This window comes from Sminthopsis crassicaudata, chromosome 2 (assembly GCF_048593235.1).
Source record: "Sminthopsis crassicaudata isolate SCR6 chromosome 2, ASM4859323v1, whole genome shotgun sequence".
NCBI classification, from domain to species: Eukaryota; Metazoa; Chordata; class Mammalia; order Dasyuromorphia; family Dasyuridae; genus Sminthopsis; species Sminthopsis crassicaudata.
Genome location: NC_133618.1, coordinates 37248742 through 37371224, shown reverse-complemented (window position 1 = coordinate 37371224; position 122483 = coordinate 37248742). Strand labels below are relative to the sequence as shown.

The following is a 122483-nucleotide window of genomic DNA, read 5'->3' as shown; positions in this document are numbered from 1 at the left end:
GGGGGTTGGGGGAGGAAGGGAAAAAATCTGAATAGAAGTAAGTGCAAGGGATAATGTTGTAAAAAAAAAAAAAAATTACCCATGCATATGTACTGTCAAAAAAAAAAGTTATAATTATAAAATAAAATAAAAATTAAATTAAAAAAAAAAAGACATGACATGAATATACCATTGACTGGCAGGTCAAATCCATAGAAGAGTTTAGCAGACTAACTACAGTTAATTATACTTTGGAGAAAACATTATAGGGAAAACCCTAAAAGAAGGGAGATAGAGACTACTTCAAAGCCCACTTAGTCCTGTAGCAAAGATTATGAGCTTATCTTTCACAGGGGAAATAAAATATTGGGGATTTCTTGGGGGTGGAGGGGGAAATAAGAGAGGGAACAGGGATGTGTACTGAGATGTTGAGACTAAATTGAAGATACTGAAGAGGTAATGAGGAAGTAGCAACTAAGAAACTAGGGTTACCTGGCCTTGGGAGTGCCATAAAGAATGCTGGCTGTCAGAGAACCATCTTTCTTCAGTAAGCCTTAGAATTCCATGATGGAAACAAACTGCTTCACTCCTACCACTCCTCACTTGTACCTCTACCAGATCTTTCTTTTACCTGTAAAAGTGTCTATTTCTGGCTCTTTGCTAAAATTCCCTTGGACATTAACCCGCTGTCAAGCAGCTTATGGAGACTAACTAAATGTGCAAATTCTTTTACCAAACCTGCAACAAAACTTAAGGATTCTAATCTTGTTGGAGTATCTTCTGCCTCAACATAACAAGGGCAGTCAGGGAAAGCCTAGTGTCTTAAATTTGCTAATCAAGCAGTGTGGCTACTTCGTGATTACTTTAGCTGTGGCAATAAGACAGGGAAACTAAGTTTCCAGAATGAGTGTTTTAGCATTTCCAGAGAAAAGGAGAGAATAAGCTAGTTTCAGAACTCACATCGGTTTTATTAACTACCTCTTCTACTTGCTGACATCACCCCTTCCATGCCTACTAGAATTTCCCTACAGCTTATATACAAGGAGGGAAAAGATTTGGAGATAATACACCATGGAAAGGTGTATAAGTAAAAATACTAGAGATTGCCATTCGAGACAGATCTATCAAGGTGAGAGGAACTTAGCACCCTAAAAGAGCTAGTTAGCTATAAGGAGGAGCTATAAGCAGTTTGAGATACATAGTGGAGTTAGGGGAGATAGCATGTGTCATGGGGGAAGGGGAAGAACAAGGAGAAAGACACCACCAGACAAAGTGCTGTGTTGGACTGACCTAAAGGAAGGCAGCAGCCATGGGAGGGACCCAAAAGCAGGTTTTATAGGGAAATTTCACCTTATGGCCATGACTGGGATTTCTGACAGGGCATGGTAAGGTGAAATGGCTCTGGACCTCTACAGAGGGTGGGTCTCTGGGGTTTGACATAACTTGGATTTCAGACTGGTCTCCCTCCCCAGAAGGTGGGACCATGGAGCTAAACTGATCTCCAGCACAGCCTTTTCCTTGCCTGCCACAGGGATTGATTTTTATCACTTCCTCTGATAACCACACCCAACATTGAAGACCTCATCACTTAGTACTCTACCATCCTGCCCTCCAATCCTAGGGAAGGTGAGGGAGATAACACATTTAGTTTTAGCAAAAAAATTGGAGTGTCTGCCATTTCCTTCTTGAGCTCATTTTACAGATAAGGAAACTGAGGCAAACAGGGTAAAATGAATTGTGCAGGGTCATACAGCTAGAAAGTGAGGCCAGATTTGAGCTCAGGAAAATAAGTCTTTCTGATGTCTGATCAGGCAACTTAAAAGAGTAGGGATATGAGGACATTACTACAATTCTCACATTATTAGGATTATTTACAAGAGTGGTAGGTAATAGGTAATATTATACTGATATTAACAATATTTCTGTTACCAGCCACACAATCAGTGCCTAATGATTGATTGTTGGGGCAGCTAGATGGCGCAGGGGTTAGAGCACCAGCCCTGAAGTCAGGAGCAACTGAGTTCAAATGTGACCTCAGACACTTAACACGAACTAGCTGTGTGACCCTGGGCAAGTCACAACCCCAACTGCCTCAGCAAAAAAAAAAAAAAAAAAAAAAAAAAAAAAGTATGATTGATTGTTGATTACATCTGACTCCATCTTTTTCCCAATCTGCTGTGACAGACAAGTAACACACATATGAAGAAGTTGGGCAGAGGCCCGGCTTCTAAGAACCCCTCCAGCTCAGGAACTGATCTAGACTACTGCCACCATGCTCTTTGCAGGTAAAGGCACTGTTCACATGCGCGCTAGGACTAGGGCTATCTAGGAGCGAAGCATCCCATGACGTCACTCTGCCCAACTGAGCGCTAGAGACCGGGATGCTGAGATTCTAGAACACCAGAAATTTCTGCGGATGAATTGGGTCTTTATTTTGGAAATATGTTAAAATCACTTCTCAGTGTCTAGTCTTATCTCTCTCTCCACTTTCTAGCAGGTACCATCGAGGCTAGCCTTCTGGCACCCCATCCCTATCCCCTCTACCGAACCCCTGCAGCTGTTGCTTAATCCAAGGCAGTATAAGTTCAGGTGTGTGTGTGGGGGGGGGGAGGGTCTTCCCCATCACTACATTCCCAGAAGTGAGGAGAAGATTCTTGGATCCGACAGATTCCAGCAAGGGCCACGCTTCCTCTGAGCAGGCGCCGTTGGGGAGATGTTTATTTTTGTCCTGTTCTGCTTTGGTGGGCATTTGTGTGTCCTGGTGCTCAGGTCTGAATGTGAGGTTTCTGAGGTTGATATGGGATGTTCCGCCACCTTTTGGTAAAATCTGCACAGTCTGAACTCTTGCTCTGCTGGTAGTGACTGTTGGTACTAGTAGCAGGTCAGGCCTTGGAAGCAGAAGTGTATTCTAAAGTAACTCTTCCATCTTCTAGGGAGACGAGACTTGGAAAAGGTCAGAATCTCAAAGAAAATACTGAAAAAGGTTTGATTTTGAAGGACCATGATCTTCAAGAGAAAGGTAACAATACAGACATGTCAAGGTAGGAATAAGGAGAGAGGAACAAACCTTGTCCAGGCTAACTTGTCTCCCAGTACTCTTCTTGCATCACAGTCCACCTGCTGTGACTTGTCCCAAGTGAAACATGTCCAAAAGAAATCTCACCTTCCGCCACAACCCTCCACCTACCATTCCTCCAGACTTCCTGTTTCTTTGTAGTGCAGTGACTCTTCCAGTCACTTTGGTCAGGATTTTGGAATTATCGCCATCCTTCAGCACATTGTCCATTCTTTGTCCAAGTCTGCTTGCTTCTGCCTTCATGGTATTTCTTTCTTTCTTCTTCTTTTTTAAAATTTTATTTTATTTTTCCTCACTTATATGTGAAAACAATTTTTAACAGTTGTTAAATTTTGAGTTTTACATTTTATTCCTCCCTCCGTCCTTTCCTCTCTCAAGATATATGAAGCAATCTGAGATAGAAATACATCTATATGCACCAACACATACATTATAGATGTTTAGTCATGTAAAGCATTTAGTCATTTTGTGAAAGAAAACTCATACAAGGAAGGAAAGAAGAGGCAAGGAAAAAAGTGAGAGAAAGCAAGTGAAAAATAGTGGTTTTGGCCTGCATTTATATACCATCCTTTCCATGGAGTTGGATAACATTTTTCATCAACATGTGAGAAAGCTTTCAACAAGCAGGAAGACGTAATAGAACTAGTGGTACCCATACTGGAGAGGAACTTTTTTCAGCTATTTATTTTACATGAAAATAGTTTCATGGCTTCAAGGAGCTATAACAGATTATGAAGTTACCCAGGATCTGGCAGCTTCTTTAATAAAGTTTCATAGGATCTGCAATACCATATTCCAGAAGTCAAAGGACTTGGGTTACAACCAAGAATTAACTACCCAGGTAGACTGAGCATCTTCTTTCAGGGGAGGTGATGGAGCTTCAATGAAGTAAGAGACTTTCAATCATTTCTATTTAAAAAAAAAAAAAACTAAACAGAAAATTTAATCTATAATCACAGGACTCAAGAGAAGCACAGAAAGATAAACAAGGGGTAAATATATATTATTTAAAGCTGCTTATATTCCTAGATGGGAAAACATTATCTGCATGTTACCTGTCCCTGAGGTTCACAGAGCAGGCAGTACATGGACTGAGGTTGTAGTTGTGAATAGACTCTGATGGGATGGCATCAAGTGGTGGGAAAAGATCTGTCCTGAAAAAAGAGGGAAGGGGTAGTATAATGTGACAATTAGATCACATGAAGAGGTGCAAAAGACCTATTACAATTGGGGGATGAGCATTATCTGAAGCTTGATCTCATCAGTTTTGGTTCTAAGAGGGAATCATTTATTCATTCAGTTGGGTATAAAATTTTTTTCTAACCTTTCAAAGAATTAGGAAGACAAAGGAAAAGAGAAGGGACAGGAAGGATAGAAGGGAGGGGGAGAAACACTAGGGGAAAAGGTAAGAGAAGGTGAAGATTTGACAAGAAAAGGTAGAGGATTAAAAAAAAAGACTACTAAGAAAAGGGGAAGGGGTGATAGGAGATAAAGTAGTAGGTGGGTTTTAAAAAAAACAACTAAAGGACAGGGTGGAAGGGGACAGCTGAAGTATATATCAGGGAGAAAATAGAATAGAGGGAAATACAGAGTTAGTAATAATAATTTTGAATGGGATGAACTCTCCCATAAAATGGAAGCATATAACAGAGTGCATTAAAAAGCAGAATCCTACAATATGTTGTTTACAATAAACACATCTGACTTGGAGAAACCCATACAGATTAAAGGTAAAAGGCTGAAACAAAATTTATTATTATTTAGCTGAAATTAAAAAAAAAAAAAAAGCAGGGATAGCAATTCTGATCTCAGATGAAGCAAAAATAAAAATAGATCTTATTAAAAGAGATAAGGAAGGAAAGCACATTTTGATAAGGGGTACCATAAACAATGATATAATAACAACACTAAATAATTCTTATTCCCTGATTTGTGCCCCTCTCCCTAAATCACTTCCTTATTCTTTTGGATTTATTCTGTACTTACTTCTCTTGAATGTTTCATATTCTGCCTTAGTAGAATATGAACTCATTGAGGGCAGGACATATCTCACTTTCATATTTGTGCTGTCACCACCAAGCATAGTTCCTGCCACTTGATATTTAATAAATGTATACTTCTGTTTTGATTAATTTTTTTTACTCTATGCTATGTTTCCACAATTGCTATTGCTGCTTTTGAATCTGTTCCTATCTTCCTAATATATCTTTTATTAGACTTGAATGAGCTCTGATAATACAAAATCACAAATCCTCATTGTTAGAAGGACTGCAGCCTATATCTCATTTACAAGATAACTTAAAAGTGGTCCCCACTTGTATTTTTGTTTGTTCATTTCTGAATGTTTATGACATCATTTGGAGTTTTTCTGTAAGTTCAGGGCAGCAATTTTGACATATGCTTGTGAGAAATTCACAAGATTTTTTTCTTAGCCAAAAGGTGGATTTATTTAGGAGAAGAAATAGGCACCAGGAGTGATAAATATGAAATAAATTTGGGAATGCAATAGGGTTACCAAGGAAAGGATTTTAGAAGAAGCAATTTTTAAAATGACATGAATATACCACTGACTGGCAGATTAAATCCATAGAAGAGTTTGGTGGATTAACCACAGTTAATTATATTTTGGAGAAATTCAGCATTAGAGGGAAAACCCTAGAAGACAGGACATAGAGAGTACCTCAAAGCAGGCTTAGAACTGAAGCTTTTAATGAAAATCTAATTCATTATAAGCATATCTTTATAGGGGAAATATAATATTAGCAATTTTTAGGGGAGGAAGGGAAGTAAAAGAGGGAATATAGGGATGTGTACTGAGATGTAGAGACTACCTAGAAGATACTGAAGAGGTGTGAGGACATAGCAATTCCTGAGAAATCCTAGAGTTACTTGGCCTTGGGAGTGCCACAAAGAGTCCTGGCTGTCAGAGAATAACCTGTTATTCACTAAGCCTTAGAATTCCATGATGGGAACTGCTTCACCCCTATCACTCCTCATTTGTACCTCTACCAGATTTTTTTTTTCCTGTAAAACTAATTGTTTCTGGCTCTGTGCTAAAATTCCCATGGAAATTAGCCTGCTGTCAAGCAGCTTATGGAGACTAACTGTGCAAATTCTTTCACCAAACCTGCAACAATGACTTAGGGATCCTAATGTTATTGGGGTATCTTCTGCCTCAATATGACAAAGACAGTCTGGAAAAGCCCAAAAGTTGCTAATCAAAGCAGTGTGGCTACTTTGTGATTATCTTAACTATGGCAACAAGACAGTTTGGGAAACTGAGTTCCCCGAATGAGTGTTTTAGCATTTCCAGAGAAAGATAGAGAATAAGCTGGTTTCAGGGTTCACATCAGATTTATTAACTACCTCTTCAATTTGCTGACATCTCCTCTTTTATGCCTGCTAGAATTTCCTTACAGCTGGGGGGGAGGGGGGAAGACTTGGAGATAAAGAAAGAATACACCATGGAAAGGTGTATAAGTAAAAACTCCAGAGACTGCCATTATTGACAGCTTCAACTGTAATGCCAGAGAAACTGAGGCAAGATAGAAATTAGAGAGTTTTTAATATTTTATTAATTGGAGAGTATGATTGACTGGACGGGACTCTTGTCTCAAAGTATCCAGTGGTGAATGTGAGTTCTCAATGACATATATACAGACATGGCTCAGCTACAGGGGTAGACCAAGGCAGGGGTGGGGTCAGAACATTGGCCATGGGAACAGACTATCATTCTGGTTCTGACAGGATGGTGGGAAAATTAGGGAGCCAGAGTCTGGATGTCTGAATAAACAGAAGTAAAGATATCAATGTGGTGTCCGTCTTATCTTTTGGAATATTTAGAGAGGGTAGTGCCATGAATTCTTGATGATAAAAGGAGTTAGGAGCCAGGAAATCTGAACTCCCCTTTATCTTGAGTCTTACAATTAACAATTTATAACCTTAGAGCAAGTGGCCCTCAGTCTTAATGAACTGCAGAGAGTTTTGCAACTAAGGGGATTGAGGCAGAATAGTTAAGGAAACTGAGGCAGAACAATTTAGGGAAACTGAGGTAGAATCAATTAGGGAAACTGAGTCAGGACAATTGAAGAGAACTGTGGCACAACATAAGATGAGAGGCAAAATATAGCTGGAGAGAATAGCTCTTTTTTCTAATTTATTTTTTTAGTTTGAATGTGTGGGTCTTAGGGAGAAGGAAAGGTTATGAAAAATCAGAGAATTTTCTGTTTGCAAGGGATTCACTTCAACAAATTCATTAAACATTTATTAAATCTACTCTGAGGCAGGCATAGTGCAGAGCATTGGGAATATAAAAGAAAAAAAAGTCAAAACAATTCTTGCACTCAAGAAACTTATCTTTGCAGGAAACCTATATAGAAAAGAAAGCTGAAAAGCCTGGAGGAGGTAATGTAATTCATGATGTGGAATTTGGCATTTAAAAACTGGAGTTCAGTCATGTGAAGGTGTCCAGAGCTTAAATAGGGTCAATGAGGTCACAGACACAAGCCAATCAACGATGAACATTACATCCCGAACTTGACCGAGACTTCAGAGTGAGATCTAAGTGGAGATCCCACCCACGAAGGAAGTCCCTAAGTACTCAACTCTTAAGCACATCCAGGGATCCTAAAGACCATTGGTCCACTTACATCTCAATTGCACTTGCCTGACCTTTCTTTGGACCCTTGCAACCATGGAGCTGTGTGAGATGGAAAGATGAATTTACAAAATGAGTATTATATGAACCCCCCCTTTGTTATTTTCCTGTGTCCTGCATAAGCATAATATATGTAGACATATTTACTTAACAACAGTCACTGACATTTATTGATATTTAGTCTATTAGTTTGACCACTAAAGCCTGAAGACCTAAGTTTCAGTTTCCTAGAAATCAGGTGGTTTGGGGGGAACAAACCTTCCATTCCAATCTTTTTGGATAGCAGCAACCAATTAGATGGCCTCAAGCCTCTCAATGCCCTCTAAATTGTGATGTAATCTCTTGTAACAAAATCTATAAAAGCTATGTGTATTCACTGATTCTTCAGCCCTCCTGCTGTGAGTATTTCCACTCAAGGCTGGACCCGGCCACTTCTCATGAGATTCTATAATGAACATTTTTATTTTATTTTATTTTATTTTATTTTATTTTATTTTATTTTATTTATTTATTTATTTATGCTGCTTTTTACTTTGAGTGATCTCTGAATAGTCATTTTGGGTAAGGATCCTTTACATCCCACACAGAACTAAACTGATCTATAGCAGAACCTTTTCCTAGCCTGCCCCAGGGATTAATTTTTGTCTGACCCCACCCAACACTGAAGACCTCATCATTTAGTGCTCCACCAGCCAGCCCTCCAATTCTAGGGAAGGTGAGGGTCTTAGCAAAGATACTGGAGTGTTGGCCATTTCCTTCTCCATGTCAATGACTTGTGCAGGGTCATACAGCTAGAAAGGGTCTAACACCGAATTTGAACTCAGGTTTGGCTTCTGATATACCCCCTCCACCTCTGGACTGAGCTATATCACTCCCACAATGCCCACTGCAGGTAAAAGCATTGTAGCCATACACTAGGACTAAGGTGTCCAGGAGCAAAGCATCTTATGCCATCCCTCTTTGCTCGACTCAGCGCTAGAGCCTGCACGGAAAGTTTCTAGAAGCACCAGAAATTTCTGCAGATAAATTGGGTATTTATTTTGCAAACGTTTTAAAATCACTTCTCAGCGTCTGGCCTTATCCTGCTCTCCCCGCTCCTTTGGGGAAGGGACTACCTGGGTAAGCCTCTTGGAACTTCAACCCTACCCCGTAGCTGGTGTTTAATTAAAGTCAGTTTAAGTCCAAATGAATTGGACTTACCCCGTGAGCCTGCGCGCCTTCCCGAAACTACATTTCCCAGAAGTGAAACGGGACTCTGCAGTACGTCGGCTGCTAGCAAGGACCACGTTAGGTCTGAGCAGGCGCAGTGAGAGGTGATGAGTATTTTCATCCTTTTCCACTTCCTTGTGATTGAGTGTCTGTAGGCGGGAGGGCTCTGGCTTGGGGCAGCCGAGGTGGAGAATCGGCTTCCGGAGCTGGGAAAGAGAGAATTAGATCCCAAGGGTCCTGGGAAGCCATCTGGCTGCGGGACCCGAACTAGAACTTTGAGTTCCACTTTTTTTTTTCAGCTGTTAAAAGCGGCGGATTACGTTCCTGACCTGTAGCTGCAGCCTGCATTGATTAAGTACCTACTGAGAGCCAGCAAGGAAGAAGTAAATTACTAAACAATAAGCATTGATTAAGCGCTTGTGGAAAAAGCAAAAAGAGGCCCAGCCCTCTAGGGTCTGTGAACTGGGGGACATAGCTGTGGCACCTTATTGAGGTAAGGCTTGGATAAAAAATCCGTGAGGGATGTAGGGAGATTTGGAGTCAGCGGGGATATGGTTTCAAAGGGCCACTTTGTGTTAGGTTCTTATTAAGTGCTAATGAGATAATGAGATATTAGGTTCATACTAAGTGCTAAGTCGGTACTTGACAATTCTCTAGTTCCGGCCTTTCCTGGGAGTTTTTACTTGTGAATTCCTGGGGAAGAGCTTGCATGCTTAGGAGCAAGTTCATTGCTTGAAGTAATTCTTCCCATAAGCCCTTGCATTCCCACGCCCATTCTCTGGGAGGATAAAGAGGGCAGCTCTGGAGGAAAAAGGGAGTTGTTTCTGGACCAGACTTGAGGCTGCTCTCTGCAGGAAGGGAAGTCGGCTCTCTACTGGAAGAAGAATCTGTCCGAGAGATTTGAGTTGACACAGCAGATCTTCTCCAAAAAAGTGATTGGCAGCTTCTGGAGACAACAGCACAATACAACTTTGACCGTTTTTGTGAGCCTGAATGATAATAGCCCACCCTTTATAAAGACCTTAAAAGGTGGGAGTTCAGATTTCCGGTCCAGGTGTGCAGATTAATGGGAGTAAGACAAAGGGGAGGAGGAGAGAATGGAGGGATCCCTGGGTGGGGGAGGGTAAGGAATAGCCAGGCAAGTGAAGGACAGCAGGAGCAGAGTCCGCAGGGACGGGGAAGAGGAGACTTTCAGCGACATTGTAACTGGAGTCTCGGCAGAGATTGTTAGAAAATTGCAAGGGAGGCCTTGGGATCCTTGTTCTCTGACACGGAAACTGAACAGTTCCGTCAGGAGAGAAATGTACATTGTGTCAGCCCTGTTTTAGCTGCGTGTGTATTTCTGTGCAAGTGCCTGAGTACATGGTACGTGTGGGGGTATATACATAATGCATGTGCATGTATTATATTGTATTGTATTATATATATGTATTTGTGGGTGAGAATGTAGCACTTCCTGAGAAGCTCTGGGGCTAACCTGTCTCGCCAGTGTCACCAGCAGCGCTGCCTGTGAGAGAACCGGTAAGGCCAGTGGCTTCAATTAATTGTTGGGAACTACCCCACCCTGCCACTCCTCTAAGCCATAAAATGACCATTATCCGTGACTCCTTTCCTATAAAATGACCTTCTTGCTTCTGGCTCTTTGCTAAATTCCCTTGGAACTTTAGCAGCTTCAATTGGCCTTGTAATTATCATAAAATCTTTGCCCCTTAACTTGAAGACTGAGTTTGTGAATTCTTTAAACATGCCTGGAAACACAGTCTTGGGAACCCTAATATTGTTGAGGTATTTCCTGCCTCAACAAGTGCATAGATGTGTGTGTATTTGATGTAAGTGTGTGTGTGTGTGTGTGTGTGTGTGTGTGTGTTTGTTTGTGTGTGTGTGTGTGTGTCTGTGTGTTTGTGTGTGTGTGTGTGTGCGCGCACGTGCGCGTGCGCAAGCTTGTAGGTGTATGAAAGTTATAAATGTATGTACGGGGGAGTACGGATAGGTGTCTATTCTATATGTGTGTGGGTATACATGTAAGTCTATATAGATACATGTATGTGTTGGGGTGTGGATGGGTGATATGTGTGTATATACTTGAAAGTGTATTGAGTCTATATAGATACATGTGGGGAGAGGTGCAGATGGGCTTAGGTGTTTATGTGTGCATATAAGTGTATATGTGTAGATAAAGAGATGTGTGTGCTTATGTGTATGAATATGAATATAAATATGTCTGCTTAATTATAGTTGCTTGGGGGAAGTGGACAGGATGAAAGGAGAAAAAAGAATAAAGTAAAAAGTACTTCGGGGAACAAAAGCAAAAAAAAAAAAAACATGGACAATAATGATGATATCTACTGTTATTATATCTGCTTTCTTCAAATGGAAATTTGCTGTTATATATTTTGAATCCTCCCTATGTTCTTCTGGACACGTGACAAACGCTTTTCTATTTTTTGTCTTTTCTCATTTATTTTCTTTTTTATATTGTATTTAGTTTTTAAAATATATATTTTTTTGAGACTTTAAATGTTTAAAAGCATTCAACATGGTCATCTCATTTAATACTCACAACAGTCCCGAGAAGTAGATGCTATTTATTATTCATTTCCCCATTTTTCAGATGAATTAAGAGGAAAGGCAATAAATACATGTAGAGTGCTTACTGTGAGCCAGGCACTGTGCTTAATATTTTTACAATATTATCTCGTTTAATCTTCACAACAACCCTGAGAAGTAGATGCCATTGTCATGTTAATTTTTCAGATAAACTAAAGGGGAATAGTTAGAAGTTATGCTTACCCTCAAGTAACAGTTGGAGAAACTGAGGCATAGAGGTAGAGAGACTTGTCCAGGGCCATACAACCAGTTCATTCTTTGTGCATTATGATACTGAACATAAAGGTAGTTAGCTAAATGATGATCCTTTCTAAACTTAGATACAGCTGGTCCTCAGTGCTCTGTATCAAGGAGCCTTGCCAGCCTGGCCAGATTCAGCTGACCATGTTGTGATCATCTACAAAGAAGAAAGAGAACTTTTGTTCTTGGAAGGGTTACAAATAGGTAATGGACAAGTCCTATCCACCTGGAGAGGCTTCTGGGGATAATCTCCAGCTGTGCTGCAAGGCCTGGCCTGGCTGAGTTCAGAATCAGATCAGCAACAGGTCTTGAGGTTTTGATGAAAAGAATTCTGAGGCTTTGTCCCAGGTCATAGAGAAATGATGATCTGCACCTGGAGAGGGATGAACCTCCCCAACAAATGAAATGATGGCAAGTTTGAAAAAATGTATAGATGTGTATGTGGATACCTATATCCCTACTGATCTCTTTATGATCCTAGAATACTTAATTTGAGATCTGGAGAGAGCTTTGTTGTGGAGTTGTGTCACTTGCATCAAACTCATTCTGAGGCTTTTCTTAGGAAAGGTACTGGAGTCCTTTTCAGCTCATTTTATAGATGAGTAAGCTGAGGTAAAAACAGTTGAATGACTTACTCAAGGTCATCTAACTGTTAATTATCTGGGGCTGGATTTGTACTCATAACTTCCTGCCTCTAGAACAGGTGCTCTATGTATAGTGCTACCTACCTACCTGGGAAAGTAACAGAATTTTTCAGGTCCAGCCCTTTCAATTCATCAACCTGGAAAAGTAATGTGACTTGGCCAGGTTCAAAGGGCTAGTAAATGCTAGATCCTACTAAGATAGGATTTGGAACCAATTCTTCCAGACTTTTTACTTTTCTATCTCTGTGTTCTTTTTCTGCTTTTTCTTGTACTTTTCTTTCTCTTTTCTCATTGTTTAATTACTCTTCTCTCTTTTCTCTATTTCTCAGATGTATTTGTCTGTTATATATGTGAGTATATATAAATACATATCTCACTATAATTAGAACATTTACTTACTGACCTCTTCCTTAGATAATCAGTTCTTTTAGACACCAAAGGATTTAGTATTTATTTAGTATTTAGTATTGTTATGTTGTCTTCAATTATGATAATTGTTCTAGTCTATTCAATATTTGAAAAAGTGGGCATTTGTATGTCCTGATGCTTAGGTTTGAATGTAAGGTTTCTGAGGGTGACATGCATTATCCCTGCTACTTTTGGTAAAATCTGCATAGATATGGTCTGAAATCTTGCTCTCCTGTTTGTGACTATTGATACTAGTACCAGATCAGTCCTGGGAAATAAAAATGTATTCTAAGGTAACTCTTCCATCTTCTAGGGAGACAAGACTTGGAAAAAGTCAGAGTCTCAAAGAAAACACTGAAAAAGGATTGATTTGGAGGACCATGGCATTCAAGAAAAAGGTAAGAATACAGACATGTCAAGGTAAGAATAAGGAGAGAGGAACAAACTTTGTCCAGCCTAACTTGTCTCCCAGTAGTACTTCTCTTGCATCACAGTCTACCTGCTGGACATGTCCCAAGTGAAACATATCCAAAAGAAAGCTCACCTTCCCCTTATAACCCACCCTCCCCCCCACCTGCTATTCCTCCAGACTTTTTTTTTTTGTAGACTGCCATCACTTTGTACACAATCTTGGAATCACCCCCACCTCCTTTGGCACATTGTCCATTTTTTGTCCAAGTCTTCTTGCTTCTTCATGGTATTTCTTTGTTTGTTTGTTTAATTTTATTTGATTTTTTTCCCCACTTATATGTGAAAACAATGTTTAATAATTGTTGGTTTTTAAGTTTTGTTTCACCTTTTACACCTCCCTCTCTGCCTTCCTCTCTCAAGACATACCAATCTTAGTATATACTAAGTATATACAAAATATATTAATCAATAGAAAGAGATATAGATATATATATATACACACACATCTATATGTTTAGTCATGTAAAGAATTATGCTATTAGTCATTTTGTGAAAGAAAACTAATACAAAGAAAGAAAGAAGAGACAAGGAAAAAGTGAGAGAAAGCAAGTGAAAAATAGTACTTTGGTTCTGTATTCATATATCATTCTTTCTATGGAGTTGGATACCATTTTTAATTAACATTAAGAATAGCATCATTGATCATCATACTGTGCTGCTGCTACTGTATAAAATGTTCTGGTTCTTCTCACTTCACTTTTCACAGTTCATGTGAGTTTTTCAGGTTTTTCTAAAATCATCTTGCTCCTCATTTCTCAGAGCCCAGTAGTATTCCATTACAGTCAGGTACCACAACTTGTTCAACCATTCCCCAATTAATGGGCATCTTCTCAATTTCTAATTTATTTTCCAGAATGGCTAAAGCACTTTGTAGCTTTGGCAGTAGTATATTAGTGTGCCTGACTTCCCCTAGACTCTTTAACTTTGGCATTTTAAAATCATCTTTGCCAGTTTGTTGTATATGGAGCAAAACTGAAATGTTTTCATTTGAATTTCTATTATTAGCACTGTGGAACATTTTTTTCATATGGCTGTTGATCATCAATGTTTTCACATATGAAAAATTTTCATTATGACTACCAGGAGTCTACATTTTGCATGATTATACATATAACCTATATCAATTTGCTTTCCTTCTCAGGGAGGAGAGAGGGAAGGAGGGAATTTGGAACTCAAAAGTTTGCTGAGTATTAAAAATTATCTCTACATATATTTGGAAAAAAATTCTCATTTTCATCTTTTATACTCACTTGTATGTTGTGAACTGTTTCTTGTTCTGACATATTTTTTCCCATTCCCTATATATCTGAGATACCAATCTTTTATCAAAAATATTTGGAGCATTGAGTTTTTGCTATTCATTGTCTTCAAAATAATTATATAACTAACAAAAATAGTAAGAACCCATTAATAAATATCTTTGATAGTAAGATGTACTTATATTTACAAAATCTAGAAAGGGTAGCTCCAGGGCTTTTCTGGAGTAATAGTAACATACCAGAAAACTTTCCCTATAAATATGAGAATAAAGCAAGGATATTATTTTATCCACAACACTGTTTGACATAATTATATTACCAACTGTAGGAATAAGGGAATAAATATAAGTTACAAAGACATTGGCAATGGAAAAAATTATTTCTACTTATAGAATGTAAAGTCTGAGCTAGCTCCCTGAAGAGCTCAGAATCAGCCAGAGTCAGGATAAGCAAAAGTCCTTGCCCCATATTGGGCGCCAAAATGTAGTGTTCTGTTGTCTCTAAATTGTCAATCATTTTCTTGGGGGCAGATTTTCTTGGGGAGCTTCTGGAGGCAGCCTTGGCTTTAGTTCCTGTCAGAATGTCTCCAGCCAGCTTCAGTCTCTAGCTCTTTCTGAATACAAAGCCTCCAGCCAGCAGGAAGGTAGATGTGGAAATGAATCAGACTCTGCCTCCAAGTGTGTGGGATTGTGGGTTTCCCAGAATTCAATCCTAGATGTGAATCTCCCAGAAGTCTATGAGCAGGCTTTTCCTTTTGACTTGTGAATCTGCTGGATTTGTGAATCCACAGGAAGTCTTCTCCTTGACCCAATCCAGACTGACTTTTTCCAGACTGACTCTCCCACTGAGTCTTGGTTCCTTTTATCCTCCCAGAGAATGGGCTTGTGGGAACTCCTTTAAAGCTCCTTTAAAGGTGTAAACTCCTTTCAGAAGTCTAAAGGTGTAAACTCCTTGTAAAGATATGAACTAAGCACATTACTTTGTCTCAAGTTCTGGCCCATAACATCTACAAGAATCCTAACAGTAGACAATGTGCTAATTTCTGTAGAAGACCCCAGAGAATCAGCATGGAAAATAAAGACATTTGTAACTTCTGTCATGAAACAGGGATATCAAATATATTCACAAAAATCACAGTACGTCTTTACAGATTTAGAAAAACAGTAGCAGGATTCAGCTTTGAAAAGAGAAAGTTCATTCAAAACAATTATTAGATATCTAAAGCCTTTGGGAATTCACCTGTGAAGATCTTGAAGACCTTCCATGACATCCCTGTGACGGAGCAACATTACATATGTCGGACTGTGGGTGACCAGACTACTAGGAGCTGGAATGCTTGGCCATGGGTCAGACACAAGTTGTCCCTAGTGTAATGTTCTGTTTCTCTAAATTGTAATTGTTCTCTGGGAGGAGGTTTCTTGGGGAGCTCTTATCAGAATGTCTCCAGCCAGCACCATGGTGAAATCTCAATTGACTCCTGACTCTGAATCTCCTAGTGTGGGAATCAGACTCTGCCTCTAAGAGTGGGCTTGTGAGTACTCCCTGGGCTTGTGGGAGCCCCTTAAAAGTATACTGTCTTAAAGATGTGAATCTCATGGAATTCTAGTAAATATTACTGAAAACTAGTAAAAAAAATATTACTGAAAACTAGTAAAAAATTACTGAACTAGAGAATTAAGTGCCATGCTAAAGTAGATAATTATATTCATTCCAGTGATTTAGCACTTTGTAAGAATCCTAACATCTCCCCCTTTCTTTTGATTTAGAACATAGGGAGGTCATGACCTTGAAACAGATATACATAAATCCATCAATATGGGAGGTATTACACATAACTACATAAATTACATAAACACATAGTAACATAACAAATGAGGAATTATTCATATCCATAAGTACTAGAAATAGTCCAAAAAGAATATACTGTCCATTAATTCATGTGCCAGGAATCTAATAATTCCTATAAATTTTGAAGTCCTACAGTAGTCTCATTAGCAATTTTTCAGCTCAAGTAATCAAATGATCCCTGCTGGTTTTCAAGTCCTTTAACAGTTTTATCTTGTGTTAAGGAATCCAATGATTCTTGCAGATTTTGTTCTTAGGTCTTCTCCTTTGTTTTGAGGTTTTTCTCTTTTTCTGGCTCTCTCTGATGGACAAGGGAAATATGACTAGTTGGCCATCTGATTCCTTCTCCATCTGAGGAAATACAAGCAAATCCTCTCCCCCAAGCAGTTAACCTATCTAGTCCCTTCCATTCACCACTTTCTGGATCTCTCCACATCACCTGGCAATTATCTAAAGTTAGTAGAGCTGCTCATACTACACACTGCCCTTCAGGTGGGTTATAAAACCTGTCTGCCGGAGCCATTGCATCTTTGTCAAAAATTTAAAAATTAATGGTATAGAGAACTAAATTTAGAAGTTCTCTAAGGTTATCCTTGGCTCCCCCTTTCTTTTATTTTTTGGAAGTAGTGTCTTAATGTCTCTGTTTCTACTCTCTACTATTGCCTGACCTTGAGGATTAAAAAGTATGCCAATGGTATGTAAAATCTTATACTGTGCACAAAAGTGTGCAAAATGTTTAGAAGTATACGCAGGTCCATTATCTGTTTTTATTTCTTGTGGCACACCCATGATTGCAAATGCTTGGATAAGGAATTTAGTGACTTTTGCTGTTGGCATTGCAAAAGTGAATCCTGAAAAGGGATCTACCACAACGTGGATAAAAGACAGATGACCAAAAGATTTATAATGGGTCACATCCATTTGCCAGATTTCATTGGGTCTCAAACCATGAGGGTTCTTCCCTGGAGAGAGCATGGAGAGTAGGAGCATGGAAAGGAAGGCAAGCTGTACAGCTTTTTACTATACTCCTAGCTTCTTGTTATTCCAAATTGTAAACGTAAAGCTCGAGTAGCCTAATGATATTTAGAATGAGATTCTTGGGGGAGCTAGGTGGCGCAGTGGATGGAGCACCAGCCCTGAATTCAGGAGGACCCGAATTCAAATCTGGTCTCAGACACTTAACACTTCCTAGCTGTGTGACCTTGGGGAAGTAAGTCACTTAACCCCAGCCTCAGGGGGGAAAAAAAAATGAGATTCTTGGGCTTCCTGAAATAAAGGAGTACTGGCTAACAGTTAAAAAGCTATCTGCCTTTGAATTTCCATCAAAAATAGGACCTGGAAGTCCACTATGTGAGTGGACATGCAAGATATGCCTGGATGCTTTCTCACTTGCTCTTGAAGTTCCTTAAAGAGCTCATAAATATTAGAAGCTGCAAATTTTATTTCGGCTGTGGAAGTTCTTTGTACCACACCTACTGAATAGGCTGAATCAGAAATTATATTTACATCTCCTGGGTAATAAGTAAGAGCTAGTATAATTGCAAATAATTCATTCTGCTGAGTGGACTGAAAAGGAGTTCTGACTACTCTCTTTATGGTTAAATCATGAGAGTATACAGCACAAATGTTATATTGGGATGCATCTGTAATGATAGTTGGTCCTTTAAGAGGAACCTTAGAAACCTTTTCTTCAAAAATCCATCACCAATTATGTAACAGTCTGGTTATCTTTAATGGAGACCTGTGTGCAAAATTTGGAGCCGTGGCCAATAAAACTTGCCACTCTGGGATAGTTTCACAGCACACAATAATTTGTGCAGTGGTATAAAAGGTGTATATCTTGTCAGGACTTATTCCAGATAATTGTACTACTCTCTTAATAGCCTTTAATAGAATTCTAGCCACAAGCCCTGGGTAAAGAGTAAGGCTTTGTTCTGGTTGTGCTGGGAGGTTCACCTACTCGCATCATATCACATCACACTGTCTCCTTGATGAAGGACTGCTGTGGGTGCTTCTTATATAACAAAAACTGATATTTCCAAGGGTTTTTAAATGACTATTTCAACCACATTGGATAAACCAGTTCAACTTCTCTCAAAGCCCCTCTTGAGCTTCTTTTGTAAGCTGGCATGGTGTCTCCCCTTAAATGTTTAAAGCAATGTCTACCCTTAAAATGTCTGATAGAGGTTGCAGTTGATTGTTAGTTAAGCCTAACACTAGACGCATCCATTGGCTATCTCCTATTAATTTTTGGAAATCATTTAAGGTGTCCAACTTCTCTGTTCTTAAAGAAAGCTTTTGTACTGTGAGTGCCTTAGGATATACTTCATATCCTAAATATTGAAAAGGAGCTAGTCTTAGAATTTTCTCTGTAGCTATATGCATTTTGTAGTTCCTTAATGTTTCCATGGTCTTTTGTAGACATGCTTCTAACATTTGTTCCCCAGTTGTACATCCCAAAATATATTGTATATAATGTAACAATATTACTTTTGGAAATGCTTTTCTTACTGGAGCAAGAGCAGCAACAATATACATTTGGCATACAGCTATTTTTCATTCCCTGTGGCAAAACTGTCCATTCATATCTTTTATAAGGCTCAGCCAAATTATCACTGGACACTGAAAAGGCAAGTCTTTTCATATCTTCCTTATCTAGAGGGATAGAATAGAAACAATTCTTTTTTTTTTTTAATTTTATAACTTTTTTTTGACAGTACATATGCATGGGTAAATTTTTACAACATTATCCCTTGCACTTACTTCTATTCAGATTTTTTCCCTTCCTCCCCCAACCCCCTCCCCCAGATGGCAGGCAGTCTTATACATGTTAAATATATTACAATATATTCTAGATACAATATATGTGTGTAGAACTGAATTTCTTGTTGCACAGGAAGAATTGGATTCAGAAGGTAAAAATAACAGTTTACACTCATTTCCCAGTGTTCCTTTTCTGGATGTAGCTGATTCTGTCCATCATTGATCAATTGGAATTGGATTAGCTCTTTTCTATGTTGAAGATATCCACTTCCATCAGCATACATCCTCGTACAGTATCATTGTTGAAGTGTATAATGATCTGGTTCTGCTCATTTCACTTAGCATCAGTTGATGTAAGTCTCTCCAAGCCTCTCTGTATTTCTCCTGTTGGTCATTTCTTACAGAACAATAATATTCCATAACATTCATATACCATAATTTACCCAACCAATCTCCAATTGATGGAGCTTGATCCAGCTTCTAGCCACTATGAAAAGGGCTGCCACAAACATTTTGGCACATACAGGTCCCTTTCCCTTCTTTAGTAGTTCCTTGGGGTATAAGCCCAGTAGTAGTATGACTGGGTCAAAGGGTATGCACATTTTGATAATTTTTTGGGCATAATTCCAGATTGCTCTCCAGAATGGTTGGATTCTTTCACAACTCCACCAACAATGCATCAGTGTCCCAGTTTTCCCACAGCCCCTCCAATATTCATCATTATTTGTTCCTGTCATCTTAGCCAATCTGACAGGTGTGTAATGATATCTCAGAGTTGTCTTAATTTGCATTTCTCTGATCAATAGTGATTTGGAACACTCTTTCATATGAGTGGAATTAGTTTTAATTTCATCATCTGAAAATTGTCTGTTCATATCCTTTGACCATTTATCAATTGGAGAATGGCTTGATTTCTTATAAATTAAAGTCAATTCTCTGTATATTTTGGAGATGAGGCCTTTATCAGAACCTTTAACTGTAAAAATGTTTTCCCAATTTGTTACTTCCCTTCTAATCTTGTTTGCATTAGTTTTGTTTGTGCAGAAACTTTTTAATTTGGTGTAATCAAAATAGTTCTAGATCAGGTACAGCTAGACCACCTTCACTTAATTTTTTTTTTTCATTACTTCCCTTGAAATTCTCGACCTTTTGTTGTTCCATATGAATTCTGTTGTTATTTTTTCTAGGTTATTTAAATAGTTTCTTGGAAGTCTGATTGGTATAGCACTAAATAAATAGATTAGTTTAGGGAGTATTGTCATCTTAATTATATTTGCTCGGCCTATCCAAGAGCACTGAATGTCTTTCCAATTATTTAAATCTGACTATTTTTGTGGCAAGTGTTTTGTACTTTTGCTCATATAATTCCTGACTCTCCTTTGGTAGATATATTCCCAAATATTTTATACTATCGACCGTTATTTTGAATGGAATTTCTCTTTGTATCTCTTGCTGTTGGATTGTGTTGGTAATGTATAAAAATGCTGAGGATGAAACAATTCTTAATGTCTATAACCCAAAGAGGCCATTCTCTTGGCAACTGAGTAGGAGATGAAAATCCAGGCTGAAGAGTTCTCATAGTTTCCATCTGTTCATTTACTCTTCTTAGATCAATCAAAATCCTCCATTTTCCAGATTTCTTTTTTATAGCAAATACTGGGGAATTCCAAGGACTTAGAGAAGGTCGCAAATGTCCTTGGTCAAGTTTCTCTTGCACTGTGTCTAATAAGGCCTGAATTTTATTCCTTGTTAAGGGCCACTGTTCTACCCACACTAGTGAATCAGTTTTCTACTGAATAGGAACCAGTGAGAGTGCAGGTAGACTTTCAACAGTAGTCCTGCCTAAAAAAGCCGGAGTACTTAATTGTAATCCTACCTGCTGTAAAATGTCTCTTCCCTACAGATTGATGGAGATTTTTTCAACCACAAAAGGAGTAAAAACTCCTGTTTTATTTAAAAATGTCCATCTCACAGGGCAGCTCTAACTTCTGTTGCTATTGATCCTCCTACACCAGACATGTAGGTGTCTGCCTTAATCTTTGGCCAGTGACTGGGCCAGCTGGCACCCCTAATGACTGTACAATCTGCACCTGTGTCTACTAATCCTTCTAATGGTATTCCATTTATATAAATAGTAAGCATAGGCCAGTCAGCTGTCATGGCTGTTGTCCAGTATATTCCTGTATTTTGTTCCTTGGATTCAGAATCTGGGCGATTGTCACCAGATTCTTATTAGAGGTATGTAACAATAATCCCGATGCTACTACTTCTCCTGGTTGACAAATCACACATTCTCTACCTGAGTTAGTGACTGGGATATTAGCTACACATTCTCCAGTTTCCCACATCAGTATGTGGATGAACACTGTTTTGTAAGTACTCTCAAGAGGTGAAATGGTCAAGCTTACTGTGCCTTGAGGCAAAGGATCCATAGGCTGGACAGGAACAGATTTCATCTCTCCAGGGAATATCTCAGTAGTCTCTACTGCATACAACTCTATTTTTCCTAATTTCAATCCCTTTCTTCCATCTGATTGCCTCTTGGCTAATTGATCGTTTCTTAATATTGAATTTCTCTGGGTGTAACCTCGGCTGCCATCATGCCACAACTGGGGGGCTGAAGCTGGGCCCTGCCTCTCATTTCCCTGGGTCAGTCTGCATTCTGAAGCCCAGTGGAAGCCCTTGTGGTATTTTGCACATAGAGTTTTGGGTCTTCTCTCAGCCTGTCTTCTCACTCTGTCTCCATATCTACACTGAACTCTTAGATGTCCAACTTTTCCACATTGAAAACACCGACAAGTTTCTCTAGAGGTCTTTTGCCAATAGGGACCCTATTTTTCCATGTTTATCATTGAGTATAATAAGCATTTTTGCCCACTGTAGCACAGCGTCTTATGATCTCCTCTAAAGGAGCATCTTGCAAATCTCATTGGCATTTTCCATAGCTAAAGGTCTGGTCATTATTTCTGTAGCTGCATTCTCTCCAATAGTTCTTGTCACAGCAGTTTGCAGATGTCCCACAAAATCCGCAGAAGATTCATTGGGACCTTGCTCTATTTTTGTGAAAGCTTCCCCTTGATCTTTCTGTCTGTAGAGGGAACCCCAAGCTTTTATTGCAGTCTTAGAAATTTGCTCATACACTGTTATGGGATAATAAATCTGTTCTGAATTCTCTCCAAACTGACCTTCACCTGCTAGTTGGTCAAAAGTGAATTGGGTATTATCTCCTGTTTCCCTATTGTGTCTGACTTGAATCCTACATAATTCATGATACTCTGAAAGCCACAACAAGTTTTGTCCAGTTCTAAACATGTCCTTGCTATGGCTTTCCAGTCATTTGGGGTTAGGATTTCATAAGACAAATGATCTAGTAACATTTTAACATAAGATGATGTAGCCCCATACAGAGTGCAAACTTTTTTTTTTTTAAATCATTAATTTTATCCAAATCAAAATGAGTGTATCTTCTCTTTTTTTGACCTGAAGAGTCAAGCTCTTCAATCATAGGGTATGCATCTATAAAATCACTTGCATCCTGTCCTTCTCTCTTAGCCTTAACCGATGCTTTTTCTAATCTGGTCATAGGCTGCTTAACATGCGATTCTGTTTGTGTCACTGCCTCTTCCCTTCCTCTTCCTTCCTCCACCCATGAAGGGTTAATTGAGGGAGAAGATGGGAAATATTCCTGTTGCTCAGAATTGTACTTAACTCATTGTTATCTCATTCATCCTTTTCACCTAGTTTAGTTGGATCCTCCCCCTCCTGTTCTTTCATCCTTTTCTTTAGTCTAACACTTTAAAGCCACTTGGATTAAATTGTATGTATGAAGTGTATCTTTGGAAATTGTGTTTGGATTGGAATTGTAATATTCACATAGTTGCTCTCCTACTAATTTCCACTCATTTAGATCCAATTTTTTTTTCTTCGAGGACAAAGGAGATGTGTACTTTGAAGTTTTTAAAAATTCAGTGATCTCCTTCATAATTATAATCAATTCTTGGCTTTTCATAACCTTGACAATGTTCTCTAAACATTTTCCTTAAACAGAAACAGAAGGCTGTTTTCTAAAAATTTGCCCCATTTTGCTGAAATTCTACTTTAGCACTTTAACAAAGTTTCCTTGTTTTACTCACCCTTATTTCTGGGTCAGAGAGGCTTTTCCATTGGATCAGGATTAGAGGCTTTTCCATAGAAATCAGAATCTTGTCTGTCCTTGTTTGGGCACCAAAATGTGATGTTCTATTTCTCTAAATCGTAATCATTCTCTGGGAGGAGGTTTCTTGGGGAGCTTCCGGAGGCAGCCTTAGTTTCAGTTAAGAGAAGCCCAAAATGCAGCCAGGAGTTAAAGTCCAGAACCTATATTGTGTCTTTCAAAATCTTGAATCTTTTCCTGGGGCCTGGCTGGCTTTAGTAGAGACCTATCTCTCTCCTTGACTCCAGATGAACTCTTGTCCGAATATCGCCAGCCAGCACCATGGTGGAATCTCAGTTGACTCCTGACTGAATCTCCTAGATCAGGGATTCTCGTGGGCCCAATGAGGACGTTTATGGGCCCGCTGGGTTATGGCAAGTGGGCTGGGGGGCGGAGACAGTGGGAGCTTTTGTTTTTACTACAATCCCACAGTCTGAGGGACAGTGTAGTGGCCCCGATTTAAAAAGTGTGAGGATCACTGAGACCTAGAGTGTGGGAATCAGACTCTGCCTCTGAGAATGCTCTTTAAGTGTTCTCTCCTAAAGGTGTGAATCTCGTAGAATTCTAGTCAATACATTACTGAGCTAGAGAACTGTTAAGTACCAGGCTAAATTGGACAATTATTGTCTCTATCCATTCCAGTGACTTAGCACCTTGTAAGAATCCTAACACCCAGAACCCTTTGGAGGGGCTTCTCGCCCTGAGCACATCTCGTGTTTCTTCTGAGCGAATCCGGCTCTGCTTCCCTGGTGGAGCGCGGGCCTTGTGTGAGGGCCAGTGTCTCCCCTGTCAAACACTCGGTTCTGAAGTTCTTTGCAGATCCGTTGAGGGCGCCCTTGCCTCGCTGACCACCTTGTGAGCACATGTTGTCGTGCGTGAGTTCTCCATAAGAAGATTCCTTTTGGCGAGCACACACTTGGCCTTCCAGCCAGTCCCGGAGCTGCGCCCTCTGCAGCAGAGCGGGAACACTGGGCAGCTCCTCGGGAAAGGCCAGGTCCGGGATGGTTGGAGTGAAGCCTAGTCAGGATTGAAGCAGAATGGCTGTGTCAGAGTCTGGTTTTCTAGAGATCACTTCGGAGGAAAGTGTACGTTTCTGGGCGGAGCATCCACATCTCCTGTGACTCCCCAAGGGGAGCAGGGAAGAAGGGTCCAAGCCTAGAAAGAGCAGGAGTTGTTCGGCCGGGCCTGGGGAGTGGGCCCCGTGAGGCACGTGCCGTTCACGGACTGTTGTTTCTCACGTGTCCCGAGGCGGGTCAGTGCATCAGTCTCCCGGACACAGCCCAGGAGTCCTCCCTGCACCGGCTCCTGACTAGATGCAGGGAGCACAGGAGGAGGAGCTCCCTCAGCCTCAGTCTGGAGCTGACACGCCCACCGGAAAACTCCTCTCCCACCGGAAAACTCCTCCCCCCTAACGTGCTGCCCTCCTGTGGCTCCCAGGAAGGCTGCACCGGGGCCAGAGCAGGAGGAAGGGGGGAGAGCATTGGGACTCCTCGGAGCTGGGGCCGAGAGCTCTGGGCTCAGGGACATGTGGGTCTCGGGCCGCCTTGTGAGAGGTCCCTTCCCGGTCAGGAGGCCGCCCGGGGCTCGTCCGCCCTCCGCTCTAGGGCCTCTAAGGGATCGTGATCGCTCACGTGCTATCAGGAGATGTTAATGATGAGGCGCGTGCCGGGAGCGGCCCAAGTGCTCGGACTTTAGAACGGCCTCAGAAATGCAACTAAGTCTAGGAAACAACAGAATTTAAAGTTAACTAAGGGCCCAGACTTAAAGTGAGAATGGAGGGGGCTTCGGAGACCCTCTGGTGCACACAGTGTTTTGAGGAGGAAGTGTCCCCTGAGTTTTTGGAGTTCTCTGTATTTAATATTTTATAGCTTTATGAGCCTTATACCCAATTATTTCTATATTCATCTATACACATTTTTTGGTTCTTTCTTCAATAATTCTTTTTCCTGATAAAGGTCTCATTTCCAAAATATAGAGAGAACTGACCATAATTTATAAGAAACCGAACCATTCTCCAATTGATAAATGGTCAAAGGATATGAACAGACAATTCTCAGAGGAAGAAATTGAAACTATATCCACTCACATGAAAGAGTGTTCCAAATCACTACTGATCAGAGAAATGCAAATTAAGACAGCTCTGAGATACCACTACACACCTGTCAGATTGGCTAAGATGACAGGAACAAATAACGCTGAATGTTGGAGGGGATGTGGGAAAACTGGGACACTGATGCATTGTTGGTGGAGTTGTGAAAGAATCCAGCCATTCTGGAGAGCAATCTGGAATTATGCCCAAAAAGTTATCAAACTGTGCATACCCTTTGACCCAGCAGCGCTACTACTGGGATTATATCCCAAAGAAATACTAAAGAGCGGAAAGAGACATATATGTGCCAAAATGTTTGTGACAGAAACTGGAAACTGAGCAGATGCCCATCAGTGGGAGAGTGGCTGAATAAATCGTGGTACATGAATGGTATGGAATATTATTGTTCTGTAAGAAACAATCGGCAGGATGATTTCAGAGAGGCCTGGAGAGACCTACATGAATGATGCTGGGTGAAGTGAGCAGAACCAGGAGATCATTGTACACGCAACAAGAAGACTATACGATGATCAGTTCTGATGGGCGTGGCCCTCTTTGACAATGAATTGATTCAAATGGTCAATATCCAGTCAGGAAGAGACTTATTCATACCCAGAGAGAGGGCTGTGGCAACTAGGTGTGGACATAACATAGCATTTTCACTCTCTCTGTGGATGTTTGCTTGCATTTTTGTTTTCCTTCTCAGGTTTTTTTTTTCTTTCTAGATCTGATTTTTCTTGTGCAGTATAAATATGTATACATATATTGGATTTAACATATACTTTAACATATTTAACATCTATGGGACTGTCTGCCAGCTAGGGGACGGGGTAGGGAAGGAGGGGAAAATTTGGAACAGAAGGTTTTCCAAGGGCCAATGTTGAAAAAATTACCCATGCATTATGTTTTGTAAATAAAAAGATATAATAAAAAAAAATTCTTTACAAACTTATTATGTCCTTATTTTCACAAACCAATTGATGTCATTACAGGTTTTACTGTATTTCCAGTTTACCTACATAATTGATTTAAACTGCAGTAGCACGATTGAATTTGTCTTGCCTTCATTTGCTTTCTGATTTCTAAAGAAGTTTTCTTTTTCTGGGAACACATTAGGATTTACTGCCAGTCAGAATCCCACTTGGTGCACACAGGTTGGTTGTTTAAAAGCAGTAAAGAAGAGGTTTGTTTTGTTTTGTTTTTAATCAATGGGGAGTTTTTGTCACTAGCCGGCTGAAATTGGAGAACTAGCAAGTCTACTTCTGAATCTTCCTGGTCTTAAGAAAATGAAAGTAAGAAAAACAAAGGAAAAAATATCGTCATTCTATGTTTAAAAGTTAAAAGCAACGGCACCCTATTACCAAAGTGTTCATGGTCCCCTGTAAGGAAGGGAATCTCAGCTTTTCTTTACAGGTCTAAGCTGCCTCCTCTTCCAAGGCCCTATTTTTGTAAGCCTAGTCATCCAGTCACTTCAGAATGGCCTTGTCCAGCACAGAATAATTTCATTGGTTGGCATGTGATGTATAAGCTAAAGTAAGCCATGTGTCAGCAGGGTCACAACTTGGATGAAACAAGGAATATCTCCATATAAGATAGACAGTCTTCTTAATTTGGACAGGAGGAAATGGTCAACAATATATCACAGTCAGTGATATAAAGTGGTCGTAATATGGTCATGTATTGCTGTTAGACTGCAGAAGTCCTTGAATTTTTTTTAGAGGATTTTGGATATTGCTGTAGAGAACTTGGAAGGATGGATTTCTCTTTCCTGATAATGTATCATTTTTTCTACCACATCTTTCAAATCAATAAATATTTTGAAATAATTTACTGTGTACCAGACACTGTGCCAAACACTAGTTGAAGAAGGGGCCCCGAAACTCTAAAATCTCCTTCAACTCTGCCTCAGTGAGAGATCTGCCCAGGAGAAACAAGACAAACAGCTTCAGTCTGTTACCTGGTGGGGTTGGTTCAGTCCTGAGCTAAAGAATTCCAACCCTATTGAATTAAGAGACTCATTCAATTCTAATTCCAGCTCAAGCTGAAATCCAGCTTGTAGATAAAAAAAAAAAAGCCAACTTGGAACTCTGCTCACTAGCCTAGCCCATGGAGCAGGCTTGGAATGTAGCCAAAGACTTCCTTATAAAAAGAGCAATTAATAAAAACTAGCAATTGTCAGGGGACCTGACATGCTATGCCATGCTATGCCAAGGAAACCTCTGCCCACTGGAATAATATTCTCTTCCAGTGCTACCCTCTCTTTATCTCCCTTACCTATTTCCCTAATGAGTCTTTATGCCTCTCTGCCAGAACTCTCCCTGAGGAATTCAGCCTTTCTATTCTTGCCTAGTAAAGGCTGACTTCCCAATGCCAATAATAAACCTCTTTTATCAATCTAGGTTTTCCTAGTCTGTAAATTCCTTTACAGAGAATCTCTGTACCACCAGAAGGCGGTTCTCCAAAACTCTCTATCCTTGTGTCGAATCCCAAGGGAGTGCAGTTGGTTCCTTTCACCCTGAACCTGTCACTAGACCTTATCATTTAACTCCCCAACCACCAAGAACCTTAATCTCATTTTGATTCCCTACTTCAGGGAACCCCAAAACCTAAATCTCATCACTAGGATATATAAAAAGAGCCACAAGACAGTCCCTGCCCTCAAGGACCTTCTGTTCTAGTGGGAGGAAAGTGGGAGTAGCTTTGCCTCCTCTTGAAACTAATCCACAAACCTTTTGATGTTGCACCTTGGGCTTTCATCTTTCCCTCTTTCCTAACCCTTCTAAGCATTTATAACTGAGTTTATAACTCTATCATACCCTTCCTTTACTTCCTGCTTCTCTTCTACCTCAGACTTCAACTCAATTTGTTCTCTCAAAGGATCATACTTTAGGTCTCACTGGACTCATGTCAGTGATTCCCCTTATTCTTGGAAGCCTTGGAAACCAATTTCCTTTTTCTTTGTTTATTTTTGATTATGTTTTTTCGTGTAAGTAAACCCTCAGAGAAAAAATAAAGACACTCTTCTGTTGTGTTAATGGGAGAAAAGAAATTGTAGGGAAGTAACTACTGGAACTGATACTATTTTGGTGTCTCTTGCACAGCACAGGGATGAGATTTAGATTAGATGCTTCTTCTTTGTGAACTCCTGGGCCATAGAATAAAACTTTTGTATACCAAGAAAAACATATGTTTGTACCTATTTCTTGTGTTTCCTCACTTTTATTTCCTGAAGGAATATATGATAATGCTTCTTAACACGTTTTTCTTTTGTTTCAGTCTTTCCCTAATTAGTGGTTGCAAGTATTTTAAAAGTGCTTAGTTACCAGCTGTATTTCCTGTTGTATGAATAATGTTCATTCCCTCTGGCCTTTCTCCTTTGAATATCTTTTTCTCTTTATAGGTTTCTGTGAGTTTCCTGTGAATCCTGCCATTGCAGCTTTTAGCCAATCTGTTTCTTCCAAATCCTTTCCTCAGTTCTTTTGCATTTGTTGATATCTAATTATAGCTTTTGTTTTTTTTTCTTTTTTCTTTTACTTTTCAAAGTATACACATTGATAATTTTCAACATTAACACATACAAAATATTGTGTTCTAAATTTTCTCTCTTCCTTCCCCCCTCCCCCACTTCTCAAGTAATCCAATACATGCTAAACATATGGACTAATTGCATTTCATATCATGCAGTGAATAACTAATTTATTTGCCAGAGAATGATGATTGCCAGAAACAATGCCAGATTATAATATATGCTCATTTATAAAATCTTACAAAAAAGTATGATAGTCATGAGAAGCATTATTTATTAAATTAAAAAACAGCATAGAAAGCAAAGCCATTTTCAAGAGGACTTGATAAAATGTACAATTAAGCAGTCCCAACAGGTACATTTTTTTTTGGATGAAAATTGGAAGTCAACAACAGAACACAAATTTGAAAACATTTCTGAAAATGGTTATATAAGTTATGTTTCACCATTGGCAGTTGGAACTTCTGCAGTCTAACCTCAAAATGGGGTTGTGGAAATAGTTCTAAACATGATAAAGATGGAAAAAACAGCTGTCTTGGGCCAAGTTTATACAAAAGCACAGGTGTAAGGTTTTTAAGGCTTGGTAAGAATAGAGAGTACCATAAAAAAGCATGGGAAAATATTTGTGCCTTAATATTTTTTTAGATGTGACTGAAAAAATATCAGTGTCTACTGATCTATATTCTTCCTCTTCTATCATTACAAAATCTTTATGAGAATCATCTGCTTATAAATTGGAAGAGTCTTCAATTTGGGTATTTGTAGGAAATAAGTAAACTTACACTATCATTTGACAAAGGAACACCTTTCCTCTTTCACATTTAACTGAAAAATATGGAAAACATAAGATTACACTGTATTGTATCCCACCAGTTTTCATTCAGTAGAGTGATGTATTATAACACCTTTTACAAGGAGAATACATCCATCAAAATAATTCAAGATTGTTTGATAGATAGCAGTGGAAATAACCCTATGGTGCTCTGATCCTAAATATCCTGTGGATATTTGACAGTGGTTTTAAGCACTATGATGGAGATCCAGTATAGAGTCCAAGAAACTAGGCATTGGCCAACACAGAGTACTCTATACCAAGATAAGGTTGAAATGGGTTCATGATTTGGACATAAAGGGTAATGATATAAACAACTCAGGAGAATAAGGGATAGTCCACCTCCCAGATCTGTGCTGAATGAAGGAATTTATATGGCCAAAGAAGAATTAGAGAACGTTATGAAATGTACATTGGGTAATTCTGATTGTGTCAAATTTAAAAAGTTTTTGTACAAACAACACAACTGCAACCAAGGTTAGAAGGGAAGCAGTAAAGTAGGGAAAATATTTTACATCTAACATTTCTGAAAAATCCTCATTCCTAAAATATATAAAGAATTGACTCAAATTTATAAGAATGCAAGTCATTTCCTGTAATGTTCTTCTCTAAAGTGTAATGTTCTTGGGGAGCTTCTGGAGGCAGCCTTAGTTTCAGTTCAGTTCAATAATCACCTCAAATTCAGCCAGGAGTTAAAGTCCAGATCCTTTATTGTTTCCTTTTAATTCTTGTCTCTTTTCCTGGGGCCTGGTTGGCTTTAATAGAGGCCTATCTCTCTCCTTGGTTGCAAGAGCTCTTGTCCTAATGTCTCCAGCCAGCCTCAGCCTCTGGTCTTCCCAATGTCTCCAGCCAGCACAAAGGTGGAAGTTGGAATGAATCTGACTCCGCCTTTGAGAGAGAGTGGTCTTGTGGGCTTCTGTGGGCTTGTGGGAGCTCCTTCTATATACTCTCTTAAAGGTGTGAACTCTAATAAGTACTTAGTACATAAGCATTGTCTATCAATTCCAGTGACTTAGCACCTTGTTTCAAGTTCTGGCCCATATTGATAAATGGTCACAGGACATGGACAGACAATTTTTAGCTGAAGAGATGAGAAAGCCATTTCTAGTCATATTGAAAAATGCTCCAAATCATTATTGATTAGAGAAATGCAGCTTAAAACAACTCTGAGGTACCTCTCTGATTGGTGAAGATATGAGAGGAAATTAATGATAAATATTGGAAGGGATGTAAGAAACCTGGAACACTAATACATTGTTTGTGGAGTTGTGAACTGATCCAACCATTTTAGAGATCAAGTTGTAACTTTGCCCAAAGGGTATGCAATTCAGTATACCCTTTGATCCAGCAGTGTCTCTACTGGGTCTATCTCCTAAAGAGATCATAATAAAATGGAAAATAAACCACATGTGCAGAAATGTTTGTAGCAGCCTTTTTTGTACTGGCAAAGAACTAGAAAATAAATGACTGAATGACATGCTATGAGTGCAATGGAATATTGTTCCATGTGAAATGATAAGCTGGTTGATTTCTGAAAAGCCTGGAAAGACTTACATAAACCAAGAGAGCATTGTGGACAGCAATAAGATTATGTGATGATCAACTGTGATGGACTTGGCTCTTTTCAACAGTGTGGTGATTCAAGGGAATTCTAGTAGATTTGTGATGAAGGGATCCATCTGCACCTGGAGAGAGGATTATAAGGATTGAATGTGGATTAATGTTAGGATTCTTACAAGGTGCTAAGTCACTGGAATGGATATGATTATCTAATTTAGCATGGTACTTAACAGTTCTCTAGTTCAATAATGTATTTACTAGAATTCCATGAGATTCACACCTTTAAGAGAGTATACTTTTAAGGAGCTCCCACAAGCCCACTCTTGGAGGCAGAGTCTGATAACCACACTCTAGGATATTCACAGTCAAGAGTATTTCTAGATTCCACCATGGTGCTAGCTGGAGACACTCGGATAAGAGCTCTCTGGAATCAAAGAGAGAGATACACCTCTTTTAAAGCTACCTGGACCCCAGGAAAAAATTCAAGGCTTATGAAGGGCACAATAAAGGATCTGGACTTTAACTCCTGGCTGCATTTGGGATTACTGAACTGAAACTAAAGCCAAGGCTGCCTCCAGAAGCTTCCCAAGAGATCTCACAGAGAACAATTACAACTTAGAGAAACATTACAGATTAAAGCAGAGTTTTTCACCTTTATTCTGTGAGTGGTTATTTGCTTTTTTTTTTTTTTTTTTCTTTTCTTATTATTTTCCCCTTGTGATCTGATTTTTCTTGCAAAGTGTATTAAAGGTAGAAACATAATTAGAAGAATTGCCCATGTTTAACCTATATTGGATTACCTGCTGTCCAGAAGAGAAGGAGGGAGAAAATTTGAAACACAAGGTTTTGCAAGGGTGAATGTTGAAAATTTTGTTTGCATGCATTCTGAAAAATAAAAAAGTTATTATTATTTAAAAAAGGAAAAAAGAAAAGGGAAATTTAAAAAAAATAAAATTTAGTTCATTGTTTTGCTACATTTTGAGATGCAAATGATTATCTTCTTTCCTTCCTACCCCCATTAGTAGGTGTCTTCTAAAGTCCCTTTCATCTCTGAAGTTAAGATTCTGTCATGTTTTAGAAATTGCTGAGATTCCAAGATGTTGCTGTGGAATTCACTCAGGAGGAGTGGAGCTATTTGGATCCTGGCCAGAAAGTCATGTACAGGGACGTGATGCTGGAGAACTATGAGAACTTTCTCTTTTTGGGTAAGATAAGTTTTATTTTAGTCATTCTGTTACCATTTATTTCTCTTCAGGTGAGTACCAGGAACTATGGCGCTCACTAGGAAGAGAAAGGTAAAAAGGGCCTGTTCATGGAGCTTCTGTACTATCCAGAGAGATCCTGAGTTGAAATACTTTTTAACAGAAATGTCGGTTTGAAACAAGTCTTTTCCAAGTGATGGCAGGAGCAAGTAGGGGGGTAAGGAAAAGCTTCATGCCAGAGATCACTGATTCTCAGCTAAGCTCTGAAGGAAACTAGGATTACAAAAGTTAAAGGGCAAGAACAGCACATGGCAGAGTTGGGGGAGCATCCCATGGTGACCTGCAGAGATGGCAGGGACAGCATCATGTGTGAGCCACTGCAAGGTCAGAGCATTCCATCAGTCCATGGCTGTGGGTGGCTGAGGAGCTTGACTAAATTTGAGTTTGCTGGACATGGAGGGAGAGTCACACAAATACTTTTACATAGAGATGCCCTCAGACCTTTGGGCAGTTTGTGAGCAGCTGTTGCTCTTCCCAGACAAAAAGTCCTTCTTTGTCCAGCTGGAAATCAGCAGCTTCATTCTGCAGCCCTACAGGCTCTTCCTTTTCTCTCTGCTCAGCCAGGCTTCAGTTTCTCCATAGAGCCCCAGGGCAGAGAAGGAAAGACTTCTCCCAGCAGACTAGGAGTGGGTGAACGTGACCCCATCTGTCCTGTGTCTGCACCAAAGGCTGTGTCCCTTCCCTTAAGTTTGCTGAGGGAAATGTCCTTCAGGCGTCATTGATGCTTCTCCACTGGCATTTCCAGACCTGCCCCTTTTCTGTAGAGAGACCAGGACTGAGCTCTGGAATGTCTCTGTGTTCTCAGCACTTCCCACTTATTTGTCCTTAAGCAGGACTTCCAGGAACTAAACCATACGTGATTTCTCGGCTGGAGAGATATGAGCCCCCCTGGCTATCTGGGGAAGAAGACCCCAGATGCATTTCTGAGGGTGAGTAATAACCAGGCAGGTAGGGGGTGCAGTCTCCCAAGTGCCAGCCTTGAACTGAAGGAGCCTCAGGGTTCTGAGTTGCAGTCTGGTCTCAGACACTTCCCAACAGTGAGACCCTGGACAGGTCCCTTAACCCTGTGGGTCTCCTCTGTGGCATGATGTGGAGAAGAAAATGGCAAACTCCTCTGAGATATGAATCTCTGCCAAGAAATCCCTCAGAGGCCTGACCCAGAAATCTAGGCAGAGACAGGGCTCACTGCCAGCAGGAGCTTGACTGGGTCATTAGAGTGAGTTACCTTGGTAATGTTGGGCCTGGAGCTTTCTTTCAAGGTCCAAAAGCCTGAGAAGAGGAGCTGTGGTTGTCCATCCTGCTCTCCTCCTGTAACCTCACCTTTCATGTCAAGAAATGGTTTTCTAGTAAATCTGCCCTTGTATTTCTCTCTAGTCTCAGAAAAAGTTGTTATTCTTCTTGATGGTGTTTAGCCTTCCACTAATCTGCTGGGTTCTCTCCTTTATTTCTATGACTGTTTTCTCTTCTTAAATCCTTAAATTATTTTTACTCTTTGATGAGTCCTTTCCGAGAGAAAAAAAGATAAAGAACTTTCAGGTATAATTGAGTCTGACTTATATTTTTAAAAATCAAACCATTGCTCCAACTTCTTGCCTGTTTTATCTTCCTTCCAATTGGTCTCATTCTTTTCAGGGACAGATCCTGTAAAGATGCCGTCTCCCCCTTCTATCCACCTCCTACTTTCCCTTCCCCACCTTCAATTGGTGCTCTCACTCATTCATGGGAAATTGTCTTTAACTAATTACTGACTTTATTAATAATAACTATAACTAACATACTGGGAGCAGATTTAGGAGTGTTTTACCAGTGTTTGGGATGTATGATGTTTGTATCATTCCCTTTTTAGAATAAGGCCTGGGGAAAGGCAGAAGATCTTAACTTTCCTATGGTGACCTTACAAGTGTCACAACTGCTACTCACATTTTGGCTTTCTATTTCAACAAATTTAGGGATTTTCCTAGTACATGGAAACATAGGACATGAAAGCAGGCTCTAAGGGTCTGATGTGTTACCAAGTATAAAGAGCACGAGCTTCCTAGTTAGCAGACTTGCCTCTAACATTTACGAAGTGTGATACTGAACTATTCACTTCACCTCTCAATGTTCCTTTTCTATTGAGGACTTGAGTCCTGTCCATCACTTTGTAACCCTTTTTGGGGTTTTCTTGGTTGAGATCCTGGAATGGTCTAGCACTTCCTTCTCCAGCTCATGTGACAGATGGGAGAATATTGAGGCTAATAGTATTAAATGACTTGACCCAGGTCCCTCAGCTAGAAAGTATGTGGAGCCAAATTGAATTCAGGAAGATGAGTTTTCTTCACTGGAGGTTCAGTGCTCTGTGCAGCATAGTGGGGACACGTTGCTATTCAATTGTCTAGGAAGCTTTCAAGGTAGATATTTCATAGAAGGTGGAAACCTGTTTTGCTGTAGGGAATTTCCTCATAAATTTATAGCTTCAATCTTGAGCTCTTCTTCAGCATTACTGGAGATCAACTTCAAATGTAATCAATTTTTTTTTCCTTTTTTTTTTCCCTGAGGCTGGGGTTAAGTGACTTGCCCAGGGTCACACAGCTAGGAAGTGTTAAGTGTCTGAGATCAGATTTGAACTCGGGTCCTCCTGAATTCAAGGCTGGTGCTCTATCTACTGCACCACCTAGCTGCCCCTCAAATGTAATCATTTATGGTTTTAGAATTATTTTTCTCTCTGAAAATTTTTAACATTTATGAAGTCTTGGGCAGTTCTGTTACTTTCCTTTCACTCATTTTTGGGCTTCAGCTCCTTCTTGATCATGTTTCTTCTCCCTTGCCCATTTCAGTCACCCTTCTTCCTAATGAAGATGACTGAATCTAGAATTGAGCATGAAGTAGTTTTCTTTTCCCCTCAACATTGAGCACTGGGTGCTGACACTTTTTTGTGTTCCTTTCAGATTCCTTTGTTGAAAAAAGAGTATGTGAAACCAAGAAGTCAACTCCAAAACAGTGTATTACTCCCAGAGAGACATTCAGAGAGACACTCATCAAGGATGATTTCTGGGATTCTAAGTTGGAAAAAGCTTGGAATTATGACACTGAATTAGAAAGTCAGATAAACAACCTGGAAAGACAATCCATAAAGCAAATAATTAAGTGCAGCGAAACTTCATCTAGTAGAATTTCCATGGAGAAGAACCTTTGCAAGTTTAACAAATTTAAGAAATGTTATTGTCACTATTCAGAACATAATCTTTACTATAGAGTATGCTCTCAAGGAGAACCTCATAGAATTGATGAATGCAGCAAAACCTTCCACATTAATTCATGCCTTAGTGTACATGAAGGAATTCAGACTGGAGTGAAAGCTCATAAATTTGGTGAATGTGGTAAGGCTTCCAGCTACAATTCAGACTTTGTTGTTCATCAGAAAAATCTGGAAGAAAAGCCTATAAGTCAATGTAATATAGGTAGGAAAACTTTAAGTCAGAGAAGGTATGTTTGTCAACATAAGCGAATTCCTACTAAAGAGAAACTCCATAAATGTAATGAATGTGGGAAAGCCTTCAAACTTAAGCAAACCTTTAATAGACACAAAAACATCCATATGGCAGTGAAACCCGGTAAATGCAAAAAATGTGTAAAAGCCTGTATATGCAAGGCATCCCTTAATAGACATGAGAAGATTCATCCTGGAAAGGAATTGTTTAAATGTAATGAATGTGGAAATGCTTTCAACTGGAAGACAAGCCTTTACATACATCAGAGAATTCATACAGGAGAGAAACCATATAAATGTAATGAATGTGAAAAAGCCTTCAGATATAAGATAACTCTAGAAATACATCAGTCATTTCATTCTGGAGAGAAGGTTTTTAAATGTAATGAATGTGGAAAAGCCTTCTGGCACAAGGCATATCTTAATTTACATAAGGTAATACATATTGGAGTGAAACCCTATAAATGTACTCAATGTCAGAAAGCCTTTAGGTTTAAGAGAAAACTTGATCTACATGGCACAATTCATACTGGCCAGAAGCCCTATAAATGTAATGAATGTGGAAAATCCTTCATCCGGAATGATCACCTTAAAAAGCATAAAACAGTTCATACTGGGGAAAAACCATATAAATGTAATGAATGTGGAAAAGCCTTCAGTTGTAAAGAAGGTATTGATGTACATAAGAAAATTCATACTGACCAGAAGCCCTATAAATGTAATGAATGTGGAAAAGTCTTTAGACAGATTGGACACCTTAATTCACATAAGAGAATTCACACTGGAGAGAAACCCTATGAGTGTAATGAATGTGGAAAAGCCTTCAGGGAGAAAGGTACCCTTAATAGACATAAGAAAATTCATACTGGAGAGAAACCTTATGAATGTAACGAATGTGGAAAAGCCTTCAACTATAAGGGACATCTGAATAGACATAAGAAAACTCATATAGAAATGAAAGGAAGCCTTAATAGACATAAGATTATTCATACTGGGGAGAAACCTTTTGAATGTAATGAATGTGGAAGAGCCTTCAAATATAAGGGACATCTGAATAGACATAAGAAAACTCATATAGAAATGAAACCATAGATTAATGAATGTGGAAAAGCCTTCAAATGTATGGGAAACCTTAATTTATATAAGAGAATTCATATTGAAGAGAACCCCTAAAAATTCAAGCAATGTGGAAAAACTTTTAAGTGGTATAGAAGCTTTGAAAAATTCATACTAGAGGGAAATTCGTGGAATGAACTGATGTTGAAGCAGACTGAAATAAAATCTAAACTTTGAATGTAACAAAATAGAGAAAACTTTCTTGCCCATCTGAAACTTAAGAAACATAAGATAATTCATACTGGAGAGAAATCTAAATATAAAGAATGTGAGAAAGCTTTCAACCAGCAGGAATGCATAATAAATCCAGTAGAACCCATACTGGACAGGAACTGTTTTCAGTGCTATTTATTTTACCTGAAAATAGCTTTATGGGTTCCAGCAACAATAACAGATTAACCATTTACCCGGGGTCTAACAGTGTCTGTAATAAAGGATCAAAGGGACTGGGGTTACAACCAAGAATTAACTACCCAGGTGGACTGAGCATCTTCTTTCAGGGGAAGCTTCAGTGAAGTTGACTTTCAATCATTTCTACTGAAGAAACCAGAACTAAACAGAAAATTTAATCTATAGTCACAAGAATCAAGAGAAGCATAGAAAGGTAAACAGGGAAATGTATATATATATTATTTAAAGTTTAAGCCGTTTATATCCCTAGGTGGGAAAACACTACCTGTACCTCTTAAGAACTGTTGTTATCTGTCACTGGGGCCTACAGAATGGGCAGAATATGGACTGAGGATGTGCTTGTCAGTGGATTTTGATGTGATGATATTAAAGAAAAAGATATTAAGTGGTGGGAAAAAGTCTATACTGGAAAAAGAGCAAAGGTGTGGTACAATGGGATAACTAGATCACATGAAGAGGTGCAAAAGACCTATTACAATTGGGAGAAAGAAGGGAGAGAGATGAGCATTTTCTGAAGCTTGATCTCAGTTTGGTTCTAAGAGGGAATCATTTAATCATTCAGTTGGATATAGAAATTTATCTAACCCTATAAAGAAGTAAGAGGAGAAAGGAAAAAAAAAGAGGCAGGATAGAAGGGAGGGTAGAAACTAGGTGAAAAAGGTAAGGGGGAAGGGTTGACGTGAAACGGAAGGGGGGTGGAGTGGGTTAAAAACAACTCTAAGAAAAGGAGAGGTGAAGGGAGATAAAGTAATAGGATAAAAAACAAACAAAAATAAAGGACAGAATGGGAAATAAAGCTGGTAATCATAACTGTGAATGTGAATAGGATGAACTCTACAGCAAAATGGAGGCAAACAGCAGAGGGCATTAAAAATCAGGATCCTTGTAATTGCAATAGGGTATTTAAACTGGGGACAAAGTCAGACTCAAGTCAGACTAGCAGACTGGAGCAGACTGGTTCAGACTGGGAGACTGAAGGAGACAATAAAGACTTGGACTTTATTCCTGACTATTCTCATGGTGATTATTCTGCTGAGACCAAGGCTGGTCCCAAGGCTCTCCAGAAAGCTAGTCCAAACATTACAGGTTGCCACTTGTATTCTTGTTTGTTCATTTCTGACTGTTAATGACATTATTTGGAGTTTTCTTTGCAAAAATATTAGCCATATCTTTTTCCAGCTTTTTTAAAATTGAGAAAACTGAGGCAAGCTGGTTTAAGTGACTTGCCTAAGGTCACACAGATAGTTGGTATCTGAGCTAGATTTGAACACATGAAGATGATTTCAAACTCAGTGCTTTACCTATTGTGACACCTTGCTGCCCCAAGATGTGTAGTGTGCAGAGCAATCTGAGCCATTTATTATATTTCTTGAGACTCAGATTTTATAAGATATTATTCCTTATATGAAGTCAGAGTCTTCCTTTGGATTCCTACCACCTGGTTCTGGGACTCCTGATTCTTCCTTTTGGAAATAAGAGAAAAATGGTGATTTCTTCCTTTTCATGATAGACCTTGAAGGACCATCCTAGTCTCTTCTAATCCAACATTTTCTAAAGATTAAGTCCCAGTTCCCATGTGATGTCATGTCAGCTAAAGGGATTCGTCATCATTCGTCACCTGTGAGATCAGGTACAAACTCTTCTGCTTGGCCTTCAAAGAATTTCGCAGGCTTGAACCAACCCAGCTCCCCAGGCTTGTTGATCATTATTTTCCTTTGTGAGCTCCATATCCAGGCAGAATGGTCTCTTCATGCTCCCACACAGAACATTCCACCATGTATCTCCAAGTCATTGAACACAATGCTAGAAATGCATTCATTCCTCAGGTCCACTCAACAGTTGTCTTCAAGGGTCTATGTCCCGAGTCAGGGAAATTAGAGAACCCCCTAACAAAGCCCTTGGGTAGCTACAGATCTCCTGGGTAAGGACCCAGTAAATTCTGGATCCTAGATGTTATGAAATAAAAAATAAAAACTTCAGACGTTTTAGCATCAGAGAGCAGAGTAAAAACAAAAAGAACCCACCAATCACCTTCAAAGATCCTCAGAAAAAAACTAGATTTGTCAGCCCAAATCCAGGATATCCACATCAAAGGAAACTCTTGGAAGCATCCAGAATGATGCAATTCAAAGACCAAGGAACCACAGTCACATTTACACCTGAGTTCAAATCTGGCCTCAGACACTTAACTCTTCCTAGCCCTGTTTCTCTGGGCAAGTCACTTAACCCCAATTGCTTCAGGAAAAAAGAAATGATCAGCAGGATGGTTTCAGAGAGTCCTGGAGAGACTTAGAAGAACTAATGCTAAATGAAACAAGCAGGATTAGGAGATCATTACATAGGGCAACAGCAAGATTATATGGTGATCATTTCTGATGGATGTGACTCTTCTCAAAAATGACCAGTTACATTGGTCTTGTGATGAAGAGAGCCATCTGCACCCAGAGAGAGGGCACTGGAAACTGAATGTGGACAACAACATAGTATTTTCACTCTTTTTTTTTTTGTTGTTGTATGGCTTGCATTTTGTTTTCTTTCCCTTTTTTTTTTTTTTTTTTTTTTTTTTGTTCCTTTTTAACCTGATTTTTCTTCTACACCATATTTGTGGAAATTTGTATAGAGGAATTGCATGTTTAACATTATTGGATCACTTGCTTACTATGTGGATGGTTATGGGAAAGAAGGGGAAAAAATTAGACAACAGGGTTTTATAGTGTTGTTCCAAAGTTCCCTTTTAATGCCCTGACCCAGTTTCCCTAATTGTCCAATTCAGTTACTCTGCCTTGGGTTATAATCCTTCCCTCTTAATGTTAGGATAAAGGTCTTAGACGTTAGGCTAAAATCATTCCCTCTTAATGTGTGATGGGATAAAGATCTTTATCCATTTTAGACATCATTAGAATATCAGGAGCCTCCCTAGTACCTCCCTCTGTTATGCAGGCCTCCATTATGTCATCCTCACCCTAGGTTCCACCCCCTTTTAGATGATCCCCATCCAGGTACCTCCCCCATTATGTCATTGTTCTTGTAACCTATAAAAGAATTTTGTATCCCACATTCACTGCTGGATTCTTGAGAAGTCTCGTTCAGCCTATGGATCCATTGTCCCAGTAAATCTCTCCCATTTAATAAATTATTTAATTGTTCTCTAATCTCTATCTTGCTCAATTTCTCCAGCATTACAGTAGGGATGAATATGGAAAATTACCCATGTACATGTTTTGAAAATAAAAAGCTTTAATTAAAGTAAAACAGATTAAAAAGAAAAATACAGAGTTAAATAAGGGCAGAGTGTTTCTTGAAGCTGGATAGATTTTGTTTTTGGATTTTTAAAGGAAAATGTAAGGTGAGTGGAAAGGGAATGTGCTGGTGTAGAAAGAAAGAAGGAAACAGGACTTGGTATTTCTCCTAATTGATGTATATGAGAAGAATATACAAAGAAGGAGGAAATAGAGAGGAAAGGAGAATCCAGTGAAGCACACACTTGTCTAAAATTAAAGATTGTGTAGAAAAATATCAAATTCAATGGGAAAACCATGGTGGGAGGGTCAGTGATGAATGAAGATGATACTTCTTTTCTGTTGTTTCCAACCCTTCATGACCCCATTTGAGGTTTTTCTGGCATAAATACTGGAGTGGTTTGTCATTTTCTTCTCTAGTTCATTTGGTAGATGAGAAAACTGAGACAAACAGGGTAAGTGACTTACCTAGAGTCAAACAGCAAATAAGTATGTGAGGCTTAGTGCTCTATGTAGTACTGAAAAACACATGCCCTTGATGAGGTGAAATCTAGTTTTCAGGGTTCCCAATCAGGGAACAAAAATAGGATGAGGTTTAGGTTTTGAGGTTCCCTTTTCTAGAGAATCAAATGATAAAATTTAAATTTAAGAAACCAAAATGAGGTTTAGGGTTTCTGGTGGTCAGGGAGTTAAATCTAGGGTCTAGTGGCAGGTCCAGGAAACCAAATGGAGAGGTTTGGCTCCCCTACAATCCCTTGGGATTCAGTGCAAGGATTGGGAGTTTGGGGGAACCCCCTTCCGGTGGTGCAGATATTCTCTGTAAAGGAATGTACAGATCTGAAAACCTAGATTGACAAAAGGGTTTATTATGGGGATTGGGAAGTAAGGTTGGAAATCCTGACAGAGAGGCATAAAAGTCTCTTCAGGGAGATAGGTGAGGATAAAGAGAGGGTCACTGGAAGAGAGTATTATTCCAGTGGACAGAGGCTCCTTGGCATAGCAAGCATGGCAGTGAAGAAGGGATCCCGAAACTCTAAAACTGCTTGAAGGAGAAAATCATCAAAGGTCTTTTACAGATGGACCTCGGTAGCAGCTGAACAAGGACCTTCTGTCCACTGAGAACTGCATTCTCAGTGCAAAACTCCATTTTCCATAGATCTGCCATTATAGAAGTCAGTCTCTTAGTAAACTGATTTCTACCCAACAATGAATTTTCATCTTGCAATTAATAATTCTGGAACAAGTGAATTATTTTACCCCTAAACCTGCAGCTGATTTAAAGGAGATTCTTAACAACTCTCTTATAGCCACTAACCTCTAGACCACTTGATGAGGAAACCCCAAAACTCTTAAGATCTCCTTGAACCCTGCTTCAGGGAAAGGACACCACCCAAGCACAAAAAGTTTCTTCCTTATCCATTGAATTCTATTCAAATTCTAATCCTGGCTGGAACTCAACCCAGAACCAACCTGGACTCCACCCACGAGCCCCTTCAGATTATCAAGAGCCCCACTATTATAAAAAGGGTCAAACTGGAGTCTACTCTTTGCAGAAGTCCCAAACATGGCATCCTTACACCGGCCATATGAAGGATTTCTGTCCACCGGTGCCAGTCCTGGCTCTGGTGTCTTTTTACGTTTTAACCTTACTTAAAAACCCCATAATAAACCTCTTTTATCAATCTAGGTTTTCATTCCTTTACAGGGGACTCTTGCACCCCTACTAGACCTCATTTAACTCTATCCTTGTGCCGAATCCAAAGGGGCTGCAGGCGAGTTCTGTTTGACTCCCTGTACCCTGAACTTGTCACTAGACCGAATTTCACTTAGTTACCCTTTATGTAGAGCTCATCACACTCAAACCGTATCATCAGGACTCTGCAAAGAAGAACTGAGTTTTTAATTGCCAATTTTATAAGGAGGTCTTCGGCTGCATGCTAGGCCTGATCTCCCTCCCAATGAAGCTGGTGGGTGGAGTTGAATTGAATACCTGGCCGGGGTCACTCACTGAGGCACTGAAGAGATTTTCTTCTTCCAGCCTTTTTAGAGTTTCAAGGTCCCTCCTTCATCCCCATCATGGATCAGTAGAGTCTAAGGCAATGCCTTAGATTGTTTCTTAAATAATTGGAAAATAACTGAATAAAATGCAATACAAAGATATGCTATTAAGTTGTGAGAACTGATGACAGTCTTTCATAAAATCCTGGATGATACTAATTTTCATGAGGACATGAGCATTATAAAGACAAACACCAACTCCCAACTGTGTCTGTAGTGAAACTGAGAAGGTTTTCAACTATCTCCTGACAAAAAGATTGTGTACCCAGAAAGAGTCCTTTATTTTTATCCACTGCTTAGTTTAATAGGACTCTTGTGTCCTCTGATCTTTTTTGGGGGGGGGCCTGAGCTGCAAAAACCCTAAATCTCAGTCCCTCCAGCCTCTGGGGGCATCTCCATCCTCTTACTGGGTTCCCATGGGAAACTCCCACCTCCAATTGATCTGGGAATCACTTTGGTCTGGGAAACAATCACCACCCTTGTTGATTTGGAAATTAGCCCCTAATTGCTCCCTAATCCCATTCATAGAAGGCAAAAAAAAAAAAAAAAAAATCAAGACTATTCCAAATGTCACTCTCTTTCTAATCAGGAAGCAGCCCACTGAGAGAGCTGCTCTGTGAAAATAAACCCAGTTTGTCAGAAACCTTTCTTGCAGACTGGGACTGTGAAATCTTAACCAAAACATGCAAAAATGGCCTGTGGATCCCCATTACTGTTAAGAGTATCTCACCACTCAATAGATTCATGCAATTATGTGTTATGGCAAATTTTTTTATTTGTCATATTATTTTAATTAAGGACTGATGAACAAGCATAATTTTTTTAAAGTAGAACATCGAGTTTTTTTTTTTTTTTAAATAAACACCCTCAAAAAAAAGAACAGAAAGAAGAATAGAAAAGTAGTACAGTTGACCAAAAAACAACAGGATAGAATTGCTCATGCTTGTTTTGCAAGCTGTGAGAAGGGAAGATGGATAGTTTTGCAGAGAACCCACTTTTTGTATCCTGCTTCGTTATGGAAATATTCTTTTATTATTTGAGTTCAGCATTTTAAAAAAATTAATAAACACACAGATACCTATCAGATCCTATTGTCTCCAATATGCACCAAGATCACACTGGGAGGCGGTATTAGGAAGTGAATAAAACTAGAGTTTTCCCTCATGTTTACTTCTGAGGAAATAGGAAGCAAGGGAAAGTGAGAAAGAAGGGCATTCCAGTCCCATAGGATAGTAAGAGAAAAGGCCACAGCATCAGAAGCACCATGATGAGATACAGGCAGAGGGACATTGCCACTCGCTCATGGGGCACTTGGAGAGAAGGAAAATTTAAAGAAATTGGAAAGGGAGAACATGGTCAAGTTAGGATTGGCTTTCAATCTTATTAGGTTCTGGAGGTAATAGAAAGGGACAGACTTTCTTGAGCAGGGGGGTAATATCTTAGAACCTGCATTCTCCAATGATCCATTTAACAGCTGAGTGCAGCATTGGCTGGAATGGGAGAGAGCTGTTGCATAGAAAGGAATGAAATAGCAATGGCAAAAGTCCGATTGTGAGTGCAAGAAGAGCATTTGACAGAAGGGGATGACTTTCTGAGTGGAGCAAAGGACATGATGGATTTCAGTAAGAAAAAGGCACCCGAATAGCCATTTTGCTCTTTTTGGCCTCAGTTTCCCCCACGTACAAACTGCAAGGAGGAGACCAATAATCTTTTTTTCTCTTTGTAGTTCAGAAGAAGATACAACAATACAGAAGAGAAGAGCAAACATCTCCTCTCCAACAACTCAAGGGATGCATTGTCCTTAGGACACCTTGGAGACCAAAAGTCTCTGAATTCTCTCCATCTTCAGTTCATTTAACCTGGTCCCTTATCTGTATTTAAATTATTTTTGTTTCCAAGCTTAGCTGAGACTGCTTTTGGATAGAGCATAGATTTTGCCCATCCATATGTACGTCTGGGACAGACCGATGTCTACATTGAAAAGGAGAAAAGAGCAAGCTGGATTACCTTCAGGAAATTACAGAGCTCCTTGGATGACCCCCAAGCTTCCTGGGAAAGCAATGTTTTTAATACTGGTCACTCTCTCTATTCCTGACAAGTGTAGAAAATGCATCAGACCATATTCTGATAGGGAAATCCAGAACTCAGTCCTTTGTGCAGCCTAGTTTGGCAAAGGGAGACCATCTGGGAGGTCTGGGGACCCAGCGGACAGATTAGGCTAAAAGTATGCTGCATGTAGACAAAATAGGACACAGGGAAAGGCTGTGTACCTGGGTAGGAGAAGTTTGTATGTCAGAGGGAGAAGGATTGCAACAGTCTCTAAAAAAATAAAAAATGAATGTCATACAGAACACAATTTAGAGACCCACATTAGATGGAACATGCTCTGAAGAATAATGTTGCTCAACACTGAAGAACGGGATTAAAAGATGTCCTTGGTGATTATGTGAAGAGAGGGGAAAACAGGCCAGTCCTGTGACAGACACTAGAGATAACAAGTGTACAGCCAGAATGTTTCACCAGCATCCTGGAGATAACAGGGGAAAGTGAGAGAAACTTCTATTGCATCAGGTGGACATGGCCAGGCACCACACAGGATGGACAGGTATTGTGATTGACGTTGCTGATGAGAACTTCTGAGTCTATGGTATTCATCCATTGCAGCATCCTCCACTTTGCTTTTCTGTAAGTATTTGTTGTATTGAATTGATGGGGATTCCCTGCCCTTCTCTCCATCCTTTTCATCTTATGTGACTCCTATCTCATCATTCCTAACACAGGTCAATTAACTGTCTCCATTTTCTAACATGGTGCAGGGACACTTTCCAGGTTTCACAGCCAAACAACAGCAAAGTCAGCACAACATCTCTGAAGACTTTCAGTTTAGTAATCAGGCTAATACCTCTTCTTTCCCATCCTTTTCTTTCGGGCTTCCCAAACCCTGAACAATTCATGCATCAACCTTTTCGTGTATGTGTACATCCCTTTACAGTGTTCTACCGAGGTAAGTGGGCTCATCCACAGTAATCCACATTTCTCCCATTGTTGTACCTAATGGTTCCAAGGATGGATGGTGTGGTGCTGGCTGATGGAGAACCTCTGTTTTCTTAGTATATTCAGGCCAAACCTGGTCACATAACAGAGAACTGATCTGTACTCTATTGTGTCTCAGCCTCAGAGGTCCCACTGAGTGCATATAGTAGAAATCAGAGCAACTCAAAGGAAACCTGAGATGTAGAAATCCAGAGACATATCCATCCCAAATGGTCAGAGGGACTATTTGTGTGGCAGACCCTTCTGAGCTCAGTTTGGGCTGATCAGACAGTCATGCTGTACCCTGACCTTGACCCCCTAATGTCTTTGGTCCTCTTCAAGTACAAAGAGGAAAAAACTCATCCTCTCACAAACTCCTCCACTCTACAAACATTCCATATGCTAGGATCTTCCTGTAGACCTTTTAAAATTGGAGATGTGCCAATAAACATGACAGGCCTTTACATTATCACTAGCTCTCTTTTAATTTGATGGTCATACATCTCATTGAGGATTTTTTTTATCAGATTTTACCTGAGCTTTCTTCATTATAAACTTCACCCTAATCTCATCATACCCTACAGAAATTATGATAAGGCAACTTGCTAGAGAAAATGCTAATGAGGTTTGTAGAAGAATTATACTGGGACTACACAAGGAGGCTCCTTTAGAGGAGATCATAAGACGCTGTGCCACAGTGGGCACAAATACCTTTTATAGCCAGGCTATGGTGCAGACTTCCCAAGATCCCAACATAGGAAGAAGGGTCCCTTTTGGCAAGGGACTTCCAGAGAGACTCGTCAATGCTTTCAAGGTGGTAAAGTAGGCCATCTGAAAGCTCAATGTTGGCATAGAGACAGAGTGAGAAAACAGGCTGGGAAAACAAGACCCAAAACCACACGTCCAAAATGCAACCGAGGCTTCCATTGGGCATCAGATCGTAGATTGATTCAGGGCCTAAAAAAAAAATACTTTGGGCATGATGGCAGCCGATGCTACACCCAGAGAGTGCCTAGACGTACAGTACCCAAACATGACCAATCAGCCAGGAAGCAACTTGATGGGAGAAAGGGATTACAATTGGGGAGGATAGAGTTGTATGCAGCTGGGACAACTGAGATACCCTCCTCCAGAGGTGAAATCTGTTCCTCTCCAACCTATGGATCCCTTGCCTCCAGGCACAGTAGGCTTGACCATTTCATATCCTGAGAATACTTACAGAACAGTATCCATCCATACACTAATGTGGGGAATGTGTAGATGATATCCCAATCACTAACACAGATAGACAATGTGTGACTTATCAACTAGGAGAAGTAGTGGCATCAGATTTACTGATACAGACTCCTAATAAGCAACCTGGTGATAGTCACCCACATTCTGACTCCAGGCAACAAAATCCAGGAATATTCTAGAAAGCAGCTGCAACAACCGACTAAGCTATGCTCACTATCTATATAAATGGCATACCACTGGAAGGTTGGTAGACACAGTGCAGATCATACAGTCAGTAGAGGTGCCAACTGGCCCAGTCACTGGCCAAAGATTAAGGGAGGTACCTACATGTCTGGGGTAGGAGGATCAATAGCAACAGAAGTTAGTGCTATCCTTTTGAGATGGACTTTTTGAAGGCAAAATATGAGTTTTTACTCCTTTGTTACTTGAAAAAATCCCCATCAATCTGTGGGGAAGAGACATTTTATAACAATTAGGATTACAAATGAGTACTTCGGTTTTTTAGGCAGGGCTGCTGTTGAATCCTGCCACCACTTTCACCTGTTCCTATCCAATGAAAACTGATACACCAATGTGAATAGAACAGTGGCCCTTAGGTAGTGATAAAATTCAGGCCTTAATAGATATAGTACAGGAGCGACTTGACCAAGGACACTTACAACCTTCTCTAAGTCCTTGGAATTTCCCTGTATTTGGTATAAGAAATAAATATGGAAAAGGAGGATGTTGACTGATTTAAGAAAGGTAAATGAACAGATGGAAACTATGGGAACTCTTCAGCCTGGACTTCCATCTCCTACTCAATTGCCTACTAGACAATGGCCTCTTTGGGTTATAGACATTAAGGATTATTTCTATTCTATCCCTGTAGATAAGGAGGATATGAAACGATTTGCCCTCTGAGTGCCCAGCATTAACTTAGCTGAGCCTTATAAGAGATATGAATGTTTTGCCACAGGGTATGAAAAACAGCCCTACTATGTGTCAAATGTATGTTGCTGCTGCTCTTACTCCAGTAAGAAAAGCATTTCCAAAAGTTATGTTATTACATTACATGGATGATATATTGGGATATGCACCTGAGATGCAAAAGTTAGAAGCATGTCTACAAAAGACCATGAAACACTAAGAGACTACAAATTGCATATAGCTTCTTTTCAATATTTAGCATATGAAGTATACCCTAAGGTGCTTACAGTACAAAAACTTTCCTTAAGAAGAGAGAAGCTAAACACCTTAAGTGACTTTCAGAAAATGATAGGAGATATCCAATGGGTGCATCCAGTGTTAGGCTTGACTACCTATCAATTGCAAACTTTATATGACATTTTAAGGTGAGATAGTGCTTTAAATTCACCACGCCAGCTTACAAAAGAAGCTCAAGAGGCTTTGAGAGAAGTTGAACTGTCTTTATTCAATGTGGTTGAAAGGAATCACTCAAAAACCCTTGCTACACAAGAGGCACCCACGGCATGTCCTTTATCAAGGAGACAGTGTGATAGAGTGGGTTGAACCTCCCAGCACAACCAGAACAAAGCCTTACTCTTTACCCAGTGCTTGTGGTTAGAATTTTTAAAGGATATTAACAGAGTAGTACAATTATCTGGAATAAGTCCTGACAAGATATACAGCTTTTATACCACTGCACAAATTAATGTGTGCTGTGAAACCATCCCAGAGTGGCAAGTTTTATTGGCCACAGCTCCAAATGTTACACACGTGTCTCCATTAAATATAACCCGGCTATTACATAATTGGTGATAGATTTTTAAAGAAAAGGTTTCTAAGGTTCCTCTTAAAGGACCAACTCTCATTATAGATGCATCCCAACATAACATTTGTGCTGTATACTCTCATGACTTAACTATAAAGAGAGTAGTCAGAAGTCCTTTTCAGTCCACTCAGCAGAATGAATTAATTGCAATCATGCTAGCTCTTACTTATTATCCAGGAGATATAAATATAATATCTGACTCCGGCTGTTCAGTAGGTGTGGTACAAAGAACTGCCACAGCCCAGATAAAATTTGTAGCTTGCAATATATATCAGCTCTTTAAGGAACTTCAAGAGCAAGTGAGAAAGCCTCCAGGTAAGATTTATATCTTGCATGTCCACTCTCATAGTGGACTTCCAGGTCCTATTTTTGATGGTAATTCAAATTCAGATAGCCTTCCAACCATGTTGGCCAATACTCCTTTATTTCAGGCAGCCCAAGAATCTCATTCTAAATATCATCAGGCTGCTCGAGCTTTATGTTTGCAATTTGGGATAACAAAAGAGGAAGCTAGGAACATAGTAAAAACCTGTACAGCTTGCATTCCTTTCCATGCTCCTACACTCCCTTTAGGGAAAAATCCTCATGGTTTGAGACCCAATGAAATTTGGCAGATGGATGTAACCTATTATAAATCTTTTGGTTGGTTGTCTTTTATCCATGTTGTAGTAGACACTTTTTCAGGATTCACTTTTGCAATACCAGCAGCCAAAGAGACAGCCCAAGTCGTCACTGAATTCCTTATATAAGCATTTGCAATTATGGGTGTGCCACAAGCAATAAAAACAGACAATGAACCTGCATATATTTCTAAACATTTTGCACACTTTTTGTGCACAGTATAAGATTTTATATGCCACTGGCATTTCTTTTACTTCTCAAGAACAGGCAATAGTAGAGAGAAGAAACAGAGACATCAAGATGCTCCTCCAAAAACAAAAGAAAGAGGGAGTCCTCAGGTAATCCTAGAGAACTTCTAAATTTAGCTCTTTACTCTGTTAATTTTTTTTATTTTTGATAAAGATGCACTGGCTCGGGCAGATAGGTTTTATAACACACCAGAAGGGCAGAGTGAGTAGCTCCACTATCTTTAGATAATCTCCAAGTGATGTGGAGAGACCCAGAAAGTGGTGAATGGAAGGGACCAGATAGGTTAACTTGCATCTCTACAGATGGAGAAGGAATCAGATGGGTGCCAACGAGCTGTATTCTCCTTGTCCATCAGAGAGAGATGGAGCAGATCTTTGAAATGAAGGAGAAGACCCAAGAAACATCAAGTAGTTTCATCACTGACTGTGCCCACCACTGAAAGAGCCTGGTACTTATGTCAACTGCCTCATGAACATCAAAAATTGTCTTTCAAACCTTAAAACCAGCAGGAATCATTAGATTCCCTGACACATGAAGTACTGGACAATAGATTGGTTTTGGACTATCTTTTGGCTGATGAAGGAGGTTTATGTGTGATTGTTATTTCTATCCCCTCCTTCTAGGACTTATTTACATGTATATTAATATTGTTTGTTATATTACTATGTTGATTCATGTTGTTTGTTATGTCACCACTAGCCTGAGTTATATGATGTTATATGAGTTATATATGCTTGTGTAATACCTCCCATGCTGATGCATTTATATATACCTGTTTAAATTTCAGCCTAGAGGAAATCTGCTAACAATATCTGGTTGACTTCCCATTTCCCTTTGGTGATTTTCACCTTCCTTCCTGAGAAGTCAGGGAGGGCATGACCACTTGTGTTCTAAAACAAAAGAAAGTGAGAGATGTAGAGGGCAGAACTTTGGAGAAGTATACTTGAAAGAACTGGCAACTCAGCAATGATGAGAACAATGTTTATCTAATTTACATATTCTTAGTACTTAGTATGGTGATGTAATGATTCTACACATGATATAAATGTAAAAGGGTATTTAAACTCAGGACAAAGTCAGCCAGGGATATTGGAATTGGGAACCTGATCTAACCATTCTGGAGAGTAATAAGGAATTATGCCCAAAGGGCTATCAAACTGTGCATACCTTTTGACCCAGCAGTGTTTCTACTGGGTCTGTATCCCAAAGAGATCTTAAAGGAGGGAAAGGAACCTGTATGTGCAAAATGTGTGTGGCAGCATTTTTTGTAGTGTCAAGAAACTGGAAACTGAGTGGATGTTGATTAGTTGGAGAATGGCTGAATAAGTTATGGTATATGAATGTTATGGAATATTATTGTTCCATAAGATATGATCATGGGCAGCTAGGTGGTACAGTGGATAGGGCACCTGCCATGAAGTCAGGAGGATCTGAGTTCCAATCTGGCCTCAGACACTTAACACTCACTTCCTGGTTGTGTAACTGGGCAAGTCACTTAACCCCAGCTTAAAAAAAAAAAAAAAAAAAAAAAAAGAACTGATCAGCAGGATGATTTCAGAGATGCCTGGAGAGACTTAGAGGAACTGATATTAAGTGAAAAGAGCAGAATCAGAGTTCATTATACACAGCAAAATTATACAATAATCAGTTCTGATGGACGTGGCTCTCTTCAACAATGAGGTGAGATATTACATCTATATTCCCTAAATCTACACCTTTAGTGCCACTGCCTCAGACACTGACCCCACACACACACAAGGGAGAAAAGGGGGGATTTCGGGAAAACATTCTTTTTTTATTTAATAATAATAGTTTTTATTTACCAGATATTTGCATGGGTAATTTTACAACGTTGATAATTGCCAAAACTATTTTTCCAATTTTTCCCCCTCCTTCCTCCCCCCAGATGGCAGGTCGACCAATACATGTTAAATATGTTAGAGTATAAATTAAATACAATATATGTATACATGTCCAAACAGTTGTTTTGCCGAACAAAAAGAATCTGACTTTGAAATAGTGTACAATTAGCCTGTCAAGGAAATCCAAAATGCAGGCAGATAAAATTAGAGGGATTGAGAATTCTATGTAATGGTTCACACTCATCTCCCAGAGTTCTTTCACTGGGTGTAGCTGGTTCAGTTCATTACTGCTCTATTGGAATTGATTTGATTCATCTCATTGTGAAGAGGGCCACGTCCATCAGAATTGATCATCACAGTATTGTTGTTGAAGTATATAATGATCTCCTGCTCCTGTTCATTTCCCTCAGCATCAGTTCATGTAAGTCTCTCCAGGCCTTTCTGAAATCATCCTGTTGGTCATTTCTTACAGAACAATAGTATTCCATAATATTCATATACCACAATTTATTCAGCTAATCTCCAATTGATGGGCATCCACGTAGTTTCCAGTTTCTGGCCACCACAAAGAGGGCTGCCACAAACATTCTTGCACATACAGGTCCCTTTCCCTTCTTTAAGATCTCTTTGGGATATAAACCCAGTAGAAACACTGCTGGGTCAAAGGGTACGCACAGTTTGATAACTTTTTGAGCATAGTTCCAAATTGCTCTCCAGAATGGCTGGATGTATTCACAGTTCCACCAACAATGTATCAGTGTAGCTGTTTTGGGGAAAACATTCTTTGTTATTTATCCTAAGAAAACCTTCAATTTGACAGTCAGTCTGATTCCTCTCTTCTCCCACACTTTCCTTTGGAGCCTCCCAAACACTGACCAAACTCCGGCAATGTGTATGTCAATCTGCAAAGCAAACTGCCAAAGCAAGAGAAATGATCCACAGCATTCAGAACTTCAGCATTTGTCGTAGCTGGTGGTTGTGTCACATAGCTTTTAGGGGGAGAGAGCAGTAAGGTCCCCTGCCTTAGGGGGCTTCTGTTCTAACAACCTCTCAGGGATTCTAATATCCTCCAGCTTTGGAATCTGTGAGGAGGCCCCCACACCTTGAAGAGGTCAAAAGAGATAGCCCAAGACACAAATGATTAACAGAGAAATTCCTGTCTTAGAAAAAGTTAAAGGAGATAACCTGTGACACAAACGATTAATAGAATTTTACATCCTTAAGAGAAATTCCTGTCTTATTTACAAGTCTCTCAGGAACCTCTTTGATATACAAACATCTCTATATCTGAAGGAAGCAGAAAAGTCCTTTTCAAATACAAACTTTATTTTATGATCCTGTTTCATGTATAAAATGAATCTCCAAAATTCTATTCCTTGCACTAGGCTTTTCTCTGCCTTGTGCGCTTCAGGGTCAGGCAGTCTGGCTTTTCTCTCTTGAGGCCAATTGCCTGCCTATCCTTTCCTACTCAATTTTAATCCTAATTTTGTTTTAACACAACATTGAGTAGTGAATTCATTTGCTAACTAACTCGGCCTTGGTACTTTGGGAAGAAGGAGGGAGAGAGGTAATCAGACAGCCAGGAAGGACTGACCCATCTTCTTAGAGCTTCATTTTCGTCCACATCAACCCGACCTGAGAATACTATTGTTCTAACAATCCTCCCGATTCTGAGTCTTCTGACAATCCCACAAACAAACTCCTGAGACAATAGTGGACAGATGCTCCTCAGCTCATTGCTGACGTCAGGTGGATGGTCCCTTGGCCAGTGCTAGCCACATTCCAGAGTCCCCGCCTTGGTTCTCCCTCTGGGCCATCAAAGTAGCATTTGAGTGACATGAAGAGCAGATAAACGTGTCTCTGCTGCTGTTTCTTTGTTAAATTCTCTTGGAATTTAGAGCACTTCAAATGGCATCACAATTACAATAAGCTTTGCCCCCTTGGATTACAAATGGATCCAAGCCTGCAAATTCTTTTGAGACACCTCCCAACTCCAGACTGTGAGCCCAACGTTTTAGGGTCCCTTCCCAACCTCAACCATGGGACTGTGAGAACACACACAACACACACACACACACACACACACACACACACACACACACACACACACACACACACACACACACACACACACACACTGTCACTGTCTCTATCTCTGTTTCTGTGATGAGGGTTGGGGTCCCTTTAAGTTTCCTTTCTAATTGCCCAACCCAGGATTGACCTTGATTCACAAATCCTGGTCAAAGGGCACCCTTTGAATATCTTGTCCCAACCCCCACCCTCATGAGGCTCAGCTTCCCCCCCCCCCCCTCACCTGATCTGAGTTAATTGAAACCATCCCCGCCTCAGAACTTAGGGGTACCGCCCATCCTCTTTCGGGTAGAAAAGAAACGAGCTGGAGCCCCCTCAGTGCAGGAGCCCTCCCACCAACACATGGTATCCTTCCAGCCATGTAGGGCTCCCTGCCCGCCCAGCGGCCACCTCTGGCCCTGGCGTCTTTCTGACTGAGCTTTACTTCCAAATTTCTACAATAAACCTTTTATTTATCAATCTAGTTTTCCGGCCTGTAAATTCATTTTACAGGGGACACTGCGCCTCATGGGATTATCTATGGGCTCAGAAATGGGGTCCCCCTTTCCTTTCCCTCATTATCTGCCTCGGTCTGTGTCCTTGTCTCTTGCTCGCACTTTGGGCAGGCCCTGGGCTGCTGAGGAGCAAGATGGCCCCGAGGCTCTCCGGACTGTGGAGCATTTCAGACCCGGAACAAACCTGACAAGATCTCTCGTAGATTACAGTTAGGCTATTTTTTAGGTGAATGACCCAGGGGACACGTAAGTTCCCTACAATAAGGTCAGGGCAGCGATTCCTAGTGCCACTTACAAATCTGGCTCTGAGCCAGGCAGGCCCGAAGCACTGGGAACACGCCCTCCAGGAACTTCATGGACGGTGGAGGAGCACATACAAAAGCCACAAGAAAAGCAGGGGGAGGTGATGGGGCTCAAGACGCGGAGTTTGGAAGCGAATCTTGGGGTTCAGTCATGTGAAGAATTCACAATGAGGATGCACTTGGCATTTATTTCGCAAATGTTTTAAAGTCACTTCTCGGTGTCTGGCCTTACCTCGCTCTTCCCCTTCCCCCCGCTGCTTTGCGGCAGGGACCATCTAGTTTAGCCCCTGGCGCCTCCATCTATCCCCAGCAGCTGGTGCTGAAAGTCAGGTTAAGCCCAGATAAAGTGAACTAAGCCGTGCGCCTGCGCGCTAGTTCCGAAACTACATTTCCCAGAAGCCAGGAGAGGACTCTCCGGTACGACGGATGCCCGCTAGGGCCACGCGATATCTGAGCAGGCGCAGTTGGGGAAATAGTCCTTTCCATCCTTTTCCCCTTAGGTGGAATGTGTCGGGATTCTTGCGATCGTTGTGGTTGAGTGTCTGTGGTCTGGAAGGTTTTTAATTTGGGGAAGCCCAAGTAGAGAGCTGGATTCCGGAGCTGAGAGAGCGAGAAATAGATCCCGAAAGTCCTGGGCTCTAATTCTGCCCCCGAGGCTATCTGAACTAGAAACTTGAGCCCCACTTTTTTCTTCAGCTGTTAAAAGGGGCGGACTATGTTCCTGAAACCTAGATGCAGCCTGCATTGATTAAGCACCAGCTGAGAGCTGGTGTAAATTACTAAACAATAAGCATTGATTAAGCGCCTGTGGAAAAAGCAAAAAGAGACCCAGCATTCTTAGTCTCGGTGTTCTGAGGGAGATACCTGGGACACCTTATTGAGGTAAGACTTGGATAAAAAAAAAGCCAAAGGGGGGGATTTAGTCAGGAGGGAGGTGGGTTCAAAGGTTTACATTGACCCGTTTTTGTGAGCATAAATGATAATAGCTAATGCTTTATAAAGACCTTAAAAGATGGGTGTTCATATTTAAGGTGCAGGTGTGTAGATTATGGGAGTGGGATAAAGGGGGAGAGTAAAGAGGTAGAAGGGGAAAGAGCAGAGAGGGGGAGAGGAAGTAGAAAGAGATCCGGAGAGAAAGGAGGGAGGGAGGGGGCGGGATCCCTGGGTGGGGGAGAATAAGTGATTTGGTTGAGTGGTCTAGAGGTTAGTGGCTGTAAGAGAGTTGCTAAGAATCCCCTTTAAATTGGCCGTGGGTTTTAGGAGTGAAAGAATTCACTCATTCCCGAATTATTAATTGCAAAATGAAAGTTTATTGTTGGATAGAAATCAGTTTGCCAGAGACTGACTTCTACAGTGGCAGATCCATGGAAAATGGACTGAGAGAATGAAAGGGTCCTGATAGCGGATAGCAAGTCCATCTGCAAAAGACCTTTGTTGAAGGAAGGTGTTATATTGGGTCTTAGTGGGGGCTGGGACAGCCCAAGCAGGTCAGACGAGGGTGGGGTGGGATGTGGCTGGGACAACCGGCTCTCCTATTGGAATTAACAACTCTTCAAAAGGGGAGCTTTTTGACCAGGATTTCTGATTGAATCAAAGGCTCTGGCATCCCGTAAAGCTAGCTTAACTGGGGGGGATATGGCTTCCGCAGGAATGGTTGAAACTCTGAAAGGGATGGCGGAGCAAAAGGAAATAGAGTTTCTTAAAGGGAGCACAACCTGCTCCATAAGGAATAGCCAGGCAAGTGAAGGACACCTGGAGCCGAATTAGCTGGGACCGGGAAGAAGAGACTTTGTATAACATTGTAACAAGGATCGGGGTGGAGTTTATTAGATTTTATTATTATTATTATTGTTCAGGTTTCTCAAGGGAGCATTAGCTTGTGTATTTCTGCGTAAATGCCTGAGTAATGACGTGTATGGGTGTGTGCATGTGTGTATATATATGTTTTTGTGTGTGAGAAAGTAGCAATTCCTGAGAAACTCTAGGACTAACCCATGGTCTCTGCAGTGTCTCACACTGTGCTGCCGGTGGGAGAGCCATCTGCTGTCTGGGAGCCCAGTGGCTTCAGTTCTCTGAACGGGTTACCCCACCCTGCCCTCCTCAGTTGTGCCTCTCAGCCATAAAATGAGCAGATCAGTGACTTCTTGGCTATGAAATTAGCTTCTTGCTTCTGGCTCTTTGGTCAATTTCCTCAGAACTTTAGCCAGTTTCAGTTGGCATTCTAGTAACTCTTTGGGCCTTAACTCGAGGACTGAGTTTGTGAATTCTCGGGTCTCAACAAGTGCGTGTGTGTATTTGATGAAAATATACGTGTGGGCGCTTGTCGGTGTATACAAGTGTGTTTATAAAAGTATGTTTGAGGAGAGTACGGACAGGTGTTATGTATGTGAGTGGGTACACATCTATGTATATAGATACATGTATGTGTTGGGGTGTGGATGGGTTATGTATGTGTGCATGTGTGTTTGTGAGTCTGTATATAGATACATGTGGGGACACGTGCAGATGGCTCCATGTGTCTTTGTATGCCTGTGGGTGAATGTGAGACAGAGATGTGGCTGCTTATGTGTAGGAATGTGTGAACATAAATGTCTGCTTCATTGTAGCTGCTTGGGGGAAGGGAATAGGATGAAAGGAGACCAAGTGTACTTCAGGGACAGCGTCTACTATCACTATACATGTTTTCTTGAAATGGAAATTTATTGCTACATATTTTGAATCCTCCCTAATGTCTTCTGGGCATGCGACAAATGCTTTTCTATTTTCTGTCTTTCCCCATTTATTTTCTTTTTTATACTCTATTTAATTTTAAATATACATATTTTAAAAGACCTTAAATGTTTTGTAAAGCATTCCACATGGTTACCTCACTTAATTCTCTGGAAGCCCTGAGAAGTAGATGCTGTTATTCATGTCCCCATTTTTCAGATAAGTGAAGTGGGAGGAAATAAATACCTGTAAAGTGCTTACTCTGAGGCAGGTACCGGGCTAAGTACTCTGCAGAGTATTATCTCTAATCTTCCCAACTACCGGGAGAAGTAGCTGTCATTGTTATGTTCATTTTTCAGATAAACTAAAGGGGAATAGCTAGGAGCTATGATTGCCCTCTTGTAACAGTTGGAGAAACTGAGCCTATGGGTTGAGTGACTTGTCCAAGACCATGTATACACCATACAAAGAATGTTTTGTGCATTATGATGCTGAACATAAAAGGAATTAGCCAGGTGATGGTCCCTTCGAAACTTAGATACAGCTGGTCCTGAGTTGTTTATATCAGGGAGCCTGAGCAGCTGACCATGTGTGTCCATCTATAAGGAGGAAAGAGAACTTTTGTTCTTAGAAGGGTTACAAATGGATAATGGAAAAGTCTTATTCACCTGGAGAGGCTTCTGAGGATAATCTCCAGCTGTGCTGCAACGCCTGGCCTGGCTAAGTTCAGAATCAGGTAAGCAACATGTCTTGAGGTTTCGATGAAAAGAATTCTCAGGTTTTGTCCCAGGTCATAGAGAAATGATGTCCTGTGCCTGGAGAGGGATGGACCTCCCCAACCAATGAAATAGCCGTAAGTTTGAAAAAATGTATAGATGTGCATGTGGGTACCTACATCCCTACTGATCTCTTTATGATCCTAGAATACTTAACTTTGAGATCTGGAGAGAGCTTTGTTGTGGAGTTGTGTCACTTGTATCAACCTTGCTCTGAGTCTTTCTTAGCAAAGGTGCTAGAGTCCTTTCCAGCTCATCATGTAGCTGAGGAAGCTGAGGCAAAAAGAATTAATTGACTTGCTCAGGATCTTCTAACTGTTAATTATCTGGGGCTGGATTTAAACTCAGAACTTCCTGCCTCTAGACCTGGTGCTGTATGTATTGTGCCACCTTCCTGCCCAGTAAAGGAACATAGAATTCTTCAGGTGCAGCCCTCTTATTTCATCATCCCGGAAAAGCAATGTGCTTTGGGCAGGCTCACAGGGCTGATAAATGCCAGATCCTACTAAGATAGGATTTAGAGCCAGTTCTTCCAGAATTTTTACTTTAATATTTCTGCTTTTTCTTGTACTCTTCTCTCTCTTTTCTATTTCTCAGATGTATTTGTCTGTTATATGTGTGAGTATATATAAAACTACATATCTCAATCTAATTAGAGTTTTTGTTTACTGACCTCTTCCTTAGATAACTAATTCTTTTAGACACCAAAGATTTTTATTTAGTATTATTATTGTTATGTTGTCTTCAGTTATGATAATGGTTCTGTCCTATTCAGTGTTTGAAAAAGTGGGCATTTGTGTGTTCTGGTGTTTAGGGTGAGGTTTCTGAAGTTGATGTGGCATGTTCCGCCACCTTTTGGTAAAATCTGCACAGACTTGGTCTGAATTCTTGCTCTGCTGGTAGTGACTGTTGGTACTACTAGCAGGTCAGCACTGAGAAGCAAAAATATATTGCAAAGTAACTCTTCCATCTTCTAGGGAGACAAGACTTGGGAAAGGTCAGAACCTCAAAGAAAACACTGAAAAAGGTTTGATTTTTGGAGGACCATGGCATTCAAGGGAAAGGTAAGAATACAGACATGTCAAGGTGGGAATAAGGAGAGAGGGACAAACCTTGCCCAGCCTAACTTATCTTTTAAGTATCCCTCTTGCATCACAATCCACCTGCTGGATGTATCCCAAGTGAAACATGTCCAAAAGAAAGCTCACCTTCTCCCACAACCCCCTACCTGGCATTTCTCCAGACTTCCTGTTTCTTGACAGAGCTCCATCATTCTGCCAGTCACTTTGTTCAGGATCTTGGAATCATCCCCACCTCCTTCGGCACATTGTCCATTCTTTGTCTAAGGCTTCTTGCTTCTCTTTTTATGATAGTTTTTTCTTTCTTTCTTTCTTCTTCTTTTTCTTTTTCTTTTTTTTAAATTAAATTAAATTAAACTTTTCCCCACTCATCTGGAAGACAATTTTTAACAATTGTTGGTTTTAAATTTTGAGTTTCACATTTTTCACCTCCCTTCCTGCCTTCCTGCCTCAAGATATACTAAGCAATCTGAAATACAGAGAGACATATATATACAAGCACACACATGTTATACATGTTTAGTCATGTAAAGCATCATGCTATTAGTCATTTTGTGGAAGAAAACTCATACAAGGAAGGAAAGAAGAGGCCAGAAAAAAAGTGAAAAATAATATTTTTGGCCTGCATTCATATACCATTCTTTCCATGGAGATATTTTTCATTAACATTGTATTGCTAAGAAAAAAAATTTTTAAAAAAATTAAAAAGGGGGGCAGCGAGGTGGTGAAGTGGATAGAGTACCAGCCTTGAATTCAGTAGGACCCAAGGTCAAATCTACTCTCAGACACTTAACACTTCCTAGCTGTGTGACCCTGGGCAAGTCACTTAACCCCAGCCTCAGGGGGAAAAAAACCAACAAAAAAACATTGTATTGCTAAGAATAGCATCATCGATCATCATGCCATGCTGCTGCTATTGTGTACAATGTTCTGGTTCTGTTCACTTTATTTTTCACAATTCATGTAAGTTTTCCAGGTTTTTCTAAAATCATCTTGCTCCTCATTTTCCTGAACCCAGTAGTATTCCATGACAGTCATGTACCACAACAAGTTCAACCATTCCCCAATTGATGGGCATCCTCTTAGTTTCTGATTTATTTTCCAGAACGGCTAGAACAATTGGCAGCTTTGGCAGTAGTATATTTGTGTGTTTGCCTCCCCTAGGCCCTAATTTAACTTTGACATTTTAAAAATCATCTTTGCCAGGTTGTTGTATATGGAGCAGAACTGAAATGTTGTTTTTATTTGAAATTCTATTGTTAGCACTGTGGAACATTTTTTCATATGGCTATTGGCCATCAGTGGTTTCCCATATGAAAAATGTTCCTCATGACTCTTTAGGGGCTATGTTTTGCATGACTACATATGTAAAACCTATATCAAATTGCTTTCCTCCTCAGTGAGGAGAGAGGGAAGAAGGAAATTTGGAACTCAAAAAGAAGTTTACTGAATATTTAAAACTGCATTTATACACATATACACTTATATAATATATACATATACATTTATATTTTTTAATTAAAGCTTTTTATTTACAAACATATGCATGGATAAATTTTCAAGATTGACACTTGCAAAACTTTGAAATTTTTCCCTCCTTCCCCCCCTCTTCCACTCCTACATGGCAAGTAGTCTTATACATGTTAAATATGTTAAAATATATGTTAAATCATATATATGTATACATATTTATACAGTTATCTTGTGGCACAAGAAAAATCAGATCTAGAAAGAAAAAAAAAAAAACTGAGAAGGAAAACAAAATGCAAACAGAAAGTGTGAAAATGTTATGTTGTGGTCCACACTCAGTTTCCCATAGTCCTCTCTCTGGGTGTAGATGGCTCTCTTCATCACTGAGCAATTGGAACTGGTTTGAATCCTCTCATTGTTGAAGAGGACCTCCATCAGAATTGATCATCATATAATCTTGCTGTTGCTATGTATAATGATCTCCTGGTCCTGCTCATTCCACTCAGCATCAGTTCATGTAAGTCTCTCCAAGGCTTTCTGAAATCATCCTGTTGGTCATTTCTTACAGAACAATAATATTCCATAATGTTCATATGCCACAATTTATTTAGCCATTCTCCAACTGATGGGCATCTACTTAATTTCTAGTTTCTTGCCACTTCAAAGAGGGCTTCCACAAACATTCTTGCACATGTGAGTCCCTTTCCCACCTCCAAGATCTCTTTGGGATATAAGCCCAGTAGTAACACTGCTGGGTCAAAGGGTATGCACAGTTTGATAAGTCTTTGGCCATAATTTCAATTTGCTCTCCAGAATGGTTGGAACCATTCACAGGTCCACCAACAATATATTAGTGTCCCAGTTTTCCCAAATCCCCTCCAACATTTGTCATTAATTTTTCTGTCATCTTAGCCAGTCTGACAGATGCCCTTACTTATATTTGGAAAAAAGTTTTACATGTTCATCTTTTACCTCACTTATATGTTGTGGACTGCTTCTTGGCCTGATATATTTCTTCCTATTTCCTATATATCTGAGATACCATGCTTTTACCAACAATACTTGATGCCCTGAGTTTTGCCTTTTCATTACCTTCAAAACAATTACATAACTAACAAAATCAGTAACAACCCATTAATAAACATCTTTGATAGTAAGCTGTACTTACTTATATTTACAAAATCTAGAAAGGTAGCTCCAGAAAACCCCCCTTTAATATAATCAGAAGGACTTATCTTAAAATATGAGCTTTTTTATTTGTATTAGCAAAATACCAGCAAACTTTCCCTATAAAGTATGAGGATAAAGTAAGGATATTATCTCTACACCATTCTTCACCATAGTTCTATAAATACTAATGATAGGAATAAGTAAGAAAGATAAGTTATAAAGACATTGGCAAAGGAACAAACCATTATTTCTACTTGTAGGCAATGTGCTAATTTCTGTAGAAAACCCCAGAGAATCAGCATGGAAAAGACAGACATTTGCAACTTCTGTCATGAAAGAGAGTATCAAATATATTCACAAAAACCACCAGTACTTCTTTACAGATTTAGAAAAAGAGTAGCAGGATTCAGCTTTGAAAAGAGAAAGTTCATTCAAAACAATGATTAGATGTCTAAAGTCTTTGGGAATTCACCTGTAAAGATCTTGAAGACATCCCTGTGACAGAGCTGAGTTACATGTGTCGGAGTGTGAGCGAGCAGACCACTAGGAGCTGGAATGCTCGGCCATGGGTCAGACACAAGTGGTCCCGAGGACCCTTTGGAGGGGGCTTCTCCGCCTGAGCACATCTCGTGTTTCTTCTGAGGGAATCCAGCTCTGCTTCCCTGGTGGAGCATAGGGCCTTGTGTGAGGGCACATCATGCTGGGCGGTCCTGGGCCAGTGTCTCCCTTGTCAAACACTCGGTTCTGAAGTTCTTTGCAGATCCATTGAGGGCACCCTTGCCTCATTGACCACCTTGTGAGCACATGTTGTCATGTGTGAGTTCTCTATAAAACAAATTTTTTTTCTGAGCGCACACTTGACATTCCAACAAAGTGGCCAGCCTCGGAGTTGTGCCCTCTGCAGCAGAGCTGGAATGCTGGGCAGCCCAGTCGGGAAAATTCCAAATTATTTTTCTCAAGACAGAGCCAAAAGAAGCATGAATGGATCATCCTTCCCAATGTGAATGTATCCTTCTCTTAGAGGAACTTCCAAGAAGACTGGCTGGAGTGAAAAGTTCTTGAGAGGAGTGGTGAAGTTCTTTTTAATTTTTTTTTTATTGAACTAGATCGAGTTTTATCCACTTGGGTGAAATCATCCTTCCTGGGAAGATCAGGATTGCTCCATGGAGGCTTGTCTTAATTTACTCGAGTACTGAGAGCTGAAATAGTATACCTAGGGACATGATGTGTCCTGGAAGGATCTTGAACTGGATTCTTTGTAATTCAGGCTGGTTCTCTATCCACTATCCAGTGGTTGCCTTTATCTAGGAATCTTTGTAAAAGATACTGTGTTAGACTGTAGAAATTCTTGAATTCTTATGAGAGGACTTTGGATATTACTCTAGAGAACTTGAAGGATGGAGTTCTCTTTCCTGACAGCGTATCACTTCCTCTACTACATCGTTCAAATCAATAAATACTTTGAAATAACCTACTGTACACCAGACACTGTGCTAAACACTGGAGATACAAAAAGAGGTACAAGACAGTCCCTTCACTCAAGAATCTTCTCTTCTAGTGGGAGGAAAGTGGGAGTAGCTTTGCTTCCTCTTGGCACGAATCCACAAGCCTTTGGATGTTGCATCTTGGGCTTTCATCTTTCCTTCTTCCCTCCTAAGAGAAAAAGCAAAGACGGTCTTCTGTTGTATTAATGGGGAAAAAGCGATTGTGGGGAACTAGCTACTAGAACTGAATACTGTTTTGGTGTCCTTTGCACAGCACAATGATTAGATAGAGATTGGTCCTTACTTGTGAACTCCTGGACCTTGAAAGGTCAGAGGTCTTGTCTGATTTTTCAATAAAACTTATGCATACCACCAGAAGAACGTTTGTATCTAATTCTTGTGTTTCCTCCCTTTCATTTCTTTTTGATTCCTGAAGGAGTATATGATAGTGCCTCTTACAAGTTTTTCTTTTGTTTTAGTTTTTTCCTAACTAGTGGTTGCAAAAATTTTTAGAGTGTTTAGTTATGAGTTGTATTTCCTGTTGTGTGAAATACGTTCATTCCCTCTGCCCTTTCTCCTTTGAATATCTTTTCCTCTTTATAAGTTTCAGGGAGTTTCCTGTGAGTCTTGCAATTGCCTGTTAGCCATCCTGTGTCTTCCAAATCATTTCCTCAGGTCTTTTGCATTTGTTGATATCTAATTAGTTTTCTTTTTTTTTCCTTTTAATTAAACCATTTTATTTTTAACATATATACATGATAATTTTCAACATTCACTCATATAAAATATTGTGTTCTAAATTTTCTCCCTTCCTTCCCCTCTCCCCCACATCTTAAGTAATCTAATACATGCTAAACATATGGACTGTTTATTGCTTTTCATATGATGCAGTAAATATGTAACTTATATGGCAGAGAATGATGATTTCCAAAAGTAATACCAAATTATAATATATGCTCATTTACAAAGTTTTACAAAAAAGGATGATAGTCATGAGAAGTATCATTTCCTTAGTCAAAAAAAAAAAAAAAAATGGAAAGCCAAACCATTTTTTAAAAGGCTTGATAAAATATACAATTAAGTAGTCCCAACAGGTACATTTTTTGGATGAAAATTGGAAGTCAAGTACAAAAGAAAAATTGAAAAGATTTCTGAAAATTGTTATATCACTTATGTTTCACCATCAAGCAGTTGGAACTGCCATAATCTAACCTCAAAATGAAGTAGTGGAAATAGCACTAAACATGATAAAGATGGAAAAAACACCTGTCTTGGGCTAAGTTTATACAGAGGGACTTTGTTCAGGAAAAGCAAAGGCGCAAGGGTTTTTAAGGCTTGATAAGGATAAAGAGAAAGTACCATTGGGAAAATAATCGTGCCTTAATGTTATTTTAAAAATGTGACTGAAAAAACATCAGTGTCTACTGATCTGTATTCTTCCTCTCCTGTCATTAGAAAATCTTTATGAGAATCATTTCCTTATAAATTGAAAGAGTCTTCAATTTGGGTATTTGTAGGAAACACTTACACTATCATTATTTGACACATCTTTCCTCTTTCACATTTAACTGAAAAATATGGAAAACATAAGATCTCATTGTACTTATTGTATCCCACCAGTTTTCATTCAGTTGAATGGTGTATTATATATAACTCCTTTTACAAGAAGGGTTACATACATCAAAATCATTCAAGATAGTTTGATAGATAGCAGTGGAAATAACCCTGTTTAGTGATGCTCTGATCTTAAATATTCTATGGCCATTTGACAGTGATCTTAGGCACTACGATGGAGCCCCAATATAGAGTCCAAGAAACTAGGCATTGGCCAACACTGAGTACCCCATACCAAGATAAGGTTAAAATGGGTTCATGATTTAGACGTAAAGGGTGATACTATAAGCGTCTTAGGAGAATAAGGGATAGTCTACCTCCCAGATCTGTGGAGAAGGAAGGACTATATGGCCAAAGAAGAACTAGAGAACATTATGAAATGTGTATTGGATAGTTCTGATTGTGTTAAATTTTAAAAGTTTTTGTACAAATAAAACTACTGCAACCAGGATTAGGAGGGAAGCAGTAAAGTGGGGAAAATATTTTACATCTAATATTTCTGAAAAAAGCCTCATTCATAAAATATATAAAGGATTGTCTCAAATTTATAAGAATATAAGTCATTTTCCAATTGATAAATGGTCACAGGATATAAACAATTTTCAGATGAAGAAATTTAAAAAGCCATTTCTAGTCATATTGAAAAGTGCTCCAAATCATTATTGATTAGAAAAATGCAGCTTAAACCAACTCTGATTGGCGCAGATGAGAGGAAATTAATCATAAATATTGGAAGGGATGTGAGAAACCTGGAACACTAATATATTGTTGTTGGAGTCGTGAACTGATCCCTCCATTCTAGAGAACAAGTTGTAACTTTGCCCAAAGGTTGTAAAATTGATCATACTCTTTGATCCAGTAGTGTCCCTCCTAAGTCCATATCCCAAAGAAATCATGATAGAGTGGAAAATAAACCACATGTGCAGAAATGTTTGTAATAGCCCTTTTTATAGTTGCAAAGAATTAGAAAATGAATGACTAAAGGAGTTGTGCTATGAGTGTAATGGAATGTTATTGTTCAGTGCTAAGCAGGTTGATTTCTGAAAAGCCTTGAAAGAGTTACATAAACTTGCATAAACCAAGAGAGCATTGTGGACAGCAATAAGATTATGTGATGATCAACTGTGATGGACTTGGCTCTTTTGAACAGTGTGGTGATTCAAGGGAGTTTTAGTAGATTTGTGATGAAGGGAACCATCTGCATCCGGAGGACTATAGGGATTGAATGTGGATCAAAGCAGTTTTTCGCCTTTTTCTGTGAGTGGTTGTTTGCTTGTTTTTGTTTTTGGTTTTCTTTTTCTTTCTCATTTTTTCTCCTTTGTGATCTGATTTTTCTTTTGAAGCATGTTAAAGGTAGAAATATATTTAGAAGAATTTCACATGTTTTATCTATGTACTTGCTGTTAAAAATTGGGGGGGGGGGAAGAGGAAGGAAGAAAATTTGGAACACAAGGTTTTGCAAGAGTGAATGTTGAAAAATTTCTTTGCATGCATTTTGAAAAATAAAATATTATTGTTTAAAAAAGAAAAAAGAGAAGGGAGAGTTAAAAAAATAAAATTTATTTCACTTTTTGTCTATATTTTGAGATCCAAATGATTCCCCTTTTTTGTTCTGACCCATGTTAGTAGGTGTCTTCTAAAGTCTCTTTCATCTTTCAAGTTAAGATTCTGTCATGTTTTAGAAATTCCTCACATTCCAAGATGTTGCTGTGGAATTCACCCAGGAGGAATGGAGCTATTTGGATCCTGGCCAGAAAAACATGTACAGGGATGTGATGCTGGAGAACTATGAGAACTTTCTCTTTCTAGGTAAGATAATTTTTTTTTAGTCATTCTGTCATCATTTATTTCTCTCCAGGTGAGTACCAGGAACTATGGCACTCATTAGGAGGAGAAAGGTAAAAAGAGCCTGCTCATGGAGCTTCTGTACTATCCAGAGAGATCCTGAGTTGAAATACTTTTTAACAGAAATGTTGGTTTGAAACAAGTCTTTTCCAAGTGATGGCAGGAGCAGATAGGGGGGTAAGGAAAAGCTTCATGCCAGAGATCACTGATTCTCAGCTAAGCTCTGAAGGAAACTAGGATTACAAAAGTTAAAGGGCAAGAACAGCACATGGCAGAGTTGGGGAAACATCCCATGGTGACCTGCAGAGATGGCAGGGACAGCATCATGTGTGAGCCACTGCAAGGTCAGAGCATTCCATCAGTCCATGGCTGTGGGTGGCTGAGGAGCTTGACTAAATTTGAGTTTGCTGGACATGTAGGGAGAGTCACACAAATACTTTTTCATAGAGATGCCCTCAGACCTTTGGGCAGTTTGTGAGCAGTTGTTGCTCTTCCCAGACAAAAAGTCCTCCTTTTTCCAGCTGGAAATCAGCAGCTTCATTCTGCAGCCCTGCAGGCTCTTCCTTTCCTCTCTCTGCTCAGCCAGGCTTCAGTTTCTCCATAGAGCCCCAGGGCAGAGAAGGAAGACTTCTCCCAGCAGACTAGGAGTGGGTGAATGTGACCCCAGCTGTCCTGTGTCTGCACCAAAGGCTGTGTCCCTTTCCTCTCATTTGCTGAGGGAAACTTCTTCAGGCGTCTTTGAGGCTTCTCCACTGGCATTTCCAGGCCTGCCCCTTTTCTTTAGAGAGAGACCAGGACTGAGTTCTGAGTTGTTTCTGTGTTCTCAGCACTTCCCACTTATTTCTCCTTGAGCAGGGCTTCCAGTAACTAAACCAACTGTGATTTCTTGGTTGGAGAGACATGATGCCCCCCAGCTGTTAAGGGAAGAAGACCCCAGATGCATTTCTGAGGGTGAGTAATTACCAGGCGTGCAGGGGTGCAATCCCCTGAGTGCCAGCCCTGGACTGAAGGAGCCTCAGGGTTCTGACTTCCAGTCTGACCTCAGAAACTTCCCAGCAGTGAGACCCTGGACAGGTCCCTTAACCCTGTGGGTCTCCTCTGTGATATGATGTGGAGAAGGAAATGGCAAACTCCTCTGAGATATGAATCTCTGCCCAGAAATCCCTCAGAGAGGCTTATACATGGTCAGATGCAGCTGAGAATCCCTGACCCAGAAATCTAGGCAGAGACAGGCCTCACTGCCAGCAGGAGCTTGACTGGGTCATTACAGTGAGTTACCTTGGAAATGTTGGGCTTAGAGCTCCCTTTCAAGGTCCATAGGCCTAAGGGATGTCCTTGGTTGTCCTTCCTGCACTCCTCCTGTAACCTTACCTTTTGTGTCAAGAAACGTTCTAGTAAATCTGTCCTTGTATTTCTCTCTAGTCTTAGAAAAAGCTGCAATTCTTCTTGAAGCTTAGCCTTCCACCAATGTGCTGGGTCCTATCCTTTATTTCCTTTTTTTTTTTTAATTAAAATTTTTTTTTTTATATTATGCCTTTTTGTTTACAAAACTTAAGCATGGGTAATTTTTCAAAATTTCCCCTCCTTCCCCCATAGATGCAGGTAGTCCAGTACATGTTAAATGTGTTAAAATATATGTTAACCTATCCTTTATTTCTATAAGTATTTTCTATTCTTAAATCCTTAGATTATTTTTTCTCTTTGATCAGTACTTTGTGAAAGATAATAGATAAAGAACTTTCAGGTATAATTAAGTCTGACTTCTATTTAAAAAATCAGTCCTCTTTTCTGTTTTTTCTTCCTTCCAATTGGTCTCATTCTTTTCAGGGACAGATCCTGTAAAGGTCTATACCTTCCATCCACCTCCTACTTTCCCTTTCCCACCTTGAATTGGTGCTATCAGCTATTTCACTGTTTCATGGAAAATTCTCTTTAACTCATTACTGACTTTAATAATAACCATAACTAATATTCTGGGAGCAGATTTAGGAGTGTTTTTTACCAGTGTTTGGGATATATTGTGTTTGTGTCATTCTTATTTTAGAATAAGGCCTGGGGAAAGGCAGAAGATCTTGACTTGCCCATGGTGACCTCACAAGTGTCACAACTGCTACTCACACTTTGGCTTTCTCTCTCAACAAATTGAGGGACTTTCCTAGTACATGAAAACATAGGACAGGAAAGCAGGCTCTAAGGGTCTGTACCAAGTATAAAAGATCAACTTCCTAGTTAGCAGACCTGGGTTCAGAGCCTGCTTCTAACACTTTCTCAGTGTGACATTGGACAATTTACTTCACCTCTCAATGCTTTTCTATCGAGATTTTGAGTTTTGTCCAACACTTTCTGACCCTGTTTGGGGTTTTCTTGGTGGAGATCCTGGAATGGTCTACCATTTCCTTCTCCACTTTATGTGGCAGATGGGAAAACTGAGACCAACAGGATTAAGTGACTTGACCCGGATCTCTCAGCTAGAAAGAGTCTTTTCAGGAAGATGAGTCTTCTTGACTGGAGGTTTAGTGCTCTGTGCAGTATGGCAGTCACACCTCGCTATTCAATGTTCTAGGCAACTCTCAAGCTATACTTTTCTTAGAGGATGTAAACCTGTTTTGGTCAAGGGATTTTCTTCATAAAATCACAGCTTCAGTCACTATCTCTTCTTCAGTGTTCCAGAGATCAACTTTAAATATAATCATCTATGGTTTTAGATTTCTTGTTTTTCTCTCTGAAAATTTTAATGTTTTTGAAGTCATGGGCAGTTCTGTTACTTTCCCCTCACCTGCTTTTGAGCTTCATCTCCCTCTTGATCATGTTTCTTCTCCCTTCCCCATATCAGTCATCCTTTTTCCTAATGAAGATGACTGAATCTAGAATTGAGCATAAAATAGTTTTCTTTTCCCCACAGTATTGAGCATTGGGTGGTGATGCTTTTTTGTGATACTTTCAGATTCCCCTGTTGAGGAAAGAAAATATGAAACCAAGGAGTCAACTCCAAAACAATGTATTCCTACCAGAGAGAGACTCGTCAAGGATGATTTCTGGGATTCTAAATTGGAAGAAACTTGGAATTATGAAACTGGATTAGAAAATCAGATAAACAACCTGGAAAGACAGTCCATGAAGCTAATAATTAAGTGCAGCAAAACTTCATCTAGCAGAATTTCCATGGAGAAGAACCTTTGCAAGTTTGATAAATATCAGAAGTTTTATTGTCAGCATTCAGAATTTAATGATTACCATGGAGTGTATTTTCAAGGAGAACCTCATAGAATTAATGAATGTGGCAAAACCTTCAACATCAATTCAAGCCTTAGTGTACATGGAGGAATTCATGCTGGAGTGAAAGCTCATAAATTTGGTGAATGTGGTAAGGCTTCCAGCTACAATGCAGACGTAGCTGTTCATCAGGAAAATCTGAAGGAAAAGTCTATAAAACAATGTAATAGAGGTAGGAAAATTTTTAGTCAGGGGCCATATGTTTGTCAGCATAAGGGAATTCCTACTAAAGAGAGACCGTACGAATGCAATGAATGTGGGAAAACTTTCAGCAGAAAGACAAGCCTTTATAGACATGAGAGAATTCATACAAGAGAGAAACCACATAAATGTAATGAATGTGGAAAAGCCTTTCAGGATAAGTCAGGCCTTAGACGACATCAGAGAATCCATACTGGGCAGAAATCCTATATATGTTATGAATGTGGAAAAGCCTTCAGAGACAAGGCATACCTAGATAGGCATCAGGCAGTTCATTCTGGGGAGAAGCCTTATAAATGTAATGAATGTGGAAAAGCCTTCAGATTTTCAGGAACCTTTAATTCACATAAGAAAATACATACTGGAGTCAAACCCTATAAATGTAATGAATGTGGAAAAGCCTTCAGATTTTCAGGAACCTTTTGTTCACATAAGAAAATGCATACTGGAGTCAAACCCTATAAATGTAATGAATGTGGGAAAGTTTTCAGACAGAGCGGAGCCCTTAATTCACATACAAGAATTCATACTGGAGAGAAGCCCTTTAAATGTAATGAATGTGGAAAAGCCTACCGCCACAAGGCAGGCCTTAATTCACATAAGAGTGTTCATACTGGAGAGAAGCCCTTTAAATGTAATGAATGTGGAAAAGCCTACCAGCAAAAGGGAGGCCTTAATTCACATAAGAGAATTCATACTGGAGAGAAACCCTTTAAATGTAATGAATGTGGAAAATCCTTCAGGGAGAAAGGTACCCTTAATAGACATAAGATTATTCATACTGGGGAGAAACCTTTTAAATGTAATGAATGTGGAGGAGCCTTCAACTATAAGGGACATCTGAATAGACATAAGAAAACTCATACAAAAGTGATACCATAAATTTAATGAATGTGGAAAAACCTTAAATATATGGGAAAATTTAATTTATGTAAGAGAATTCATATTGAAGAGAAACCCTAAAAATCCAAGGAATGTGGGAAAACTTTTCTTTTTAATGTCTTTTAAGTCATAAATTCATACTGGAAGGAAATCCTTTAAATGTACTGATGTTGAAGCAGAATAATCAAAATCCAAACTTGCAATGTAATAAAATTGAGAAAACTTTCTTGTATTTCGCAAACTTAAGAAACATCAGATTATTCCTACTAGAGAGAAATCTAAATGTAAAGAATGTGAAAAGGCTTTCAATGAGCAGGAACACTTAATGGATCCCATACTGGGCAGGAACTTTTTTCAGTGCTATTTATTTTACATGAAAATACTTTATGGATTCCAACAGCAATAAAAGATTAGGCAGTTATCTTGGCTCTAGCAGTGTCTTTAATAAAGAATCAGAGGGTCTGGAATATCATATTCCAGAAGGCAAAGGACCTTGGGTTACAACCAAAAATTAACTACCCAGGTGGATTGAGTATCTTCTTTCAGGTGATGGAGCTTCAATGAAGTAAGGGACTTTCAATCATTTCTAAAATTGAAAAAAACAGAACTAAACAGAAAATGTAATGTATAATCACAGGAATCAAGAGAAGCATAGAGAGATAAACAAGGTGTAAATGTATATTATTTAAAGGTTAAGCCATTTATATCCCTAGATGGGAAAACAATACTTGTTCCTCTTGAGAACTGTTATCTGTCATACCTGGGGCTTACAAAAGGGGCAGCATATGGACTGAGGGTGTGCTTGTCAATGGACTGTGATGTGATGATATCAAAGAAAAAGATATTAAGTGGTGGGAAAAGGTCTATACTGGAAAACAGGAAAGACAACTGGATTATTTGAGGTTCAAAAGACCTATTACAATTGGGGGAAAGAAGGGAGGGAGATGAGCATTTTCTGAAGCTTGATCTCATCAGTTTGGTTTTAAGAGGGAATCAATAAAGAAATTTATCTTCTAAAGAATTAGGAGGAAAAAGGGAGGAAAAAAAAGGAGAAGCAGGATAGAAGGGAGGGCAGAAATACTAGGGGAAATGATAAGAGAACTGGGGAAGAAAAAAAGGCAAGGGGTGGAGTGCATTTAAAAAACCTACTAGGGGAAGGGAGACGGGTGATAGGAAATAAAGTAGTAGGTGGGTTAAAAAAAAAAAATTAGACTAAAGGACAAATGGAAGGGGAGAGCCAAAGTACATACTGGGGAGAAAATAGGATGGAGGGAAATAAAGAGCTGGTAATTGTAATTGGGAATGTGAATGGGTGAACGCTCCCATAAAATGCAAGCAAATAGAGTGCTTTAAAAGCAGGAACGTATAATATGTTGTTTACAACAAACACATCTGATAGAGAAACACAAATTAAAGGTAAAGACTAGAACACATTTTATTATTCTTCAGCTGAAATGAAAAAGGCAGGGGTAGCAATTCTGATCTCAGATGAAGGAAAAATAAAAATAGATCATATTAAAAAAGATAAGGAAGGAAAGCACATTTTGATAAACATTACTGTAAATGATGAAGTACTAACAATAGTAAATATTAATTATTTCTGTTTCCCTCTCCCTAAAAAAAAAGATTTCAGTATATTTACAACATAACCTATAAGTGGTCACCACATGTATTTTTGTTTGTTCATTTCTGAGTGTTAATGACATCATTTCGAGTTTTCTTTGCAAAAATATTAGCCATATCTTTCTCCAGCTTATTTAAAATTGAGAAAACTGGGGCAAGCTGGTTTAAGTTACTTCCCTAAGGTTACATAGATACTTAATATCTGAGCTAGATTTGAACTCATGAAGATGATATCAAGGCCAGTGTTCTATCCATTGTAACAATTAACTGCCCCAAAGATGTGTAGTGGGAAGAGCAATCTGAGCCACTTATATTTCTGGAGAGCTCAGATTTTACAAGGTGGTATTACTTACATGAAGTCAGTCTTCCTTTTCATTCCTACTGCCTGGTTCTGAGACTCCTGATTCTTCCTTCTGGAAATAAGCAGAACAATGGTGATTTCCTCCTTTACATTCAAGGACCATCCTAGTTTCCTCTGATCCAAGATTTTTTGTAGATTAAATCCCCACTCCCCACCCCAGTTTCCTTGAGCCAGTTCCCATATGATGTCAGTAAAGGGATTCGTCTTGCAGCTGGCCCTGCCTAGATACTGTGAGATCTGGTACAAACTCTTCTTCTTGGCCTGCAAAGAATGTTGAACCAACAGCTCCTCAGGCTTGTTGATCATTATTTTCCTTTGTGAGCTCCATATCCAGGCAGAATGCCTGCCTTCATGGTCCCACACAGGACACTCCACAGTGCTTGAAAGGCATTCATTCCTCAGATCCCACTCAACAATTGCCTTCAAGGGTCTATGCCCAAGTCAGACAAATTAGACAGTGCCCAATAAAGCCCTTGGTGAGTACAAGTCTCTTGGTTAAGGACTCAGTAAATTCTGAATCTTAGGTGTTATGAAATAAAAATAAAAACCAGATCTTTCAGCACAGAAAGCAGAGTAAAAACAAAAAGAACCCACCAATCACCTTCAAAGACCCTCAGAGAAAAACCGGGTTGTCAGCCCAAATCCAGGTTATCCGCATCAAAGGAAACTCTTGGAAGCATCCAGAAGGATGTAAATTAAAGACCAAGGAACCAGTCAAATTTCTGTAAGGCCTTGCAGCTTCTACTATAAACCAGAGACATTAGCATACAATATGCCAAAAAGGAAAAGACCTGGGCTTTCAACCAATTGTGTGAAAAATTGGGCATAATCCTATGGTCACAATATTGATCCTAAAGGACTTTGAGCATTTTTGATGAAAAGATGAGATGAGTAATAAATTTGAAGTATAGAACCAGGAATCCACAGGACTTCAGAAAGACCAAATTATATGAGCAATGAGACATGTAATGCTAATAATATTGTAATGGGGAGAGAAGAAACAAATGTCTCAGCAGATCCTCCAAACCTTTAATGAATAATGGAGTTACAAGTTCATGAGAATTAAAGCTATTCTCCAATTGATAAATAGTCAAAGGATACGAACAGACAATTTTCAGATGAAGAAATTGCTCTAAATCATTGATAAGAGAAGTTCAAATTAACATAACTCTGAGGTACCACTACTCACTTTTCTGGTTGGTTACGATGACAGGAAAAGAAAATGATGAATATTGGAGGGGATTTGGGAAATTGGGGTCACTAATATCTTGTTGTGGAGTTGTGAACTGATCCAGCCATTCTGGAAAGCAATATGGAATTGTGCCCAAAGGGCTATCAAATTTTACATACCTTTGGCCCAACAGTGTTTCTACTGGTTCTGTATCCCAAAGAGATTGCCCTCCAATTTGATCTTTCTTGGGGAGATGTTAATATTAAAACAATCTGCTCTAGATGTATAGAGGAAGCCACAGAAGTCAATTTTGGGTCCCCAAACTTCCTAGATTCAGCTGTAAGAAGGAGTCTTTAATAAAAAAAAGACTGAAAAGCAACAGAGCAGGAAGAGCACAGAGTTAAAAAGAGAAATGGAGACTAGTCCCAAATTTTAGCTGCTGCCATATCTAGGAACCATAGGAATTCATGCTTCAGGTATAATGGACAGGGCCATCAGGCTCTCAAATGTCCTCAGAAGGGAAACCTCTGAGGTTCTCCCCCCATCCCCAGTCATTGCCCCAAGAGCAACCAGAGGGACACTGGAGGAGAGACTGCCTGCAGGGGACAAGCTGCTCCCTGCCCTTACTCCACCACTACATTGACATCAGAATCCTGGGTGTCCTCGGATATGGTCGGCGAGACCATTGAATTTCTTTTTGCTATGGAGGCCTCTGTCTTGCTTCAGCAGTCTGGCCCCTCCCCCCATAGAATGGGGATTGAAGGGAAACTTAAGAAGTCTTTTGCGACCTTTCCTCTGCCTTATCAGTTTGGTGACTTGTTGTTTAAACACTTATTATTCTATCCTGCTCCCTTATTGAGTTGTGATTTAAGGGTGAAATTGGGGGCCCAATTTTCTCTTCTCGGACCTCTAGGTAATCTCTTATTGTTTCTTTTAAAACTCTCATAATTTCCCTCTGAATTCTGGGAGAAAAGAGATTCCTTTGTCTGGGACCAAGAAATCCTGGAAAACCACCACCCCAGCTTTCGGCTGCGAGACCCCAGTGTATTCCCCCATAAACGCCAATACCCAAGAAAGTCAGAGGCTGGAGAAGGATTGCAACCCTTATTGAGAAATTCTTGTGCATAAACTTTTAGCACTGGCTAAAAATTTAAGGCATTTGGACCTGTCCACAACCTCAGAGAGGTTTCAGTCATATTTTGTAAAGGACACCAGAAAGGAGATTCTCTTCATGTCAAGGGGAACAGGTTTGCAGATTCATCTGCTAAAGCTGCTGCCCATTCACCCCTGACTGTGGCACCTTTAATCCCCAGCTCCCAGATTCTTATACCCCTCCATGTAGCTCACAGGGACAAGATTTACAGAGGAAAGGAGGTACATCCTTTCTCCTTCTGGCTGGTTTCAAACACTCTCAAGCCAACTTTTAATCTCAGAGGCAAGTCACTAGAAACATCTACCAGGCTTGCCCACTTTGTGCCCAAGTCAATCCTGGAGGAGCTGTTAAACCTCCCCCTCTTTTCAGAGAAGGGGCACATGCCCAGGGAAAGATTGGCAAATAGACTTCACACATATGCCCCTTGCAGAAGTTTCATGTTGCTTCTGGTCTTGGTTGACACATTCACTAACTGGAACCCCTGAAACTGCTCTGGAAAAAGGAGGGTAAAATAGTCTGTGTCCTTTCACTATAATCTCCTTCCTTTCTTTTTTTTCACTCCAAGGATGAGAATTTTGCTCCTAGCATTTTCTCTCCTACTTTTCTTGATGCCAGCAGTTAACTCCTTCTTAGCCTTTTAGCTAGGGAGCTAAGGGGGGCCTTGAGGGCACTCCACAGATAGGACTCCATGCATTATTTGCAAAGGCCCCATTCCCAAATGTCACTATCTCTACCCTGGATGGAAGCCCACTTTTAATCTGCTGCTGAGATTTGTTTCCTGCAGACTCCAAGCTATGAACTTCCAGCTACTCACTCAGTCTGAAGATCATGGGACAAGTGACTTGGACTCTCAACATCCCCTAGATGTTGCTGCTGCTATCTTCAGATCTCACACTTCCCCTCCCAGCCTGAACCCCCATTGAGCTTAGGGACAGCTCTAGGGCCCTTGTCAGCTAAAAGCAGATCCAGAAAATGAGATCTCCTTCCCTTTGTCTCAAATGAATTTGGGGGTGACTGCTTGAAGGGGAAATGATATAATAGGATTCTGTGTCCCCTTGATGTTTTGGGGGATGGGAGCATCCCCAACCTTCTACTGGGCTCCCACAGGAAATTCCCACCCCCAATTGATCTGGGAAACAATCACTACCCTTATTGATTTGGAAATTAGCCCCTAATCAACCTGAGCACCAAACCATAGAAGACTTTAAAAAAAAAAAAAAAATCAAGACTCTATCCCAAACTTCACTATCATCCTGATCAGGAAGTGGCCCACTGAGAGAGCTGCTCAGAGAAAATAAACCCATTTTGCCAAAAACCTCATTTTCAGACTGCAGATTCTTTCACAAAACCTGTGTTACCAGCCTGGGCACCCATATTGCTGTTAGGTTATCTCACTCCTCAACAGATTCATGATGTATGTGTTATGGCAATTTTTTTTTTAATTTCTCAAATTTTAATTCAGGAATAAGATAAGCAATCATAATTTTTTTTTAAAGTAGAACATCATTGAATTATTTTGTAAATAAACACGCCCCCCAAAAAAAACCAGAAAGAAGAATAGAGTTGACTCAAAAAAAGGGGGCAGTATTACTCATGCTTCTTTTGCAAGCTGTGTGAAATGAAGATCCATAGTTTTGCAGAGAACCCACTTTTTTGTGTTCTGCTTCAGGTAGGGAAATGCTTTTTTATTATTTCAGTTGAAGATTAAAAAACTTAAAAAACACACAGATACCTATCACAGACCCTATTGTATCCAATATTCACCATGTGCAAAACAATAAACACACTGGGAGGCGGTATTAGGAAGTGAATAGAACTGGAGTTTTTCCCTCATGTTTATTTCTGAGGAAATAGGAAGCAAGGGAAAGTGAGAAAGAAGGGCATTCCAGTCCCATAGGATAGTAAGAGAAAAGGCCACAGCATCAGAAGCATCATGATGAGATACAGGCAGAGGGACATTGCCACTCGCTCATGGGGTACTTGGAGAGAAGTAAAATTTAAAGAAATTGGAAAGGGAGAACATGGTCAAGTTAGGATTGACTTTCAAGGCCAATCAGAGGATTTTCTATATTAGGTTCTGGAGGTAATAGAAAGGGACAGACTTTCTTGAGCAGGAGGCTAATATCTTAGAACCTGCATTCTCCAATGATCCATTTAACAGCTGAGTGCAGCATTGGCTGGAATGGGAGAGAGCTGTTGCATAGAAAGGAATGAAATAGCAATGGCAAAAGTACGATTGTGAGTGCAAGAGGAGCACTTGACAGAAGGGGATGACTTTCTGAGTGGAGCAAAGGACATGATGGATTTCAGTAAGAAAAAGGCACCCGAATAGCCATTTTGCTCTTTTTGGCCTCAGTTTCCCCACATACAAACTGCAAGCAGGAGACCAATAATCTTTTTTTCTCTTTGTAGTTCTTCAGAAGAAGATACAACAATACAGAAGAGAAGAGCAAACATCTCTCCAACAACTCAAGGGATGCATTCTCCACAGGACACCTTGTAGAAAAAAAGTCTCTGAATTCTCTCCATCTTCAGTTCATTTAACCTGGTCCCTTATCTGTATTTAAATTCTTTTTGTTTCTAAGCTTAGCTGAGACTACTTTTGGATAGAGCAAAGATCTTGCCCATCCATATGTACGTCTGGGAAAGACCGATGTCAAGGTTGAAAAGGAGAAAAGAGCAAGCTGGATTACCTTCAGGAAATTACAGAGCTCTTTGGATGACCCCAAAGCTTCCTGGGTAAGCAATATTTTTAATACTGGTCACTCTCTCCATTCCTGACAAATGTACAAAATGCATCAGACCATATTCTGATAGGGAAATCCAGAACTCAGTCCTTTGTGCAGCCTAGTTTGGCAAAGGGAGACCATCTGGGAGGTCTGGGGACCCAGAGGACAGATTAGGCTAAAAGTATGCTGCATGTAGATAAAATAGGACACAGGAAAAGGCTGTGTACCTGATGTATTGTGATTTTAAAGAAAAGTTCGGATTCGCTCCTATAAATGACGCTCTCAAGCTCAGTTAAAAAGTAAAAGTAAAAAGTTTTAATCAAATAAGACAAAGTATAGATAGTTTAGATTTGCATAAAAAAACAAATAGAAATAAGAACAATTAACAATATGACAATTGTAGCAGATAGAGGAAGAAACTACATCATCAACTCAAGGGAACCCACAAGATCATCAAACAGCTGGGAGCCCCTCTTTTTCAGCCTTCTCAACTTGAGTTGTGTAAAGATTTTTCCAGGCGAAGCGTCCTCCCCATGGATGAGACTCAGTGGAGATATAGGACACTCAACCTTATATACCCTCTTTAGACAAAGAGGGCTTTTTGCCAAAAAATTATATAAGGGTTTGGCACATACATCTGTGCAGGTGTGAGGTACGGGAGGGCTTCACTAGTTGACTCGTTCCATATCGTCTGTATCTTGACAGTTCTTTATTAATTGCCTATGCTCAGGGAGGGAGCCACTCCTCTCTGGAGCATAAACATCTCTAGGAATGGCTAGTTCCTAGTATCTAGTGTCAAAAATATACAGAGTTCATGGAACGGTCAAGTTCCCATAATTTGGAAGCTCAGGACTGTTAGATTTGAGTGAGCTTATAATTCTTTTTTTTTTTTTAATTTTAATTTTAATTTTAATTTTTTTATTTTTTCTTTTTTTTTCTTTTTTTTTTTCTTTTTTATAATATTATCCCTTGTATTCATTTTTCCAAATTATCCCCTCCCTCCCTCCCTCCACTCCCTCCCCCTGATGGCAGGTAATCCCATACATTTTAAATGTGTTACAATATAACCTAGATACAATATATGTGTGTAAATACCATTTTCTTGTTGCACATTAATTATTACCTTCCGAAGGTATAAGTAACCTGGGTACATAGACAGTAGTGCTAACAATTTACATTCGCTTCCCAGTGTTCCTTCTCTGGGTATAGTAATTTCTGTCCATCATTGATCAACTGGAAGTGAGTTGGATCTTCTTTATGTTGAAGATTTCCACTTCCATCAGAATACATCCTCATACAGTATTGTTGTTGAAGTGTACAGTGATCTTCTGGTTCTGCTCATTTCACTCAGCATCAGTTGATTTAAGTCTCTCCAGGCCTCTCTGTATTCCTCCTGCTGGTCATTTCTTACAGAACAATAATATTCTATAACCTTCATATACCACAATTTACCCAACCAGTCTCCAACTGATGGACATCCATTCATCTTCCAGTTTCTAGCTACAACAAAAAGAGCTGCCACAAACATTTTGGCACCTACAGGTCCCTTTCCTTTCTTTACTATTTCTTTGGGATATAAGCCCAGTAATAGCGCTGCTGGGTCAAAGGGTATGCACAGTTTGATAACTTTTTGGGCATAATTCCAGATTGTGAGCTTATAATTCTGATATGAAATTTTAAATTTCTTATTCACCTGGGTAGGAGAAGTTTGTATGTCAGAGGGAGAAGGATTGCAACAGTCTCTAAAAAAAATAAAAAATGAATGTCATACAGAACACAATTTAGAGGCCCACATTAGATGGAACATGCTCTGAAGAATAATGTTGCTCAACACTGAAGAACGGGATTAAAAGATGTCCTTGGTGATTATGTGAAGAGAGGGGAAAACAGGCCAGTCCTGTGACAGACACTAGAGATAACAAGTGTACAGCCAGAATGTTTCACCAGCATCCTGGAGATAACAGGGGAAAGTGAGAGAAACTTCTATTGCCTCAGGTGGACATGGCCAGGCACCACACAGGATGGACAGGTATTGTGATTGACATTGCTGATGAGAACTTCTGAGTCTATGGTATTCATCCATTTCAGCATTCTCCACTTTGCTTTTCTGTAAGTATTTGTTGGATTGAATTGTTGGGGATTCCCTGCCCTTCTCTCCATCCTTTTCATCTTATGTGACTCCTATCTCATCATTCCTAACACAGGTCAATTAACTGTCTCCATTTTCTAACATGGTGCAGGGAGACTTTCCAGGTTTCACAGCCAAACAACAGCAAAGTCAGCACAACATCTCTGAAGACTTTCAGTTTAGTAATCAGGCTAATACCTCTTCTTTCCCATCCTTTTCTTTCGGGCTTCCCAAACCCTGAACAATTCATGCATCAACCTTTTCGTGTATGTGTACATCCCTTTACAGTGTTCTACCGAGGTAAGTGGGCTCATCCACAGTAATCCACATTTCTCCCATTGTTGTACCTAATGGTTCCAAGGATGGATGGTGTGGTGCTGGCAGATGGAGAACCTCTGTTTTCTTAGTATATTCAGGCCAAACCTGGACACATAACAGAGAACTGATCTGTACTCTATTGTGTCTCAGCCTCAGAGGTCCCACTGAGTGCATATAGTAGAAATCAGAGCAACACAAAGGAAACCTGAGATGTAGAAATCCAGAGACATATCCATCCCAAATGGTCAGAGGGACTATTTGTGTGGCAGACCCTTCTGAGCTCAGTTTGGGCTGATCAGACAGTCATGCTGTACCCTGACCTTGACCCCCTAATGTCTTTGGTCCTCTTCAAGTACAAAGAGGAAAAAACTCATCCTCTCACAAACTCCTCCACTCTACAAACATTCCATATGCTAGGATCTTCCTGTAGACCTTTTAAAATTGGAGATGTGCCAATAAACATGACAGGCCTTTACATTATCACTAGCTCTCTTTTAATTTGGTGGTCATACATCTCATTGAGGATTTTTTTTATCAGATTTTACCTGAGCTTTCTTCATTATAAACTTCACCCTAATCTCATCATACCCTACAGAAATTATGATAAGGCAACTTGCTAGAGAAAATGCTAATGAGGTTTGTAGAAGAATTATACTGGGACTACACAAAGAGGCTCCTTTAGAGGAGATCATAAGACGCTGTGCCACAGTGGGCACAAATACCTTTTATAGCCAGGCTATGGTGCAGACTTCCCAAGATCCCAACATAGGAAGAAGGGTCCCTTTTGGCAAGGGACTTCCAGAGAGACTCATCAATGCTTTCAATGTGGTAAAGTAGGCCATCTGAAAGCTCAATGTTGGCATAGAGACAGAGTGAGAAAACAGGCTGGGAAAACAAGACCCAAAACCACATGTCCAAAATGCAACCGAGGCTTCCATTGGGCATCAGATCGTAGACTGATTCAGGGCCTAAAAAAAAAATACTTTGGGCATGATGGCAGCCGATGCTACACCCAGAGAGTGCCTAGACGTCCAGTACCCAAACATGACCAATCAGCCAGGAAGCAACTCTCTGTATGTTGCTCGCACTTTGGGCAGGCCCTGGGCTGCTGAGGAGCAAGATGGCCCCGAGGCTCTCCGGACTGTGGAGCATTTCAGACCCGGAACAACCCTGACAAGATCTCTCGTAGATTACAGTTAGGCTATTTTTTAGGTGAATGACCCAGGGGACACGTAAGTTCTCTACAATAAGGTCAGGGCAGCGATTCCTAGTTCCACTTACAAATCTGGCTCTGAGCCAGGCAGGCCCGAAGCACTGGGAACACGCCCTCCAGGAACTTCATGGACGGTGGAGGAGCACATACAAAAGCCACAAGAAAAGCAGGGGGAGGTGATGGGGCTCAAGACGCGGAGTTTGGAAGCGAATCTTGGGGTTCAGTCATGTGAAGAATTCACAATGCGGATGCACTTGGCATTTATTTCGCAAATGTTTTAAAGTCACTTCTCGGTGTCTGGCCTTACCTCGCTCTCCCCCCTCCCCCCGCTGCTTTGCGGCAGGGACCATCTAGCTTAACCCCTGGCGCCTCCATCTATCCCCAGCAGCTGGTGCTGAAAGTCAGGTTAAGCCCAGATAAAGTGAACTAAGCCGTGCGCCTGCGCGCTAGTCCCGAAACTACATTTCCCAGAAGCCAGGAGAAGACTCTCCGGTACGACGGATGCCCGCTAGGGCCACGCGATATCTGAGCAGGCACAGTTGGGGAGATGGCCCTTTCCATCCTTTTTCCCTTAGGTGCAATTTGTCGGGACTTTTGCCATCGTTGTGGTTGAGTGTCTGTGGTCTGGAAGGTTTTTCTTTGGGGAAGCCCAAGTAGAGAGCTGGATTCCGGAGCTGAGAGAGCGAGAAATAGATCCCGAAAGTCCTGGGCTCTAATTCTGCCCCCGAGGCTATCTGAACTAGAAACTTGAGCCCCACTTTTTTCTTCAGCTGTTAAAAGGGGCGGACTATGTTCCTGAAGCCTAGATGCAGCCTGCATTGATTAAGCACCAGCTGAGAGCTGGTGTAAATTACTAAACAATAAGCATTGATTAAGCGCCTGTGGAAAAAGCAAAAAGAGACCCAGCATTCTTAGTCTCGGTGTTCTGAGGGAGATACCTGGGACACCTTATTGAGGTAAGACTTGGATAAAAAAAAAAGCCAAAGGGGGGGATTTAGTCAGGAAGGAGGTGGGTTCAAAGGTTTACATTGACCCGTTTTTGTGAGCATAAATGATGGATTAATGGGAGTGGGATAAAAGGGAGGGGGAAGAGCTAGGAGGGAGGAGAGAAAAGAGGCAGAAGGGGAGAGAGCGGGGAGGGGGAGTGGAAGGAGGGAGGGCTCCTAGGGGTGGAGGAGCGTAAGGAATAGCCAGGCAAGTGAAGGACACCTAGAGCAGAATTAGCTGGGACCGGGAAGAAGAGACTTTGTATAACATTGTAACAAGGATCGGGGTGGAGTTTATTAGATTTTATTATTATTGTTCAGGTTTCTCAAGGGAGCATTAGCGTGTGTATTTCTGCGTAAATGCCTGAGTAATGACGTGTATGGGTGTGTGCATGTGTGTATATATATGTTTTTGTGTGTGAGAATGTAGCAATTCCTGAGAAACTCTAGGACTAAGCAATGGTCTCTGCAGTGTCTCACACTGTGCTGCCGGTGGGAGAGCCATCTGCTGTCTGGGAGCCCAGTGGCTTCAGTTCACTGAACTACCCCACCCTGCCCTCCTCAGTTGTGCCTCTCAGCCATAAAATGAGCAGATCAGTGACTTCTTGGCTATGAAATTAGCTTCTTGCGTCTGGCTCTTTGGTCAATTTCCTCAGAACTTTAGCCAGTTTCAGTTGGCATTCTAGTAACTCTTTGGGTCTTAACTCGAAGACTGAGTTTGTGAATTCTCGGGTCTCAACAAGTGCGTGTGTGTATTTGATGAAAATATACGTGTGTCTATAGATGTATGTAAGAGGGGAGTCTGTTATGTATGTGTGTGGGTACACATGCCTGTGGGTGTATGTAAGTGAGGTAGACATGTGTGCTCATGTGTATGAATATGTGAACAGAAATATGTTGCTTGGGGGAAGGGGATAGAATGAAAGGAGAAAAAAAGAATAAAAATTGTACTGCAGGGAACAAGAGAATTAACAAGGAAGCAATGAAAACATGGACATTCATGAAGATGTCTACTTTTATTACTATTATTTGAAATGGAAATTGACTATTACATATTTTGAATCCTCCCTAATGTCTTCTGGGCATGTGACAAATGCTTTTCCATTTTCTGTCTCTTCCCATTTATTTTCTTTTTTATATTGTATTTAGTTTTAATTGTATTAAAAAAAAAAAAACTTAAATGTTTTTTCAACATGGTTATCTCATTTAATTCTCACAACAGCCCTGAGAGGTAGATGCCATTATTCATCTCTCCATCACTCATTACTTAAGAGGGAAGGAAATAACTATATGTAGAGGGCCTTTTCTGCACCAGGCACTGTGCCAAGTACTTTTTAGAATATTATCTCATTTAATCTTCACAATAACCAGAAGAAGTAGGTGCCACTATTAAGTTCATGTTTAAGATAAACTAAAGGGGACCCTCTAGGAGCTATGATTTTTCCTCAAGTTACAGTTGGTGAAACTGAGGCATACAGGTAGAGATTTGTCTAGGGCCAATTAATTCTTTGTGCATTATAATGCTGAACATAAAAGGAATTAGCCAGGTGATGGTTCCTTCTAAATTTAGATACAGCCAGTCCTCAGTTGTCTCTATCAGGGAGCTTGGGCAGCCTGGCAGGATTCAGCTGACCAAATGGGTCCATCTACAAGGAGAAAAGAGAATTTTTGTTCTTGGAAGGGATACAAAAAGATAATGGAAAAGTTTTATCCCCAGAAGCCTCTCCGGGTGGATAATCTCAATGTCTTTCAAGGTCTGGCCTGCCTAAGTTGAGGTTTTGATGAAAAGAATTCTGAGGTTTTGTCCCAGGTCACAGAGAAATGATAATCTGCACCTGGAGAGGGATGAACCTCCCCAACCAATGAAATAGTGATAAGTTTGAAAAAATGTATAAATATGCATGTGGGTATCTACATCCCTACTGATCTCTTTATGATCCTAGAATACTTAACTTTGAGATCTGGAGAGAGCTTTGTTGTGGAGTTGTGTCACTTGTATCAAGCTCGTTCTCAGTCTTTTTTAGCAAAGGTGCTGGAGTCCTTTCCACTTCATTTTATAGGAATGCTGAGGCAAATAGGATTGACTGATTTACTCAGGATCAACTAGCTATTAATTATCTGTGACTGGATTTAAACTCGTAACTTCCTACCTCCAGGCCTTGGTCCTCTGTATCCTACACCACCTTCCTGTCCAGTAAAGGAATATAGAATTCTTCAGGTCCAGCCCTCTCATTTCATCAGCCTGGAAAAGCAGTGTGACTTGGCCAGGCTCACAGGACTAGTAAATGCCAGATCCTACTAAGATAGGATTTGGAGCCAGTTCTTCCAGACTTTTTACTTTTCTATCCCTGTGTTCTTTTTCTGCTTTTTCTTGTACTTTTCTTTCTCTTTTCTCATTTTTTAATTACTCTTCTCTTTCTTTTCTATTTCTCAGATGTATTTGTCTGTTATGTGTGAGTACATATAAAACTACATATCTCAATCTAATTAGAGTTTTTGTTTACTGACTTCTTCCTTAGATAATTAGTTCTTTTAGACACCAAAGGATTTTTATTTAGTATTTATTAGTATTATGTTGTCTTCAATTATAATAATTGTTCTATCCAATTCAGTATTTGAAAAAGTGGGCATTTGTATGTCCTGGTATTCAGGTTTGAATGTGAGGTTTCTGAGGCTGATGTGGGATGTTCCCCCACCTTTTGGTAAAATCTTCACAGTTTGAAATCTTGCTCTCCTGGTAGTGACTATTGGTACCAGTACTAGGTCAGTTCTGGGAAGCAAAAATTTATTCTAAGGTAACTCTTCCATCTTCTAGGGAGACAAGACTTGGGAAAGGTCAGAATCTTAAAGAAACACTGAAAAAGGATTGATTTTTGGAGGACCATGGCCTTCAGGAAAAAGGTAAGAATACAGACATGTCAAGGTGGGAATAAGGAGAGAGGGACAAACCTTGCTCAGCCTAACTTATCTCTTGAGTATCCCTCTTGAATCACTATCCACCTGCTAGATGTGCTCTAAGTGAAACATAACCAAAAGAAAGCTCACCTTCCCCCACAACTTATCACCTGCCATTCTTTCAGACTTCCTGTTTCTTTGCAGAGGGCCATCATTCTTCCAATCATTTTGTTCACGATCTTGGAATCATCCCCATCTTCCCTAGCACATTGTCCATTCTTTATCCAAGTCTTCTTGCTTCTGCCTTCATGGTAGTTCTTTCTTTTTTTTTTTTTTTTTTTTTTTTTTTTAAATTTTATTTCATTTTTTCCTTACATATATGGCAAAACAGTTTTTAATAGTTGTTGCTTTTTAAGTTTAGAGTTTCACATTTTTCACCTCCCTCACTGCCTTCCATCCACAAGATATACTAAGCAATTTGAGATAGAGACACACACACACACACACACACACACACACACACAAGCACAAAGTGATATGACACAGGCTAGTTTTGATGTAACAAACAATATGGATCAACATGAGGAATTATATATGTCCATAAATCCTAGAAGGAGGGTATATAAATAACAATCACCCATATACCTCCTTAAGTAGCCAAAATATAGTCTAAAACCAGTCTGTTGTCTATTACTTCAAATGTCAGGGAATCCAATGATTCCTGCAGGTTTTTGATGTCCTGCAATAGTCTCATTAACAATTTTTGATGTTCATGAGTCAGTTGTTATACACATTGGGTTAACAGCCATGCTTTTTCAGTGGCACATATAGTCAGAGATGGAATCACCCAATGTTTTTGGGTCTTTTACAAACGTCATTAACATTTTCTTTAGTGAGTTGTTTTATCATAATTTCTGTTGTTGCATTTTCACCAATAGTTTGTATGACAGCTGTCTGCAGACGTTCCACAAAATCAGCAAAGGGTTCATTAAACCTTGGGCTATTTTTGTGAAGGCTTCCCCTCTATCTTGCCTTCCTGGGAGGGTGCCCCATGCTTTGATAGTAGCAGCAGCAGTAGCAATTTGCTCATATGCTGCTATAGGGTAATTTAATTTGTGCTAAAGTGTCTGCATAAGGACCTATATTTGTTAGTTGGTCACAGGTGATTGGTATATTAACTCCAGTTTGCATATTTCTTTGGGCTTGCATTCTACAGAGTTTACTGTACTCGGAAAGCCACAAGTTTTGTCCAACTTCTAAACTTGTCTTTGCTAGATATTAGAGGTTAAAATTTCAAAAGCCACATTCTCTAATAACATCTTAACATAAGACTATGTAGACTCATAAAGAGTGCAAGCGTTCTTCAGATCTTTAATAATTTCTAGATTACAAGGAGTGTATCTTCTTTTTTCTTGACCTGAAGAGTCAACCTCTTTAATCACCAGATGTATCCTATCCTTCCTCTTTAGCTTTAATTAGTGCCCTTTGTAATTGTGTCATAGGGGATAGACAGAGCTGCTGCATGGGTAGTACTGATGGTATTACTGCCCCTCCCCCTCATCCTCCCTCCACTCTCAAAGGAGAAATTGAGGGGAGGGGAGAGACAGGAGATGGGGAATGCCCTAAAGGCTCCTGCTCTGATGTAACTGAGCTGTGAAAGTGAGAAGCACCACACCCCTTAAATTCATCTCCCTTCTTGCCCAATTCTCCATGCTTTTCAGCTGCTTTTTTAGTACCATTCACCCTCCCCCCCCATCCTCACCCCTTTCTCCTCACAATTCCTTGTCTGGCTATTTTCTTTAAAACTTTTCCTATTTTTTTTTTTTTTTTAAGAATTTGTGGAATTCCTTAAAGCCAATTGTATTATATTGTACATTAGAAATGTTTGCTCAGGAATTGAATCAGGACTCTTAGCTTCATAATATTCAATTAGTTGCTCTCCCACTAGTTCCCCCATATCTGGGGGAGAGCCAAGGAGACATTAACTCTGATACATTTAAGAGCCCAGTGATTATATCATTACATCACATTAAGTAGAACCATTATCCCATCACTCTCACTGAGTAGGTGCTTAACTATAAGGATCCTGTTGTCCTTGATTCAAGTATACCTTTCCAGAGTTCCTGGCCCTCAAGATGCTCATTCTCTGTATTCAGTATTTTATATCTTTATAATTATATGCTCAATTTAATTTGATCTTTTTTAGTCTGAGCATCCACTTCATTTATTTCTACATCCATCTTCATTTATTTCTTCAGTAATTCTTTTCCAAACTTATTATATCCTTATACAATTATAATTTATTTTCACAAACCAATTGATGTCATTACGGGTTTTTTATGTTTCCAATTTTCCTACATAATTGTCTTAAACTGCAGTAGTACATTAAATCTCTCTTACATTCACTTGCTTTTCTGATTTCTAAAGAAGTTTCTTTTTCTGGGAATGCCTTTGGATTTACTGCCAATCAGAATCCTACTTAGGGCTTGCTTGGTGCACACAGGTTGGTTGTTTAAAAGCAGTAAACAAGAGAAATTTGTTTTGTTTTTAACCAAGGGGATGTTTTTGTAGTTAACTGGCTGAATATGGGGAACTAGCAATTCCATCTTCCTGTTCTTAACAAAATGCAAGTAAGAAAAACAAAAGAAAAAACAACATTGTTCTGCATTTGAAAAATTAAAACAAATGGCATTCTATATTGATTAGAAAAACGCAAGTTAAAACCAGTTTGAGGTACCATTTCATACCTCTCAGATTGGGTAAGATGACATGAATGATAAATGTTAGAAGGGATGTGACAAAACTGGAACACATTTTTGGTGGAGTTTGGAACTGATCCAACCATTCTAGAGAGCAAGTTGTAACTTTGCCCAAAGGCTATAAAATTGACCATACTCTTTGATCCAGCAGTGTCTCTATTGGGTCTACATCAAAAGGAAATCATAATAAGGTGGAAAATAAACAACATATGTTGAAATATTTGTAGCTGCCCTTTTTGTAGTGGCAAAGAACTAGAAAATGAATGACTGAATGAGTTGTGCTATGAGTGTAATGGAATATTATTGTTCAATGTGAAATAATAACCAGTCTGATTTCTGAAAAGGCTGGAAAGACTTACATAAACTGATGCTAAGTGAAGTGAGTAAAACCAAGAGAGCATTGTAGATAGTAACAAAAAGATTATGTGATGATCAACAGTGATGGTCTTCACTCTTTTCAACAGTGAGGTAATTCAAGGGAGTTCTAATAGATTTGTGATGAAGGAAACCATCTGCATGCAGATGCAGATTTAATGAGGATCAAAGCATAATATTTTCACCTTTTTTTGTAGGTGGTTGTTCGCTTTTTTTTTTTTCTCATTTTTTTTCCCCCTTGTGATCTGATTTTCCTTGCAAAGCATGTTAAAGATAGAAATATATTTAGAAGACTTGCACATGTTTAACCTATATTGGATTACTTGCTGTTAACAATTAGGGGAGGAAGAAAATTTGGAACATAAGGTTTTGCAAGAGTGAATGTTGGAAAAATTTCTTTGCATGCATTTTGAAAAATAAGAAGTTATTATTTAAAAAGGGAAAAAAGGAAAGGGAAATTTAAAAAATAAAATTTATTTCATTTTTTGGCTACATTTGAATATCCAAATGATTCCCTTCTTTCCTTCCGGACCCCCATTAGTAGATGGCTTCTGAAGTCTCTTTCATCTTTCAAGTTAAGATTCTGTCATGTTTTAGAAATTCCTCACATTCCAAGATGTTGCTGTGGAATTCACCCAGGAGGAATGGAGCTATTTGGATCGTGTCCAGAAGGACATGTACAGGGATGTGATGCTGGAGAACTATGAGAACTTTCTCTTTCTGGGTAAGATAATTTTTTTTTAGTCATTCTGTCATAATTTATTTCTCTCCAAGTGAGTACCAAGAACTATGGCACTCACTAGGAGGACAAAGGTAAAAAGAGCCTGCTCATGGAGCTTCTGTACTATCCAGAGAGATCCTGAGTTGAAATACTTTTTAACAGAAATGTTGGTTTGAAACAAGTCTTTTCCAAGTGATGGCAGGAGCAGGTAGGGGGGGTAAGGAAAAGCTTCATGCCAGAGATCACTGATTCTCAGCTAAGCTCTGAAGGAAACTAGGTTACAAGAGTTAAAGGGCAAGAACAGCACATGGCAGAGTTGGGGAAGCATCCCATGGTGACCTGCAGAGATAGCAGGGAAAACATCATGTGTGAGCCACTGCAAGGTCAGAGGATTTCATCAGTCCATGGCTGTGGGGGGCTGAGGAGCCTGACTAAATTTGAGTTTGCTGGACATGGAGGGAAAGTCACACAAATACCTCTACATAGAAATGCCCTTAGACCTTTGGGCAGTTTGTAAGCAGTTGTTGCTCTTCCCAGACAAAAAGTCCTTTGTCCAGCTGGAAATCAGCAGCTTCATTCTGCAGCCCTGCAGGCTCTCCTTTCCTCTCTCTGCACAGCGGCTTCAGGTTCTCCATAGAGCCCCAGGGCAGAGAAGGAAAGACTTCTCCCAGCAGACTAGGAGTGGGTGATAGAGCCAAAGGCTCTATCCCTTCCTTCACATTTGCTGAGGGAAACTTCCTTCAGGGTCTTTGAGGCTTCTCCCTGGCATTTCCAGACTTGCTCCTTTTCTGTAGAGAGAGATCAGGACTGAGTTCTAAGGTGTCTTTGTGTTCTCAGCACTTCCCACTTATTTCTCCTTGAGCAGGGCTTCCAGCAACTAAACCAAATGTGATTTCTCAGCTGGAGAGACATGAAACCCCCTGGCTATCAAGGGAAGAAGACCCCAGATGCATTTCGAAGGGTGAGTAATAACCAGGCAGGCAGGGGGTATAGTCCTCCAAGTGCCAGCCCTGGACTGAAGGAGCCTCAGGGTTGTGAGTTTCAGTCTGACCTCAGATACTTCCCAGCAGTGAGACCCTAGACAGGTCCCTTAACCCTGTGGGTTTCCTCTGTGATATGATGTGGAGAAGGAAATGGCAAACTCCTCTGAGATATGAATCTCTGCCCAGAAATCCCTCAGAGAGTCTTATACATGGTCAGATGCAGCTAAAAACTCCTGACCCAGAAATCTAGGCAAGGGCAGGACTCACTGTCAGCAGGAGCTTGGCTGGGTCATTACAGTGAGTTACCTTGGAAATGTTGGGCCTGGAGCTCTCTTTCAAGGTCGATAGGCCTGAGGAGAGGAGCTGTAGTTGTCCTTCCTGCACTCCTCCTGTAACTCACCTTTCATGTCAAGAAATGGTTTTCTAGTAAATTTGTATTTCTTGTATTTCTCTCTAATCTCAGAAAAAGCTTATTGATGATGTTTAGCCTTCCACCCATATGCTGGGTCCTATCCTTTATTTCATTTCAAAAAACAAACAATTTTTTATTATTATTATAGCTTTTTATTTGCAAAACTTATGCATGGGTAATTTTTTCAAATTTTTCCCTTCTTCCTTCCCAAATGGCAGGTAGTCCAATACATATTAAATATGTTAAAATATATGTTAACCTATCCTTTATTTCCATAAGTATTTCCTATTCTTAAATCTTTAGATTATTTTTTTCTTTTTGATGAGTCCTTTGCGAAAGATATTGGGAAAATAATTTTCTGGTATAATTAAGTCTGATCTGTATTTAAAAATTCATACCATTGCTCCAACTTCTTACCTGTTTTAGCTTCCTTTCAATTGGTCTCATTCTTTTCAGGGACAGATCCTATAAAGATGCCATCTACCCCTTCCAGCCTCTTCCTTCTTTCCCTTTCCCACCTTAAATTGGTGCTATCAGCCATTTCCACTGTTTCATGGAAAATTGCCTTTAAGGTCATTACTGACTTTAGTAATAATTTTAGCTAATATACTGGGAGCAGATTAAGGAATGTTTTACCAACATTTGGGATGTATGGTGTTTATATCATTTTCATTTTAGAATAAGGTCTGGGGAAAGGCAGAAGATCTTAACTTGCCCATGGTGACCTCATTAGTGTCACAATTGCTACTCACACTTTGGCTTTTTATCCCAACAAATTTACGAAACAAATTTACAGGAAACATAGGACATGAAATCAGGCTCTAAGTGTCTGACGTGTTATAAAGTATAAAAGCACCAACTTCCCAGTTAGCAGAGCTGGGTTCAGAGCCTGCTTCTAACACTTTCTAAGTGTGACACTGGACAATTCATTTCTACCCCTCAGTATTTCTATTAAGACCTTGAGTCCTGTCCATCATTTTGTGACCTTGTTTGGGGTTTTCTTGATGGAGATCCTGGAATGGCCTAACACTTCCTTCTCCAGCTCATGTGATAGATGGGGAAACTGAGGCCAACAGAATTAAGCGACTTGACCAGAGTCCTTCAGCTAGAAAGTGTCTTGAGACCAAATTGAACTCAGGAATATGAGTGTTCTTGCCTAGAGGTTTAGTGCTTTGTGCAGTATGGCGGTCACACCTCACTGTTCAATGTTCTAAGCAATTCTCAAGCTATAACTTTCATAGAAGGTGGAAACTTGGTTTGATCTAGGAATTTTCTTCATAAAATCACTGTTTCAGTCACTTCTTCAGTGTTACCAGAGATCAGCTTCAAATATTATCATCTATGGTTTAGAATTTTGTTTTTCTCTCTGAAAATGTTAATGTTTTTGAAGTCATGGGCAGTTCTGTTACTTTCTCTTCACCTATATCTGGGCTTCAGTTTCCTCTTGATCATATTTCTTCTCCCTTGTCCATATCAGTCACCCTGCTTCCTAATGGAGATGACTGAATCTAGAATTGAGCATAAAGTTTTCTTTTCCCCACAACATTGTACAGTGAGTGCTGATGCTTTTTTTGTCTTACTTTCAGATTCCTCTGTTGAAAAAAGAGAATATGAAACTAAGGGGTCAAATCCAAAACAGTGTATTGCTAACAGAGAGACATCCAGAGAGAGTTTCATAATGGATGCTTTCTGGGATTCTAAATTGGGAGAAGCTTGTAATTATGGCACTGAATTAGAAAGGCAGACAAAAAAAATGGAAAGACAGTCCATGAAGTTAATAGTTACGCACAGCAAAACTTCATCTTGCAGAATTTCCATTGTAAAGAACTTTTGCAAGTTTGATAACTATAAGAAGTTTTATCGTCAGCATTCAGAATTTAATGATTACCATAGAGTGTATTTTCAAGGAGAACCTCATAGAATTAATAAATGTGACAAAACCTTCGACATCAGTTCAAGCCTTAGTGTACATGGAGTAATTCATGCTGGAGTGAAAGCTAATAAATTTGGTGAATGTGGTAAGGCTTCCAGCTACAATTCAGATCTTGCTGTTCCACAGACAAATCTGGAAAAAAAGCCTATAAAACAATGTAATACAGGTAGGAAAACTTTTAGCCAGACAAGATATGTTTGTCAACATAAGAGAATTCCTACTGAAGAGAAACCCTATGAATGTAATGAATGTGGGAAAGCCTTCAGCCTTAAGGGAGTCTTTAATAGACACAGAAAAGTTCATGCTCTAGTGAAACCTTATAAATGTAATGAATGTGGGAAAACCTTCAAACTTAAGCAAACCTTTAATAGACACAAAAACATCCATACTTCCGTTAAACCTGAGAAATGTAAAAAATGTGTAAAAGCCTGTATATGCAAGGCATCCCTTAATAAACATGAGAGTATTCATTCTGGAAAGAAACTATTTAAATGTAATGAATGTGGAAAAGCCTTTAACTGGAAGACAAGCCTTTACATACATAAAAGAATTCATACAGGAGAGAAACCACATAAATGTAAGGAGTGTGGAAAAGCTTTTAGAGATAAGGCAGGCCTTAATCGACATGAGAGAATTCATACTGGAGAGAAACCCTACATATGTTATGAATGTGGAAAAGCCTTCAGATATAAGGCACACTTAGATATGCATCAGACAATTCATTCTGGGGAGAAGCCTTATAAATGTAATGAATGTGGAAAAGCCTTCAGATTTTCAGGAACATTTTATTCACATAAGAAAATGCATACTGGAGTCAAACCCTATAAATGTAATGAGTGTGGAAAAGCCTTCATGCGGAGTGATCGCCTTAAAAGGCATGAGAGAGTTCATACTGGAGAGAAACCATATAAATGTAATGAATGTGAGAAAACTTTCAGGAGTAAGAGAAGCCTTGATCTACATGCCATAATTCATACTGGACAGAAGCCCTATAAATGTAATGAGTGTGGAAAAGCCTTCAGTCGTAAAGGAAGCCTTATTCAGCATGAGGCAATTCATAGTGGGCAGAAGCCCTATAAATGTAATGAATGTGGAAAAGCCTTCATCCGGAATGATCACCTTAAAAAGCATAAAACAGTTCATACTGGGGAAAAACCATATAAATGTAATGAATGTGGAAAAGCCTTCATTTGTAAGGTAAGTCTTGAAGTACATGAAGCAATTCATACTGGCCAGAAGCCCTATAAATGTAATGAATGTGGAAAAGCCTTCATCCGGAAAAGTCGACTTAAAAAGCATAAGACAGTTCATACTGGAGAGAAACCATATAAATGTAACAAATGTGGAAAAGCCTTCATTTGTAAGGGAAGCCTTTATCTACATGAGGTAATTCATACTGGCCAGAAGCCCTATAAATGTAATGAATGTGAAAAAGCCTTTATCTGGAAAAGTCGACTTAAAAGGCATAAGACAGTTCATACTGGAGAGAAAGCATATAAATATAATGAATGTGGAAAAGCCTTCATTTGTAAGGAAAACCTTGATATACATGAGCTAATTCATACTAGCCAGAAGCCCTATAAATGTAATGAGTGTGGAAAATTCTTCAGTCAGAAAGGCTGCCTTAATTCTCACAAGACAATTCATACTGGGCAGAAACCCTATAAATGTAATGAATGTGGAAAAGTCTTCAGGCAGAAAGGAGGCCTTCATTCGCATAAGACAATTCATACTGGAGAGAAACCCTATAAGTGTAATGAATGTGAAAAAGCCTTCAGAGAGAAAGGAGGCCTTAATAGACATAAGATAATTCATACTGGGGAGAAACCTCATAAATGTAATGAATGTGGAAAAGCCTTCAACTACAAAGGACATCTGAATAGACATAAGAAAACTCATACACAAGTGAAACCATAAATGTAATGAATGTAGAAAAGCCTTCAAATGTATAAGAAACCTTAATTTATGTAAAAGAATTCATATTGAAGAAAAAACCTAAAAATCCAAGAAATGTGGAAAAAACTTTAAGTGGTAGAGAAACTTTAAAAAATATAAATTTATACTGAAGGGAAATTCTTTGAATATACTGATGTTGAAGCAGACTGTAATGAAAATCCTATATTTGAATGTAATAAAATTGAGAAAATTTTCTTGCATATCGCAATCTTAAGAAACATCAGATAATTCCTACTGAAGAGAAATCTAAATGTAAAGAATGTAAGAAAGCTTTTAATGATCAGGAAAACTTAATAAATCCAGTAGAACCCATACTGGACAGGAATTTTTTTCAGTGCTATTTATTTTACATGAAAATAGCTTCATGGGTTCCAGCAACAATAACAGATTAGGCAGTTACTCAGGATCTGGCAGTTTCTAAAATAAAGGATCAGAGAGTCTGGAATGTCATATATATTCCAGGAGGCAAAGGATGTGGGCTTACAACCAAGAATTAACTACACATCTGTACTGAGCATCTTCTTTTAGAGGAAGAGGAGCTTTAATGAAATAAAGGACTTTCAATCATTTCTACTGAAAAAAACAGAATAAACAGAAAATTTAAACTATAATCACGGGACTCCAGAAGTCTAGAAAGGTAAACAAGGGGGAAAATACATTATTTAAAGGTGAAGCCATTTATATCTCTAGGTGGGAAAATAATACCTGTACCTATTGAGAACTGTTATCTTTCACTGGGCCTACAGAGGGGACAGAATATGGACTGAGGGTGTGCTTGTCTATGGACTCTGATGTGATAATATCAAAGAAAAAGACATTTAGTGATGAGGAAAGGTCTGTATGGGAAAAAGAGGAAAGGTGTGGTACAATGGGACAACTAGATCATATGAAGAGGTGCAAAAGACCTATTATAATTGGGGGAAAGAAGGGAGGGAAATGAGCATGTCTGAAGCTTGATCTCATCAGTTTGGTTCTGGTAATCATTTATAGTTATAGAAGGTTAGGTATAAAAATTTATCTAACTCTAAAAAATTAAGGAGAAAGGAAAAGAAAAGCAGGATAGAAGGGAGCACAGAAACATTAGGGGAAAAGGTAAGAGAAGGAGAGATGGGTTGACATAAGAAAAGATAGGGGGTAGAGTGGGTTAAAAAAAAAAAAAAACATTACTAAGGGAAGGGAGAAGCATGATAGGAGATAAAGTAGTAGGGTTAGTAGGTAGTAAGTTAAAAAAAAAAAAAAACTGGACTAAAGGACAAGTGGAAGGGGAGAGCCAAAGTACATACTGGGGAGAAAATAGGATGGAGGGAAATAAAGAGCTGGTAATAGTAACTGTGAATGTGAATCGGGTGAACTCTCCCATAAAATTCAAGCAAATAACAGAGTGATTAAAAAGCAAGAACCTACAATATATTTATTACAATAAACACATCTGACAGAGAAACATACAAATTAAAGGTAACGACAAACAGAATTTATTATTCTTCAGTTAAAATGAAAAAAGCAGGGGTAGCAATTTTGATCTCAGATGAAGCAAAAATAAAAATAGATCTTATTAAAAGAGATAAGGAAGGAAAGCACATTTTGATAAACATTACTGTAAATGATGAAGTACTAACAATAGTAAATATTAATTATTTCTTGATTTGTGCCCCTCTCCCTAAAAAAGGATTTCGGCATATATCCCATTTACAACATAACTTATAAGTGGTCTCATGTATTTTTGTTTTTTCATTTCTGAGTGTTAATGACATTATTGGGAGTTTTCTTTGCAAAAATATTAGCCATATCTTTCTCCTGCTTATTTAAAATTGAGAAAACTGAGGCAAGCTGGTTTAAGTGACTTCCCTAAGGTCACACAGATACTTAATATCTGAGCTAGATTTGAACTCATGAAGATGATTTCAAGGCCAGTGTTCCATCCATTGTAACAATTAACTGCCCCAAAGATGTGAAGTGGGAAGAGCAATCTGAGCCACTTATTATATTTCTGGAGAGATCAGATTTTACAAGGCATTATTACTTACATGAAGTCAGAATCTTCTTTTTCATTTCTACCAACTAGTTCTTGAGACTCCTGATTCTTCCTTCTGGAAATAAGCAGAACAATGATGATTTCCTCCTTTACATTCAAGGACCATTCTAGTTTCCTCTGATCCAAGATTTTTTGTAGATTAAACCCCCACCACCCCCACCCCAGTTTCCTTGAGCCAGTTCCCATATGATGTCAGTAAAGGGATTCGTCTTGCAGCTGGCCCTGCCTAGATACTGTGAGATCAGGTACAAACTCTTCTTCTTGGCCTGCAAAGAATGTTGAACCAATCCATCTCCCCAGGCTTATTGATCATTATTTTTCTTTTTGAGCTCCATATCCAGGCAGAATGGCCTTCTTCATGTTCCCACGTATGACATTCTATCATGTATCTCCAAGTTTTTGGCTACAATGCTTGAAATGCATTCATTCCTCAGGTCCCACTCAGCTGTTGTCTTCAAGGGTCTATGCCCAAGTCAGACAAATTAGACAGTGCCCAATAAAGCCCTTGGGGAGCTACAAATCTTTTGCTTAAGGACTCAATAAATTCTGAATCTTATATGTTTATGAAATCAAAAAAATAAAAACCAGATCTTTCAGCACCAGAGAGCAGAGTAAAAACAAAAAGAACCCACCAATCACCTTCAAAGACTGAGAAAAAACTAGGGTTGTCAGTCCAAATCCAGGATATCCATATCAAAGAAATCTCTTGGAAGCATCCAGAAGGATGTAAATCAAAGACCAGGAACCAGTCAAATTTACACATAGCCTTGCAGCTTCTACTATAAACCAGAGACATTAGAATACAATATGTCAAGAAGCAAAATACATGGACTTCAACCAATAGTAGTGTGAAAAATTGGACATAATCCTATGATGACAAAATTGACTCTAAAGAACTTTGAGCATTTTTGATGAAAAGACTAGAGATGAGTAAGAAATTTGAAGTACGGAGCCAGGACTTTAAAAAGACCAATTTGTTTGAGCAATGAGATAGATAGGGCAAATATTGTAATGGGGAGAGAAGAAACAAATGTCTCATCAGATCCTGCAAATCTTTAAAGAATAACGGAGAACAGTGGATTGATTCCATTCTTTGGTTTTTAAAGGAGAATGCAATGTGAGAGTAAGAAGGAATTTGGTAATATAAAAAGAAGAAAGGGAAGAACTTGATATTTCCCCCGATTGGTATATATGAGAAGAATATGCAAAGGAGGAAGTAGTGAGGGAATAAGAATCTAGGGAACCATACATTTATCTGTAATGGGAAAAGGAAAGTTGATCACATTTTCATTGAAACTTTCATATAGAAAAATATCAAACTCAATAGGAAAATAATGGTGGAGAGACAATGATAACTGATGATACCCTCTTAACCTTGTGATTTTGTTGAATTGTTTATAAGTTTTCATGATCCCATTTGAGGTTTTTCTGACAAAAATACTGGAGTGATTTCTCTTTTCACACAAAACATAATTTGGAAGCTTGTGGTAGATGTCAGCAGGCTCTGATGAATAATGCTACTGGATACTGAAAATTGGGATTAAAAGATGTCATTGATGATTATGTGAAGAGAAGGGAAAATAGGCAGGTTCTGTGGCCAACATCAGAAATAACAAGTGGACAACCAGAATGTTTCACCAGCATTCTGGAGATAACAAGGGAAGGTGAGAGAAACCTCCATTTCATCAAGTGGATGTGGCCAGGACTTACCGTATGGACAGTTGCTGTGACTGACATTGCTGATGGGAACTTCTGAATCCATGGCATTAGCAATCCATTGCAGCATTCTTTGCTTTTCTGAAAGCATGTGTACCATTGAATCCCTCAATCTGGACCCGATAATGCTTTAATTAATGAAGCAACAAAAGAAATTAGGACCCTTCTACATTTAGAAAATCTTTATTTTTTCTTCCAATTTCTTTTGTTACTACATACACACATCTACATATATTCATTGATATGTATTTGGAAGTATGAGCTTCCTTGATGGGGATTCCCTGCCCATCTCTCCATCCCTTTTCATCTTATATGACTCCTATCAAATCATCTCTAATATAGTTCAAATACTGAACTGAGAGGCAAATCCAGAATCAGTTTTTTGTCCAGCCTAACTTGACATAGGGAGACAGACTGGGAGGTCCGGGACACTGGGAACAGGTTAAGCTAAGAGTCTCTTGCATGCAGAGCACACTAGGAGAGAAACATATTTCGGACATAAGTAGCACATGTTTAATAGGGGAAATAAAGCATTGGGGATTCCTTCTGGCAGGAGGGAAAATAAAGGAGGGAACAAGGATGTATACTGAGACTTTGGGATGATCCTGAAGATACTAACAAAGACAGTCTAGGAAAGCCTGGCTTCCCATCCTAGGTATCTTTAAGTTGTTAATCAGGCCAGTCTGGACACATCATAGTTACCTTAACTATGGTAATAAGACATTTTGGGAAACTAAGTTGCCTTGATGAGTGCTTTAGCATTTCTAGTGAAAGGTAGAGAATAAGCTTGTTTCAGAATTCACATTATTTTTAATTTCTATCTCTTCACTATGCTGACATCTCCCCTTCTATGCCTGCTAGAACCCAAGGGTACCTTTCCTACAGCTTATATACAAGGACAGGAAAGGACTTGGAGATAAAGAAAGAATCCACCAGAGACTGCCACTGTAGACAAATTCAAAAGTGAGAAGCAAGATTAGCTAGCAGAAATGGAGCTGGAAAGATAAGCTTTTTTTTTTTTTTTTTCTTTTAATGTATAGGTCTTAGAGAAAAGAAGAAAGGTTTAAATGTTCTATGAGCTCGACACAGTACAAAGCAGAGGAAATTTTTTAAAAAAGTAACCACAGTTCTTGCATTCAAGAAACTTTCTTACGAAGGAATAGTGTATAGAAAGGGAAGGTGAAAAGTGGGGAGAAAAGTGACAGCCAGCCTGAATAGCCCACAGAGCTCTAGATGGAAAGTAGTGACTTTAGTTGTAAAGTTCAAATGTCAGCCCCCCAAATAGTAAAGGTTTGACCGGATTTTAGTGCTCCACCAACCATCCCTCCAATCTGAGGAGAAATGAGGGAGATTAGTCTTGGCAAAGATACTGAAGCACCTGCCATTTCCTTCTCCAGCTCTTTTTTACACATGAGGACACAGGGAAAAAGAGCAAAGTGACTTGTCCAGGGTCACACAGCTAGGAAGTATCTGAGACCAGAAGTGAGCTCAAGAAAATGAATCTTCCTTACATGAACTGATGCTAAGTAAAATGAGCAGAACCCGGAGATCATGATACACAATAACAAGACGATATGAGGATCAATTCTGACAGACAAGGCTCTCTTCAACAATGAGATGATCCACACCAGTTCCAATTGTTCATTGATGAAGAGAGCCATCTACACCCAGAGAGAGGACCATGGGAACTGAGTGGAGCACAACAGAGCATTTCCACTCTTTCTGTTGTTTGCTTGCCTTTTTTGTTTTCTTTCTCAGGTTTTTCTTAACTTTCTTTCTAAATCAATTTTTTCTTGAGCAGCAAGATAACTGTATAAATACGTATACATATATTGTATTTAACATGTGTGGGTCTACCTGCCATTTAGGGGAGAAGGTAAGAAGGAAGAAAGGAGGGGAAAAGTTGAAACAAAAGGGTCAATGTTGAAAAATTACTCAAGCATATGTTTTCTCAATAAAAAGCTATAATTTAAAAATAAAAATAAAAGTAGTGCTTTATGACTCAAAACAAAAGAAAAAAAAAAGAAAATGAGTCTTTGACTTCCCACCAGTTACTTTAAAGAGTAGGAATGCAGAGACATTACTAGAATTCTGCCATTATTTGGATTGTTAAGAGTGATAGGTTATAGATAATACTATGTTGGTTATTGTTTTTTTGCTGAGGTAATTAGGGACTTGCCCAGGGTTACACAGCTATGAAGTGCTAAGTGTCTGAGGGCATATTTGAGCTCAGGTCCTCCTGACTTCAGGGTTGGTGCTCCATCCACTGCGCCACCTAGCTGCCCCACTAATATTATGTTTGATATTGCCAATATTTCTGCCACCAGCCATACTAAATGCCTAATGTACATCTGACTCCATCTCTTTCCCAATCTGCAGACGTTCCTTCTGAGCTTTAGATATTTGGATGGTTATTGTACCTGCGCAGTAATGGGCAAGTCTCCCACACACATATAGAGACACACTGCCTCAGCTTCAAATGCCATTACAGTTACAATAAACTTTGCATTGGAAATGGGTTCCAGCCTGCAAATTCTTTTGAGCCACCTCTTAACACCAGTGGGTGACTTTCACCTTCTGGGGTCCCTTCCCAACCTCAACAATGGGACTATGAGAAGACACACCCACAGACACTCTCTCTGTCTCTCTGTCTCTCTCTGTGTCTTTGTCTCTGTCTCTACCTCTGTCTCTGTCTCTCTCTCTCTCTGTCTCTCTCTCTGTCTCTGTCTCTCGCTTCCTTTCTCCCTTTCCCCGTCTGTCTGTTTCTCTGTTTTTGTGCAGAACTGGTATTGCTGAAGAGTGATATGGCACCAAGTCTCTCTTATTGCACGGTTCTTCTGATACGGAACAATCATGACAAGATATCATTTTTTATGTGCCTTTATAAGGGGAAAAGTAAGTTCTCTATAAATTCAGGGCAGTAATTCCTAGTTGGACAAACACGTGTGACAAATTCACAAGATCTTTTCCTTAGCCAAAAGGTAGAAGAAATAGGCACCAGGAGTGGTAACTATGAAATAAATTTGGGAGAGCAATAGGGTTACCAAGGAAAGGACTTTAGAAGCAATTAAAAAATAAGACATGAAGTGTGAATATACCACTGACTAGCAGATTAAATCCATAGAAGAGATTGGTGGACTAACCACAGCATTAAAGGGAAAACCCTAGGAGAGAGGAGAGAGTTGTATTGTTTGTCCTGTGTCCCGAGGCGGGTCAGTGCCTCAGTCTCCCGGACACAGCCCAGGAGTCCTCCCTGCACCGGCTCCTGACTAGATGCAGGGAGCACAGGAGGAGGAGCTCCCTCAGCTGACACGCCCACCGGAAAACTCCTCCCCCCTAACGTGCTGCCCTCCTGTGGCTCCCAGGAAGGCTGCACCCGGGGCCAGAGCAGGAGGAAGGGGGGAGAGCACTGGGACTCCTCGGAGCTGGGGCCGAGAGCTCTGGGCTCAGGGACATGTGGGTCTCGGGCCGCCTTGTGAGAGGTCCCTTCCGGGTCAGGAGGCCGCCCGGGGCTCGTCCGCCCTCCGCTCTAGGGCCTCTAAGGGATCGTGATCACTCACGTGCTATCAGGAGATGTTAATGATGAGGCGCGTGCCGGGAGCGGCCCAAGTGCTCGGACTTTAGAGCGGCCTCCCCCGGGATAAAGGCGCCCGCCCGAGGCTGCCCCTGGCAGGAGGCCGGGGTGATCCGCCCAGGAGAGACCGGCTGGCTCTGGGGACAGAGAGCAAAGGTTGGCGAGTGCCCAGCTAAGGGCCCAGGCTTCCATGAGGTGCAGATGGAGGGGCTTCGGAGACCCTCTGCTCCACAGGATGTTTTGATGAGAATGTATCCCTTGGGTCATTGGGGGGGAGGCGACCATTCTCTGTACTCAGTGATTTATACCTTTATAAGCTCAAATTAATGTGATCTTCTCTATCTGAGCATCCACTTAATGTTTCTCTATCCAGCTGTTGTCCGCATGCTTCCATTCTTTCTTCTAGAATTCGTTTCCAAACGTACTATACCCTTATTATACAATTGTTATTTATTTTCAGAAACCAATTAGTGTCATTACTGTGTCTCCAGTTTTCCTGCGGAATTGATTTAAACTGCACTAGTACCACTGAATGTCTCCCCTCCATCTGCTTTCTGATTTCTAAAGTTTGCTTTTCCTGGGATCACCACCAATCAGAATCCCACGGGGGGGGGGGGGGGGGCTTGCTTGGTGCCCACAAGTTGGTTGTTTAAAACGGCAAAGAACAGAAATTTGTTTTGTTTTGTTTTGTTTTTAAGTAAGGGAAAATTTTTGTAGTAGCTTGCTGGCTGAAAATGGGGAACTAGCAATTCCACTGTGGAATCATTTTAGTCTTAATAAATGAAAGTTAAAAAAATTAAAAAAGGAAGAAAAAACCCACTTTGTTCTATGTTTAAAAAGTTGGTCCACAAGACTGTTGGTCACAATCAATGACCTAAGGGGACATAACATAGTCATCTGCTGCTATTAGACAAGTGATTGGTCCAGACATTCAAAAATATTTTGGGGACTTTTCATGTAGTTGTAATCCCTGTCACACTAGCCTTGGTCAAGACAAAACAAGGAGAGCTTCAGTTACATTCCTGTAGGGAAACAATAGAGAATCACTAGCTCACTGCAATGAATTAGATCTAGTTTTATTCATGTAGGATGAAATCAGCTAAAAATGAAGATCAGGATTGTTCCATAGATTCTTGTCTTAGTTTCCTTGAGTATTGAGAGTTTAAATAGTATACCCAACATACATAATGTGTCTTAGAAGGGTCCTGTGCTGGAATTTTTGTAGCTCAGGCTGGTTCTCTATCCACTTTTTAATGGCTGCTTTTATCTAAGAATAAAAGAGATGGTATTAGGCTGCAGAAGTCCTTGAATTCTTGTGAGAGGATTTTGGATATTCCTTTAGAGAACTTAAGTGATGGAGTTCTCTTTCCTGACAGTATATCACTTTCTCTAGTGATCTTCTTTCAAATCAGTAATTTTTTTTTTTTTTTTTTTTTTTTTGCTGAGGCAGTTGGGATTAAGTGACTTGCCCAGGATCACACAGCTAGGAAGTGTTAGGTGTCTGAGATCAGATTTGAATACAAGTCCTCCTGACTTCAGCACTGGTACTCTATCCACTATGCCACCTAGCTGCCCCCAAATCAATAAATATTTTGAAATAATCTACTGTGTGCTAGACACTGTGCTAAGCACTGGGAATACAAAAAGAGGCACAAGATAGTCCCTGCTCTCTAGGACCTTCAATTCTAGTGGGAGGAAAATGTGAGTAGCTTTGCCTGCTCTTGAAACTAATCCACAAACCTTTTGATGTTGCACCTTGGGCTTTCATCTTTCCCTCTTTCCTAAACTTCCTTGAACTCCTGAATCAGGGACCATTTTATTTTTTTATTATTATTTAAAATTTTTTTTAAAATATTTTTTATTTTTTATTAATTTTATAATTATAACATTTTTTGACAGTACACATGCATGGGTAATTTTTTACAACATTATCCCTTGTACTCCCTTCTGTTCAGAATTTTCCCCTCCTCTCCATCCCCTCCCCTAGATGGCAGGCATTCCCATACATATTAAATATCTTATAGTATATCCTAGGTACAATATATGTGCAGAACCGAATTTTGTTGTTGTTATTGTTGTTGCAAATGAAGAATTGGATTCGGAAGGTAAAAATAACCTGGGGAGAAAAACAAAAAATGCTAACAGTTTACACTCATTTCCCAGTGTTTCTTCTCTGGGTGTAGCTGATTCTGTCCATCATTGATCAATTGGAATTGGATTAGCAAGCAAGATCATTTTAAAGAAGGCATTAATAAAATAGACAACTAAGCAGTTATAACAGGTGCATAAGAAAAATGGAAAAAAAATTAGCTTTCTTGGACCAAGTTTATATGCAGGCAGTTTGTTCTGCATAAGGATTTTTAAAGCTTGATAAGAATAAAGAGAGAGTACCATAAGCATGGGAAAATATTTATGCCTTAATATTAAAAAACCATATGACTGAGAGAACATAAATGTCTGCTGATCTGTATTCTTCCTCTCCTGTCATTGCAAAATCTTTATGAGAAGCATCTCTTTATAAATTGAAGGTGTCTTCAAATATGGGTTGTAATGACTGCATTTGCACCCTGGATACCTTAGAATCAGCCGGAGTCAGGATAAGTAAAAGTCCTTGATCTTTATTGTTGGAATTTTGGGGTCCCTGTCAGGGGAATGTCAAGGGCTACAAATGAGCAAATGCAAGATAACATGGCATGTGAGGCTAATTACCAATTGGACAATTCTCTATTACCACATGTTTGGAGGATGACCCTCTCCAACTATTCTGTGCTGGCTCAATTGATGGGTGTGGACACAGAAGGGGAAGTGAGATCAGTGGGTGGAGTAGGAGGAGGAGATTGATTTATTCTCCTGGCTGTGGAGAGACAAAAAGGAGGTGCCAGGATTGCTAGATCTAATCCCCTGACCTTGACCACTTAAGACCGACAATAAAGACTTTTGTTTATCCTGACTCCTATTGATTCTAAGATATCCAGGGTCACAACATTTTGGCGTCCAATGTGTGGGCCAAGCACCATACTTCCACTGAAGTCCTCCAGTGACCAGGAAACTAGGTGAGTATTTTAATAGACAAATAAAGAACTTACTTTGTTAAGGGCTAAACTAGCAATCTCTTATAGCTGAAATGGGGCAGGTGTTAGGAAAAGATTCCCCGCCCCACCCCTACCTCATAGTGGTGCTATAGAAAGCATTCTTAAAATAATTGAGGAGCAAAGTTTACTTATAACCTGGATACAGATTGCTAAACTCTTGGGCACATTAAAATGCACATCCCCTTGGTTCTTAGAGGAAGAAAAAATAAGTGTAGAAATTGGAAACTTGTGGGAGAACAACTTAAAGAATTCTACACAAAAACAGGGCCTCATTCAATTTCCACAGAGGTATTTTATATATATACAATATAATTCAATGGCCTTAAACTATCTTGCAAGTTGTAGAAAAAGAAAAAGTTTTAGAAACAGCCGGATGAGAAAATGTAAGGGAAAAAAGAAAGACAATAAGCAATCTCAAGAACTTGCCCGAGGGCAACGGGACTTAAATGAGACCTTCACAAAAATTGTACAAGGACCAAATGAACTCTTTACTGATTTTGTGGGATGTTTGCAAATAGCTGTCATATGGACTAATGGTGAAAATAGAGTAACAGACACTTTTGTAAGGCAACTTGCTAAAGAAAATGCCAGTGAAAGATTATACTAGGACTACATAGGGATGCTCCTTTAGAGGAGATCATAAGACGCTGTGCCACAATGGGCACAAATGCCTTTTATAGCCAGGCTATGATGCAGACTTCCCAAGATCTGAACATGGGAAGACAGGGTCCCCTTTTGGCAAGGGACTTCCAGAGAGACTCGTCAATGCTTTCAATGTGGTAAAACAGGGCATCTGAAAGCTCAATGTTGGCATAGAGACAGAGTGAGAAAACAGGGTGGGAGAACAAGACCCAAAACCCCATGTCCAAAATGCAACCGAGGCTTCCATTGGGCATCAGAATGGAGACTGATTCAGGGAAAGGGGATGAGGGGCCCAGCTCCAAGGCCCCAGGCAAAAAACACTTGGGGCATGATGGCAGCCAATGCCACACCCAGAGAGTGCCTACAAGTCCAATACCCAGACATGACCAATCAGTCAGGAAGCTACCTGATGGGAGAAAGGGATTACAATTGGGGAGAATAGAGTTGTATGCAGCTGGGACAATTGAGATACCCCCTGGAGAGGTAAAATCTGTTGCCCTCCTGCCTATGGATCCCTTGCCTCCAGGCACAGTAGGCTTGACCATTTCACCTCCTGAGAGTACTTACAAGACAGTGTTCATTCATACACTGATGTGGGAAGCTGGGGAATGTGTAGATAATATCCCAGTCACTAATACAGGTAGACAATGTGTGACTTATCAACCAGGGGAAGTAGTAGCATCAGGTTTATTGATACAGAGCCCTAATAAGCAACCTGGTGATTGTCACCCACATTCTGACTCCAAGCAGAAACACTCAGGAATATACTGACAGCAGCTGTGACAGCTGACCGATCTCTGCTCACCATCTATATAAATGGCACACCATTAGAAGGACTGGTGGACACAGGTGCAGATCGCACAGTCATTAGAGGTGCCAACTGGCCCAATCACTGGCCAAAGACTAAGGCAGACACCTACATGTCTGGGGTAGGAGGATCAATTGCAGCTGAAGTTAGTGCTACCCCTTTAAGATGGACTTTTGAAAATGAAACAGGAGTTTTTACTCCTTTTATAGTTGAAAAAAATCCCCATCAATCTGTGGGGAAGAGACATTTTACAACAATTAGGGTTAAAAATGAGTACTTCAGTTTTTTAGGCAGGGCTGCTATTGAAGGCCTGCCAACACTTTCACCTGTTCCTATCCAATGGAAAACATACACCAGTGTGAATAGAACAGTGGCCCTTAGGTAGCAATAAAATTCAGGCCTTAAGAGATCCAAGGTCACAGCAGGGGAATAGATATAGGAATCTCCACACCTTCTTTCTCTCTGTCCACCACCAAAGAGTGTTTCCCACCCTCCATCTAGTCCACCCTCCCAATACCTCTTTTCATTCACTGTATACACCCACAAATCCAGCACAGATTGTTGGGCCAGGTCATTCTCCAAGAATATGCTAATAGAGTATTGTCCAATTGGTAATTAGTCTCAAGTGCTTGGACTCAGTGCGACTCAGTTTCAGCCTTTTACAGTGGATAATTTACAAAGAGGGTTGCATAAATTAAAATCATTCAAGATTGTTTGATAGATATCATTGTAAATAACCCTGTTCAGGGATGTTCTGATCATAAATATCCTATGGACATTTGACAGTGGTCTTTGGCACTATGATGGAGACTCAGTATAGAGTCCAAGAAACTAGGCATTGACCAACACTGAAAACTCTATGCCAAGATAATGTTGAAATGGCTTCATGACTTGGACATAAAGGGTAATGATATAAACAACTCAGGAGAATAAGGGATAGTCTAACTCTCAGATTTGTGGAGAAGGAAGGAATTTATGGCCAAAGAAAGCTAGAGAGCATTGTGAAATGTAGAGTGGATGAGATATTGATTGTGATAAATTTAAACATTTTTTGTGCAAGCAAAACTACTGCAACCAAGATTAGAAGGGAAGCAGTAAAATGGGAAAATATTTTATATGTAATGTTTTCTGATAAATGCTTCATTTCTAAAATATGTAAAGAATTGACAGGGAAGCTAGATGGCACAGTGGAGCACCAGCCCTGAATTCAGGAGGATTCAAGTTCAAATCTGGTCTCAGACACTTATCACTTCCTAGCTGTGTGACCCTGGGCAAGTCACTTAACACCATCCTCAGGAGAAAAAAAAAAAAAAAAGACATGAACAGGCAATTTTCAGACAAAGAAATTAAAGCCATTTCTAGTCATATGAAAAAATGCTCTAAATCATTATTGATTAGAGAAATCCAAGTTAAAAGAACTTTGAGGTACCATTTCATACCTCTCAGATTAAGTAAGATGACATGAAATTACTGAAAAATGTTAGAAGGGATGTGAGAAACCTCGAACACTAATACAATGATGGTGGAATAGTGTGAACTGATCTGTTAAGGTTATTAATCTGTTAAGGTGCTAAATTGGTTGTGTGGTACTTAATTCTCTAGCTCAGAATTGACATCTTTAAAGAAGTTCACACCTTTAGAATTCCCACAAGTCCATTCTCTGGGAGGATATAAGGAGCCAACATTGAATGGGGATGTCAGTCTGGATTGGGTTAAGGAGAAGACTTCGCAGGAGAACTTCAGGGAAGCTCCAGGAGATTCAGATTGAGGATTCAGTGGATTCACAACTCTAAAGGGAAAGCCTGCTCATGGACTTCCGGGAGATTCACAACTATAATTGACTTCTGGGAAACCGACAATCCCACACTCTCAGAGGTGCAATCTGATTCCAACATTCAAGGAGATTCAGAGTCTGATTCATTCCCACATCAACCTTCATGCTGGCTGGAGGCTTTGGATTCAGAGGGAGGTAGAGACTGGAAGATTCAAGACTTTGAAGGACACAATCACTCCTGCTGCATTTTGGGGATTACTGGTAAGAAACTAAAACTAAGGCTGCCTCCCCAAGAAACCTCCTCCCAGAGAACAATTGTATTCTAGAGAAAGAGAACATTACACTGATCCAAACATTCTAGAGAGTAATTTGTAATTTGGCGCAAAGGTTATGAAATTGAGCATATCCTTTGACCTAGCATTGTCTATAACCCAAAAAGATCATCATAAATGGAAAATAATCTATATGTTCACAAATGTTTGTAGCAGTCCTTTTTGTAGTGGCAAAGAACTAAAAAATGTAAGCCTGAATAAGTTGTGCCCTGAGCGTAATGGAATATCACTGTTCTATGTGAAATGAACAGGAGGATTTCAGAAAAGCCTGCAAAGCCTTACATAAGCTGATGCTAAGTAAAATGAGTAGAACCAAGAGAGCATTGTAGATAGTAACAAGATTATGTGATGATCAGCTGTGATGAGCTTGGCTCTTTTCTACAGTGAGGTGATAAGGGAGCTATCCATATCCTGAGAGGGAAAGAATTATAGGGATTGAATATGCATCAAAGCATAGTATTTTCCCCTTTTTTGTGGGTGGTTGCTTGATTTTTTCTTTCTTTCTTGTTTTTCCCCCTTGTGATCTGATTTTTCTTGTACAGCAAAATAAAGATAGAAATATATTTAGAAGAATTGCATATGTTTAACCTATATTACTTGCTTTCAAGAAGGGGAAGGGAGGAAGAAAATTTGGAACAAAACATTTTACAAGGGTGAATGTTGAAAAATTTCTTTGCATGCATTCTGAAAATTTAAAAGTTATTATTTAAAAAGAAATAAAGAAAAGAAAAATTTTTAAAAAACTAAATTTATTTCATTTTTTGGCAGTATTTTGAGATCCAAATGTCTCCCTCCCTTTACCCCCACCCTCCTATGTAGGTGATTTCTGAAGTCTCTTTCATCTCTGAAGCTAAGATCCTGCAATGTTTCAGAAGGTATTGACATTCCAAGATGTTGCTGTGGAATTCACCCAGGAGGAATGGAGCTATTTGGATCCTGGCCAGAAAATCATGTACAGGGACGTGATGCTGGAGAACTATAAGAACTTTGTCTCTCTTGGTAAGCTAACTTCTTTTCAGTCATTCAATCAAATCTAAGTAGTGAATGAAAGTAAGATTGCAAGAATTGAAGGGCAAAGAGCAGGACATGGCAGAGTTGGGGGAAGCATCCCATGGTCACCTGCAGAAATGGCAGGGAGAGCATCATGTGTGAGCCACTGCAAAGTCAGAGAATTTCATCTGTCCTGGGGCTGAGGAGCTTGGATGAATTTGAATTTGCTGGACAGGGAGAGAGAGTCACAGAGATACCTTTCATACAGAGAGGCATTGAAATATTTGAGAAATTTTTGAGCAGTTATTGTTCTTCCCAGACAAAAAATCCTTCTTTGCCCAGCTGGAAATGAGCAATTGCATTCTGTAGCCCTGTAGGCTCTTTCTTTCCTCTCTCTGCTCAGCCAGGCTTCAGATTCTCCATAGAGCCCCAGGGCAGAGAAGGAAAGACTTCTCTCAGCAGACTAGGAATGGGTGAATGTGACCCCATCTGTCCTGTGTCTGCACCAAAGGCTCACATTTGCTGAGGGAAACATTCTTCAGGGATCATTGATTCTTCTCTGCTGGGATTTCCAGACCTGCCCCTTTTCTGTAGAGAGAGACCAGGACTGAGATCTGGAGTGTCTCTGTGTTCTCAACACTTCTTAATTATTTCTCCTTGAGCAGGGCTTCCAGTAACTAAACCAGCTGTGATTTCTCGTTTGGAGAGACATGAAGCCCCCTGGCTATCAGAGGAAGAAGACTCCAGATGCATTTTTGAGGGTAAGTAATAACCAGGAGGGCAGGGGGTGCAGTCCCCCCAGTGCCAATCCTGGACTGAAGGAGCTTCAGGGTTCTGAGTTCCAGTCTGACTTCAAACACTTCCCAGCAGTGAGACCCTGGACAGGTCCCTTAACCCTGTGGCTCTCATTTGTGACATGATGTGGAGAAGGAAAAGGCAAACTCCTGAGATATGAATCTCTGCCCAGAAATCCCTCAGAGGGGCTTACAAAGGGTCAGATGCAGCTGAAAACCCCTGACGCAGAAATCTAGTCAAGGAAAGGACTCACTGCCAGCAGGAGCTTGACTGGGTCATTAGAGTGAGTTACCTTGGAGGGGCCTGGAGCTCTCTTTCAAGAGCCATAGGCCTGAGAAGAGAAGCTGTGGTTGTCCATCCTGCACTCCTCCTTTAACTTCATCTTTCATGTCAAGAAATGGTTTTCTACTAAATCTGCCCTGGAATTCCTCTGTAGTCTTAGGAAAAGCTGTAATTCTTGTAGCCTTCTAACTATATGCTAGGTTCTGTCCTTTATTTTTTTTTTTAACTATTTAGTCTTCTCAAATTATTTAATTATCTTTTTTCTCTTTGAAGAGTCTTTTCTGAGAGATAAAGGTTAAAGAACTTTCAGATTTAATTAAGTCTGACCTCTATTTAAAAAATCAGACCATTGTTCCATCCTCTTTCCTATTTTATGTTCCTTCCAATTGGTCTCATTCTTTTCAGTAGACTGGCATAAAGATGCCATCTATGCCTTCCTCGTACTACTTTCCCTTTCCCACTTTAAATTGGTGCTGTCAGCCATTTCACTGATGAGAAATTGTGTTTAAGTCATTACTGACTTTAATAGTAACTATAACTAATATGCTGGGAGCAGATTTACTAGTGTTTCACCACTGTTTTGAATTTTAAAATTTTAAATGTGAATTAAATTTAAATTTAGAATTTAGGACATGAAAGCCGGCTCTAAGGGTCTGACATGGTGCCAAACATAAAGAGCACCAGCTTCCCAGTTAGCAGACCTGGGTTCAGAGCCTGCCTCTAATACTTTTAAGTGTGACATTGGACAATTCACTTCATCCCTCAATGCTCCTTTTCTATGGTGGCCTTGAGTTTTGTCCATCACTTTGTGACCTTTTTGGAGTTTTCTTGGTGGAGATCCTGGAATGGTCTACCATTTCCTTCTCCAGCTCATGTGACAGGAGGAAACTGAGGTCAACAAGATTAGACATCAGTCTCTCAGTTAGAAAGGGTCTGAGAAGAAATTGAACTCAGGAAGATGAGTTTTCTTGACTGGAGGTTCAGTACTCTATGCAGTATAGTGGGGACACCTTTCTGTTTGATATTCTAGGCAACTCTCAAGCTATAACTTTCATAGAAGATGGAAACCTGCTTTGGTCTAGGGCAGGGGTTCTGAAACTATAGCCCATGGGCCAGATGCAGCCCGCCTGGTTATGGCAAATGGGCTGAAGGGGGGGGAGACAGAGTGTGAGTTTTTGTTTTTACTATAGTCCAGCCCTCCCACAGTCTGAGGGACAGTGAACTGACTCCCTATTAAAAAGTTTGAGGACCCCTGGTCTAGTGATTTTCTTCATAAAATCACAGTTTAAATTACCATGTTTTCTTCAGTATTACCAGAGATCAACTTCAAATGTAGTCATCTACGGTTTTAGAATGACTGTTTTCTCTCTGAAAATGTAAATGTTTTTGAAGTCTTGGAGTTCTGTTACTTTTCCCATCTCCTATTTTTGGGCTTCAACTCCCTTTTGATCATGTTTCTTCCACTTTGTCCAAATCAGTTACTCTTCTTCAATGGAGAGGACTGAATCTAGAATTGAGTATAAAGTAGTTTTCTTTGCTCCATAATATTGTGCAGTGGGTGCTGATGCGTTTTTGTGTTTCTTTTAGATTCCCCTGTTGAAAAAAGAGAACGTGAAGTCAAGGAGTCAACTCCAAAACAATGTATTACTAGCAGAGAGACGTCCAGAGAGAGAATCATAAAGGATGCTTTCTGGGATTGTAAATTGGGAGAAAATTGGAATCATGAAACTGGATTAAAAAGGCAGATAAACAACCCAGAAACACTGTCCATGAAGATAGTAGTTCAGCACAGCAAAACTTCATCTAGCAGAATTTCCATGCTTGACCTTTGCAAGTTTAAAAAATACAAGAAGCTTTATAATTATGACTCAGAACTTAATCATTACCATAGAGTGTGTTCTCAAGGAGAACCTCATAGAATTAATGAATGTGGTGAAATTTTCCACATCAATTCATGCCTTAGTGTACACGGAGGAATTCATACAGGAGTGAAATCTCATGAATTTGGTGAATGTGTTAAGGCTTCCAGCTACAATTCAGACCTTGCTGTTCTACAGAAAAATCTGGAAGAAAAGCCTATAAACCAATGTAATAAAGGTAAGAGAACTTCAAGTCAGAGGAGAAATGTTTGTCAACATAAGAGAATTCCTACTAAAGAGAAACTTTATAAATGTAATGAATGTGGGAATGTCTTCAACCTTAAGCGAAACTTTAATAGACACAAAAAAATCCATACTGCAGTAAAACCATATAAATGTCAAGAATGTGGAAAAGCCTTCAGTGACAAGGCATCCCTTAATAGACATGAGAAAATTCATCCCGGTGAAAAACCCTATAAATGTAATGAATGTGGAAAGGCCTTCATGCGGAATGATCACCTTAAAAGGCATAAGAAAATTCACACTGGAGAGAAACCCTATAAATGTAATGAATGTGGAAGAGCCTTCAGATATCTGGGAAGCCTTTATTCACATCAAAGAATTCATACTGGAGAGAAACCCTATAAATGTAATGAATGTGGAAAAGTCTTGAGGCAGAAGGGAGGCCTTGTTTCTCATCAGAGAATTCATACTGGAGAGAAACCTTATGAGTGTAATGAATGTGGGAAAGCCTTCAGGGAGAAAGGAAGCCTTAATAGACATAAGAAAATTCATACTGGAGAGAAACCTTATGAATGTAATGAATGTGGAAAAGCCTTCAATGATAAGGGACATCTGAATAGACATAAGAAAACCCATACTAATATGAAACTATAAATGTGATGAATGTTTAAAAGCCTTCAAATGCATGTGAAACCTTAATTTATTTAAGAGAATTCATATTGAAGAGAAACTAACAAAGCAAGGAATGTGGAAAAACTTTTAAGTGGTAGAGAAACTTTAAAAGACATGAATCCATACAGGAGAGAAGCCTTTAAATGTACTGATGTTGAAGCAGAATATAATTGAAATCCAAATTTTCAATGTACTGAAATTCAGAAAACATTCTCATACTTCTCAAACATCAGAAACAGTGAGAATGTTATGTTGTGATCCACACTCAGTCCCCACAGCCCTCTCCCTGGATGTAGATCGCTCCCATCATGACAAGATCATTGCAATTCGTCTCAATCATCTCATTGTTGAAGAGAGCCACGTCCATCCGAATTTATCTTCATATAATCTTGTTGCTATGTATAATGATCTTAACTGATTCTGCTCATTTCACTTAATATCAGTCCATGTAAGTCTCTCCAAGCCTTTCTGAAATCATCCTGCTGATCATTTATTACAGAACAATAATATTCCATAGCATTCATAGACCATGATTTATTCACCCATTCTCCAGTAGATGGGCATCCACTTAGATTCCAGTTTCTAACCACTACAAAAAGGGCTGCTACAAACATTTTGCAAATATGGATCTCTTTCCCTGCTTTAAGGTTCTCTTTGGGATACAAGCCCAATAGAAACATAGTTCTGAATTTCTCTCCAGAATGGTTGGATTTGTTCACAATTCCACCAATAATGTATCAGGCCCAGTTTTCCCACATCCCCTCCAACATTTGTCATTATCTTCTCATCTCACTCTTTTTGATATTGTTTGCTTGCATTTTGTTTACCTATGTTCTTTCCTTTTTGGTCTGATTTTTCTTATAAACAAGAGAATTGTATAAATGTTTACACATATTGGTTTTAACATATTTTAACATGTATAACACGTGGATTGCATGCCATCTAGGGGAGGGGATGAGGCAAAGGAGGGGAAAAGCTGAAACAAGGCTATACGGGGTTCAATGTTGAAAAATTATTTGTGCATATGTTTTGAAAATAAAAAGTTAAAAAAAAAAGATACATCAATTAATTCATACTAGAGGATATCTAATTGTAAAGAGTATGAGAAAGCTTTTGGCCAGCAGGAAAACTTAGTAGATCCCGTAGAACACATAATGGATAGGAACTTTTTCAGTGTTACTTCTTCTACATGAAAATGGTTTTATGAATTCAAGCAGCTATAATAGATTAGACAGTTATCCAGGATCTGGAAGTTTCTATAATAAAAGATCAGAGGGTCTGGAATACCATATTCCAGAAGGGAGTTTCAACCAAGAAATAACTATCCAGCTAAACTGAGCATCTTCTTTAAGGGGAGGTGATGGAGCTACAATGAAGTAAGAGACTTTCAATCATTTGTACTGAAAAAAAAAAAAAAAACAAACAGAACTAAACAGAAAATTTAATCTACAATCACAGGACTCAGGAGTAGCATAGAAAAGTAAATGGGGAAAATATATATTACTTAAAGATCAAATCCTTTATATTCCTAAATGGGAGAACTATCTGTAAGTCTTTAGAACTATTTATTTATCACTGAGGAGGTAGCACAAGGACTGAGGGTGTGCTTGTGAATGGATTCTAATGTGATCAAGTCAAAGAAAAAGACATTAAAGGGTAAGAAAAGCTCTGCTGGAAAAAGAGGGAAAGTGTGGCACAAGGGGCAATTAGAATACATGAAGAGGTACAAAAGACCTGTTAAAATTGAGGGAAAGAAAGGAGGGAGATGTCCATTGTCTGAACCTTGATCTTCTGAGAGGGAAAAGAGGGAAAAATATATTCAGTTGGGTATAGAAATCTGTCTAACCCTTTACAGAAGTAGGAGGAGAAAGGAAAAGAAAAGGGAGAAGCAGGAAAGAAGGTAAAGCAGAAACACTAGGGGAAAAGGTTGACAAATGAAAAAGAAGAGGTGAAGTGGGTTAAAAAAAAAACTGAGGGAAGGGGGAGGGTTGATAGGAAATAAAGTAGTAGGTGATTTAAAAAAAAAACAAGACTAAAGAACAGGGTGGGTGGGGAAAGCAAAAGTATATACAGGGGAGAAAATAGGATGGAGAGAAATACAGAACTGGCAATTGTGAATATGAATGGGATGAACTCTCCCAGTAAATGGAAGCAAATAGCAAAGTGGATTAAAAACACAATCGTATAATATGTTAACAAGAAAAACAACACACACAGAGAAACATACAGATTAAGGGTAAAAGGCTTCAATTGAATTTATTATTGTCCAGCTGAAATAAAAGAAAAGGAGCTTAGCAATTCTGATCTCTGATGAAGCAAAATAAAAATAGATCATATTAAAAGAGAAGGAATATACATTTTGATAGTTTACTATAAACAATGAAGTAGTAAAAATACTAAATATTTCTTCTTCCCCAACTGTGAGAAGACATACACAGACACAGATATATACAGCCATATTCACACTATCTTCTTCTCCCCTTTCTTTCTCTTTCTTTCTCTGTCTCTCTCTCTCTCTCTCTCTCTCTCTCTCTCTCTCTCTCTCTCTCTCTCTCTCTCTCTCTCTCTCTCTCTCTGTCCTCATCTCTATCTCTACTCTATCTCTAGCTTTCACTCTTTCCCTGTCTATCCATTTTCTCTTTGGGCAGAAACTGGTGTTTGCTTTAGAGCAATATAGCACCAAGTCTCTCATTTTATGCTATATCTGGACATGGGAGCAACCATGCCAAGAATCTAATACAATACAAGTTATGTTATGCTTTTTTTTATGTGACTTTAGATCGGGAAAAAATAAGTTCTCTATTAAGTTCAGGGCAGCAATTCCTAGTTTTGACATACACATGTGACAAAATTCACAAGAATCTTTTTCTTAGCTAAAATGGTACATTTAGGAGAAGAAAATAGGCAACATGAGTGATAAATATGAAAATAAAATTTGGGAATGCAATAGGGTTACCAAGAAAAAGGAGTTTAGAAAAAAGCAATTAAAAAAAAAAAATAAGAGACATGGCCCTGAATCTACCACTGACTTGCAGATTAAAATCCATAGAAGAGTTTTGATGGGACTAACCACCTCTAATTATACTTGGAGAAAGATAGCATTAAAGGGAAAAAGCCTAGGAGAAGAGAGATAGCAAGTACTTCAAATCAGGCTTAGTCCTGAAGCAAAGGTCTTCATTACATGCACATCTTTTATAGGGGAAATATAATATTTGGAATTTTTAAGAGAGGAGGGGTGTTAGGTTTCTTACTAAGTGCTAATGAGATAATGAGATATTAGGTTCTTACTAAGTGCTAAGTCGGTACTTAACAATTCTCTAGTTCTGGCCTTTACTGGGAGTTTAACCCCTCTGAACTTCTAGGGAGGAGCTTGCATGCTTAAGAGGAGCAAGTTCATTGGTTGAAGTATTTCTTCCCAGAAGCCCTTGCATTATCCCATGCCCATTCTCTGGGAAGATAAAAGAGGGATGCACTTGAAAGATAGAGTCTTGTCTGGGCCAGACCTGAGGCGGCTCTCTGGAGGGAGAGAAAGAATTTCTACATGAGGTCAGAATTGACGGCAGTTAAAAACAGCAGATCTCTTCCCAGAGAGCGATCGGCAGTTTCTGGAGACAACAGCACATTACAGAGGGGAAGTAAAAGAGCGAACAGGGATGTGTACTGAGATGTAGAGACTACCTAGAAGATACTGAAGAGGTGTGAGGAAGTAGCAATTCCTGAGAAACCCTAGAGTTACTTGGCCTTGGGAGTGCCACAAAGAGTGCTGGCTGTCAGAGAACAACAATCTGCTCTTCAGTAAGCCATAGAGTTCCATGATGGGAACTGCTTCACCCCTATCACTCCTTACTTGTACCTCTACCAGATCTTTCTTTTTCCTGTAAAAACTATCTGTTTCTGGCTCTTTGCTAAAATTCCCTTGGAAATTAACATGCTGTCAAGCAGCTTATGGAGACTAACTGAGGGTGCAAATTCTTTGGCCAAACCTGCAACAATGATTCAGGGATCCTACTCTTGTTGGGTGTCTTCAGCCTGAACACAACAAAGGCAGTCAGGGAAAGCCCTTAAAGTTGCTAATCAAGACAATCTGGCCATTTTATGGTTTCCTTAACTATGGCAACAAGACGGGGAAACTGAGTTCTCAGAATGAGAACTGAGTTTTTATCATTTCCAAAGAAAGGGAGAGAATAAACTGGTTTCAGAATTTCAGAATTCACATCAGTTTTAATAACTATCTTTACTATTTGCTGACATCACCCCTTCCATGCCTGCTAGAATTTCCCTACAGCTTATATACAAGGAGGGAAAAGACTTGGAGATAAAGAATACACCATGGAAAGATGTATAAGTGAAAATTCCAGAGACTGCCACTATAGACAGCTTCAACAAATGAGAGGTGAGATAAACTGGATGAAATGAAGCTGGAAAGAATAGCTCATTTCCCTCCCCCCCCCATTTTTTTACTTTGAATGTGTGGGTCTTAGGGATAAGAAGGAAAAGTTATCAAAAAATCAGAGAATTTTCAATTTGCAAGGGATTCAACAAATTCAATAAACATTTATTAAATCTCTGAGCCAGGCACAGTGCAAAACACTGGGAATATAAAAGGAAAAAAAAAAAAAAAGCCACAACAGTTCTTGTACTCAAGGGACTTATTTATGGGGGGAAGACCATATACAAAAGGAAGAGGAAAAGCAGGAGGAGAAGGTAATTGTTGGGCCCTGGAACTTTCTATCCCACCTCTTTTCCATGACCCCTATAACACAATGCCTTGGCTAACAGTACAAACCAGAATTGGATTGAGGCACTGGGTGTGTATTCTGCTGACTGGTGTGCACCCAGTGTTCCAGCAAGAGAATTAAGTCACAAACAGCCATGCACTGAGTATATGCCAAGAACAGGGCAAGCACTCCCCTCCTTTGGAAGGACTGTTGCCAAGGCATATGACCATGGGGGGAAATGGAGGATGGTTGGGGGGAAGATATAAGGAACAAAGGATGAGGGAGAAGGAGGGACATCATGAGCTGTACCAAATAAAGTGTGACTGCTGCAACCTCCATTGGGTGTGGTGACTGACTATCATGTACCAGAGACATGCCAAGAGTCCTTGAGGAGACTGGGTAAGGAAAGGTACAGCCTGGTTAGGAGTAGCCTAACAGGTAATGTGGTTTATGACTTGGAGTTTGGCACCAAAAGTTAGGGTTCAGTCGTGTGAAGATTTCACAATGTGAATGTGAATGGGATGAACTCTCCCAGTAAATGGAACCCTCCCAAGGCTGCTGCCTTCCTTTGGGTCAGTCCAGCACAGCACCCTGCCTGTTGGTGTGTTTCCCCTTCTCTTTCCCCCATGCCTTTTCTTTTGGCAAAAGGTAGTTATTTAGGGGACAAAATGAAGAGATACAATAAATACTAGGAATGGTAAATATGAAATAGAGTGGGAGAGCATATGAAAGACAAGTTCCTCAGTGAAACGCACTATTACCCACTAGAAAGGGAGCACCCATGAGGTTGGGGCATGTCCCAAGCAGGCAGGCTAAATCCTGAAAGGGACTTATCTCCCTACAAGAACTAGTTAGCTGTAAGGAGGAGAAGGCGGGATGGGAAGTCTAGCAGAATTAGGGGAGATGCCATGTGGCATGGGGGAAAGAGAAGGAGAAACACACCAACAGGCAGGGTGCTGTGGTGGACTGACCCAAAGGAAGGCAGCAGCCTTGGGAGGTTTTATAGGGAACATTTCACCTTAGGGACATGACTGGGATTTCTGACAGGACATGGCAAGATGAGACTGCTCTAGACCTCCCAAGAAGGTGGGTCTCTGGGGTCTGACATAACTTGGATTTCAGACTTATCTACCTCTCCATGGGACCATGGAGCTCAACTGATCTCCAGCACAGCCTTTTCCCCTGCCTGCCGCAGGGATTAGTTTTTATCTCTTCCTCTGCTAACCACACCCAACACTGAAGACCTCATCACTTAGAACTCCACCATCCATCCCTCCAATCCTAGAGGAGGTGAGGGAGATAAAATGTTTAGTTTTAGCAAAGAAATTGGATTGTCTGCCATTTCCTTCGCCAGCTCATTTTACAGATGAGGAAACTGAGACAAATAGGGGGAAAATGACTGGGGCTGAGGGGGTACTACTGCTAGAAAGTGTTTAAGGCCTGGTTTGAACTTAGGAAAGTAAATCTTCCTGACTTCAGATAAGGCAACTAAAAGAGTAGGAATGGAGGGTACTAGAATTCTCACCTTATTAGGATTAAGAAGCGAGGTAAGTAATATTGTATTTGTTACCAATATTTCTGTCACTAGCCATACAATCAGTGCCTAATGATTGAGAGCTGATTCCACCTGACTCCACCTTATTTCCCGTCTGCAGACATTCCACCTGAGCTAAGAGAGGGTTATCGCACCGGGGCGGAGTCGGACAAGTCTCCCACCCACATACCGGGCCACACCGCCTCAGCTTCCGCACGTGCCCCAGGAGAAGGTGGGCAGAGGCCCCGCCCCAGAGGTCCGCTCCAGGTCTTGACTGATCTAGATCACGGCGCAGTGCGCTTGGCAGTAAAAGCGCTGTATACATGTGCGCTAGGACTAGAGCTGTCTGGGAGGGGAGCATCCCATGACGTCACTCTTTGCCCCCACAGAGCGCTAGAGCCTGCATAGGGAGTTCTAGAAGCATCAGAAATAGCTGCGCATGAATCGGCTATTTATTTTGGAAATATTATAAAATCACTTCTCAGTGTCTGGTTTTACAAAACTCTCTCTCCCCGCTGCTTTGGGGCAGGGACTACCTGGGTTAGCCTCGAAGTAGGCGCTTAATCAAAATCAGTTTAAGCCCTGATGATTTAAAGTCATCCGTGCGCCTGCGCGCCATCCCGGAGACTACGTTTCCCAGAAGCCAGGAGAGGACTCCCGGGTCCGACGGATGCCAGCAAGGGCCATCTACTTCTACTCAGGCTCACTTGGGGACACGTCTATTTCCATCCTTTTCCGCTTAGCTTCCAGAGGTGGGAGAGGGAGAAATAGATCCCGCGGGTCCTGGGTTCCAATTCCGCCACCGAGGCTACCTGGCTGCGTGGCCCGAGCTAGACCCTTGAGCGTTACTTTTTTCTTCGTCTGTTAAAAGGGGCGCACCATGCAGAGCCTGCATTGGTTACGCACCAACTGAGTGCCAGCCAGGAACACGTAAGTGCCTGCAGGCAATAAGCGTTGGTGGAGCGCCCGTGGAAAAAGGCAGATCGAGGGCCCGGCCTCTAGTGTCTGTGTACTGGGGGGACATAGCTGTGGCACCTCTCTGAGGTAAGGCATGGCTGAAAAAGCCGAGGCGCCGGGGGAGGGGGGTGGTTGGAGGCAGCGGGGATGTGGTTTCAGAGGGCCACTTTGACCGTTTTGTTGTGAGCTAGAAAGATAATAGCCAACCCTTTATAAAGACCTTAAAAGGTGGGAGTTCAGATTTACGGTCCTGGTGTGCAGATTAATAGTGGGATAAAGGGGAGGGTGAGAGGAGGGAGGGATCCCTGGGTGGGGGAGGGGAAGGAAAGGGCAAGCCAGGAAAGGAACTGGGAGGAGGAGACTTTCAGCAACTTTGTAACAAGGATCCGGTTAGAGTTTATTAGAAAACCACGAGGGAGGCCCTGAAACCGAGTGATTCCCTCAGGAGAGAAATGTACCTCATGTGTCAGCTCTGCGGGCGTTGTTTTAGATGCGTGTGTTTGTCTGTGTAAATGCGGGAGGACATGGGAGGTACGTGTGTGATTGTGTGGGAGAGACGAGGTGTCAGAATGTAGCAGTTCCCGAGAAGCTCTAGGGCTGACGGGTCTGGCCGGTGTCACCGACGGTGCTGCCTGCGGGAGAACCATCTGTTGTCTGGGAGCCCCGTGGCTTCAGTTCAATGAAGGGAAGTACCCCACCGTGCCCTCCTCAGTTGTGCCTCTGAGCCCTAAAATGAGCAGATCAGAGACCCCTTTCCTAGAAAATGACCTCCTTGCTTGTCTCATTGCTAAATTCCCTTGGAACTTTAGCAGCTTCAGCTGGCGTTTTATTTATAATAAACTTTTGCCCCTTTACTTTGAAGTCTAACAGAGTTTACAAATTCTTTCCCCATACCCGGGATTCGGTTTGAGGCCCCTGATATTGTTGGGGTATCTTGTGCCTCAACATGCGGATGTAGATGTGTGTGTGTGTGTGTGTGTGTGTGTGTGTGTGTGCGCGCTTGTAGGTGAATAAAAGTGTTTATAGATATATTTATGTGGGAGGTTCAGATAGATGTCTATGTATATACGTGTGTAGGTGTGCATGTGTACATATAGATACATGTATGTGTTGGGGTTAAATGTGTGTATACATGTAGATTATGTAAGTGTGTATATAGATATAAGTATGTAGGGAAAGGTACAAATGGCTATACGTGTTTATGCATGTAGGTGTATGTAAGTGTAGATAAAGATCTAGTGTGTTTTTTTGGTATATGAACATGTGTACATAAACATGTCTACTTAATTGTAGTTTCTTGGGGGAAGTGGACAAGATAAAAGGAGAAAAAAGAATAAAGTAAAAAGTGGACTGTAGGGAAGAACAGAATGAACAAGAATGTAATGACCTTGTTAGTACCCTGGACATCTTAGAATCAGCCAGAGTCAGGATAAGCAAAAGCCTTTATTCTTGGTCTTTTGGGGTTGAGCTCTGGGGATTAGAATAGGAATCTCCACACCTCCTTTCTCTCACTCCACCGCCAAAGAACGATCCTGCTTGTCCTACTCCACCCTCTCCACTCTCTCAAGCTTCTCTGTCTCCACCCCCAGATGTAGCCTGCAAAGACTATTTAGTCAGGGTCATCCTCTAAGCATATGTTAATAGCGTATTGCCCAATTGGTTATTAGCTT

At 39.9% G+C, this 122483-nt stretch overlaps 5 protein-coding genes across 14 annotated transcripts in view; all 5 read left to right on the top strand.

Annotated features, from left to right (window-relative positions):
- Nucleotides 1-9046: 9046 nt before the first annotated feature.
- Nucleotides 9047-43837, top strand: LOC141554174 (uncharacterized). Of its 2 annotated transcripts, none has more exons than XM_074285798.1 (5): nucleotides 9047-9414; nucleotides 13134-13218; nucleotides 32436-32562; nucleotides 33453-33548; nucleotides 35547-43837. In XM_074285798.1, the coding sequence occupies exons 2-5, from the start codon at nucleotides 13201-13203 to the stop codon at nucleotides 37178-37180; spliced, it is 1875 nt and encodes a 624-aa protein (XP_074141899.1). In that variant the 5' UTR covers nucleotides 9047-9414; nucleotides 13134-13200; the 3' UTR covers nucleotides 37181-43837. The 2 variants fall into 2 exon arrangements, with proteins under 2 accessions (XP_074141899.1, XP_074141898.1); XM_074285797.1 differs by having other exon boundaries at nucleotides 33450-33548.
- Nucleotides 43838-44803: 966 nt separating this feature from the next.
- LOC141554179 (uncharacterized) lies at nucleotides 44804-76625 on the top strand. 8 transcript variants are annotated; one of them, XM_074285809.1, is made up of 6 exons: nucleotides 44804-45597; nucleotides 50181-55456; nucleotides 59037-59123; nucleotides 66559-66685; nucleotides 67577-67672; nucleotides 69666-76625. In XM_074285809.1, the coding sequence occupies exons 3-6, from the start codon at nucleotides 59106-59108 to the stop codon at nucleotides 71075-71077; spliced, it is 1653 nt and encodes a 550-aa protein (XP_074141910.1). In that variant the 5' UTR covers nucleotides 44804-45597; nucleotides 50181-55456; nucleotides 59037-59105; the 3' UTR covers nucleotides 71078-76625. The 8 variants fall into 8 exon arrangements, with proteins under 8 accessions (XP_074141910.1, XP_074141909.1, XP_074141911.1 ...); XM_074285808.1 differs by having other exon boundaries at nucleotides 50128-55456; XM_074285810.1 differs by adding an exon at nucleotides 66027-66133 and having other exon boundaries at nucleotides 44804-55456.
- A 3037-nt stretch (nucleotides 76626-79662) lies between these two features.
- LOC141554166 (KRAB domain-containing protein 5-like) lies at nucleotides 79663-101814 on the top strand. 2 transcript variants are annotated; one of them, XM_074285781.1, is made up of 5 exons: nucleotides 79663-82729; nucleotides 85575-85660; nucleotides 89386-89512; nucleotides 90375-90470; nucleotides 92491-100914. In XM_074285781.1, exons 2-5 carry the CDS (start codon nucleotides 85643-85645, stop codon nucleotides 94752-94754), a joined length of 2505 nt encoding a protein of 834 aa, XP_074141882.1. In that variant the 5' UTR covers nucleotides 79663-82729; nucleotides 85575-85642; the 3' UTR covers nucleotides 94755-100914. The 2 variants fall into 2 exon arrangements, with proteins under 2 accessions (XP_074141882.1, XP_074141883.1); XM_074285782.1 differs by lacking the exon at nucleotides 92491-100914 and adding an exon at nucleotides 100921-101814 and having other exon boundaries at nucleotides 79664-82729.
- A 6289-nt stretch (nucleotides 101815-108103) lies between these two features.
- On the top strand, nucleotides 108104-114595 carry LOC141554183 (zinc finger protein 10-like). Its single transcript, XM_074285817.1, is given in 5 exon segments — nucleotides 108104-108692; nucleotides 109583-109762; nucleotides 110419-110514; nucleotides 112418-113579; nucleotides 113581-114595. Coding segments are annotated over 4 exon segments (1437 nt in total). The 5' UTR covers nucleotides 108104-108692; nucleotides 109583-109626; the 3' UTR covers nucleotides 113624-114595.
- A 5912-nt stretch (nucleotides 114596-120507) lies between these two features.
- Nucleotides 120508-122483, top strand: part of LOC141554181 (uncharacterized) — a 16294-nt gene continuing 14318 nt past the window's right edge. Inside the window, exon 1 of the mRNA XM_074285815.1 lies at nucleotides 120508-120900. The gene's annotated coding sequence lies outside the window, so the exon portion shown is untranslated. The remainder of the gene's footprint in view (nucleotides 120901-122483) is intronic.

Bases quoted from the DNA above. Each gene is read 5' to 3' on its own strand.
- LOC141554166 (XM_074285781.1), top strand. The intron at 89,513-90,374 runs GTAAGATAATTT...CTCCTTGAGCAG, and splicing joins TGAGAACTTTCTCTTTCTGG to GGCTTCCAGCAACTAAACCA. The intron at 90,471-92,490 runs GTGAGTAATAAC...TCTTACTTTCAG, and splicing joins CCCCAGATGCATTTCGAAGG to ATTCCTCTGTTGAAAAAAGA.
- LOC141554174 (XM_074285797.1), top strand. The intron at 32,563-33,449 runs GTAAGATAAGTT...TTTGTCCTTAAG, and splicing joins TGAGAACTTTCTCTTTTTGG to CAGGACTTCCAGGAACTAAA. The intron at 33,549-35,546 runs GTGAGTAATAAC...TGTTCCTTTCAG, and splicing joins CCCCAGATGCATTTCTGAGG to ATTCCTTTGTTGAAAAAAGA.
- LOC141554179 (XM_074285809.1), top strand. The intron at 66,686-67,576 runs GTAAGATAATTT...CTCCTTGAGCAG, and splicing joins TGAGAACTTTCTCTTTCTAG to GGCTTCCAGTAACTAAACCA. The intron at 67,673-69,665 runs GTGAGTAATTAC...TGATACTTTCAG, and splicing joins CCCCAGATGCATTTCTGAGG to ATTCCCCTGTTGAGGAAAGA.